The 140061-nt window shown below is 42.2% G+C and overlaps 1 protein-coding gene across 1 annotated transcript; it reads right to left on the minus strand.

The window, feature by feature from the left end:
* Window positions 1-1266: 1266 nt before the first annotated feature.
* LOC124597277 (zinc finger and BTB domain-containing protein 17-like) lies at window positions 1267-73259 on the minus strand. The gene is made up of 9 exons (XM_047135928.1): window positions 73137-73259; window positions 72697-72903; window positions 56943-57282; window positions 56291-56657; window positions 35186-35359; window positions 25103-25306; window positions 16301-16471; window positions 9575-9764; window positions 1267-2679 (listed from the first exon to the last, which is right to left on the minus strand). Exons 1-9 carry the CDS (start codon window positions 73257-73259, stop codon window positions 1435-1437), a joined length of 3021 nt encoding a protein of 1006 aa, XP_046991884.1. The 3' UTR covers window positions 1267-1434.
* Between the last annotated feature and the right edge of the window lie 66802 nt (window positions 73260-140061).

Below are 140061 nucleotides of genomic sequence, written 5' to 3' on the forward strand. Positions count from 1 at the left end.
TGAGAGTCTATTTGTTGTGCCTATCTGTGACTCAGTATCTCCACTATATGGTGAGTAGCAGCTATTCTCATAATACTGAATGGGAACTCTATCTCATGCACCATGCAATTTTAATCTTTTCAGTAAACTGAAAGAAGAACTGGGATAGAGAGATTCTCCAACGGTGACAACATTCAAACAACTGTTCTTGCATGGCTCTGTGGTATGCCACTGGCAAACACTATTCCATTTTTTTATTAATTTTTTATTCGGGGGGGGGGGGGGGGGGGGGGGGGGGGAGGGGGGGAGGGAGGGGAAAAAAGAAAACAAATGGATGCAAGATAGAAAAGTTTTTAAAATAAGAAATAATTAAAGCATTTTATCTCATAGTAAAATGATGAAAAAGTAAGAGACCCTGCGATAATGAGTCTTCAAGATACATAAGAAAATATGAGTGGCAAAATATGCAAACCTTCTCCGGAAAATATGATAGCAGGGGGATTGCCTTAAGAGGGGGTATGGGATACCGTCGAGCAAATTCACTCTCAGTAATGAGTAAATAACTGTTAAGCAGAAAACAGGTACAATTATTACAGAAACAGCACTTTCCTGTTTATCATTTCTCTACTCATTTCATAAAAATAATAAGATTCAGTAGTAGGAATGAAGAACTGACAGATGTGTACGTGCATATGGAAGAAATGTCTCAACTTATCAATACTAAATACTAATCTCACAGCTTTAAGGGTGGGACAAGACACATTTTAGGTTGCAATTAATTACTGTAGCAGGACTTGTACACGTGTTTTACAAGAGGCGATAATCTTATATGAATAAAACACTGTAATAATTTGTCAACTAAAACTTGAAAGGCCAGAGAAGTTCTTTTTACTCTCTTTTCTGATTTTTAAGGAAGTGGTACACAATGCAGTCGCTGGAAGTCCGCATGAAACTACCATATTTAATGCAGATTAGTATGCTAAAAAAAGAAAAGGTTAAAAATATTTGTATTAATATCAGACTTTTGGTGGTGTTAATATCATTAAATATTTGTACCATTACATTACTGCAGGTAAGTGTAACCCTACAATGTAATATATTGACTGGGTAACATTCAGTACACGGTACCATTAACGCTGATCTAAAAACACGTCTAAAAGCATTTTCATCTTTTTCAGCAGCTTTAGGAGGGCAATTATGATGATGATGATGATATGGATGGAGATGAAAATGCTTAATAACAAAGAGATTACATATATAGGTGAAACATGACTGAGCTGATTTTACAATGCACAAATCTCCACCAAAAGGTGGTTATTAAAAATGTTTGGGCAAAAAATACATCTCTATTACAACATAAGCCCACATGAAGGAACACACAACTCACAGGAAACCACACTGTCTTTGTTAAGCTAATTTTCTACACTAGAATCACACAGGCATAGTGTTTATGATTTACATATTTCCACTCCTTGCATACCCTATGTTATGATGGACATACGGATTCCCTGGGAAAGCTGGCACGGCAACAGTGCCGCTGTGTGCAATTGCAGCGGCTACAGCCGAAGGCATTGCATCACCATGATGATACAAATGATTGAGAGTTGAATATCCTTGTACCTGCAAAGGGGCCACAGAGTCCATGGAAACAGCACCAGAGTGTTGAGTATGTTGCATTCTGCTCAGTGCTGCAGGTTCAGGAAGAGCGCGACCAACGTGTCCCAGGCTGTGATGTTGTTCTTGATGATGGATCTGAATATTTGGATTCAAATTTTGCAGATGGTGACGGGAATTTGCAAAAGAATCCGTCCTCCTCGTTCCTGTAAGGTAACTCGCTTCTTCATCAGTCACTGACGGAGATTCTGGAATATGCTGTGAACGACTGGCATGCACTTCAGACACATTTAGATTCAGAGGAGTTATGGTAGCAAGGCCATGCGAATTCAGTATGTCTACTGCAGTCATGCCACGTCTTGTGAGGTTGGGGTTTACAGTTGACATGTTTCTGTCTGCAGAGCCATCTTCGACAGCTGACATATGTTCGTTTCTTGGAATTTGATTAGGGTTTCTGCAAGAATCATTGACCCTTACCATAGATGCTGCTGAAAGAGCCATCATGGGTGTTATTGTGTTTACACTATGGTCAGTATGTGAAATTACAGGTCCCACTGCTACATGGCCCGCATTGCTCATGCCAGTAGAAGAGATACCATAATCTGAATTTGAGGCAGGAATCACACTCTGATGAGGCAACAAATGGGGAACACTGTTAACGGTTGACGGTTTGACACAGGAACTAACGATAGCATTTGTTTCAAAGACAGCTGGCCTCCCATACTCTGAAGAGGGCACTGAAACAATGATGTTACCAGCCTGCGGCCTTCCGGATGAAGTATTCTGTAACACAGGATTTGCATTCAGCCCTGACAGTGTTTCTGAATTCACCATGGCACTCTCTGATGAGATTAATGTAGGAGGAGCAGGTGTTGTTGCACCTGGGGTCTGAGTGGTGGCTTCACTGGTTCCAGAACCATCATCCTCAGCAGCAGCTGCTGCCGCAGCCAATGATTCTTCGTATACTCGCAGTTCTTCTGGATGCATTTTTCTTTTGTGTGCACGACAGTTGGAACCATTTGCAAATGTTCTGGGGCAAAACATACACGTATACGGCCTTAGTCCAGTGTGAAGATTATGGTGGTTCTGAAATACAAGAAAACCAATATTTCACAATGGACTGATAACATATGAATATCTCATCCATTAAACTGAAAGTAAATCCAAAATCAATAAAATCTTGTCACTGCTGTTATCTTCAATATTCATCAACAAATCACAATTTTTATGACACTCAACTGAATCAAATTAAAAAGAACAATGACAAACAAAAATACATGTCCTTCAAGTGAAATACACGTCCATCAATTGAAGTGACAAACCTGAAGAAATATGATCAGAATTGTGAAGATTTATTCTTTAACAATAATGACGAGAGAAAGACTGGAAAATTTGTTACAATCTCATGCCTATGAATATCCAGTTTTCTTTATACTGTCCAGTATCACACACTTATAATTGTAACATGATACTAGAACATATTCTGGTTTCAAAAATAACTTACCTAAACAAATGAACTTTATCATAGCAATTAGCATGGTTTCCCAATACAGTGATAATGCAAAATGCTTTCAGACATGATATACCACAAGCCACAGACAGATTTAATGTTCCTTGATCTTTTACCAATATGCAAACTTTTTGACAGACAAAACAACCATCTTATGGATGGCACATCAATCACAGACAAAGAAGTAAATTCAAGTTTTTAACAGAAACTGTGTGGTGAAATCCTAAACTTTTTACAAATGGCACCAATATCTGTGAAAATCAAACAATGGAAAATTAAAGATGGAATATAACAATATTATCTGTTACTTGTGAGAAATATCTCATTAAAATGTCAAGGGTGTAAAGCCTGGCAAGTAATTATTAATACTGAGAACTGTGAAATTCACAAAGCATAAAAATGTAGCTGCCTCTGACTACATATAATTATTTAATCACAATTCACTGGTGTCACATCGTACAAACAACAGAGAGTAAAACCAAGTATTGGATTCGGGGTCCACCTATTATGCAAGCAATGGTTATTTATAAATGATCAAATATATGAGGGTTGTTCAATAAGTAATGCCCTACATTTCTTAAAAAGCCATTAATACACATGGATGGCGATGGCTAAAGAAATTTACTGCCTCAGGAAATCTGGAAACAGAGCTCCGTGGTCAGCTACCTACAGGACTTCCTGTCACAGCCACTGCTCCAGACATGCTTTCGTGTGCAGGCCTGTGAACACGGATACTGACACCTTAGAAGACTGAAGTGACCACAGCATACTCATCAGCTAGATGTAGAGGAACAGGCAACACTTGGCCACTGAGTATGTTGAAATACACATCCAAATCAATGTTGAAAGTAACCTGAACAAACGGACCCCAGGTGAGGTACAGAAGGTACTACTGAAACATCACAGCACCACCTCTAACCTGAATTATACCCTCCACAGACTGCAGGTTCAACACTTGTGTAGGCTCTAGGTCTTGTTTCTGTGTTATTTGGTCAATTTGAGATATCCAGCTTGTATGCCACAGAGAGTAATGGCCTTTTGTGAGGTACAGGATGCTAAATGTCCACTGCATGCAATCCACTCACAATATTCACTCAGTAATTGGTCGAGATGCACCTGCATTCACTGACAGCAATGATTCCTGCTGTGTGTGAAACAGTGTGTGATTGAGAAGGTGTGATACTCATCTCTGCTCCCTGTTGGTTACGATCTTTTTACAACCATTGTTACTATGTCATGTTACATAGCTGTACGCGGAACACCATTCCTTGTAGACATGTTGGACAATTCACTTTGATACACCAGCAAATTTAGCAACTTCAATTGTAGTTGGGTCGATGACAAGTCGTGTCTCCAGATCAACACATCTTACTGCACTGATTCCATACAACTGTCACACAATTTCACTGCCACTACTTATGCTGACAGTGAAGCATCACATGACCATCTAGTACCAGTTCTAGGTCAACTACAACATTATGAAGTATCCAGTGCGCTCTTTTGAGAGTGTGACAAATTTTTTTCCTGTGAACTTATTAAATTTGTTGTAGACACATGGTAAGTGCTTCACGCTGCACATGCGTGGACGGCGGGGTGGTGCACCGAGCCAATCCAGTGGAGTATGAGCGCTTGTGTGTGTGTGTGTGTGTGTGTGTGTGTGTGTGTTTAGACTTTATTGGCACTCAACGGTGAGCTTGTCAGTGGCCTAAAATATTTCAAAGACAACAAATGTGGATAAAATCACTAAAATTGTTGCACACAGCGAGAACGAAATCTACAAAATGACACTCATGCACTGACTCTCACCTCATGAACATTCACTCACACAATAACTCCACCTCACACACCTGAAGACAACAGAGAAAGCTTGTAAGGAGCTACATCATGGCTTAAACAGAAGTAAAACAATAGAGGAGCTAAAACAACGGCACAGGGATATCTCACCGGCTGGCTGCTTACAAAACTGTGGGTAAGCCAGTCACCCTGTTAACACATTAAGAACATCTCCCTAAAATTTTGGAAACACAATGGATAAAAGACAAAACCTTAAAAGTCATCACATTCATTTGAACATCACTAGATCTGCTGGCAGATATTCCGCTGCCCTCAGTCCGAAAATAAAACACAGTCAAGTAAAATGTGGCACACAGTGATCTGTATGCCACAAGCACTGCTTATTGGAGGGACGTCACATCGGAGCAAGAAGCCATGCGTCAGGGGACCGTGGCCTATGTGAAGACGAATAAGGAGGACATCATCCCGTCTTTGTGGCTGAAAGGAGGTACGCCATGGCTGCAAAGTGGGCTTTACTATATGCAGCTTATTATCTTTCATTTCTAGCCACTCACCTTTGCACCGATGCATGATTCTGTACCTCATTTTCTTATTTATTATTCAGATATAAACCTAAGTACAGATACATAAACATAATTTTGTGCTAATGACACTGGGCAGAGACACGCAGTCTTTGTGTCAGCACTCTCTGTCAGAGCGCATATGCCAACAGTTTACTGCTCTACACAGCAACTCACAACAATATAGAAGTGGGCAGCCTCACCACACTGTGCACCACTGTCAACTCTGCTACCCTACACCCCCTACTCAGTCACTCTGAACGGAATAGCAGAAAGTGTAGCAACAGATAATGTACTCTTTTATGGCAAACCCATGCATTTCCTATTGGATAAAGATTACTCTTTCTAACTTGAGAAAGTAATTACCCAGCTTGTTCTGTAAGCTAATAGCTTGTGGCTGTGATGACTCCTCCAAGGGTCTTTCATTGGGCATTATCGACACAGGAGCAAGTCCCTGGGTAAATCTTGGAGGATGCTGAAATTTTTGGTAACAAAAGTGAATCAAGTTATTATTAACAGTTAAACAAGTCGACAAGAGCTCATTTATTTATTCCATTTTTTAATCTGAGTAGACTATCTTTGACATTGTTTAAAATGTCAATCAAAGTTTACAATATTACGAAAAGGAAAGTTGCTACTCACCATATAACAGAGATGCTGAGTCGCGATAGGCACAACAAAACCACTGTTACAAATAAACCTTTCGGCCATTAAGGCCTACGTCAACAATAGAACACACACACACACACACACACACACACACACACACACACACACAACTCTCACAAAAAAACAGCTGCAGTCTCAGGCAACTGAAACTACACTGCGAGCAGTGTTCCACTCTCATCATGCACTGGTCACTGGTGCTGCTCGCAGTGTGGTTTCAGTTGCCTGAGACTGCAGTTTTTTTTTTTTTTTTTTTTTTTTTTTTTTTTTTTTTTTTTTTTTTTTTTTTTTTTGTGAGAGTTGTGTGTGTGTGTGTGTGTGTGTGTGTGTGTGTGTGTGTGTGTCGTCTATTGTTGACAAAGGCCTTAATAGCCAAAAGCTTTATTTGTGACAGTCTTTTTGTTGTGCCTATCTGCAATTCACTATCTCCGCTATAAGGGGAGAAGCAATTTTCTCTTTCATAATACTGTAACATTCCATCCTGGATTTTCCATTGTTTGACTTTTACTATCAAAGTTCATTCAGTTAAAAATGATGTTTAGATGCTTTATGGTGTAGATAGTTTTTTTTTCTCTCTCTTAACAAATATTAATGTGTCTGATGACGATTTTATTCTGCTGCAACAACGGATATTGGCCCAGGAGTGCTAGCAAAAAAAAGAAAAAAAAAAAAAAAAAAAAAAACTGCATTAGTGTTCAACAATGCCAACTGAGTAATTTTGTGTGATGCATTTGGAAAATGTTAACTGATGCTGAGCTGTGTTCATGAAACTCATGGAAAAGAAAACATGTCCTCTTAACAACAGTAGTTGTGATTAGTTCATGTATGGAGATGACAGAACAGGCACATCCTGGGGAAATTAAATGGAGTGAATTACACTTCCTGATCATACCAAATGGAAATGATTCTAATAGATTCTGGTTTGTGGAGTATAACTGAGCCAGGTGAGATGGAACCTGGTGAAGGTGCATCAGCTGCTGATAAAAAGACATATATATCACACCAAGGTAAGATGCTAGATTGTATTTTACACATGTGACAGGCAGCAAATACAATTAAAAAATCTGATACACAGCATGATAAAAAGTACAGAGAGAACTTCAAAAATTATACACCCCAAAGGACAGCACCATTTCCCACTTGAGATGAAGCAAGCTGGGATATTTTTACTTCCCCTCTTTTTTTCCATCTGCCTCCTTAAATTCGTTTTTTCACTTTTAACTAATTGCCATTAACATACGTGAATACAATCTGCATTTTCACAAAAGGGAGAGGTTGGCTCTTAGTTTTAAAGAATATAACAACAGATCTAATTTTGTGCTTAGTTTTATGAATGTAATTGATTTACCAATTTATTTTGACTATTCCTAGTTAGTATCTTTCATTATAGGGTGAAATCAGTAATTGTTTCATAACTTAAATTCTGCTGTTGATTTATAAACAAATATAAATTCTGCAATAACTATAAACGTTTGGAAGACTAAACACTAGCATTCTTTAAGTATTTATTTGGCTCTATTAGAAAACATGTTAGCAAAGCTAGCCCTTCATTAATTCCAAAGTAATTAACAGTTTTGTCAAAAGTATTGTTTGTGTACTTGTAATTGTTAATTTCATGATTTAAACAAATAATTCGAACTAACTCTTGTAGCACAAGAAAGGGTTAAAAGGAATGAATTTTTCAATGTATTCAGTTAATTTAATGAGTTAAGTTCTAGTTGCAATTTTGTAAATTAAACATCGAACAATGTGAAGTTTCAGTGCCTATTATTGTGAGGCTGTATAAGGGCCCAATTTTTGGCCCCGAAAGAGTCAGTCCATGGCCGAGTTTCGGACGAGAAACCTGAGTTGGTTAGAACAACAACAATGCATCAGCATAACTGTGAACTAAGTGTAACACAATTCAACCATATGTTAAAACAATGATAGTATATGCTCCATACGCACATTGCTATTCTGTAAGAACTGTGAACTGTGTGGTTAGGTTTTTACTGCTCGTAGATGTTCAACAGGAAACCACTCTAGCAGTATTTGGATATTCCCCTGCAACCTATTAATGAGGCTTATCGAATGTTGAACAATAGTGCACTGGCCATATGAATATGTATTATTGGGGGTGTGTGAAAAGTGAAAGTAAATAACTGAAACGCAAATGTGCACCTGTTGGCTACATTATTTACAGTGGACAGTATTGCAGTTCCACCCCCTACTTTTTGAGCCAGTACGTTGACACAGAGGACAACAAGCGAAGAAATAAAAGCAGGGCGAACTGTCACAAGTGGTGTCCCAACATGAGGAATTTTGTACGTAGCCACATTAAACAAGGACTCACAAAATTTGTACAGTGAACTCAAGAGTGGTTTACAGTCAGTGATGCAACAGCCAATCCGCACTTGGGTTTCATGGCCACAGTACGACAGCAGCCCATCAGTGAACAGAGGTTCTATGGAAGCAGCCATTGAGTACAGGAGCAGCCAATCAGCACGCAGGTGGACACAGCTGACCAGGATAAACAAGACGCTTCGCTGAGAGAATTACAACTTGCCACAGCCATGCAGACGATGGACCGAGATGACAAACAGCAGCAGCAGCAATAACAGAGCAGCAGAAGAAGAGTGAATAAGAATAAGGTAATTTCATAGCAAAAGCTGTTGTGTATTAAGTGATACATTATGAGTGACCTTAATGAACAAGGCAGTGCTTATGAATTAATTTACAGTTTATATACAAAATTTTAGTACACCAAAAAAGTGTTCATATCAGCACTGAACTTTTTTTTAAAAAAGTACCAAACTGTGTATAAATATTACCTTTTGATTTGGCATTCAGAAAGACAAAGTTACTTTCTTACACAGGACAGTGAAAGAATATCTTCTCAGTAATTTGTTGTAAAAATGTTACTGCTTATGAATCACACTGAATATATGAAGAACTGAAAAAGGCATAACGATAACACACTACTGTGCTCTCTTGCACCCTTTTATTACAGTTGCTAAAATGTAAAACACTGTTCACAGCAAATGTAAATATCTAATTGTGATTTTGGTATGGTTAAATAAATAACTTTGTGAGTTAGAATTCCTTTCAGTTCTGCCTGTGTAGGTTGGGCAAGGCTAAAATGAAAGTTAGGTCCCAGGGAGAGAGGGAACCACATGGTGAAAGGTGGGCCCCACTCATCCTGGGGTCTGAGTGACCTGAACTTCCCTTGAAAATTCTCCAACCAATCCCTCTCTCCTCCCCAAGATAGGAACAAATAGTTACGATAGTGTTGTGCACTTTTACACATTAGTATCAATAATGCTAAATATTTCACATCCAGAAGTTAACTACTGCACAGCAACTCTGTCTCACAAATTTCTAAACCACTAATTTAATGGTCTGATAAATATTTTATCTCAAAGCTGCCAAATACAAACAAGCTGCATTAATAATAGACAAATTTAACACAAACCTTGAGATCCTTTGGGCGTCTGAAGGCTTTGCCACATGTAGCACACTGATAAGCTCTGATATCCTTATGAATAAGCAGATGTGTACGTAATGTGCGACGTGTCGATAACTGGTGAGGACACATGGGGCATTGGTACGGCGTTTCACGATGTGTATCCATGTGAATTTTTAGTCGGTATTTTGTTTTGAAGCTGAAGCAAACAGTAAGTCTTCATAAGAAACACTACAGTATATATTTCTCAGACATACTACAATCATTCCATAAAGCAAAAACTCTTTGTGTACTTTTCCTCTTTCTGAAACAATCATTTTCCTTCTTCAAATACCAAAACACTGAAACAGATTTATGATGAAATAAAAATGGACTGGTTCTGAAAATTGTCTCCGGATGGGAGTCTGAGTAGGAATTTCTGAACACAGTAGGGAGATGCAGGGAGGGAGAGAGAGGGCGGGTAAATATTATATATATACCACATACAAGTCTCTCATCATAACAGATATTGTCATGTTTACAATGTTTTCTGTCGACTAAGTTCTGTGAGACATCATAGGGGCAGGCGGGGAGGGGGGGGGGGGGGGAGGGTTACAGAAGATACAGGTTGAATAATTCAATAATTATCTTCTCACTGTAAAGTTGCAAGGAAACAAGTGGTGGTATATTTAATCAGAACATCAATAACTTTAAGCAAAAAAGTGTAAGTTAATTGACTTTTATCTCACAGCGTAAAAGAGTCACATATATTTAGATTTGATCTTAGCTAACTGTCCCTATTACTCTAAAAGTATCTGTAGAGCAAACATATTGATATAATGATTCTCTTTAAGAATGCACTTTACAATAAACAATTCTACTGACACTGATATCAAATGCCAAATTTTCTTTATTTATTACAGCAACACCTTCACAAAAAAGATACACTGACAAGACCAATTTCACAACCCCCTTCCCCAACCAGCAAGTGTGTGTGTGTGTGTGTGTGTGTGTGTGTGTGTGTGTGTGTGTGTGTGTGTGTGTTTGTGTCCTGCACTAAGAAACAGTGAGTGTGTTACTTTACATCAAATACATACATCTGCTCAACAGCCATTTGTCTTGTCATGACAGACACTGTCATGCTGATGATGCTGCACAGAATTTAGTTAAAGGGAAACATTTATATACTATATTTAAGTCTCTCACCATAACAGATATAGTCTTGTTTATAGTGTTTCCCATTAACTAAGTTCTGTGAAATGGCCTTTAAGCTGAACCCCATTTTTGCATTCTTACATTTTACATTTTTCCACTTTTTGCATTCATCTTTGTCGGTCTCAATAGATGTCCTAGTCTCTCAATACAATGCTTCCCCATCATTAACGATTCTGTGTTACAACATTTCCCACAATTTAAGTTTTCTTTGACGTTATCACGACCTTCAACATTGATTTTTATACAGATTTCCTCAAAAAGTGCATTGTGTTCCTGCTCAAAGTCAGCCTTGGAACAAAGCAGAAAATGCAGATTATATGCAAAGTTACTGATTATGTAACATAACACTAGTGCGATAAGCAACATTTTTATTGTCAGCATGTTGGATCATGGCCACCTGCATTATAGGTCCACAGTGTTTGGAAAAATGGGAATGTCCTGACATAACCACAATCACCAGAATGAAGATGAAGAATGCAAGAGAAGAGAAGGTGGTGAAACGATGTGCACTGATTAGGAACACACCACGACAGGAGCGGCCTCTACGAGAGGAGAATATAAATGCCGCTCCTGCCAGCCTTGGCCGCTCAGTATTGGCTCAGTATTCGGAGAATATTTGGAAGTATATGGATAGGCCTAGCAGAGAATGCTACAATAGCAGTTATTAGTGATCCGCAAACTGTGTGTCAAACTTGCATAAACATTATTCATAGATAAGGACGCGGATTTATGTTGCATGTTGCCCATCGCTTGCGACACCATTGTTATATTGTAGTTAAGTACTGCCAATCTGCTTCATTGAATTAAAACTACTTATGTTATTTACCTGAATTGTTGTATAGCATTCTGAGAACACAGCATCCCTTACGCACCCTACACAAGATGAGTGGGCAAGACCCATAGGGCAGGTATGCTAAATCACGATCTTATGACAGAGATTCTAGTAGCAACCTTCCTTCCGCTTACTGTGTTAAATTACAACAGCTTTAATTTAATTTTACAGTCATTTACACAAATAAACACCACTTTTGAAGACAGCTGTCTCTATAATGGGCTTTCACGAATTGTCACTATTTACACATGAACTACGCCAATTCGTTCTAGGCGCATAGTCTTAGTTTGGTAAGACCTGACATCATCAGAGGTAAACATTCCTCCTCGAGATGCTCTGTAACATGGTGATAATTTCCAACCTCTTTCTCACCCAGGATGTCCCTGAGCTGAGTGACTTTGTTGGCAGCAAGCTGTAGGTTACATGCCTATTTTTCTCTGTTTACAAAGACTGCTAACTTTAGTGTTTTAACCAATATCATGTTTCAAGTTTTGTTTACCATAATTTCATAATAATTATGGATAATAAGTCTCACATTTGAACAAAAATATCTTTTTAATGTGGTTGCATGAAACACTTTTGGTTCCGTGTTTTATTTACACCATCAGACGTGACTGAAACCAAGAGGGAAACCACTGTGTGTTTGTGTCAGCACTTGGCCACTGCCTTTGTGAGTGATGATTTTTATAATGTGGAGAGACACTTAGAGCTAACTGCTGTTAGAAAGGAATGAGAACAATTAATTATCTCAGATTTTTTAAATAGGCAAAATTTAAACTGTTTTAATTTCATATTTTGAACAATATAAAGGGAATGATAATAAGAGTAATTTATTCATTTATGCTTGTTGCGGTTCCTGTTCCTTCCTGTATTTTATACTTTCCTGTATTGTACACTTTTTTGGGTTAGTCTGCTGAAAAGTGTAACAATGGGTTTTTTCTGTATTTCACATAGTGGTGCACTCACGGTTTCTTAGAGTAACTACAAAACTATATATTGTGAGCGCCACAACCTAATATGCAAGCAGGTACAGGTGCAGGTGTGCATTCACCAGATTTCAGTGCTGGTTTGGGGGGGGGGGATGTTGAAATTGGTCATATCAGTGTATCTTTATTGTGGGAGTGTTGCTGAAGTAAGTAATAGCACAGAGAACATCTACATCTACATCCATACTCCGCAAGCCACCTGACGGCGTGTGGTGGATGGTACCTTGAGTACCTCTATCGGTTCTCCCTTCTATTCCAGTCTTGTATTGTTTGTGGAAAGAAGGATTGTCGGTATGCCTCTGTGTGGGCTCTAATCTCTCTCTGATTTTATCCTCATGGTCTCTTTGCGAGATATACGTAGGAGGAAGCAATATACTGCTTGACTACTCGGTGAAGGTATGTTCTTGAAACTTCAACAAAAGCCCGTACCGAGTCTTCCACTGGAGTTTATCTATCATCTCCATAACACTTTCGCAATTACTAAATGATCCTGTAATGAAGCGCGCTGCTCTCCATTGGATCTTCTCTATCTCTTCTATCAACCCTATCTGGTACGGATCCCACACTGCTGAGCAGTATTCAAGCAGTGGGCGAACAAGCGTACTGTAACCTACTTCCTTTGTTTTCTGTGCATTTCCTTAGGATTCTTCCAATGAATCTCAGTCTGGCATCTGCTTTACCGATGATCAACTTTATATGATCATTCCATTTTAAATCACTCCTAATGCGTACTCCCAGATAATTTATTGAATTAACTGCTATATTGTAGCTAAACGATAAGGGATCTTTCTTTCTATGTATTCGCAGCACATTACACTTGTCTACATTGAGATTCAATTGCCATTCCCTGCACCATGCGTCAATTCGCTGCAGATCCTCCTGCATTTCAGTACAATTTTCCATTGTTACAACCTCTCGATATACCACAGCATCATCTGCAAAAAGCCTCAGTGAACTTCCAATGTCACCCACAAGGTCCTATATGTATATTGTGAATAGCAACGGTCCTACGACACTCCCCTGCGGCACACCTGAAATCACTCTTACTTCGGAAGACTTCTCTCCATTGAGAATGACATGCTGCGTTCTGTTATCTACGAACTCTTCAATCCAATCACACAATTGGTCTGATAGTCCATATGCTCTTACTTTGTTCATTAAATGACTGTGGGGAACTGTATCGAACGCCTTGCGGAAGTCAAGAAACACGGCATCTACCTGTGAACCCGTGTCTATGGCCCTCTGAGTCTCGTGGATGAATAGCGCAAGCTGGGTTTCACATGATCGTCTTTTTCAAAACCCATGCTGACTCCTACAGAGTAGATTTCCAGTTTCCAGAAAAGTCATTATACTCGAACATAATATGTGTTCCAAAATTCTACAACTGATTAACGTTAGAGATATAGGTCTATAGTTCTGCACATCTGTTCGACGTCCCTTCTTGAAAATGGGGATGACCTGTGCCCTTTTCCAATCCTTTGGAACGCTACGCTCTTCTAGTGACCTACGGTACACCGCTGCAAGAAGGGGGGGCAAGTTCCTTCGTGTACTCTGTGTAAAATCGAACTGGTATCCCATCAGGTCCAACGACCTTTCCTCTTTAGAGCGATTTTAATTGTTTCTCTATCCCTCTGTCATCTATTTCGATATCTACCATTTTGTCATCTGTGCGACAATCTAGAGAAGGAACTACAGTGCAGTCTTCCTCGTGAAACAGCTTTAGAAAAAGACATTTAGTATTTCGGCCTTTAGTCTGTCATCATCTGTTTCAGTACCATTTTGGTCACAGAGTATCTGGACATTTTGTTTTGATCCACCTACCGCTTTGACATAAGACCAAAATTTCTTAGGATTTTCTGCCAAGTCAGTACTTAGAACTTTACTTTTGAATTCATTGGACGCCTCTCGCATGGCCCTCCTCACATTACATTTCGCTTCGCGTAATTTTTGTTTGTCTGCAAGGCGTTGGCTATGTTTATGTTTGCTGTGAAGTTCCCTTTGCTTCCGCAACAGTTTCCTAACTCGGTAGTTGTACCACAGTGGCTCTTTTCCATCTCTTACGATCTTGCTTGGCACATTCTCATCTAACACATATTGTACAATGGTTTTGAACTTAGTCCACAGATCCTCAACACTATCTGTACTTAAAACAAAACTTTTGTGTTGAGCTGTCAGATACTCTGAGATCTGCTTTCTGTCACTTTTGCTAAACAGAAAAATCTTCCTACCTTTTTTTAATATTTCTATTTACGGCTGAAATCATTGATGTAGTAACCGCTTTATGATCACTGATTCCCTGTTCTGCGTTAACTGTTTCAAATAGTTCGGGTCTGTTTGTCACCAGAAGGTCTAATATGTTATCGCCACGAGTCAGTTCTCTGTTTAACTGCTCAAGGTAGTTTTCAGATACAGCACTTAAAAAAATTTCACTGGATTCTTTGTCCCTGCCACGTGTTATGAATGTTTGAGTCTCCCAGTCTATATCAGGCAAATTAAAATCTCCACCCAGAACTACAACATGGTGGGGAAATCTACTCGAAATATTTTCCCAATTATCCTTCAGGTGCTCCGCCACAACAGCTGCTGAGCCAGGGGGCCTATAGAGACATCCAATTACCATGTCTGAGCCTGCTTTAACCGTGACCTTCACCCAAATTATTTCACATTTCGGATCTCCGTCAATTTCCTTCGATACTATTGCACTTCTTATTGCTATAAACACGCCTACCCCTTCACTGTCCAGCCTGTCTCTGCGGTATACATTCCAATCTGAGTTAGAATTTCATTACTGTTTACATCTGGTTTCAGCCAACTTTCTGTCCCTAGTACTATGTGGGCATTGTGACTGTTTATTAATGAGAGCAGTTCTGGGACCTTTCTATAGACGCTCCTGCAGTTTACTATTAGCTCATTAATATTGTTATTCCCTGTTGCATTTTGCCTACTCCTACCTTGCCACGTCTCAGGAGGCATCTTGTCGGGCCTAGGGAGGGAATTCTCTAACCTAAAAAACCCACATGTGCACTCCACACGTACTCCACTACCCTTGTAGCAGCTTCCTGTGTGTAGTGCACACCTGACCTATTCAGGGGGACCCTACATTTCTCCACCCGATAGCGGAGGTCGAGAAATTTGCACCCCAGATCTCCGCAGAATCGTCTGAGCCTCTGGTTTAAGCCTTCTACTCGGCTCCAAACCAGAGGACCGCGATCGGTTCTGGGAACGATACTACAAATAGTTAGCTCAGATTCCACCCCGCGAGCAAGGCTCTCTGCCTTCAGCAACTCCGAAAGGAGGAAATACTTAATTTTAGTCTTCTGAAATTGCTTCAGTGGCAAAAGCCCCAAAATAATTTCTCCCTTCAATCGTTGCACAATGTGGCTAACAAGAATAGTTATCAAATAATATCACAATGTCCCGATAGTCAAACAATAAGTTTTCCTTTACTTTCTTATTTTCTCCTTACATCCTGCAGCGTATCCACACCATTCTTCTCTGTGTTTAAGTTGTATGTGCATAAAAGTTGCTCAAGGCATACATAAATATGATTACTACTTTCAGAAATGTGATGAAAAAATTGAACTTGTTGCTACAGCAAAATAATAATTTTGGTACGAATTACACTGTCGAGATACTCCAGATGTGGATGAAATTAATCACATAATAAATATTAATCGTCATAATGCCTGATGAGGAACTCATAAACTAATGGCAGCTTGTTACCTCTTTTTGCACTTCGTACACCGAAATGGTGTTTCATCGCTGTGGATTGTTAAATGTTCCTGCAGAATCCCTTTTGATGTGAAACTGTGACCACACTGCTCACACACAAATGGCCTCTCGCCAAAGTGGACAGCTTTTAAATGGGAAGATACATTAGACCTGCTGCTGAACCTGCAATATATTAAAATCATCAATCAAATCAAATATGCACTTAATTAGAACAATTTTAATAGTAAATGTAAAGGAATATGCAAAAGTATACACTGAATTGCAAATAGGCACAGCAAAAAGACTGTCACAAATTAGCTTTCGGCCAGTATAGCCTTTGTAAAAAATAGATGACACACACACACACACACACACACACACACACTCACTCACTCTGCAGTCTTGTGTATGCAAGTTGCATTTGTGTGTGTGAGAGAGAGAGAGAGTGGTGTGTGTGTGTGTGTGTGTGTGTGTGTGTGTGTGTGTGTTGTGGCAGTCATTTTGATGTGCCCATCAGTGACTCAGCATCTCCACTATATGGTGGGTAGCAACTTTCCTTTTCATAATATTGTTACATTCCATCCTGGATTTTCCATTGTTTGATTTTTACCAGAAGTATACACTCTTATTTGTAATAAAATCTGCAGAGTGAGTCACTGACCTGTGAACCATGAAAGGGAAAGTATTTGAAGTAGATGATGAGTGCAGTATACAGTGTTTGCTCAAATCTAAGGACTTCTTTCTGTGCATTTTGTAGAAGAAATCACTTGTTTATTGAGACATAAGATCCAAGAGAGGAGAGCAGAAACAGCAGAGGGCAGGAGAAGCAATACAATATACAGGGTCAGAAAGAAGAAAATCTGAGCAATGTGGAAGGGGTGGGTGGGGAGTTGGAGGATAGGTGATCATATTTTGCTGCAATCTCAACTGATTTTTCACCATGCCAAGCACATTCATGAAACAGTTTCATGAGCAAAAAGGATCCAATTGATAGTAGCAAATACTCTTTATCAACGTGAAGACACTAACAACTATCATATTACATAAGCTACTGGATTATCCCTCTCCCGATACGAACCAGCTTGACCGAATGTTGTGTACAAGACTTTTTATTTTTATTTTTGAGTACATTGTATCTGTTCCTGTCACAACAAATTTAGCCAGCTGTGTACTACAATCCACTGTTGTCCCCTCTTCTTTGCCCACTTCTAATAATTAAATTCATAAACGCAAGCTTTTACTTCCCTACTGGTCCTTTTACATAGCTCGAGCCTCAAACTAGAAATCTCCTTCCCCCCCCCCCCCCCCCCCCCCCAAACTCCACCCTTAATAATTCAGTTCATCCAAAGAGTGGTCTCAGGAAAACAGCCTCATCAAAAATAGGGGTAAGACAAAAACAATGACATTAAGGACAGAAAGAATCCTGGCAAACAATGTCACATTCACTTGTGGGGAATAATAATCAGAAATTGTCAAAAGCTACAAATAAATAGGGCTTACATGGCAGGTGATTGGCCAAGTGTTTTCCAAGCACACTGAAGATGGTAGTATGAGCAATGAAGGCAACATTTGACATACTGAAGCTGGATCTGCTACCCATAAGAACAATCCTGAGGCTGCTCAACATCTGGCCCACCACATCAAACGATATCCATTGAAGTCCTGATGGCGGCTCATAACCTAATATCTACCCCACAAAGCACCAGCCTCCTTAAAGACAGGCAGGAAAAAATACACAGTACACAGACACATCAGCAACCTTGCAATGACAAATAACGAATGGATGGAAACCAGCTTCCAGCCGTGCCACCTGTAAACAAGGGTAGCAGCCCACAGACTACATGTCTGAGTATGCTCAAAAGAGATAGAATGAATCGACTGGGGAGGATCTCACAATACAAATCACATCACTGAGTGTAAAAAAAAAGAACACTATGACTGTCTCACTATGCAAATGATGAAAACTTCAATTAACTAATTAATACCTTTTGCACTTGACTGCACAGTCTACTCCCTCTTTACTTCTCTCCTGAAGAAGACTCAAAACGACCTACAGATGAGAAAAACAATCAACAAAATTTTAAGGTATAGGACAACGATAACACTATCAGAAGGTAGTAACAATAATCGATGTAACACAGCAAAAACAAAAGAAAAGAGGGTACACGGTTAGCCTATGTGGCGAGATCGCCAGTAGCCAGAATACTTGCTAAAGCACAATGGCAAGAATGGAAAGAAGAAAAGAACAATCATTAGAAAAATAGGCACACACACAAGCACACCTATGCCCCTATATCTACATGCCACCAGCTGCTTGTGTGAATAGAGGGAAGGAGAGGCAGGATACAGGACAATGGACTGGGGTGGATAGCTAATGGCTTGGAGGGAGGAGGCCGGTTTGCCAGCTAGGAATGGCTGGAATATAAGCTAGGCACGTGATGCATGGGTGTTAGGACCAGTGGGGAGTGGTGCACATTGAAGGTGACATGAAATCGGAGGGGGTGATAGAATGGAGCAAGGATAAACTGTTTGGTGGAGTGTATGGGGACTGTGGGTTACTGGATACTGAGGCCTGGACGGTTACGAGAGTGAAGGATGTAGTCCAAGGATAACAGAGTGTGACTCTGGAGAGTTACTTGATGAAAAAAATTGTGCTGAGGGCAACAGGACAGTTTTGTGACAAGAGGATATTTGATTGTGTATAAGTTATTGCCACACATGGAACACAAAGAGGAATGACACAAAATTCTAACAGCAGCATTGTATGAGGGCGGGTGGGTAGAACTGGATGTGACATGTACTAGTCAGTTGCTAGGAGAGTATTATAATTGTACTACAGTGGATGAGGAGTACACAGAAAAATGTGCAACCCATTTGTAACAGCCGTGAATGATGCTACAGGATATCTCTCAAGGCGCACACAACCACGTTGGTCGAAGGTGAGAGGGGAAAACGTGAAATAAGATGTGGGTGAACAATGCATGAGAGAGATACAGATTACTAAACAGTAACAAAGGAAGGACAACATGGGGTTTGAGATGGAAGGGAGCCATAATGTGGTATAGTTTTATAGGGAAGTTCTGTTAGAATATACTCTAACTACTACATTTCACTTTTGATTACAACCACCCCTCTTCACACATTGCTTCCTTTAGAATTTTATGTCTTTCCTTTCTGCTTCGCATGTGTGACATAACTTATGCGCTATCAAAGATCCTCATCACAAAACTATCCTATTGCCCTCAGCACCATTTTACCTCCTTTTCACTTCCCAAATTCACACCCTGTTATCCTTGCAACACTTCTTTAGCTCCCAAAACCATCCTGGCCCCAACAACAGGTAACCCACTGTCCCTCCACCTTCTAGCCAAAAGTTTCCCCTTCTTCCATCCTATCACCCACTCCCAATTCATGACCTCACTTCACCTTCAGTGGATGCCACTTCCCAACACCTGTGCATCACATGCCTAGCCAGTGCACCTGCCACCCTTCCCTCCCACATTCCTAGCAGGCAAACTAGTTGCCTCTCTCTGAGCTGCTAGCCACCCACCTCAATCCCTCTCTCTGCCTCCAACCTTACTCTCCCTCTACCCATCCCACTGAACACAACCCCCTCCCAAACCCAGTCCACCTGCTAAAATGTATGTTCAGGTATGGCCATAGGCATAAGGGTGTGTGTGGGCGGGTGGTCTATCTGTACTTGAGGAAGTACAAACAGCTTGAGAAAAGATTACTCTGAAAGTTAGTAATTTTCTTCCTTTTTTGTGTGTGCCTGTCAATAGCTCAATGCTTCTGCTTTTCAGGGCATGGTCTCCCTAACTCCTACAGTATTTACATTCTACCAGAATTTTCCTACAAAATCAGAAAAATAGTGTGGTTATAAAATAATAAAGAATCACAGAAAATGAATCAAATGATATGAGAATCAATAAACCATGGGGGTGTAAGTAATAACTTCCTTACACTGTGTTTATGAGCTCATGGAGATGCAAATGGATCGGATTTACAAACAGTGCAGGCAAGAGGCCTGAAGTTTCAGCTGACTACATACGAAGTAATTTTGAAATATTGGTCTGATTGCAGATATTATGAAGTCTACATGTATGTTAATGGGAGATTTTCCCCAAGTGAACCTTAGCTATGACGCACTTAATCATGTAGAACAGGGTTATCAGAGAACTTTAATGTGTGAGATGATGTTGAAAGGTTATGGAGAGAGTACATTTCTCATTACCGCAAGCATGACTTTCAATACATTTGGAGGTGAGCAAAATAAACAAGGCAGAGAAGTGGAGTGAAAGACTGAAATTAGATTGGTGGAGGATAGTTATAAGAGGACTTTAGGGAACGATGTCAGTGGTGACAAAGGAAGCCAGGGAATCTTTCTATAATAGAGTAGTGATGAATGACAGATTTGAATGACAATTTTTGCAATTTGCTTTCCATGATGATGATTAGGGAAGAAAACTGCGTAAGTCAGAGAGTTTAGACTGTACTGGGCATGGGTAATCATTTAAAAGTGAAAAACTGTCAGAAATAATCAATATGGGCTTATTAAGGCATAACAGACACAATAAAATAATTTGATGCGCTTCAATATTGGTGGGATGTTCCTCTAGGACCATCGTGCTCAACCCGTTGATCGCGATCGACCTGTCAGTCTGCCACAGCTTTACGAGTCGATCTTTTTAAAACATTGGCTGAAATCTGTTTAAATGAGCTGTTTTTGTGGTATACCAATTTGTTCACACTTAGTGTTTCACACGATATTTGTAGGCAGTAAAGCCGATGACAGTCTCCATCTGCATTTCACCACCTCTAGTGTTTGCACCAAGCAGCAAACACTACATGAGGAGGAGATTCTTACAATGCACTCAAGTTCTTCATTTTTGAAAATGATTTGCCAATCCAGAAACCTGCCCACCTTTCTTTAAGTATCATTAAATCATGCATCAACAAGTGCTTTGTGGACATATTTTGAGACTGTAATATGTTATGAGTATTGCCACAAAAATTATCAATTCTAGAAGATTTCATTGACCAGTATGGAGACCTGCTATTGCGCACCGAGGTTCAATGACATGAGTACAGGTGTGACACTTAATAGTTTTGAGAACTTCTGCCAGCGATAAAATCTTCTGTGTCTGAAACAGAGGAAGATAACTGCCAACTGTATGATTTAAGCTGTTTGTTGGCTCTGGCATTTGCAATAGTTAAACTAAAAGAGTTAAACAAGAAACTGCACAGCAAAAACCAAACCTTGTGACTCTTTGTCTTCTATAAAGTGTTTCATCCAAACACTTTGCCTTTGGATTGCACAGTTACAGAAATGAAATGTGAGATACTTTTCTCAAAGACATTTAAAACTGCAAGATCGACAAACATCATTGGATCAAAAAGCTGCAAAGAGTACATGGCCAACCTGACAGCACTGAAGACAAGAGTTTGAAAACCAATTTTCAGATTTCAAGGCAATGGAATCCATCCTATCTTTCATAGGTCAACTTTTCCAAAAAATTGGATTTGGAAAATATTTCAAGTAAAATGTGTACTCTTTTCTCTTGTAGTGAGACTGGACTTGAAGAGGAAATAATTTGATTTCAAAGACACACCTGTATAGTCAGACTGGAATAAGGATGACATTTGGAAATGAGAGAGTGTAAGAACTTTCCAGGAGAACGAAAAGTGGCATCAGATGTTTCATCGATTTTGGATCAACTTATCTATGTGAGGCAGTGTTTTCAATGATGAACATAGTGAAATTTTAAGTGTAGAAGTAAACTGACTGATCTTCATCTTTCAGACTGCGTAAGGTTCACTCTGACAAATTATTCAGTAGATTATAATAACCCTGTCAAAGATATATAAAGCCAAGTATCTCACTAAATGTTTATGATGATGCATATTTTGATTTTTTTCACATGTGTAATGTCTTGAAAATTGAGAGGCCTACAACTTTTGATGGAGAGAAATTACCTCTTATGTACTTTGTGTAATTAAAATGGTTAACTTTGGCTTTGATTTTGTTTTGTGCTTAGACCTTTATGAATTTTTAAGTCAGTAGATCTCTAAATGGATTAGATTGCATGTAGTAGATCTCAAGTGTAAATAGGTTGAGCAACCCTGCTCTAGAAAGGAAAAAACTGCCTACCATTTCCTTTTGGTGGTGGTGAGGCTTGAATAATTAGCGATGCTACCTCACAGCATTTAAGTGAGCATGGAGGATGGGAAGTGTATCAGGTAACAGCTGGCAGTAGACAGTATCGAGGTGGCAAGCAATTCGTACATAATTTACATGCACATGATTATACAAATTAGCCTACAGGAAGTAGTATCTGGCATTCTTTGCCTCTGTAAGTGACTGCTTCCTAATTCCAAAAGTTCATTTAATGCATGGCAGAAAAAGTTTCAGTATTACACTCAAAAAGTACAAATGTGTCTTCTTTTTTTGAATTCTATGTCAGCCATTGCCTTGTTAGTCGTATTTGTACTGAGTGCTGCTCCACCAGCAGTGAGCTTCAAAGTTGTGCAAAAAAATACATTTATGGTAATATTTGAAATAAAGACATACATTTAATAATGACAGGATATGACTTTTGTCGTAGACACATGAGACTTGTGTGGCCATGGGAGTGTGGGTTTAGTTACCTATGCGAGTGCGTGCACTACTGCGGGAAAAAAAGCAGCGCTCAAAAGGTTGTGTGAATGGTGTTTCACTGTGCAGCACACGTCGACCTGTTGTGAGTGGTTGTCTTTCCCTTATTTTACATACATAGTCTTTCCATTTAGAAAACACAACGTGCAAGCTAATAAAATACCAAGTACAAACAGTAACACACAGAAGTGAAGTATAATATTAAAACTCACAGCCAATTGTCTTTTTACAGCATACACAGCTTGTCTACTCGATGTCAAGCGGAAAGAAAAGTTTTAGGCCACACCTCCAAATCGAAACAAAGTTGGTCCATTGTAATATGAGACACAATTCAGGTCGAATAAATGACGATACAGCTACAGTAGTTTGGTTCGAGTTGTAAGCTTAGCAGTTAAGCTTTACCAGGTAGCCATTGCTAGGCATCAGGCGCTCCATCCGTATTCATACGGGTACCCTTCCTTTTTCACGTGCTTCGTCTGGTTTGAATTGATTGCTTATTTTTCTTTGATCTGATAAGTGCCATTCTCTTTGTTATAGGTGTTTACGTCACTCTAAGCTGAAATTGCATTACTGTACTGTGTCATGCATTGTTTGTCGCATTCTGATAATTAATGTTTAGGGCCTGTCGCTGCTTGCGGCATGGCTTGCTTTTGTGTACGCTACCGCCGCTTACAATTTCAAAAGAGAGAGGAATCGCCTCATTATCGAAACAATGGCAAGAGACTGCTATTTGTTGTTACTTACACTGCTGCTTTCTTTGATAATGATCAACAAGAACCAAATAATAGGCTGCATATGATAGATGTTCTGAACGAGAGTTTAGCGAAAATTTTTCTCTGTTTGAAAATCTTTGCAGATGCCTCTTTAGTACATTATATTCTGCATAGAAATTAGTCATCTTAGATTAAAAAATCTAGTCAATTGCCATGCTTCAATTCTGACTGTATCACTATTAGGCATAAGAATAATACGAATATAAACATGACATGATATGTATAATCTTCCGTGTTTGCTGTTGTCTCACTCTAGTTTCGTAGTTTATTAGGCAGACAAGATTTAAATGAGATAACAGCAAACACGAATGAATACATGACAAAATGTTTATATTCGTATGGTGAAGAGAATACTGCGTGTGATTCACAATTCATAAAAGTTCCTATTAGCAACCATCTCTTCTCACAGGTAGGAAAAAATTCAGAACGTAGAGTTGGCCATATTGGCAAACATCCCAGTCTTGCCCGTCGGATTTTCGTAGTACATTGAAATGCTGCTACATTCGAAGATGAACAATATGAAATTTGTATTTACTTCGTTGGATAATGTATGAACATGAAGTGGTCGAAACTCGGGGCACAGAAAAAAGCTTGTCTTTCACTTTCTTTTTAGTTTTTTTACTGACGCAGAGGTTTTGGCGCCAGTATTTATCTTTGTGCCTGCAAAGCATGCCTGTGCAGCGCTACATATACTGGTATTCGACGGCAGAAGTTAGTTGTGGCGGCACCTACCAACATTTTTCAGAACTTCCACTTACTTTGCACTCGATTCTAAGCCGCAGGCGGTTTTTTGATTACAAAAACCGGAAAAAAAGTGCGGCTTAGATTCGAGTAAATACGGTACTCACCGTATAGTGGAGATGTTGAGTCACAGAGAGGCACAACAAAAATATCTGTCTGGCCTCGGCGGCCAGAGGCAATGATCATAAGTGCATGAGTTGTGCTTGTGTGAATGTTTGTGTGTTATCTACTTTAGAAGAAGGCTTTTTGACCAAAAGCCTCACTTGTTCAGCAATCTTTCTGTTGTGCATGTCTGTGACTCAACGTCTCCATTATATGGTGAGAAGCAACCTATCCTTTTCATAATATTGTCATTATTCCATCCTGGATTTTCCATAGTTTGATTTTGTTTAAATACATATTTAACATTAACTAAGCAAAACAGAAAAGTAAGTATTCTCCCATATTAGTTGCTCATTTCTTTTCACACTTAAACGTAGCCACAAAAATAGCATTTGGTAAGATGTAAATTTAGATTGTGCTGCAACCTTCCAGAAAAAAAAAAAAACACACACACACACACACACACACACACACACACACACACACACAACAATGCAGTGTGACTTAAACAGCACAGAAAACATAGTTCACACTTTTCCTTACTTTTTGTTGCAAACACTACACGGGTAGATGAGCCTCTCTTCCCGAGGTAGGTGAACTCGCTCATGGTGCCTCAGTAGTGCCTCACAGTGGAAACGACGGGCACACTTGCAACATACAAATGGTTGTTGCTCCTTTGGCACATGTGATAAGACATGTAGGTCATACAGTGACTTGCGGGAGAATGCTTTGTCACACTTATCACATCTGCAACAACAAACATTCCAAAAATTTTCATTGCTGAGTGGCATTAAATGTTTCATAAACCATTTGGAAACAGGCAGAGAGGAGAGGGGAGCTACCCTTATCTGCACATTAGCATAAAACTGATTTCCATAGAGTTATCAAAAATAAAAGAAATGGAGATGGGCTAAGACTTTAATAAAGGTAAGGCAAATTTATTCATGCTTTAAATGAAAATGTGACAGGTTGCAATCCTTTTCTTTCTCCTGATTACAGAGGAAAGATTATGATACAGATAACAAACCCCAAAACAGCTCTAAATACTAACGCGATCTTCGCAACTAATAATTAAAATTTTTGGTCTGCATCATGTAGCTGCTTCTATGAGTAACAAGTTCAGGACAAAGACAGTATGCTCAGAGGTGAAATATGTGTTCCTTTAATTAACTGCTATGACATCAGTCTTTGATCAATACCAAAATAACCAATTTAACTGGAAATGTCATAAACAGGATTTAGTTACTCTCAAATACATGCATAGCACTATAGAACTTTAGAACATACTCTCTGTGATCAAAAGTATCCGGACATCTGGCTGAAAATGAGTTACAAGTTCGTGGCGCTCTCCATCAGTAATGCTGGAAGTCAATATAGTGTTGGCCCACCCTTAGCCTTGATGACAGCTTCCACTCTCGCAGGCATACATTCAGTTAGGTGCTGGAAGATTTCTTGGGGAAAGCCAGTAAATTCTTCACGGAGCGCTGCACTGAGGAGATGTATCAATGTCGGTCGGTGAGGCCTGGCACGACATTGGCATTCCAAAACATCACAAAGGCGTTCTATAGGATTCAAGTCAGAACTCTGAGGAAGCCAGTCAATTACAGGCATGTTATTGTCAAGTAACCACTCCGCCACAGGTTGTGCATTATGAACAGGTGCTAGATTGTGTTGAAAGATGCAATCACCATCCTCGAATTGCTCTTGAACAGTGGGAAGCAAGAAGGTGCTTGAAACATCAATGTAGGCCTGCGCTGTGATAGTGCCACACAAAACAACAAGGGGTGCAAGACCCCTCCATGAAAAACATGACCACACCATAACACCAGTGACTCCAAATCTTACTGCTGGCACTACACACACTGGCAGATGACAGTCACCGAGCATTCGCCATACCCACACCCTGCCATCGGATCGCCACATTGTATACTGTGATTTGTCACTCCATGCAACGTTTTTCCACGGTTCAATCGTGCAATGTTTACACTCCTTACACCAAGCGAGACGTCATGTGGCATTTATCGGTGTGCTGTATGGCTTATGAGCAGCCGCTCGACCATGAAATCCAAGTTTTCTCACCTCCCGTCTAACTGTCATAGTACTTGCAGTGAATCCAAATGCAATTTGGAATTACTGTGTGATGGTCTGGATAGAAGTCAGCCTACTACACATTGCTGCCCTCTTCAACTGTCGGCAGACTCTGTCAGTCAACAGACGAGGTCGGCCTGTAAGCATTTGAACTGTACCTGTCCCTTCATGTTTCCACTTCATTATCACATTGGAAACAGTGGCCCTAGGGATGTTTAGGAGTGTGGAAATCTTACTTACAGAAAAATGATGCAAGTAACACCAAACCAACTGACCACGTTCGAAGTCCATGAGTTTCGTGGAGCACCCCATTCTGCTCTCTCACAATGTCTAATGACTACTGAGGTCGCTGATATGGAGTATCTGACAGTAGGTGGCAGCACAATGCACTTAATATGAAAAATGTATGTTTTTGGGGGTGTCCAGATACTTTTGATCACATAGTGTATGTAGCAGTGAAAATATAAACAACATAAATGTGCAAGAATTAATTCGGAATATAATTGTATTAAGAAATTCTCAGTTGATTTCCAATTTTGAAACAACGAGGAACTGTTCTTTTCTCAAATTAAGAAAATTAATTTCACAAATTCAGTTGTATTAGAGCACTGTAAAAAAGCACAATTTTTTATCATGGTGCAAAACTTTTACTTTTTACATGCGTCACTAGTACGGCTTTTTTTAATGAAACATTTGCTGAACTATGTGATAAGGATCAGCCCATTAATCTGAGGCCACCTAAAAAGTAATTACTATTATTTTATAAAAGTGAGTAAACCCACAGTGTCTTGAAATTTCAGATATTTGATTATTTGGTGTTATTTATGGGGTGTTCTCAAATTCCTCTTAGAGTAAAAAGACAGTGTGTGTAAATTAAGAAGTGAATACTGTACATTTCTTGTCTGTCTTAACGAAGGGTGTTGTACCACACTAGTCAGTTGCCTACACATTGTAATAACTGCTACTCTTTCACTCAGCTAGTGCAACAGAGTGGAATTCATTGGCTTACAAGTTTGCTCCTGTAGCATAGAATTCGGATGTCTTTGTTTCTGTGGCGTCACCGCCAGACACCACACTTGCTAGGTGGTAGTTTTAAATCGGCCGTAGTCTATTAGTACATGTCGGACCCACGTGTCGCCACTGTCAGTGATCGCAGACCGAGCGCCACCACACGGCAGGTCTCGAGAGACTTACTAGCACTCGCCCCAGTTGTACGGACGACTTTGCTAGCGACTACACTGACGAAGCCTTTCTCTCATTTGCTGAGAGATAGTTAGAATAGCCTTCAGCTAAGTCCATGGCTACGACGTAGCAAGGCGCCATAGCAATTGATAGTTATCGTATGAAGCATGTCTCATCAAGAATGATGTATACAAATGATGGATTAAAGTTAAGTATTCCAGAAGCTACGTACTTTTCTTTATAGCATTCATTACGTATCCTGTTTCAGACCTCACGCCATCCTGCGTGAGCTTATAGCGTGCATTTCGGCCTTCTCTAGCAATATAACAAGTGGCAACGAGGCTTAAAAGAGGATTTCGCATTCGTATTGCTCTAATTTACTTGTCATGGCTTCGCCACAATCTCCAGATGTACTGTCCGAATTTTATCGCTTGCAGAATCAGCAGACGCAGGCGTTATTGGATGCCCTTGGACAGCTCGTCCAGGGTCAACGTGCAATGCAAACCGATGCGGCGGCCGCTGCTTCACCGCTACCGCAGCCACAACATGCTGTTGCACCACCTTTTCGTCCTTTTGATGCGGCACTGGAAAGCTGGACGGAGTGGTCCCGTCAATTTGGATTCCATCTCACCGCCTACAGAATTCAAGGTAAGGAGCGGCAGCCTTTTTTGTTGGCATGCGTCGGAGTGTCCACGTACCGTGTGATAGTGAAATTATTTCCCCGATGCAACGTAGTAACTCTGTCCTACGACGAAATTTTGTCGGCATTAGATGCATATTTCAAAGACTCAGTCAATGTAGTTGCAAAAAGGTATACGTTCTTTCGTACAAAACGTACGGCCGGTCAGACTAATAGGGAGTGGGTTGCAACCTTGCAAGGCATTACTAGGGATTGTGCTTTTGAGTGTGAATGTGGACTCCCTTATTCAGATACAATGGTGCGTGATGCAATTGCACAGAACGTTTCTGATGTTCGTATATGGGAGCAAATTTTGAAACTAGTCAATCCCTCCCTTCAACAAGTGATAGACATATTGGATAGGCAAGACACACTTGACTTTGCTCAGCAATCATTTGAAACTTCGCCAGCTGTGTGTCACATTAACCGGCCCGCCAGGCGAGCTGCACGGAACTGTAAACAGCCCTCGCGCACGTCCGCGCAGCCACGTGTCCCGCGCCAGCATGCAGATGCAGTAAAATCATGCCCGCGGTGTGCTACTAGACATTCGTGTGAAAATTGCCCGTCACGCCAAGCTCTTTGCTTTTACTGTAATAAGAAAGGACATGTTCAAAGTGTTTGCCAGAAAAAGCTCCGAAAGGACACTCACAACCATTCCAGGCCCTTTGCTTCGCACCGGAATCGAACCAAGAATACTCAGGCTCGTGAACCTTCGCCCATGGAAATTCATGTAGTTAATTCCACTCCGTCCAGTGCCACTCTCTCTAAAAGTGACTGTGTGCGTCCCACAAAAAGTGTGCGTCGACGTCGCCGGAAATCACGTCAATTAGCAAGTGATTCTGTACCAGTGTCTGTTCACGTTGCACGAGACAGTCGCTCTTGTCGTCAGCAGGACAATAAACTGTTTGCAGACTTAGACATTCATGGCAACGTGATCCCATTCCAGCTCGATACCGGAGCTGTACTTTCACTAATCAATAAAGACACGTACAAACAACTGGGCACACCTCCGTTGCGTGCCGCAAATGTTAAGCTCACTACATATTCAGGTCGCCCGATCCCTGTGTTAGGACAGTGCAGCCTGCTTGCAACATACAAGGGACAAACAAAACTTGTGTCATTTTACGTCCTTCGTTCTTCTTCTGCAGTGAACTTGTTTGGTTTAGATTTATTTCAGTTGTTTAACTTGTCTATAGTAAATCAGGTCCTATCAGTGAACCAGACTGTGCCTTCAGCCAGTGTTTCTAGTCTATGTGAAGAATTTGCAGACATTTTTGCACTGGGCCTTGGTTGCGCTAAGAACTATAAAGCACATTTGGATCTGAAAGTAAACGCACAACCGAAATTTTTCAGAGCACGCAATGTTCCCCACGCATTGCGTGATGAGGTCGCAAGAAGATTACACGATTTAGAATCACAAGGTGTGATTGAACGTATGCAGGCTTCTCTCTGGGCTTCACCCTTAGTAATATTGCCAAAACCTTCCAGAAAATTGAGACTTTGCGTGGACTTCAAGGCAACAGTGAATCCACAACTAGTCATTGCAACTTTTCCTTTACCCCGCCCGGAAGATCTTTTTGACAAACTGTGCCCGGGTACATATTTTTCTAAGCTGGACCTAGCAGATGCGTACTTGCAAATACCGGTGGACGAAGAATCCCAGCGTGTGTTGGTGGTTAACACGCATCTTGGTTTGTATTGATTCAAAAGACTGCCATTCGGGTGTGCGTCCGCCCCTGCATTGTTTCAGCAATATCTGCAACTGTTTGTGCGCCGGTCCCTACTGCAGCAAACTATCTGGACGATATTGTGATCTCCGGAAAGACAGAAGACGAACAATTTAGCAAACCTCCGGACATTATTTCAGGTCTTGCGACAAAATGGTCTTCGCTTGCGGAGGGACAAATGTGTGTTTTTTGCTCGTGACTTACCATATTTGGGACATGTAATCAATGCCCAAGGCATACATCCAAGTCCAGAGCACCTCCGTGCAATACAAGACTTGCCTTCGCCGCAGAATTTGAAGCAGCTACAGAGTGTGTTGGGAAAAATTAACTATTACACCCGGTATATCCCACATGCCTCTTCCATTTCAGCTCCGCTTCATCGTTTACGCCGTAAAGGTGTTCCGTTTGTCTGGACGACGGAATGCGAACGCGCCTTTCGCCAGTTGAAATCGGCGTTGCTTTCAAATACTTGCCTTACGCCATTCGATCCCCAGAAACCCCTTTTGTTGATGGTAGATGCATCGGATTTTGGGATCGGTGCTGTGCTTGCGCACAAAGATGGCTCGCATGATTGCCCTATTGCCTTTGCATCCAAATTGCTGTCGTCTGCGCAAAGAAATTATTCACAGATCGGGAAAGAAGCTTTGGCTCTCGTATTTGGTGTTACAAAGTTTCATGATTTCTTGTATGGTCGTCACTTTACCATCATCACAGACCACAAACCTTTGACATCGCTTTTTTATCCGAACAAGCCTGTACCTCCACGTACAGCGCAGAAATTTATTCGCTGGTCTATTTTCCTCTCGCAGTACCGCTACGATATCTTGTATCGGTCCACTGCTAATGCACGGAAATGCCGATGCGTTGTCTCGTTTGCCTGTTGCTGAGGATTGAGCATTCGATTCTTCCGAACTTGCTTGCATGTTCATTGGTTCGGAAACCGATGACGTGGTCGAATCGTTTCCGATTGATTTTCGGCGTGTAGCTACAGCCACAGCTGCTGACCCTGTCCTTGCTACGGTTTTGCGTTTTGTTGCTACGCAATGGCCCTTGTCAAAGTCACGGATCGAGGATCCGTTGGTTTGCAGATTTTTTGCTCACAAGGAGAGACTTTTTGTTCGACGTGGTGTTTTCCTGTTGTGTTCTGATAATGATCAGTCCCGGGTCGTGGTCCCACGTTCGTTACAGTCCTCTGTCTTACGGCTTCTCCACCAAGGACATTGGGGTATAGTGCGAATGGAACAGCTTGCTCGTCAGCACTGTACTTGGTTCGGCATCGATGCTGCGATTACAAGTATGTGCTCTTCTTGCATGGCGTGTGCCGAACAACAATCCGCACCACCGCGGAAATTCTTTGCATGGCCAAAAGCCACTTCCCCTTGGCAACGCTTGCACATAGATTTTGCTGGTCCATTCTGGAATGCTCGATGGTTGGTTGTAGTTGATTCCTTCAGTAATTTTCCTTTTGTTGTCAGGATGTCTTCCACGACGTCTTCAGCCACCATCCAAGCGTTATCCGCTATCTTTTGCATTGAAGGTCTTCCACAGACTATTGTTTCCGACATTGGCCCACAATTTATGTCCGCAAAATTTCAGTCATTCTGCAAGGCTAATGGTATTCAACATCTCACATCTGCGCCGTTTTCGTCTCAGTCAAACGGTGCCGCTGAACGATTGGTCCAGATTTTCAAGTCACAGATGTTGAAGTTGAAAGAGTCGCATTCTCGGGAGGACGCGTTGTTGCTCTTTTTGTCTTCATATCGCTCTCAGCCCCGAGATGGTCGCTCGCCGGCTGAGTTGCTCCATGGTCGTCCTCATCGAACCTTGATGTCTTTGCTGCATCCGCCGCATCAGGTTCCTGTGCAGCGGCAGACTCCTGCTTTTGCTCCAGGCGACGTTGTATTCTATCGCAACTATCGCGGTTCACGGCGTTGGCTCGCAGGGCGCATTCTTCGCTGCCTCGGCCGCGCGATGTATTTGGTTTTGGGGGCCTCTGGTGAGGTGCGTAGGCATCTCAATCAGCTGTGCCTCTGTCGTCGCCTGGGTTCTGCCACTCCCCGTCTGCTTTCAGCGACGGTGCCGTCCGATCAGTGCCCTGGGGACCCATCTACTGGCTCGCTTCATCCCCAGGTGTTACCGACGCTGCCTTCCACTTTGCCCCATGGCGACGCGCTGCCGCCGCCGCCTGTTCTCCCACCGATGCCGCCCGCAGTGGACGCGTCGCTGCAGCCGCCAAGCGCCTCCCTGGGTCACGCGCTGCCGAGCGCTTCCCGTGACCAGCAGTCCTCCGCCATGGAACTCTTGCCCGCTCCGGACCACATGGCGTCTTCGCGCGTCGGGTACCCCGACACGATGGAGGTCGACCCTTCGGCCCCTCCTGTCTCTTTACGGGCGCATACACTGCATGTTGGCGTGCACCCTGGACTAGGTTTTCAGGCGTTTCCTAGATCCCCTCGGACCGAATGGCCGGGTGCAGGTGGCACAGCCTCGCCAGTTGTTAGGCTCCCCACCTCATCGCATACGCCAACATGGGGTCCTCCCCACGGCGGGCGGAGGCCTTATAACACGACCGTTCGCCGATTTGCGGGGGAGGAATGTGGTGTCACCGCCAGACACCACACTTGCTAGGTGGTAGCTTTAAATCGGCTGCGGTCCATTAGTACATGTCGGACCCGCGTGTCGCCACTGTCAGTGATCGCAGACCGAGCGCCACCACACGGCAGGTCTCGAGAGACTTACTAGCACTCGCCCCAGTTGTACGGACGACTTTGCTAGCGACTACACTGACGAAGCCTTTCTCTCATTTGCCGAGAGATAGTTAGAATAGCCTTCAGCTAAGTCCATGGCTACGACGTAGCAAGGCGCCATAGCAATTGATAGTTATCGTATGAAGAATGTCTCATCAAGAATGATGTATACAAATGATGGATTAAAGTTAAGTATTCCAGAAGCTACGTACTTTTCTTTATAGCATTCATTACGTATCCTGTTTCAGACCTCACGCCATTCTTGCGTGAGCTTATAGCGTGCATTTCGGCCTTCTCTAGCAATATAACAGTTTCCTAGTCAAATCATGATCTACGTACTGCTCATGTCTTACTACTATGTGCAGTTTTATACTTTATTTATCCATTCTTTTCAGGCCATTATTCTGAAAGTCTCTTTTCTTTTGAGAATCTTCATCACCATCATCATCATCATCATCGTCGTCATAATCATCCTTTCAACTTGTTTAATGTGTTATATAAAGCCTCTTGCTGAAACATATTTATATTGTATACTTTCCAAACGATGCAGGCTTCAAAAGTTTTTATCCTGAATTAAATGTTTTGTCAAGCATATTCCTTTTTCCATAAATATGCAATCAGAAATAATATATTAGTGATTTATATCCAGCTTTATATGTAACCTAATCAATAGCTCTACCATTGCTACTCATACATTTTCATGCACTTACATCATTACTACTGGGTGATTTATTTCTTTAGAAACTGCCAAAGTGCACGCAGAAAGGTTTACAGTTTTATCAACCAAGACAAAAATTACCTATTTTAATCTTGATCTGCACATATCTAGGAGGGGAGAACAATATTAAAAAGTTCTGCCACCAAATAAATGCAGCAGCTGCATTTTTCTTTTTCTTTTGAATGCCATGAGCAGTTTTAGCCCCAAAGGCCATTTTCCAGTTGTAATGGGGACATCCTTCTCAAGAATTACTTTTCCTCAACAGTAGTTGTCAACACCAGTACTTATTATTGTTCAAATTTTGGACAAGTCAGTATCATCTCAGTTGCTTTTCAGAAAACTTTCATATAATTTTATACACAGTATAACAGAGATGCTGAGTTGTGATGCTCCTGTGTGTGGTTTCAGCTGTCTGAGACTGCAGATGCGTGAGCAAGTTGCGTTCGCAAAGTTATGATCTGTCCGTTCATTCATTGATGTCTCTGTTCACTGTAATAAGTTTAGTGTCGGTGTTTTGTGACTGCACCGCAAAACCGTACGATTAGTAGACGAAAGTAGTTGCCTCTCCAATGGGAACCGAAAACATTTGATTGCAAGGTCATAGGTCAACCGATTCCTCCACAGTAAAACATGTCTGATATATTCTATATGACACTGGCGATGGCATGTGCGTCACATGACAGGAATATGTTGTTGACCTACCTAACTTGTATACTTGGCGAATGGGTAAAATGATTCTTCTACCTTGCCCGATTTAGGTTTTCTTGTGGATGTGACAATCACTCCCAAAAAAGTGATCGCACTGGCTGGACGGACAGACAGATAATAATTCTCCGGATATAAAAAATTAAACTTTTCACTCAAGGGGAGACTTGAACCAAGGACCTCTAGTTCCGCAGCTGCTCACGCTAACCACGGGGGTCCTGAGCTCACATTATCCTTGACGTTGCCTATCTTGCACATGGGCTACTGAGTTTGTATATTTTGCTTATTTTTTTCATAGTTCCACACAACTTCTTCCTGTTTTCTCGATTGATCTGTGTTCAGTTTTTCAAGGCCTATCCACTGTGCCAATTTATAACTAAATCTGAGGGGGGTGCGATCGGGAGGTTCCCTTGTAAGAGTTCTTGGGTTCAGAGTCAGCTGTGTGCATTGTTATTTAATGAAAATTTTTGTGCATACACATTACTCATTTGAAACTTTTGAAAACATCATAGTGCATCTACATAAAATTGCTGGAAATTAGGGAATTCTTTTTCTGTCCTATATGGATGAAAATATTACGTAAACACTCAACTTGGTACTTGGATTTTCCTAATTAGACTTCTGGTTTCAGTGAATTAATAATTGAGAAAGTACTCTGAATTGTGGATAACAAATAACAGAAAACATGGTTATGGTAACAGAAGAGATTACCACAAATGTCTCTAACATTGAGGGTAGCAAAATGGAAAATAATCTTGAGATTTTTATCTGCCACAGTACCTGTACTGGAAAGAATCAGTGTGAAGCTGCCTATGCTTTATGATTGAACCTCGATTTGATAACACTTGGGAACAAATACAGACGACTTGTGCCTGCACGTCATGCACCTGGCGGCAGTGAACAGCAAGCGAATTCCAGTTGGCAAGCACTTCGTGGCACACGTGGCACTCCCACCTAAAACAATGAAAATTGCAAGTCAATATGTACATGAAGTGTAGCTCTGATTAACATACAATAGGAAAGACTATTTTAACCACTCAGCAAATACCTCTACTTTCTTCACAGATTCCCTATATGAAGGCTGGGATGGAAGCATGAAGACATATAAACATAAATGCAGGCAATCATAAGTGTTGGCTAAGAAAGAACAGTCATACACAAGCTGAAAACAAATCCTGACCTAATCATCCTACCTGCAGATAAAGGTTCCACAACTATTGTTATGGATCACAGTGTCTACCTGGTAGAATGCCTCCACCAATTATCTGACTCCCACACCTATAAACTCTGCCAGATGGATTCTATCCCAGAAGTCCAACACAAACTCCAATTCCTCCTTTAAAGCATTAGGTTCTTCACTGAACATCTCCTCACCCTGTCACATCCCACACATCCACCTTCTAGATACTCCCTTCTAGATACTCCCCAAAATCCACAAACCCAACAATCCTGGACATCCCATTGTGGCTGGTTATTGTGCCCCCACTGAAAGAATTTTGGCCCTCATTGACCAACACCTCTAACAAATTGCCCATATCCTAGCCTCCCAGGTCAAAGACACCAACCACTTCCTTCACTATCTCTCCATCATCCCCATCCCTTTACCCCCTGAGTCCCACTTGTCACTGTTGACCAACCTCCCTATAAACCAACATTCCTAATGCGTATGGTCAAACCACTATTGAATGCTACCTTTCCCAATGTCCCTCACACTCCAAAGACACACCTCATTCCTCATACACCTTGCTAACTAACCCACAACTACTTCTCATTCGAAAGAAAGGTGTATAAACAAATCCACGGCACAGCCATGGGCACCCGCATGGCACCCTCCTACGCCAGCCTTTTTATGAGTCATCTAGAGGAGACCTTCCTAGCCTCCCAAAACACCAAAACCCTAGTCTGGTTCAGGTCCATTGATGATATCTTCATGGTCTGGAGCCAGATGTTGATTTCCTCCTCTCTGATGGCTCCATTCACACCTCTGTCCACATTAAACCCACCAACCACCTACAGTACTGGCATTTTGCAGCTGTCATCCCTTTCGTACCAAAAAATCCTTCCCACATAGCCTGGCCACCCTCGGACGGCGTATCTGCAGTGACAGAAACTCACTTGCTCAGTATGATGAGGGTCTCACCAAGGCCTTCACAGACAGGCCCTATTCCCCAGCTCTAGTCCGCAAACAGATTTCCTGTGCCATTTCCCCTTACACCACCAATTCTCCCAACACACCCATGAACCAGCCACAAAGGAGTGTCCCCTTCATCACCCAGTACCACCCCAGACTGGAACAACTGAACAGCATCCTTTGCCAGGGCTTTGATTACCTATAATCATGCCCTGAAATGAGGGACACCCTACCAAAGATACTTCTGACCCCTCCTAAAGTGGTTTTCTGTCACCCACCAAACCTCCAAACATCCTAATCCATCCCTATGCCACTCCCAATCCCAACACCTTGCCACAAGGGTCATATCCATGTGGAAGACCCAGGTAAAAACTTGCTCAATCCACCCACCCAGCACTTCCTACTCCAGTTCTGTCACAGGTTTATCTCACCCCATCATGGGCTGGGCCACCTGTTAAAGCATCATTGTCATTCACCAGCTCTGCTGCAATAACTGCACAGCTTTTTATATTGACAGGTCTACCAACCAGCTGTCCACCAGGATGAACTGTGGTCATGAGCAAAATAGACCACCCTGTGGCACACCATGCAGCTGAACAGAACATGCTTTATTTCAATGGCTCTTCACCACCTGAGCTATCTGGATCCTTCCCTCCACCACCAGCTTTTTTGAACTGCACAGATGGAAGTTATCCTTACAACACATCTTCTGCTTCCATAATTATCCCGGCCTCAACCTACGTAACACACTGTCCACACACCCTCAACCTAACAGTTTCCACCCCCTCTGTCCTATCATCGCCTCCCCATTCTCACCTCCCATCCTGTTTATTTGCAGCCCACTCCTCTCCTTTTTTTCTGAACGTCCCTGCCTCAAGACCTACTGACACTGTGCCTGTTGGCGGTCCAGTCCCCCCACACTCCACCAGACAGCGTTGATCTCTCTCTACCCACCTGTACACTACAATCCTGTTCACTACCCCCCCCCCCCCCCCACCTCCTCCTCCTCCCACTTCATGTTGCAATCTGAACTGAGATGCTGGAGAAGGCAGTCATTTGTGCGTGAGGTGAGCTTGCCTGTGTATGTGGGAATGGTGTGTGTAATGTTCTAACCAACCCTTGGGTACATGGATTTTTTAATTCTAATCATTTCATTTATGAAGAAAATATATATCCACAAACATAAGCTATATGTATTCAACCAGGTATTTTGTAAAGGAGGTAAGAACACAAGACACAATATTGTCATCTCTACACATAAGTAAGACGTTCTCAATCTGTTCCCAACATTGGTCGTACAGCATGTATTTTAAGTAAAAGACTACCAGCCACACATCAATGAGCCACTCTTCAAAATGACAGCTTAAAAATCCACCTTAGCTAATGATAAATTCTATAAACTCCCTGACCTGTACTGAAGAAAGTTATTCTCTCTTAACACCTGGAGATATCTGGTACTCTATCACATACCAGCATTTCTCATGTACAATATTTCGACAATGTGGATTGTTATCTTCATCAGCTGCTACCTGAAACTGCTTGTCAAGTGGAATAGGCAGTCTGTTTGACGAGCAGGCAATGAAGTCATTTGAGACAGATCACAAGCTCAGATCATAGAAAGATGGAGTAGGAATTTGGTAATGCCCTTTACAAAGGAATCGTCCTGGTGTTTGTCTTAAGTGACTTAAGGCTGCATGGGGATCTGAACAGTCATGGTCCTAAATGAGAGCACAATGTGCTAACCACTGCATCACCTCACTTGTTTTCTTTTTTTCTTCTTCTTCTTTTCTTTCTTTTAGTCCCTTCCCACCCACCCTGCCTCTGGCATTAAGGCAGCAATAGAATGAGGAACTGTATTATGATTTTTAGACAAATAATATTGGATGAAAGAATTCAGTACATCAGTCTTCTCTCTGTCACACTCCATTTTGGAATCAGTACAACCACTGTGCTACTGTGCTGATTACTTCCAATGATGTACTGGCTTTGTATAAGTCTTAAATTTCCTAGGATTTTGTTTTATTTCCTAGGATTTTGTTTATTGGATCAGGAGGAAGAATTTTGCCCTTGAATTCATTAAATGTATCTCACATTGCTGTCCTTACACTAATTTTGACTTCATTGCTTTTAATTGTTCACTCCATTTACATCTGTAATCACACTCCTTTTGGTTTCATAATGCTGTAGCAACATGGCTACTGAACTAAAGCTTGGGCACCCATCCTTCACAACCTTGTTGAGAACATTCCTGTCTAAAGCATAACATACAACACTTCTGCATTTTATTCAATGATACTCTGCATTTTCAGTCACAGAGTTTGTTGTTGACTGCTGAAGTAGTACATAATCTGTTTCTTTTCGCATTTGCTAATCAGAAATATTGTCTTATTCCCTGTAACACCTGTAGTCATTGGCACTGTAACAGTCATATAGTACATGAATCAAAAGTTTGAGGTCAGCTTGTCACCAAGAGATCTGGGATGTTACTCCCGTGAGCCTTTTCTGCCACTTTTGAATGTAACTTTTGGGTAATGCATTTTGTATGCAATTATACAATTCCCTATCTCCGCCACCCCCCCCCCCCCCCCCCCCCCGCCCCCCATGAACCATGGACCTTGCCGTTGGTGGGGAGGCTTGCGTGCCTCAGCGATACAGATAGCCGCACCGTAGGTACAACCACAACGGAGGGGTATCTGTTGAGAGGCCAGACAAACGTGTGGTTCCTGAAGAGGGGCAGCAGCCTTTTCAGTAGTTGCAAGGGCAACAGTCTGGATGATTGACTGATCTGGCCTTGTAACAATAACCAAAACGGCTTTGCTGTGCTGGTACTGCGAACGGCTGAAAGCAAGGGGAAACTACGGCCGTAATTTTTCCCGAGGACATGCAGCTTTACTGTATGATTAAATGATGATGGCGTCCTCTTGGGTAAAATATTCCGGAGGTAAAATAGTCCCCCATTCGGATCTCCGGGCGGGGACTACTCAAGAGGATGTCGTTATCAGGAGAAAGAAAACTGGCGTTCTACGGATCGGAGCGTGGAATGTCAGATCCCTTAATCAGGCAGGTAGGTTAGAAAATTTAAAAAGGGAAATGGATAGGTTAAAGTTAGATATAGTGGGAATTAGTGAAGTTCGGTGGCAGGAGGAACAAGACTTCTGGTCAGGTGACTACAGGGTTATAAACACAAAGTCCAATAGGGGTAATGCAGGAGTAGGTTTAATAATGAATAGGAAAATAGGAATGCGGGTAAGCTACTACAAACAGCATAGTGAACGCATTATTGTGGCCAAGATAGATACGAAGCCCACACCTACTACAGTAGTACAAGTTTATATGCCAACTAGCTCTGCAGATGACGAAGAAATTGAAGAAATGTATGATGAAATAAAAGAAATTATTCAGATAGTGAAGGGAGACGAAAATTTAATAGTCATGGGTGACTGGAATTCGAGTGTAGGAAAAGGGAGAGAAGGAAACGTAGTAGGTGAATATGGATTGGGGCTAAGAAATGAAAGAGGAAGCCGCCTGATAGAATTTTGCACAGAGCACAACTTAATCATAGCTAACACTTGGTTTAAGAATCATGATAGAAGGTTGTATACATGGAAGAACCCTGGAGATACTAAAAGGTATCAGATAGATTATATAATGGTAAGGCAGAGATTTAGGAACCAGGTTTTAAATTGTAAGACGTTTCCAGGGGCAGATGTGGACTCTGACCACAATCTATTGGTTATGACCTGTAGATTAAAACTGAAGAAACTGCAAAAAGGTGGGAATTTAAGGAGATGGGACCTGGATAAACTGAAAGAACCAGAGGTTGTACAGAGTTTCAGGGAGAGCATAAGAGAACAATTGATAGGAATGGGGGAAAGAAATACAGTAGAAGAAGAATGGGTAGCTCTGAGGGATGAAGTAGTGAAGGCAGCAGACGATCAAGTAGGTAAAAAGAAGAGGGTTAGTAGAAATCCTTGGGTAACAGAAGAAATATTGAATTTAATTGATGAAAGGAGAAAATATAAAAATGCAGTAAATGAAGCAGGCAAAAAGGAATACAAATGTCTCAAAAATGAGATCGACAGGAAGTGCAAAATGGCTAAGCAGGGATGGCTAGAGGACAAATGTAAGGATGTAGAGGCTTATCTCACTACGGGTAAGATAGATACTGCCTACAGGAAAATTAAAGAGACCTTTGGAGATAAGAGAACCACATGTATGAACATCAAGAGCTCAGATGGAAACCCAGTTCTAAGCAAAGAAGGGAAAGCAGAAAGGTGGAAGGAGTATATAGAGGGTCTATACAAGGGCGATGCACTTGAGGACAATATTATGGAAATGGAAGAGGGTGTAGATGAAGATGAAATGGGAGATACGATACTGCGTGAAGAGTTTGACAGAGCACTGAAGAACCTGAGTCGAAACAAGGCCCCCGGAGTAGACAACATTCCATTGGAACTACTGACGGCCTTGGGAGAGCCAGTCCTGACAAAACTCTACCATCTGGTGAGCAAGATGTATGAAACAGGCGAAATACCCTCAGACTTCAAGAAGAATATAATAATTCCAATCCCAAAGAAAGCAGGTGTTGACAGATGTGAAAATTACCGAACAATCAGTTTAATAAGCCACAGCTGCAAAGTACTAACACGAATTCTTTACAGACGAATGGAAAAACTAGTAGAAGCCGACCTCGGGGAAGATCAGTTTGGATTCCGTAGAAATACTGGAACACGTGAGGCAATACTGACCTTACGACTTATCTTAGAAGAAAGATTGAGGAAAGGCAAACCTACGTTTCTAGCATTTGTAGACTTAGAGAAAGCTTTTGACAATGTTGACTGGAATACTCTCTTTCAAATTCTAAAGGTGGCAGGGGTAAAATACAGGGAGCGAAAGGCTATTTACAACTTGTACAGAAACCAGATGGCAGTTATAAGAGTTGAGGGACATGAAAGGGAAGCAGTGGTTGGGAAGGGAGTAAGACAGGGTTGTAGCCTCTCCCCGATGTTATTCAATCTCTATATTGAGCAAGCAGTAAAGGAAACAAAAGAAAAATTTGGAGTAGGTATTAAAATCCATGGGGAAGAAATAAAAACTTTGAGGTTCGCCGATGACATTGTAATTCTGGCAGAGACAGCAAAGGACTTGGAAGAGCAGTTGAACGGAATGGATGGTGTCTTGAAGGGAGGATATAAGATGAACATCAACAAAAGCAAAACGAGGATAATGGAATGTAGTCGAGTTAAGTCGGGTGATGCTGAAGGTATTAGATTAGGAAATGAGACACTTAAAGTAGTAAAGGAGTTTTGCTATTTGGGGTGCTAAATTACTGATGATGGACGAAGTAGAGAGGATATAAAATGTAGACTGGCAATGGCAAGGAAAGCGTTTCTGAAGAAGAGAAATTTGTTAACATCGAGTATAGATTTAAGTGTCAGGAAGTTATTTCTGAAAGTATTTGTATGGAGTGTAGCCATGTATGGAAGTGAAACATGGACGGTAAATAGTTTGGACAAGAAGAGAATAGAAGCTTTTGAAATGTGGTGCTACAGAAGAATGCTGAAGATTAGATGGGTAGATCACATAACTAATGAGTAAGTATTGAATAGGATTGGGGAGAAGAGAAGTTTGTGGCACAACTTGACCAGAAGAAGGGATCGGTTGGTAGGACATGTTCTGAAGCATCAAGGGATCACCAATTTAGTATTGGAGGGCAGTGTGGAGGGTAAAAATCATAGGGGGAGACCAAGAGATGAATACACTAAGCAGATTCAGAAGGATGTAGGTTGCAGTAGGTACTGGGAGATGAAGAAGCTTGCACAGGATAGAGTAGCATGGAGAGCTGCATCAAACCAGTCTCAGGACTGAAGACCGCAACAACAACAACAACAACAACAACAATCTCCGCCACATATTTCAGTTGCATTACTATATAATTCTATAACTGGCAAGTTGAAATCTCCTCCTATTATGTAGCACGGCCATGAGTATTACACAAAATTCGTCAGATTTTCTCTTAAGCATTCTGCCACTATAGCTCTTGAGACAAGTGGGCTATACAGGCATCCAATTACCATGATTGATCAACCTTTAGTAAGTGCCTCTATCCAACTTCGGCTGCATTCTGCATCTGAAATAACCTGACTAAGTATAACTGAGGTTTTCTAAGGCAATAAACATCACTGGTGTGCAGCCAATCCTTGGGGCATCTCTCACAAGATGGATTTTAAGACTTCACTGCCATTCACATCTGGCTCCAGGCAGCTTTCTATTAAAAATACTATGTACAATGAGTAACACTGATGGTGAGAGTTTTCCATTGAGCTCTTGCAGTTAACTAATTACATATTAAAATTACACATTTTGCCCTGCAAGGATTAATGTTCTCTCTGCACTTAACGTGGCTGATTTACTTCTGGACAAACAAGGCATGTAATCGATCACTGGGCTTTTGGAAAGGTTTCTCTAACCTAAAAAGCACAGTTTTCATGACACGGCTAACCTGCTAACTGATTAGCAACTTCCAGTGTGTAACACATGCTTGTCATATTAAGGGTGGGGTGGAAGAGTTTATCTTCACAGTTCTCCACTTGATAGAAGAGTTCAAAAAATCAGGGTGATATGGTTCAAGAAATAAACATCCAAAATTGCTGCAGAATAGTGTGAGTGCCTGATTTAAGCCCTCCACTTGGATCCAGACTCAAGTATCATGATTGGTTCCAGGAACAAAGCTGAAAATCACCTCTCATGTTCCTAGTCATTTAACAAAGTGTCAACTGCCATATTTTAGCCAATAATTTTTGTGAATGTCCATCCAGTTGGTATTTATGAAAATAGGTACAGTGCCCTCAGGATATAAAGAACTGGCAGAATCTAATGCTTCACCACGCTCTAAAATGCTATAATCAAAAAAAGTTGGTAACTAGCAATGTCACGTCACTTCCTCATATCAATATATTATAGGTTAAGTCTAATTAGACGTTTGGCTTGTAGTGTACATATTACAATAACACGGATAACACCAACTACCATAATATATAATTTCCCTTTACCGTCTAGTCTGAATATTCCAGATCATTTTGAAATGTGCAACTCAGATGAGACCTCTTCATTGACAAATATTTTCTTATTATTGAAGGTTTCCTATCCACCTTCTGCTGACTGTCTTCACTGGATTTGTTTTTACATATTATCTGCTGGTGGTGGGATGTCAAGTAGTGGAAGAACTGATCAGAGGGGTGTAAGCTGATACTTGCCACAGTAAAGTTGCACCCTCAGCAAGCAAGGAGACACTCACCCTCTTCTTCTACGCTGAAGGTCCGACACTCCTAGAGCATGGATACACCCTTAACAGTGATGTGTACCGTGAGGCACACTGCAACTTATCAAGAGTAAACAGCCATGGCTGCTCATGTGGGAAGTAATTCTGCTACACAATAATGCATGTCCACATGTATCCAAGGTCACACAAAGTGTAATGGCCAAGTTCAAGTAGGGGCATCTTCAGCACTCGCCCTACAGCCTGGACAAGTCACCAGGCAACTTCCATGTGTTTGGTCTGCTATAGAAATATCTCAAAGGGAAGCATTTCCATTTGGATGATGACCTGAAGGACATAGTGGGGGTTTGACTCCTGTCACAGCCACAGGAATTTTGGGAACAGCAAATCCCTTGGCTCGTGAAACAGTGGGATAGTTGTGCTCATGCCTCTAGTGATTTCTTATGAATAATGACATCAATTATACCCACAGTGTCGTTTCATACCTTTTCTTTTGAACACCCTCATACCTTGTCACAGTATAGTTCTTACTTTGAGAAATACAGCAACAGAATTGTTTACATGGAAGTCACCATAAGAAAGAGTTTCAAGAAAATGATGTCGTAAGGATACTACACACCTTTTTAGCAGAACGAAGTCTGTTCAAAAAATTCCAGACTGTTGTCCAAAAATTTTTCTGCGCTTACCTTTTACTTACTGTGCATGGTCTCCTTCAAAATACTCTCCTACACAACTGATACACTGCCCCCAATGCTATTTCCACTTCTGGAAGCAGTCTTGGCACACTTCTTGCTGGCTTGTGCAAAGCACTGTTTGGAAATTTTCTTTTATCGCATCTATCATTGCAAATCTTCATCCTTCCAATGGGGTTTTCAGCTTTGGAAATAAAAAAAAGTCTGCAGGGGCAACGTCCGGAGAGTACGGAGGATGAGGCAGCACGGAGATTTCATTTCTTGTGCAACAGTCACACACCAACCGGAATGAATGTGAGGGTGCGTTATTGTGATGCAAGAGCCATGAACTGCCTTGTCACATTTCAGGCCTTTTCCTTCTCACATTTTCTCAAAGACGTCACAACACATCCCAATAGTATCATCAATTAACAGTTTGTCCCTGTGGCACAAATTCATGATGAACTAATCCTTCACAGTCAAAGAAAACTATCAGCAAGGTTTTCACATTTTACCTAACCTGACGAGCTTTTTTTGGTCTTGGGGAACCTTTCCCGAGCCATTGTGAAGATCATAACTGTAGACCCATGCCTCATCACTAGTTATGATTCTCTTAAGGAACATCTTGTTCTCATTTGCCCAATCCATAAGCTCTTTACAGACTGTCAAGCGAAGTTCTTTCTAGTCTTGACTCATGAGTCATGGGATGAATGTGGCAGCAACACAATGCGTTCCCAGATGCTGTGTCAGAATTTCATGAGATGATCCAACTGAAATACTACATTCTTCTGCAATCTCTTGGACAGTCAGTGTTAAATTGGCATGCATAATTTTGTTGACATTCCTGACATGAGTGTCATCAGTAGACATCGAAGGGCACCCTGAATGAGGGTCATCTTTAACTTTCATCTGACCATTTATAAACCGTGTCCAGCTTAAGCACTCATCACCATAAGCTTCAGCATCATTCAGTGTGTCTCTGTAAAGGTTTTCTTGAGTTTCACAAAAAATTAAAATCCGGACAGGTTGCTCATCTAAATCTAACATCTCGAAATTCACAAACTGTATGACACAACACTCTATTCACTACAGCACTGAAATATAACTCACAGACATACAACAATGAAACCTCCGGCAGTTACACATTAAACACAGACATGTGCAGGGATGCCAGCGTCATTTCGCTCCAAAACACCAATAGCAAAAAATTACGAATGTCCCATAATTTTTTGTACACACCTCGTACATGATTCTGACAATACATGTTGTAGTAATATATATATATGTGCAGTTGCCTGGGCACCCTAATGTAAGGGGGGAGAAGAGCAATGGGGTGGGGGTGGGTGGCAGACAGCAGATAAATGTGGCTGGCTGATCACTGGACTAGAAACGGATGAGCCAATCACTCAGTGACACACTAAAAACTCAAGCCTAAAAGCAATTTATCGCTTAAAATTGCTTCTGCTGTTCTGGTAAAATATGAAATGTACTCAGTTAAAATATGCATACAGTGATTTGTACAAGATGGGCACAACTTACTGGATGATTGCTGGAGTGCCAAGGCACTCTGCACTAGATACACGCTTCAGCTTCCTGGAGACTACCATAAGCAGTTTAAATTGATCTTGTGAGTAGTATAGGGTTGAACAATTCAACACGGCAAATCACCCAAGACTAATTTTTAGAGCAGAGACTTGCTTGGAGGCAGGGTGGAATAATTTGTTTCCATCAGAGAAAGTATTTGAGGTATACTGTGACCACATAGTTTCCACTGGGAGGACAGTACCCAAAGCAGTTCTATGGAACTTGTAAGTACACAAATAAAATAGCTACAAACAAATCCGGGGTATGGCTATTGGCACCTGCATGGCACCATCCTATACCAACCTATTCATGGGGCATCTAGAGGAATCCCTTCTAACCAACCAGATTCCCAAACCCCTCACCTAGTTGAGATTCACTGATGACATCTTCGTGAAATGGATCGAGAGTGAGGACACTCGTTCCACTTTTCTTCAGAATCTCAACACCTTTTCCCTCACTCATTCACATGGTCTCCCCTCAACGCAACAAGCCATCTTCCTCAATGCTGACCTCCGCCTCAAAGATGACTACATCAGCACATCCATCCATATGAAACCTACCAACCAAAAAAAAGTAATACCTCCACTTTGACAGCTGGCACCAACACCACACCAAAAAGTCAATTCCGTACAGCCTAACCACCTGTGGCCGTCACATCTGTATTGATGAGCAGACCCTCTCAAAATATACCAAGGTTTTCACTGTGGCCTTTACAGACCGGAATTACCATCCTAACCTTGTACAAAAACAGATCTCCTCTGACTTAATCCCCGGTCACCCACCACCTTCCAAAGTCCCACCATCTGGCCACAAAGGAGCATTCTACTCGTCATTCAGTACTATACAGTACTGGAACAACTGTATCACATACTCCAACACGGTTTCAATACCTCTCGTTGTGCCCTGAAATGAGGAATGTCCAACACACTATCCTTCCCACCCGCCCCACTATAGTATTTCGTGCCTACTGAAGCTACACAGTAACCTTGTACATCCATACACAACCACTGCTCCCAACCCCTTACCTCGTGGCTCATACCGCCGCAATAGACACAGATGCAAGACCTGGCCCATACATCCTCCCACCACCACCTATACCAGTCCGGTCCCAAACGTCACCTATCCTATCAAAGGCAGGACTGCCTGTGAAACCTGTCACGTGATCTGTAAGTTAAGTTGCAACCACTGTGCTGCACTCTACACGGGGCATGACAACCAACAAGCCGTCTGTCTGCAGGAATGGCTACTGACAAACTGTGGCCAAGAAACTTCTGGTCCACCCAGCCAGTGAGCAGGCTGCCCAACATGGTGTTCTTCATTTCAATGACTACTTTACATCTGGATCCTTACCACAAACATCAGCTTTTCTGAACTGTGCAGGTGAGAACTCTCCCTACAATATATTCCACTTCCCGTAACCCTCCTGGCCTTAAGTTTTGTAGGTCATTGTCCTTTACCCACCTATCCCCTTTCCTGTTCCCATTCCAGTGCTACACAGTCTTCTGTTCTACCAACATACCCACAGTATTGTTACTTCTCTCATTTTCCAGTGCCAGCTCCCGGCTCTCACCCTCCTTCTGTTCAACCTCCCAACTGCATCTGCATGCTCTACCCTCTCCCTACTGCATCCCTGTACACTCCTACTCCTACAAGCAGCAGTTTACCATCCCCCACCCTGCTATCCCTCCACCTCTCCACCCCAGCCTCCTCCTTTACCCCACCATCCAGTTTGCTTCTCTGATCAAGTGCTGCTGCTCACAGTCTGGGATGGCAGCCACACACTGTGGTCATGTGTGTGTGTGTGTGTGTGTGTGTGTGTGTGTGTGTGTGTGTGTGTGTGTGTGTGTGTTTTCTAATTCTGATGAAGGCCTGTTTGGCCGAAAGCTTTGTTTGACAGTCTTTTTGTCATGTCTACTTGCGACTCAGCACCTCCGCTATACTGTGAGTCGCAACTATCCTTTTCATAATACTGTCATTATGCCATCCTGAATTTTGCATTGTTTGATTTTGCCTGATGGTTTTTCTTCCATCCCATAATCCATTGTTTTCTTCCTTAGTTACTATTTCTAACACATTACAATCTCTGTGTCCATCCTCCTTTCTCTACTTTCCTGTGCTTCATTGGTCTCCTTCCAAACAGCAGTGTACGCTTTACTTATGAGCCACACTGTATTAGCTGCGCACAACAGATGGATACAGCACCACGCTGACTGCTGGCGCATCATCTCATGTCCCGTATTATTCCCATTAATATCATTAATCCTAGATCTTGAAATTGATCACTCTTCCTGCACCACTCTTATGTATTTTCATGTGTTATTTTCAACATCTTCCCATGCCACAGCAACTTATATGTCACCCTACCAACCCCTCAGATCAGTGTCCAGTGGGAAACTCAGCCAGGCAAGTACTAAAGATGTTAAAAAAGTTCAAGATACTCACAAAAGTAAAGTGAAAAATAATGTTAGTATATTTCATCAAAATATTGGAGGATTGAAGAATAAAATTGATGAGCTTCTGCTTTGTTTAGAACATATAGAAACTGAGAATGTAATAGATGTACTATGCCTGTCTGAGCATCACATTGTCACTGATATGCAAAAGGTTAGCATCAATGGGTACAAATTAGCTGCACATGTAAGTAGAGATAATATGATGAGAGGAGGAGTTGCCATATATGTCAAAAGCTTCCACAGTGTAAAAAATTTAGAAACTAAAAAATTTTGTGTAGAGCAACATATGGAAGCATGTGCCACTGAACTAAAACTAAATGATGGCACTTTCATAATTGTAACAGTGCATAGGTCCCCCTCAGGGAATTTCCAGCTATTTCTAGAAAACTTGGATGCTTTGTTGTGCTATCTGTCAGACAGGGGGAAGCAAATTATCATTTGTGGGGATTTCAATGTTGATTTCCTGAAAGAGTGTAATAGGAAGAATGACCTTGTAGTATTACTCAGTTCTTTCAATTTGAGCTCCGTCATTGATTTTCCTACTCGGACAACAAAGAACAGCAGGACATTGATAGATAACTTTTTTATAGACCAAGATAAGTTTAAGGACATAAATGCGTATCCTGTTGAGAATGGTCTTTCAGATCATGGTGCACAGCTAGTTACAGTACATGACATAGCTCCATGCAGTATATCAAATCAGAATTTCAAAGCAGTGCATTCAATTAACAATATAAATAGTGCAAACTTTAGGGAAAGCCTAAAGCAGCTAGACTGGGATGAAGTGTATATGGAACCCATTACAAACTTGAAATATAACTTATTTCACGATACATTTTTAAGGGTATTTGAAAATTGTTTTCCCAAGAAAATAGTTAAACATAATTCCAAGAAAACATATAAAAAACCTAGGCTAACTAAAGGAATAAGAATATCTTGCAACCGTAAAAGAAAACTGTATCTAACAGCAAGAGGGAGTACTGACCCCGAAATTGTTCAATATTATAAAAACTATTGTGCGGTACTAAGAAAAGTTATTAAAAAGTCCAGAAGCATGTGTATCATGTCTGAGATCAGTAACTCTGATAATAAAATTAAAGCAATTTGGAATATTATTGAAAGGGAAACAGGGCGACCAAGAGCACAGGAAGACTTCAGTGCCATAAAACTGAATGACAAGTGTACTAACAAACAATCAGAAATTGAAAATATTTTCAATAATCATTTTTTAAATGTTGTGGAGAAAATACGATCTAGATCTTCACTAGAAGAGGCAAGGCTTCTAATAGAAGAGGCCATCCTGTGCCGTTTGAAACAACTGTATTTCCACCAACCTCTCCCTCTGAAATCAGTAAAATAATAAACTCACTGAAAAGTAAAAGCTCTTACGGAATTGATGGCATTTCCAGAAAGATACTTAAAGATTGTTCCCCACAGATAAGTAGGATTCTCAGCCAAGTACGTAATAGCTCTTTGGAGTAGGGTGTTTTCCCCGATAGACTGAAATATGCCATTGTAAAAGCATTGCATAAAAAGGGGGATATGTTGGATGTCAACAACTATCGCCCAATCTCTCTTCTGACAGCTCTATCAAAAATTTTTGAGAAAGTAATGTATTCAAGAGAAGCCTCCCATATTTGTAAAAATAAAGTACTAACAAAATGTCAGTTTGGTTTTCAGAAAGGCTTTTCAACAGAAAATGCTATATACGCTTTCACTGATCAAATATTAAATGCTCTGAATAACCGGACATCACCCATTGGTATTTTTTGTGATCTCTCAAAGGCCTCTGATTGTGTAAATCATGGAATTCTTTTAGATAAGCTAAATCATTATGATTTGAGGGGGCAGTTCACAAATGGTTTAGTTCATACTTAACTGGAAGAATGCAGAAAGTTGAAATAAGTGGTTCATGTAATGTTAAAACAACAGTTGATTCCTCAAACTGGGGGGCTATCAAGTACAGGGTCCCACAGGGTTCAGTCTTAGGTCCTTTACTGTTTTTGATATACATTAATGACTTACCATTCCACACTGATGAAGATGCAAAGTTAGTTCTTTTTGCTGATGATACAAGTATAGTAATAACATCCAAAAACCAAGAACTAAGTGATGTAATTGTAAATGATGTTTTTCACAAAATTATTAAGTGGTTCTCAGCAAACGGACTCTCTTTAAATTTTGATAAAACACAGTATATACAGTTCCGTACAGTAAATGGCACAACTCCAGTAACAAATATAGACTTTGAACAGAAGTCTGTAGCTAAGGTAGAATTTTCAAAATTTTTAGGTGTGTCCATTGATGAGAGGTTAAACTGGAAGCAACACATTGATGGTCTGCTGAAACGTCTGAGCTCAGCTACGTATGCTATTAGGGTTATTGCAAATTTTGGTGATAAGAATCTCAGTAAATTAGCTTACTATGCCTACTTTCATTCACTGCTTTCGTATGGCATCATATTCTGGGGTAATTCATCGTTGAGTAGAAAAGTATTCATTGCTCAAAAACGTGTAATCAGAATAATTGCTGGAGCCCACCCACGGTCATCCTGCAGACATCTATTTAAGGATCTAGGGATCCTCACAGTATATATATTCACTTATAAAATTTGTTGTTAATAATCCAACCCAGTTCAAAAGTAATAGCAGTGTCCATAGCTATAACACCAGGAGAAAGGATGCAGGGTTAAATCTGACTTTGGCACAGAAAAGGGTAAATTATGCTGCCACAAAAGTCTGGTCACCTACCAAACAGCATCAAAAGCCTGACACATAGTCAACCAACATTTAAAAATAAATTAAAAGAATTTCTAGATGACAACTCCTTCTACTCATTGGCTGAATTTTTTGATATAAATTAAGGGAGGGGGAAAAAAAAAACAACCCTAACTTAAACATTAGTGTCATGCAATATTTTGTGTAATGTAATATCTTGTACAGACATCTTTTATTAACCTGACACGTTCCACATCATTACGAAGTGTCGTATTCATGATCTATGGAACAAGCATTAATCTAATCTAATCTACTCCTTCTCCTTTCCATTCCACTTTGTATGTACTAACTTTTTCTAATCTAGTCACACCTGCTATCCCCCTTCTTCACACTTATCCACCCACAGATATGCAATCCATATTACAATCCTTTCATTTATTTTTTTCTTTGATCTCATAATGTTTTCATGTTGACTACAGTTGGTTTTCGCCTTTCACTACAGGCTAGTCCCCCAGATTTCATTTTGTTTTCCCATATATCATCTGTTTCATCCTTTTCACACATTTGGTGTATCTTTGAGAATTTTTTCAGATGTATTTCTATGTTTTTATGAATTTTTACGAGTTTTTATCCTTCACCATGAATCCTTGCTCCTTCCATCTTCACCAATACAGAAAAGTTTTCTTATTGCTATCCAGAACCCAGTCCCCCATACTATTCCTGCATTGTTGCTTTGCTCATAAAGTCTCCCCAAGTGCAAAGTACCCATTCTCTGGCTGCATGGCTGCAACATTTCCTTCCACAATGACCTCCATCAGTTCAGATTCTGCCAGTCCTTAACCCTCACCAACACAATCCTGTAAAACCATGTCAATCAGGCCCAAACCACCTTGCAGTACCTACTCTCCAGCCATAAAATTCTTCTGTTATGCAATCCCAAATTCTTGGATCCCACATCACGCACTGAAACTCTTGCCCTTCAGGAACTAAAGCAGCATGCACAACACAATTTCAAAAAATTCTCCAATCTGTTTACTTCCTACTCCCGCCTAGGAATACCACTATTCACTACCCGAACCACAACCTCTAAACCTCCACCACATCCCCTCACAGCTTACAAACCCAGCCTTGCAAACCTACTACATTTACCCCACCTTCAAAAACTCTGTCCCACCACCACACAGAATCCAGAACCTAAACAGACCTGAAACAGTGTCATGAAGCTTTCCTCCAACTCTTAGCCCCCACAAGTATAAGTCCTTTCCAAAACCCTGTATTTTGCCCCGTTCCCAAATTCAATATGCAACACTTGTTAGAGACCCTTTCCCTGTCCCTACAGTGGAAACACTTTTTTGCCACCAACCCTACCATTCAGACTTAACCAAAGACCCTGTTAACTTTCCAGAATTTCTTAACCTTGAACCTTGCCTCACCATCATTGCCCAAATCCCTCAATATGCAAACTAACCTTATGTCCAAAGAAAGAACTTCAATCCACCACCTAAAAACTGATCCCATCCTTATAATCCTACCTGCTGATGAAGGCTCCACCACTGTTATTTTGAACCACAAGGATTACCTGGCAGAAGGACTCAGTCAGCTGTAAAGATTCATCCATCTACAAACCCTACCACATTGACCCCATTCCAGAAATCTAGCAGGATGTCCAGTCTCTCCTCAAATCCCAAGTACTTAGGCCCAACCCAGACCCTCTCCCCGGAGTCCATCTCTCTCCTCACCGGTACCACTCCCCGCACTCCTACTTCCTACTAAAGCCCATAAACCCAACCACCCAGGACATCTCATTGTGCCTGGTTACTGTGCCCCACTAAGGTAACCTCTGCTATCATTGACAACACCTTTGGCCTATTATCCACAACCTACCCTCCTATATAAAAGATACCAACCATTTCCTCCACCAGCTCTCCAGAGTTCCTGTTCTTTTAACAAATGGCGCCCTGTTAATCAATATAAATACCCCCATCCTCTACACTAACATCCGTAACGCCCATGGCTTTGTCAATATTGAATACTACCTTTCCCAAAGTCCAACAGATTCCAAACCTACAATCTCCTTCCTAGTTGCAATGACCAACTGTATGCTCATCCACAATTACTTCTCCTTTGAAGGCATCACCTACAAACAAATCTGGAGTACAGCTATGGGCACCTGCATGGCACCATCCTATACCAACCTATTCATGGGCCATCTAGAGGAATCCCTTCTAACCACCCAGAATCCCAAACCCCTCACCTCGTTCAGATTCACTGATGACATCTTTGTGATCTGGATTGGGGGTGAGGCCACAATATCCACATTCCTCCAGGACCTTAACACCTTTTCTCCTCATTCGCTTTCCCCCTCAACCCAACAAGCCACCTTCCTCAATTTGACCTCCAACTCAAAGACAGCTACATTGGTGCCTCCACCCATATCAAACCTATCAGCCACCAGGAATACCTCCGTTTCGACAGATGGCACCAATACCATACCACAAAGTACATTCCATACAGCCTAACCACCTGCTGCTGTCACATATGTAGTGATGAGAAGGCCATCTCTAAATATACCAAGCTTCTCACTGAGGCCTTTACAGACCGTAATTACACTCCTAACCTTGTACCAAAGCAGATCTCCTCTGACGTATCTCTCCAGTCACCCACCACCTCCCAAAGTCCCCCCGTCTAGCCACAAAGGGACATTCCACTCAACACTCAGTACCGTACAGGACAGGAGCAACTGAATCACATTCTCTGACAGGGTTTCAACTACCTCTCATTGTGCCTTAAAATGAGGAACACCCAAACCACTATCCTTCCTACCCATCCTACTGCAGTACTTCGTCACCCACTGAACCTACACAATATCCTTATGCATCCCTACACAACCCCTGCCCCAAACCCCTTGCCTCATGGCTCATATCCTTGTAATAGACCTAGACGCAAGACCTGTATCATACATCCTCCCACCACCATCTAATCCAGTCCGGTCACAAGCATCATCTATCCCATCAAAGGTGGGGCTACCTGTGAAATCTGTCATGTGATCTGTAAGTTAAGTTGCAACCACTGTGTTGCATTCTACAGGGGCATGACAACCAACAAGCTGCCTGTACACATGAATGGCAGTGGTCCACGCAGTTACTTAGCAAGCTGCCCAACACGGCATTCTTCATTTCAATGAGTGCTTTACAGCTAGTGCCATCTGGATCCTTCCCACAAAAACCAGCTTTTCTGAATTGTGCAGGTGGGAACTCTTCCTATAATATATTCTATGTTCCTATAATCCTCCCTACTGGCTCAACCTTTGTTAGTCCTTGTCCTTTACCCAACAATCACCTTCCCTGTTCTCATTCAAGAACTACATAGCCCTCTATTCCACCAACGCAACCACACTTTTTGACTTCCCTCTGTTTTCACTGCTCCCCCCCCCCCCTCCCCCTCCCTCCCACCCTCTATGTAATCTCACAACTGCACCTAGCTTCCCTACCCATTGGTCATCTCGTCCCTATTACTCTAACAAGCAGCACTTTACTGCTCCCATCCCTATCCTGCTATCCCTTCCCCTCCCCGCCCCAGCCTCCCTCTTACCCTCACCTCCCAGTTTTGTTTCTCCCATCATGCGCTGCTGCTTGCAGTCCTGTCTGGCATGGCAGCCAGAGATTGTGGGCATTTTCATGTGTTTTGCATTTGTGTGTATAAGTATGTTGTCTAATTCTGATGAAGGCCTGTTTGGCCAAAAGCTCTGTTTGACAGTCTTCTCATTGTGCCTATCTGCGACTCAGAATATCCGCTATGTGGTGAGCAGCAACTATCCTTTTCATAATATCGTCAAATAAAATAACTTTATGACTGAAATTCCAGTGACTCAAATGACAGGACCAGCCACCAGCCAATTGCACATCTTTCTAGAGCACCACATGCTCAATGTGTTGTAGGCACATGCAGAGCCTTGTACAGTGTGGCAGACTGCACACATCGGCAACACTGGCTCTCCACCCCCCAACCCCGCACAGTCTGGCTGACTGAACATCGGCAACACTGGCCCCCCCCCCCCCCCGCCCCCCACCCCATACTGCAATCCGTCAAACATAATTTTATTCTAATCAGAATGTGACTTAACTACATTCAATGTGTGTTACCTCTTTTGAATTATGGCAGTGAGAAATGAAGTTTTAACGTGAAAATCATTCAAAAAGTGAGTGTTGGTGAGCAAGCAACAGAGAACTGAAACTTACTGGCAGGTTAAAACAGTGTGCTGGACTGGAACTCAAGTCTGGAATGTTTCCTTTCAGTAGCAAGTGCTTCTACAACTGAGCTACCCTCACAGTTTTACTTCCAGCAGTACCTCTTCTCCTACCTTCCATACCTCACACTAGTCTCCTACATAGCTCATGAGACTAGTACGCCTGAAAGATAGGACACGGTGGAGACATGGCTTATCCACAGACTGCGGGATTGTCTCCAGAATGAATTTTCACTCTGCAGCTGTTCTCTGCTGTGAGGGGGGTTTGTGAACTGGGTTTGGCTAGGTCAGCTGGTAAAGGTTCCAGGTTAGAATCTTGGTCCAGTACATAGGTTTTAATCTGGCAGGAAGTATAGAATCAGGGCACACTCTGTTGCAGAGAGAAAATTCATTCTGGAATGACAGATGCATGCAGGGCTTTCTAGAAGAGGCAGGAAAACAAACAAATGAGTGTACAGACTGGAGTAAATGCATAATTATGACTGTAATGAAAAAGAAATGGAAGGGGATTGAACTTATAGCCAGGGGAATTGATGGTAGAAGGACCACTTAAGTTTTTTTTGGTTGGATTCCAGAATATAAGGAAAGAATAAGATGATGACCTAATGAAACGTAGGTGACATTAAAAAACATTGAGGCCCAACATGGATGTGAGTAGCTGAAGGCTATAATATAGGAAAGTCTGGAGGAGGATTTCATTCAGCAATGGATGTCATGTAGCTTTGGTGATGGTGTTGGTGGTGGCAGTAGGCAATACAATTTACAAACCGACTACAGAAGAGCAATTTATTCAGTTGCACTGACCTGAATGTAGGTGTTTTCTCTTGATCAGTTTTTTCTTTATCAGTCTTATCATCTCTGTCATCATCACTGCTATCATCATCTGGTCTATCAACAAAGGCATCAAAGCTTGTATCTGGCTTGTCAACTTCAGATCTGTCTTCTTGTTCTGCAGATGGTGTCCCTGGACAGCTGTTTTCCTCTGGGACATCTGTTTCTTCTACCTTCACAGGTTCAGTGATCATTTCTGTACTGGATGGATTGGATGGTATGGTGTCTTTTGTGCCTGGAGCTTTCTCTTCCAACAGCTTTGCGCACTCTGGTTTAACCACACGAGGTACCTTTGCCTTCCTCTTAGCTGCACCTACAAGGGTCTTTCCAGATCGACTTCCTATAATTATTGTTCAATTAATTTAATAAAACCAGTTTGGTAAAATATTAACATTATTAAAGTAATCAAATTTCAATGGTCTGATCCACTTGCTACACCTGATAAGTGCAAAAAAGTACTCACTATATCGTAATAAAAATAACTGTTAAAATGTCAATACTAAGATATATCCCAGGTATTATCTTTACATTGAATGTGTGTGTCAATAGCACAATAATAGGCTCAAATATTATAACAATAAACTTTGGATGACATTTAATTTGAAGGAAAGAGAATAGTACATACTCTTTTTGGGGACAGTAATTACATCCCTTTTTGCTTCACCAGCAGGCCTATCTTCTTCTTTCACTTCAACATCACCTACTGTAGAGAATTCATTTTGAGCTTGAGTAACATTCTTCAGTCTTATACTCACTCTCCTCTGAAAATCATTTTCTCCTTTCCTCTTTGTGTGCTTTGTATTTTTTTTTGAATGTGCGGTGGTTAGGAGGGGAGCCTTATTAGCATTTTTCTTGCGGAAAGGCTTAGATTTTGGTTTCTTTGGTAATACTTCAGTACTGCTCTCCACTGGGAGCTGCTGATTATTTTCAACAGCTATATTTTCCTTGCTGTCACTTTCCTGCAACTGAGAAAATTATTTGTTTAAACATCATTACACTCATATGCATGGGATGTCTGAACCTCTATTGCTCAACCTTCATAATTCGGAATGAATGATCATGTCAATACAGACTGTAAAACCAATTTACAGCGGATATTAGAGCAAAATCTGTTAGAAGTAATTTCAAGCATAACACGTTACATTCTTATAATTGAAGGAGGACAGAGGAAGCAGTGGATAAACATTTTTTTCCACCAACCATTCTGACCAACAGTGATCAAAAGCCAACATTCAGCACTGCCTTTGACAGTTCATACCTCTGCCCCACCGCGACCCTCCCCCCACTTCCAAACACCACCCGCTTACCTAACAGGAATTCCCTACCTCTAGCCTGGCCTCAAACTCTTTTCTTAGGACCTTCACAACAACACAACTCTCTCAGCTGAGGGAAGAGCAGCCATCTACAACCTTCAAACAGACCATAATGTAACAGTCAACCCTGCAAATAAGGGCTCAGCCACTGTCATGATTAACTGCAGTGATTATCTGACAAAAGGTCTCCTCCAACTGTCTGATCCTAACCTACAGGCCCTTCTTGTCTAAATCTGTCACCATACTTACTTCAACCCAAGCTTCCCAAAGTGTACAAAACCAACTACCCCAGACATTCCATTGTAACTAGTTACAATGTTCTAACACAAAAAGCTTCAATCTTGTTGACCAACTTTGCTAACCCATTGCTCATACTCTACCTTTCTATATCAGGGATGAAACTACTTCCTTAATTGCCTCTCAGTCATACCCACAACATTACTACCTGGAACTCTGCTCTTCACAGTTCATGCCGCATCCTGTACAACAACAATTCTTATGGCTTTCCTGTCGTCAAACATTACTTTTCCCCACATTCTGTCAACTCCAAATGGACAACCTTATTGCAAATACATCTCACCAGCTAGACCCTTAAAAATAACTATTTATCCTTTGAGAGGAAGGTACATAAAAAGATCTACGGCACAGCCATGGGCACTCGCACAGCACTCTCATATGCCACCTTGGTTAAAGGCCATCTAGAGGAAAACTAGCTAGCCACCTATGGCTTCCTCAACCCCTAAAATTACCTATCTTCACTCTGGACTGCAACTTGACAATATAGTTCACCAGGACTTCAACTATATACTGTGCTATCTGGAAATGAGGGACAGACAGAGTATACATTCCTTCAAGCCTCTCTCAAAGTGCTATTCCATCACCCACTCAGTTTATAAATATTCTGGTTTGTCATTTTGCCTCAATTACTGCTAACCTCTCGCCACTGTGGATGGCCTACGTGCACTGGTTTGTCATTTTGCCTCAATTACTGCTAACCTCTCACCACTGTGGATGGCCTACGTGCAAGATTTGTCCTATGCATCCACCAGTCCCATCAAAGGCACACACTGTTAGCGGTAGGTTCACTTATGAAAGCACTAATGTCCTATACCTATACCAGCTGTGCTGCAGTTTTTGCACAGCTGTTAAGCTGTGAATAGCCAATGGCCATCAGTCCACAGAATAAACGTCACCATCAAACTGTGGCCAAGAACAGAGTTGACCACCCAGTGGCAAACCATTCTGCTAAAGACAACACACTTGAATTCAATAGCTTTTTCACAACCATCACATAGATATCCCCCCACCCCAAATACTAGCTTCTCTGAATGAAGTAGCTACGAACTGTCCTTACAACATATCCTCAGATCCTGCAATCTTGCAGTTCTCAATTTCCACTTGCACCCTTGTCCTTGACTTCAGTCTAATATCACCTATGCTCTCCTCTATGCAATCTCCTTTATCCTCAGTTCTACTTCCCTCTCCTAGTCCAATCTTCCACTTCATCATGTGCCACACACAATTCCACATACCTGTGCCAGGGTGAGCTGACCAGTGCCACATTATTATCCCACTCCCATGCTGTCTCACCTTCCTCCCTTCCCTTATCCCTCTCTTCAACTCCACCTTACACAACACCCCATCTCAATTAAGGTGCAGGGCAAACCAATGTAGTTAATCATGAGAATGTAACTGTGTACGTATGCTGCACATATATATTCCAATAGTTAGTTCTGAAGATGAACGTTGTCTTAAAGCTTGGCAACATTTTTAATTTTGTTTACAAGGCTGTCAAAGTTAGTAACTGGCTGTTTAGCATAACACTGAACAACTTGTGTGAATAATATTTGTGTTCCACCTTTTCGTATTCCTTGTCACAATAACACTACAAATACTCAAGTTCAGATATTAATCAAAAGCACTGAACTAATTTTTTTTAGTCATTAATCGTGTGACTGTTTTGATGCAACCCAACGCAAACTCCTCCCTTCATCTCAGAGTTGAACTTGCGTCAATTATTGTATTTTGTTGAGAGAAAAAAAAAACTTATTTATTCTCAATAAAGAATAGGTGCTGACAAAAAGCGGTGAGTTTGGTTTTCAAATACTTAGATTTATTTCTGAATCTGGAGGCACTGTTTACACAAGAAGTCACTTGACCAAGGAGCTTCTAAAAACATCTGAGAGTAAAAGTACGAGTGTAGTGACTCAAAACAAAAAACAGAGATAAACAAAACATGGCGCTCATATACGATGTTGATTAATAATTTAACACAAAACTTCTTTTTAAATACGTTAATAAAAAGAGTTTACTTTAACACTTTACCTTGTTAAATAGAAATCAACAAACAGGCAAACCCATAAGATTACAGAATATCTTCATATATGTCTTCGGTAGAGCTTTGGTCACGATGTCCGCTACCTGCTCTTCAGATGGGATTTGATGAACTCTAATTCTTACTTCATAAAGTTTTCATGAATAAAGAAATGCTTGATGGCTATTTGTTTGGTTTGGTGATGAAATTCTGGATTTTCTGCTAACTTCAATACTGCTGAATTGTCAATTCGGAGAACTGGAATTTCAGATAGTCTTGTTGTTTCTCCGAATAGACGAGTTAACCAAATAATCTCATTGACAGCTTCATTTGCAGCAACTAGTTCAGCTTCAGTTGTAGATGTTCCTACCATGGTTTGTCGCTGACTTAGCCGTGATATCACCCCTACTGCGCAGTTCATGACTGCCCCAGATGTTGATCTGCCTGGTTTTGAGCAGCCTCCAAATCTGCATCACTGTGGCATTCCAGAGTTGTGCTCTTTCCTCTTGATTTGTATGTGATTCCATATTCAGTTGTTACTGATACATAACAAAAAACCCTCTTTACTCTTAATATGTCTTCTTGGTGGGATTCTCGAAAGATCTTGACAGAACACTTACACTGAAGGCTAGGTCTGGTCTTGCACCAAGCGTCAGATACATTAATGCTCCAACTGCTTCTCTGTATGGAAAAGACTGTTTTACCGTGTCATCTTTCCCTGACTGTGAAACATCTGTAACTTTCAACGTTGGGGTAGAAATTGCTTTACACTCTGAACAGTTGAAACATTTTATAATTCGTTGTGCATAAGCCTTCTGGTAACACTTCTCCATTATTTGCCGTAAGCTAAATATATGGTCCTGACAACCTCTAAGAGGCCTAAACCCACACTGATTTTCATCCAATTTGTCCTCAACTAATACTAGCACTATCCTTTCAACAATACCAGAGAAGATTTTACCCACAACGCTGATTAAAGAGATACCTCTGTAGTTGTTACAATCTTTTCTGTTTCCATATTTAAAGATTGGTGTGATTACTACTTTCGTCCAGCCTGATGGAACCTGTCCCGACTCCCACGCCATTTCAATTATCCTGTGTAGCCATTTAAGACCTGACATTCCACTGTATTTGATGAGTTCCGACTTAATTTCATCCATCCTAGCCGCTTTATTGCACTGCAATCTATTGACCATTTTCTCCACTTCCTCAAATGTGATCCTATTTCCATCATCATTCCTATCCCATTGTACATCGAAATCTGAACCATTACTGATCGTATTTCCATCTACATTGAGCAACTCTACCAAATATTCCCTCCATCTGCCCAAGGCATCAACAGGATTCACCAGCAGTTTTCCTGACCTGTCCAAAATACTTGTCATTTCCTTCTTACCTCCCTTTCGAAGACTGCTAATTACACTCCAGAATGGTTTTCCAGCAGCTTGACCCAAAGTCTCCAACCTGTTTCCAAAGTCTTCCCAAGATTTCTTCTTGGATGCTGCAATTATCTGTTTGGCTTTGTTTCTTTCTTCAACATAACTTTCTCTGTCTACCTGAGTTCTAGTATGTAGCCATTTTTGATACGCCTTCTTTTTCCTTTTACAGGCTGCCTTGACTGTGTCATTCCACCAAGCTGTTTGCTTCATCCTACCTTTACACACTACTGTTCCAAGGCATTCTTTAGCCACCTCTAGTGCTGTGTACCTGTACATTGTCCATTCCTTTTCCAATGACTGTAATTGACTACTTTCAACTAACTGGTACCTTTCGAAGATCACTGTTATGTACTTGTGCCTGATTTCCTTATCCTGAAGTTTCTCCACTCTTATCCTCCTACATATGGACCTGACCTCCTGCACTTTCGGCCTCACAATATCAATTTCACTGCAGATTAAATAGTGATCAGTGTCTTCAAAGAATCCCCTGAATACATGTGTGTCCCTCACAGCCTTCCTGAATTCCTGATCTGTTATTATATAGTCAATGACAGATCTGGTTCCCCTGCCTTCCCAAGTATACGGATGAATGTTCTTAGGTTTAAAAAAGGAGTTTGTGATTACTCAGCCCATACTGGCACAGAAATCCAAGAGTTGTTTCACATTCCTGTTGGCCTCCATATCCTCTCCAAATTTACCCATAACCTTTCCATACCCTTCTGTTCGACTTCCAATCCTGGCATTAAAATCACCCATGAGCAGAACACTGTCCTTGTCCTTTACTCTAACAACTACATCACTGAGTGCATCATAAAAACTATCCATCTTATCTTGATCTGTCCCTTCACAATGCGAATATACTGATACAATCCTAATTTTCTTGCTAGACACTGTCAAATCTATCCACATCAGTCGTTCATTTACATACCTTACTGCAACTACGCTGGGTTCCATTCCCTGCTTTGACTCCTGACAGGTGGACCTTGTATTCTCCCACTTCCTCTTCTTTCTCACCCCTTACCCGAATGTCTCTAACAGCTAAAACGTCCAACCCCATCTTACTTGCAGCCTCTGCCAGCTCTACTTTCTTCCCAGAGTAGCCCCCATTGATATTAATAGCTCCCCATCTCGTTACCATTCATTTGCCGAGTCATATCTTAGGAGTCCCTGGTTTGTCAATTAGAGGTGGGACTCCATCACCTCCAAAGGTCCGAGGCATTTTGCTCTGATTGTTGCCAGCATCATATTTAAAGTACCAGGGAAGCAGGTTGCTAGCCTTACTTGCCTCGAATCCCATTGAGTTTTACCCCTAACGGTTGAGGGACTAACCAGTGGATTTGGTAGTCTTTGCCGTATAGATCTAGAAAAGGCATATGACCGGGTTCCTAGGGGGAAGTTATTGTCTGTTCTACAAGATTATGGAATAGGAGGCAAACTTTTGCAAGCAATTAAAGGTCTTTACATAGATAGTCAGGCAGCAGTTAGAATTGACAGTAAATTGAGTTCATGGTTCAGAGTAGTTTCAGGGATAAGACAAAGCCGCAACCTGTCTCCACTGTTGTTCATATTATTTATGGATCATATATTAAAAACAATACACTGGCTGGGTGAGATTAAGATATGTGAACACAAAATAAGCAGTCTCGCATATGCGGATGACTTAGTTGTGATGGCAGATTCGATTGAAAGTTTGCAAAGTAATATTTCAGAGCTAGATCAGAAATGTAAGGACTATGGTGTGAAGATTTGCATCTCCAAAACGAAAGTAATGTCAGTGGGAAACAGGTATAAACGGATCGAGTGTCAAATAGGAGGAACAAAGTTAGAACAGGTGGACAGTTTCAAGTACTTAGGACGCATATTCTCACAGGATGGCAACATAGTGAAAGAACTGGAAGTGAGGTGTTGCAAAGCTAATGCAGTGAGCGCTCAGCTGCGATCTACTCTCTTCTGCAAGAAGGAAGTCAGTACCAAAACTAAGTTATCTGTGCACTGTTCAATCTTTCGACCAAATTTGTTGTATGGGAGCGAAAGCTGGGTGGATTCAGATTACGGTTACGGATGTGAAAGTAGCTAGGATGATTGCAGGTGCTAGTAGATGGGAACAATGCACTATGAACTGAATGCTTGTTTTAATGCAACAGAAACCAAAACATTGCATTAAAACAAGCGTTCAGTTCATAGTGCTGTGGAATGTGGGGAAAAAACCGCAAATTGGCATTCATAAGAGGAACAACAACAAAAATGCAACAGGAGCGTAATATGTAAGAAATTGTCCATGCAACCTGCCACTGATGATGCCTTGCAGAAAATAAAGGCGAAATGCGTATGGCACTAAAATTGTGTTTTATTCAGTTGCTGTCAGACGGTCCATAAGTAAAAATTACCAATATACCATAATAGTGAACAGGGGTCGACAAGAAATTCGTGAACTTACACCACTTATTACCCGAACTGCCCATTTCTGAGCCAAAAATATCCATTTACAATGGGAAGAGTTACTCCAAAATATAATACCATAAATCACAAGTGAATGAAAATAAGCAAAGTAGACTACTTTTTGTGTCGAACTATCACTTTCTTCAGATACTGTACAAATAGTACAGCATTGAGTCTTTGAACAAGATCCTGAACATGGCCTTTCCACAACAGTTTACTATCTATCTGAACAGCAAGAAATTTGAACTGCTCAGTTTCATTAATCATATGCCCACACTGTGAAATTAAAAGGTTGGGTTTTGTTGAACTCTATGTCAGAAACCGTAAAAACTGAGGTATATTGTGATTTAGCATTAGTTTATTTTCTACAAGCCATAAACTTATGTTGGATGGTTGGTTTAAAAGAGGGGAAAGGGACCACAATACAAGGTCATTGGTCCATTGTTCCTAATAAAACAATGCCACAAGTGTGGGAATAAAACGGACAAGACATATAACACAAAATGAAAAGAAAGGAAAAACCACAAGAACAAAGGAAAGGCAATGAACACTATAAGGAACAAAAGAGGACAAGAAAACAACAGAGAGACCCTAGAAACAGAAGAGAGTAAAACAAGAAAGCAGATTACAGTGGCTGGCCGACCACGAGAATAAAAAGGAAGAGCCAGCCACTCTGCAACACATTAAAATTTCTACCCTAAAAGCACTAAGGTGGAGGACACAGAGGGACAAAGGAAATACCCTAAAACCTACATTGAAGTATAAACCCCACTCTCACGGATAAAACGTAAATCTAAAGCTGCTGCTGAGGCATCATTGCCCAACACCGAAGGCAGGGAGCTGGGAAAAGTTAAAAGTCCGCCGAAGAGCGGCTAAAAGTGGGCAGTCCAGCAAGAGGTGGACGACTGTCATTTGGGAGCCACAGCGATACAGAGGTGGGTCCTCACGATGGAGTAGGTAACCATGCATTAGCCACATATGGCCAATGCAGAGCTGGCAAAGGACAACTGATTCCCTGCGAGAGGACCGCATGGAAGTCTTCCACACACTCGTTGTCTCCTTAATGACACGCAGCTTGTTGTGCATACTGTTATGCCATTCCGTCTACCAAAGCCTGAAAACCCTGCGGCGTAAGACAGAGCACAGGTCAACTTTGGAGATGTCCATCTCCAGAAGCCGTTTCTGCGTCCCCTGTTTGGCCAGCCTGTCGGCAAGTTCATTGCCAGGGATTCTGATGTGTCCTGGGGTCCACACAAACACCACTGAATGACAGGACCGTTCCAGGGATGCAGGGATGGACTCCTGGATGGACACTACCAGAGGATGGTGAGGGTTGCACTGGTCGATAGCTTGTAGGCGGTTCAATGAGTCAGCACAGGAGAAATGATGCACCAGGGCATGAGAGGATGTGCTCATGAGCATGAGATATGGCCACCAGCTCTGCAGTGAAAACACTGCAGCCTTCTGGCAAGGAGTGCTGTTCAATATATCCTCCATGAAAATATGCAAAGCCTACATGACCATCAGCCACCGAGCCATCAGTGTAAACCACATCAGAGCCCCGGAACACGTCAAGACGAGTGGAAGTGACAGCGGAGAGCGCCCGGGTTAACTGAGTCCTTAGAGCCAAGCAAAAGGTCCAGATGAAGCTGCAGCCGAGGAGTACATCATGGACACATACATGAATGGACCAAGTAGAGGTGGTAAAGGGAAAGAGTCCAGTTCGGAGAGAAGGGACCACAATCATTAGCCTCGATCTGGGCCGCCGATGTGGGAGATGGACCGCCGCGGGCGGGAAAAGGAGGCGGTAATTCGGATGCTCAGGAGAACTACGAATGTGAGGTGCTGCCAGCAATTCCACTTAAGCTGATGATGATGAGGAAGCCACGTCAATTGGGCGTCGAAAACCAGTCCTAAGAATCGATATGCCTCCACTACAGTGAGTGGATCATCATGAAGGTAAAGTTCTGCGTCCGGATGAACGGTATGACACCGACAGAAGTGCGTGACACACGACTTTGCGGCTGAAAACTGGAAGCCATGGCCTAGAGCCCATGACTGCACCTTATGGATGGCTCCCTGTAGGTGCCACTCAGCAACACCAGTACTGGAGCAGCAGTATGAAATGCAGAAGTCGTCTGCATACAGAGAAGATGAGACGGAGGGCCCAACAGCTGCTGCTAGACTGTTAATGGTCACTAAAAATAGAGAGACACTCAATACAGAGCCCTGTGGGACTCCATTCTCCTGGATATGGATACAACTATGGGAGGCATCAACTAGGACATGGACAGTATGGAGCGACAGGAGGTTTTGGATAAAAAATCAGGAGTGGGCCTCGGAGACCCCACTCATACAATGTGGCAAGGACATGATGTTGCCAGATCATTCCATATGCTTTACATAAGTCAAAAAAGATGGCAACCAGGTGTTGGCGTCTGGAAAAGGCTGTTCGGATGGCAGACTTGAGGGACACAAGATTATCAGTGGTAGAGCGACCTTGGCAAAAGCCACCCTGACATGGAGCCAGTTGGCCACGTGACTCCAGGACCCAACCCAACCGCCGATACACCATACATTCCAGCAGCTTATGAAGAACGTTGGTGAGGCTGATGGGCCGATAGCTATCAGCATCAAGCGGGTTTTTACTGGGTTTGAGCACCAGAATGGCGGTGCTCTCCTGCCACATTGCGGCAGAAAGACGCCATCACGCCAGATCCAGTTGAAGATGATGAACATATGTCACTTGTAGTCAGATGAGAAATGTTTAATCATCTGACTGTGGATCCGATCTGGCCCAGGAGCAGTGTCAGGGCAATGTGCGAGGGCACTGAGGAGCTCCCACTCTGTAAATGGGGCGTTATAGGATTCACTGTGGCACGTAGTGAATGAGAGGACTTTCCCTTCCAGCCGCCGTTTGAGAGTGCGACAGGCTGGGGGAGTAATTCTCCAATGCAGAGGCTCAAGCAAAGTGGGTGAGCGTGAAGCCCTACAACCAGCTGCTTTTGAGATCTTCAGCCACTGGTGGGTGTCATCTTTCCCACAAGCAGAAACCTGGGAAAGGAGTGACCCATAGGACCCATTCCTAGCAAGAGAAGCTGAAGAAGACTTACTCTTCTCGGGCTTAGAAGTGGGGACCGACATCCCTGATGGTTGGGAGGGGGGGGGTTGTTGCTCCCGAAGTAGGTGGTGCAGGAGCAACAAGGAGGGAAATGCCCCCTATCAATAAGGGGGCACGTGTAGTCTTCCGGCTCTGGTAGGTGACTGGGGTTGGCGGAGCTGATGGTGCCAGAACTGTTGTAGCAGCGGCATAAGATGATGTCAGACGTACAGGATGGAGGCATTCAAATTTTCTCTTAGGCTCAGTGTAGGTCAGTCGGTCCAGGGTCTTGTACTACTTGATTTTCCTTTCTTTCTGGAGAATCCTTCAGTCTGGCGAGCAAGGCAAAAGGTGCTCTCCGCACAGTTGACACTGATGGGAGGCGGGGCACATGCAGTATTGGGATGTGATGGGCGTCCACAACCTTGACATTTGACGCTTGAAGTACAGCAGAAAGACACATGGCCGAACTTCCAGTACTTAAAGCACCACATCAGGGGAGGGATATAGGGCTTTACACCACAGTGGTAGACCATCACCTTGACCTTCTCAGGCAATGTATCACCCTTGAAGGCCAAGATGATGGCACCAGTGACAATCTGATTATCCCTCGGACCCCCGTAGACACGCCGGACAAAATGTACACCTGGCCGCTCTAAATTGGCACTCAACTCCATTGTCAGACTGAAATATGATACTCTGGATCATATTTACACTCTTATAGGGTGCGTGGGGTGTGATGGTTACAGAAACATCCTCCAGCTTGTCAAAAGTGAGTTTTTTTGATCAAGACTGACCCAAATCTCATTTTGGACAAGCCCTCCATCTCCCCAAACTTGTCCTCTAAATGCTCAACAAAAAACTACGGCTTCATTGTCATGAAAGATTCCCCATCAGCTCTTGAACATACTAGCTACCAGGGCGAATAAGATCTGCTGCTATCCTTAGCCTGACATTCCTCCCATGATGTGGCCAGAGAGGGGAACGACTTCGGGTAGCACTTCCGTGCGCTGAATTGAGCTCGTGAACACTTTGGGGCTGCTTGTGTTTCACCACCAGCAATAGATGATGGACTACGCTTCATCGCGTGTCATCCACCCCGATGCCACCCACTACAACCAGGGGCCCTCCCCACAGGTGCCACCCAGCCATAGTAAAGGCCACCTGGCAGGATGGCCATTAGCGGGAGTCCCGGTGCCCCAGGGGGATGGGCATCTACCCCTTGGCATATGTGGGGAGTTGCGCAGGCATCAGCAGAGCGATCCCTGTGTGGTAAGGGGGGACCACCACAATGGACTGGCTACCGTGCTGGATATCAGGTGCAAAGGAGTCCATGGTCATCGTCGACACAGAAAGCGACACTACATGGTGGAAAACGCACCCAGGAAGGTGTCCTTCAGACAAGAAAGTGGGCTAAAGATCTCAATTCACAATGGACATGATGCACCATGTACGGCGCCCTTCCCCAATTGGCTCGCTATTCCAAAAAAATTTTAAAAATGGAGGTCAAACCTTACAGGGGACCATCACATAAAGGCCGAAAGGTGAGAGACTCCTTTTAGTCATCTCTTACAACAGGCAGGAATATCTCGGGCCTATTCTAACCCCTGGGCCCGCAGGGGGATGAACTTACGTCATGAACTGCATCGTTTGAAGGAGTGCCAATATTGCACACAAAAGCCTTTACTACCAACTAGTGTCATCAGCAAACAGACATATTTTAGAATCACCTGTAATACTAGAGGACATATCATTTATATAAATAAGGAACAGGAGTGGCCCCAGTACTGACCCCTGGGAAACCCTCTTCCCCAAAGGAAACAGCAAATTTTATCATCTCACAGCCACAATGAACAAAAGTTGTTGTTCTTTCACATACAAGCAAACAACGGTTGAGGGCACAGACACAAAAATAGAAACAGTACAGGTACTGAGATAAGTAGTTGCTGATAATACGTAAAAACACAATATGAGAGCGCCAGCTGCACTGCACTTATAAAGAGGATGACTATGGTAGACAGTGTGACGGATGCCATGTTGAGTCCACAAGTCATGTGGCCCACTGCAGTTGGCCTCTGCTGGCCGGCCCGCACAGATGTCATCGACAGAGAATTTGAAGTGTTGAGCATTGGAGGCCTAGAGCTTATCCATGTAATATGTACAGAGTTACAGCAGAGGAAATAATAAACAGGCTGGAAACTTCAAAATTCTTAGGAGTCCATATTAACGAGAATTTAAACTGGAAAAAGCCCTGTGTGGAACTTAACAACTTATTTCAGCCACATTGACACTTAGAATAATTACAAGTCTTGGCAAGAAACAAAACGGTAAGTTGACATATTTTGCATATTTTTATTCAATAATGTCACATGTAATAGTGTTATGGGGTCAGTCAACCTTTAGAAGCAAAATCTATGTCATTCAAGAACATGCTGTAAGAATAATATGTGATGATCGTCCACGGTCAACTTGTACACATCTGTAACAGGCGGTGGGCATTCTGACTACTGGTTCACAGTATATTTATTACCTTATGAAATTCATGGTAAATAGTCCACTGCAGTTCAAAAGGAACAATGGTGTATATAATTACAGAACCAGAATGGCAAATGACATTCATTACCAAACATTAAGGTTATCTTTAACACAAAAAGGGACGCACAATGCTGCAATGAAAATTTCTGATCACATACCCCGCGATATAAAATGTCTGACAGATGCTGAAACAAGCTGAAAAAGTTTCTCCTTGACAACTCCTCCTATTCTGCAGAAGAATTTCAATGTGTAAAAGGCAGAGCGTAAGAATTACAAAATCACATGTACATTTCAAAAACTAAAATTCTTAAAATATTCAGCACTTAGCCATATTTACAAACTAATTTGTGATGTGAATGTATAATGACGCATTTCACATCACTACAATTTGTTTTCGTGCTAAATGATCCATGGAACATGAAACTAATCAATCACTGTCATCTTTCCAAGTCAGATAACAAACACACACACACACACACACACACACACACACACACACAAAGAAGCACAATTCACAAATGCATGACTGTTATCTTTGGCTGAAGACACACATTCATTCACACATGAACAACACACACATATGACCACTGTCTCGGGCTAGGGAAAATGGTCATGCGTGTATAAGTTGTGAATGTGTGTGTGTGTTGTTTTTTTTTTTTTTTTTGGAAGAAGGCCTGCTGGCCGAAAACATAAATGTATAGCACTTTTTTTGTTGTGCCTGTCTGTGGCTCAACAACTCCTCTATATGATGAACAGCTGTCCTTTTCATAATACTGTTATTATCCCATCCACGGGCTACCAGTATTTTATTTTTATTAACTGTTGATGATACTGACTGGTTGTACAGATACTCTGAGATGAATAAAGTATATTATTTATCACAAAAGAAATTTGCATTCTGTGGCTATTTTAAGATATCAGCTGTTTATGACACATGAAAATTTGTGAAAGGCCAGGACACGAATGCAGATTTCACACTTATCAAGAGCAGTTGCCTTAACCGTTCTGGCTATCCAAGCATGCCTCCAGGAAAGATCCAAACTTCCATTTATCATGACATCACAACCTTTGTGCTTGCACAATCCACGATTCTCTCACAGTGAGACAAATAGCCCATGAAGAGGTGGGTACAGCACTGATGGGAACAGTATCTGTACTTATACAGTGTTTGTATCTTCACAATACAATGTCCTTCAGACATACATTCATTGTGAAGATACAAACACAGTATATGTACAGATATTGTAATCATCAATGATATACTCATCACTTGATGGGCTAACACGGCAGTATAATGTTTGTCACTCTGTGTGTGAATCACAATCTGTGCGAGCACTTGTGATAAGCAGGAAATCATAGTTTGTGCCCCAGTTCAGCACAAATTTTAATGTCACAAACAGCTGATGTCGATGCATAGTTGCAGAATGCTAATCTTTTTGCAATGTTTACCCCTGTTTTCACAGTGACTATTTCTTCAGGCATACAAGCATATCTAAAATGCATTGTACTGTGAAGATACAAACAACATATAAACACAGACATTATAATCATCAAATCTCTATTTGTATTCAATTTCAGATTATATTATAAAGAAAGATGTAACAAGAATGTGAAACCTTGAGGGGTACCACATTTTATATTCCATCATTCTGTGTTTAGTATTATTCCTGTGGTGAGATTAGTCAATGTGATCCTCTGATTTCTGTCAGATGGTTGTCATTGCTAACATAACATTTTACTTTCACAGATAGAATATTTACAAAGTCTAAAACTTTGGTCATGTCACAGAATATATCAATAGAATAGTTTTAGTTGTCAAGTTCAACCAGGGCATCATTTGTGAGATCGTACAGGGCTTTTGTTGTAGATCAGATTTTCAAGCAGTCAAACTGAAAGGCAGTTCAAGTTATGCTGTGACAAAATGATTCATTACTGCACTGTAGGCTATTTATTTAATTCTCTTTAATCAAATGGTGAGTGAACTGGGCTTGTAACTAGAGGTTAGAGGCAATATATTTTTGATTAATTTTTCATTCAGTTTCACAAATAGAATGTGGTAATACACTTCAATTCTCAGCCTGAAAATAAATAATGGTTAAACAATAAGGTACCAACTCTTCTTACAGCAGATGAGTTGGTCTGATTTTATCTCTCAATAATTAACACCATGAACAAGAAGAGCAAAGCACCCTTTCTGATGGAGCAAAACCAGTAACAACTGTCATTACAGGTATATCACTACAATTCCATAGCAACAATTACTTGGTGCGTATTAATTCAACGACTGATCAAAAAGTGACATATGATCTCTTTGCAAATCTGCATTACAGCTACAGCTCCTAGTAGATGTTCTGTTTTATTCTAATTCACAGAGAAATATGTGACTGTCAAAGCAAGATTAATGCAATCCATGAAAAATATACTTCTCTTGCATGATTGCCACTGCATTCCATATTTTATCTAAATTCTAATTCATATTGTTTCAATGTAGCCTATATCTGTATGAAGTGGACTTTTCTGAAAATTTCATGATGCATTTCAGTGTACAGAAAACACACCAACAATTTAATTTTTAATATTACAATTTTAATCATGGGATGGTGTCAACGGCTGTCACATAGATTTTCATAATCGAATAACAAAATTGCCAAAAAAAGTTGGTTTCAGTCTATTGTAAAGCAAAATTAAGAATACATAGTTACTTAAGTACTTCCTAGCATGAAACAGAATAAAATTAAACATCAGGCATAATTATTTGCGACAATTGCTCATAAATTCCTCTACACTGTAATAATATTTACTTGATAGGTACTTTTTTAAATGAAGTCAAAATTCTTCTGGTTAGTAATTTTTAAATTTTTCACAGATTTTATTTCTCAGCCTTATACCCATTTGGCCTATGAGTTGGTAACATATACTGATATTTGTCTCTCGTTTCATAATCAATGCTTAAACAGGTTTTTCACAAAAAGTTGTGGGTTTAGTTTAGAAAACTTAGATATAGAGGCCAGGAGCAGTTGTAAGAGTAAAGACCTTGAAGCTAAGCCTGCATGATTTTTTTTTTTTTTTTTTTTTTCCCTGTACCTGCCATGGCTCGAAGGATTTTTTTTCTGTAGCCTAAAGACTGCAGTAAAATTGTTGTTTATTACACGCTGGATGTGGTGCCAAAGAAGAGGATGCATAATAGGCTACTTACATACCGGCACACGAAGATGATCTGAGTCCATATTTATACTCACATCGTGGGACGGCAAAACAGCTTGAGTTTCATTCGGGGATCCTTGACTAACGAAGCCGGCTTTGGCATCAGCGCCGTCCGCTTCCTCAATCATAGTTTTAAACATACTTTGTACACGAAGACACTGATCTGCGTACCGATCAAATGAACCAATCTTTTTCACACAGCTTTCACATACTGACTGTGGTAACACATCTTGATTCTCAATCTGAAAATAAAGGTTTGCCGAACAATAACATTTGAGGCTTCTTACACTGGACCATTTCTTTCACGATTGTATAACCTCACATTAGTACGGTAAATGTATTCAGACTTAGTATCAGTTCACAGTTTCAAAATCATTCAATGAAAACAAGACATTACGAATTACAGTTCACAATTTACATCGAATATTCCGCTGCCGTAAAGTTTATGGTACATGCTATAGGCGCCTTTACTTACCAATATAGACAAATACTTAAAAATTTTGTCTGGCAGAAGACGATCCTTACTCTTGAACACAACAGTTGCATTCCCATCAGCACTAGCACACAGACGACACCAATATTTCCATTCTACATGCATCGTAACAAAAACCGCTAAATCACAATAAACAAAATTGACATTTTGTAGAGAACAAAAATTATTCGTCTGTTGTTTATGTTTCTACAGTGCTACCAACATACACGATTGTTTTGTTTTTTGGAAAGAATTTCTACTTTACTGAAATCAATGAGTAATGTACTAATTTTCTTGTAATAACACAAACGACGTCCCGATTTCTGGAAAAGAAGCAAATGAGGTTCGTTTGTGAGTCAATTTATATAGATGTTCAGCAATGCTAATGAACTGAGACGTTGTCGCAACTGTAAGCGTTATCTAAAGCACTCGCTGTTTCAAAAGTGCAAGACGCTTCACGGTGTCAATGTAGCTTGTGTTTTAAGCACGCTCGCAGTTTGTATACAGGACAGCAATAACTAATGAGAGACCTAAGAGATGTTTTCAATGGATATTCTACTTCCAGAAAGTTCCAAATATTGATAATCATAGAGTGTTTTAGGAATGTCGCGGTTTTGTGTTGAGGTGTTATTGGCAACATTGTGTCAGACTGCATATGTTGTGAACAAACAAACGCAACTAGCCTGCTTAAATAAACCATTATTATTGTTTCTAGGTGTCCCGGCGAACATTTAAGTAGCTAGGATTAGTGTAGAAATTGATTAACTTCGCAGTGGGCTAATGTGACACTTTTGTAGGAAAAAAAATTAGTGTTGTGTACATTCACAACCGGTAACGATATTTATTATTTCTCGTTCTAAGTCTGATACACTTTTATTTATTTCTTAATTCATCTGTAGATATTTTCCATCGCATAGAAGTTGTCAGGGCATACATGATTTCTGTTATATTTATAAATATAACAGAAACTATTTTAATTTAGTCAAATCTATTATCTTCCTTAGACGAATACCCAACATCGATCCGAGATTTCCTCAACGGAAACTGGATAAGACGATAACACGAATAATTACACTTTGATGCCCACGCTAATTCACCCAAATTTCACAGTAATGCCCTTTGAAGTCTGCAGTTTACACAATGTGCACTAATCTTGTTCTCTGGCTGCCTTACGTTGTAGCATCACGTCTGTTTAAGGCACTTGGAGCAAACCTAAAAGAACAACAATCAGAAGGATCATTCTTGTGTAACGAGAAAGTACATACATTGTATGTTTATGCTTCCTTTTTATGGAGTAAACTTGTGATATTGTGTTGTATTCATCTCATAACATAACATGGATATAAATATGTCTTAATAATTTCTTTTTTTGAAGGAGATCCTTACTACTGTTAAGCTTCTTGGTTTTCTTTTAGGCTATGTAGAGGTGATTTATGTATGATAACAGATGTAGTTTTAATGCCTTTAGTTTTGAGTGGTAATTTACACAGTAAAATGTGCACAGGAATTATGTATTGTTTTCTGGTTAATTTGAGCTGCATCCTGTGTAGAGAATAATCGTCCCTATTTCACTTATTGTATTTGTGTATGTCTCTATTTAACTGCACAGACTATTTGCTTTCAAGTGCATAATTTATTTGTTTATGTAATTGTTTATCTATATCGATCAAAGGATCATCTCATAATGATATAGGAATTGTCAAGGTAATACAACGCAAATTGCTAGCTCAAAATATACAACAGATAGAATACATAACATATTTTAAGAAGCTAGAATTGGTGGTCTATGAAGACAGGACATGTGGCTGGCTATGGCCTTGATTAAGGAACCATTCTGCCATTCCACTAAGTCATTTACGGTAATGCACATCAAGATGTCAGGACAGAGAAATTCCTTCTTCCCAAATATTGAGTCAGAACCTTAAAGATTGCACTGCCTCATTCAGTTGGTCCTTATTGTACACTGTACTTGTGGTTTGTTTCAGGTAACTGGTAATATAAAACAGCTTTGTTCCTTGTTACTACATCCCCCCCCCCCCCCCCCCCACACACACACGTACGTATACACACACTAGAGTGGCTTGTGGACTGTAAAGATACTGCTGTACCCCCTGCACCAACTTAGGTCTGTTCACAAAGCTGTTTCATACCTGCAAATATTCAACATTGCCCTGCAGCCCATGTGAAAAACTTGAGTCAGCGTCCTCCCATGATGAATATGATTTTGCAGTCAAGAGAAAGTCAAGACATTACCACCATATGTTTTATGTCTTGATACACAACTTCCTTGTAAAAGCAACAAACTATAATCATGTTTTTGAAATGTGACAGGGTGTGATAGTTAACCCTTTTCATTACTACCCACTACTCTGAGTAATCTTTAATTGTGTACTATGCAGTACTTATGAAGAATGTTTCAGCTGCCTTTTCAAACATGCGTTTGTAGGAGTCTTTTTTCATTTTCTTTGGCAGTTAATTATACAATTTTATTCCCTGATAAAAAATGCTGATTTTGATTTTCAGTTTGTTTTTCGTGAGTGAATATAAGTCCAAACTGACTCTTGTTCTATGATTATGTATAGAAGTATTAGTGAAGTACTGAGTAATATTTTGCATGATACACACCACACTCACTTGGTGCAGCTAGGAAGCCCAATTTTTTAAATAACTCGGAATTACAATGACTATTTCTAGTTGTTATCCTTATGCTCTTTTTCTCGTGTGTGGGGGGGGGGGGGGGGTGTTTTGCACACGCATATTTGCTTTTGGATTAGAGAGACAACTCACTGAAAAGCAGCAGCATATAGCTGTCAATAGCTGCACACAAAAGAAAGAAAAGTCGCTAGCTTTCAGAGTTATCCTCAAATGAACTAGAGTAAAACCACACACTTACCTACCTATGTCCCTACCAAGTGGCAGCTGGATTAACGGTGCCAACGCTGTTTTTGGGCATGGAGACAGGTTGTGGTGGGGGTTGTGATGGGTACAGTGGATACAGGGAGAGGGACTGGGGGTGGGTGACTAGTGGCTCGGAGGGAGGTAGCTGGTTTGGTGGCTAGAAATGTGGGAAGAAGGGGTGGCAGGTATATGGGCTAGACACGTGATTCACAGATGTTGGACTGTTGGGGACTGGCACCCATTGAACATGACAGGGGGAGGGGGGATGTGAATTGGGAGGGGCTAATAGAATGGAGGGAGGAGAAACTGTTCAGTGCAGGATGTAGGGATGTGGGTTAGCTGATGTTGGGGCTAGTACACCTATGGGAACAGAGGATGTGTTTGAAGGATAATTCCCATCTGTGTGGTTCAGAGAAGTTGGTAGTGGAGGGAGGGATTCAGATGGCTCAGGCTCTGGACAGCCATTGAAATGAAGCATGTTGGCTTCAGCTACATGTTGTTCCACTATGTGGTCAATTTTGCTCTTGCAACAGTTTGCCAGTGGTCATTCATCCTGGTGGGCAGCTGCTTATTAGTCACTTCTACATAGATAGCTGTGCAGTGTTCACAGCAGAGTTGGTATATGATGTGGTTGCTTTCACAGTTGGCCAGACCTGTGATGGGATAGGATAACCTGTGGCAGAACTGGAATAGGGGTGCCGCTGGCAAGGGGTTGGTATCAGGAGTGGCATATGGATGGACTAGGGTGACGATTGGTTGGCTGGGATGGGATGTCTGGCATTTCAGGGCAGGATGAGAGATAAATCTACCCAAATCCTTCCCACCCCTCAAAAAGTGATCATCTTTCCCATGATGCTTCCCACCTATACTAAAGTGGTATTCACTCGCCCACCCAACATGCACAACATGCGTCCCTATGCCACACCAACCCTGAACCCCTTGCCACAAGGATCGTATCCCTGTGGCACACCCAGGTGCAAGACCTGACCAATTCACCCACCCAGTACCTCCTACTCCAGTTCTGCCACAGGTTATTCTACCCCATCAGAGGCCTAGCCACCTGTGAAAGCAGCTAAGTCATATACCAACTTTGGTGCAAACACTGCACAGCTTTTTATGAAGTTTTGTCTACCAACCAGCTGCCCACCAGGATGAATGACCACTGTCAGATTGTTGCCAAATGCAAAGTTGTCCACAGCCTGAGCCATCTCGATACTTCCCTCTGCCATTACCTTCTCTGAACTACACATGTGTGAATTATCCTTACAACATATCTTCCATTCTTGTAATTGACCTAGCCTCAACCTCAGGTAAACCACTGCCCCTGCACCCTCTCCCCAACTGTTTCTGCTTCCTCCATCCTGTCATTCCCTCCTAATTAACATTCCCATGTCACCTTCAGCATGCGCAGTTCCCCATGGGCTCCTCCAGTCGTGTGTTACTAGCCTAGCCCTTATACCTACCACCCCTCCATCCTGCATTCCTAGCTGCAAACCAGCTGCCTCCCTCCAAGCCGCTAGCTACCCACCTCCAGTTCATCTACCTGCCTCCCACCTCCCTTTCCCTCTATCCAGCCCACCCAAGACTAACACCATCACAACCAGTCCACCTGCCGGAAAACAGCGCCATTACTTGTACTCGCTGTCTGGTTGGAGTCGGGGCAGCAAGTACATGCAATAGCAAGACTTAAAGCACCTGAAGAAGATGGCTGGGTTGGTCAATGATATATTGTGCATAAAATGTAAACAATAATTTGACAGAACACCTGGAAAGAGATCATTAATGCAAGTGCTTACTTTTGAGCATACTGTACTGATATGATCCTGCCTTGTCAAGTGTTTATCAACAATGGTATCCAAGAATTTTTGATTCCCTACTTTTTTGAGAAATGACTTACCTAGTGGCTGATATTGCCAGTATTTGTAATTTTTAGGTGTTCGTAATTATATCTGTGCTGTCATATTTGTGTTTACAAACAAGATGGTTTCACTGAAGTATTTATAAGCCTCTCTCGGTTTGCAGAGCTAATTGATTCCAGTGTTATTACTGAACCAATTTTTATTACATCTGAAACATACATTCCTACATTGTCACCTGCAGCTAATGTCATATTATACAGAATGTCATATTATACAGAATGAAAAAGGGGTTCTAGGTCAGAAAAATCCACAGACTTTTCTTAGCTCATCTACTGCCCTAGTAAAATAAGCTACAAAGCTGGCTGCACCTGTGGTGGTAGACCTACATTATCTAAAACCATACTGTGCCTCATTATGTATGTCATTCGTCTCTATAAAATGTAAAATTCTATCTTTTGAAACAGTTTCCACAATTTTGATAAGGCAGATTTGGTATTTGAAAGTATAACAATCAAGACTGTACAAGAAATTGTTAAACTAGGACCTGCAGTCAAGGAATAGGGCACAGTGAACCAGGTATATTTCAGTACATAACATCATGTACAGAAATATGAATGGCAATCATGAGCCATAGACAGTCCAGGTTGCATAACACTTGAAAATAGACAGACCCATCAATGAGCCAGACAGAGAACCAAATAATATTAGCAGTTTTCATCTTAGCATCTGATGAGGCATAGAGCACTTGAACTGGTTGCTTGATGTTGACACACGGAATGTTTTGAAGAGCTCCCAGTTCAAATGTCAGTTAGCACACGTGATGGCATGTGGTTGGCTGTTATCTGGGGGCACGATTTGCCCATGTGCCACTGCTGGCAGGAGCCGGTGTGCGCTATGGAGGCATGCTGTTCTGCATCATGGTTGTTGCCCACGCTACATCCACGCAACATCTGTGCTCACTTTACGAGTGTGCAGTAAGAATTGAGGCAGGAAATTAGACATCAGGACCACATCCCTTCCCTGCCGCCGAGTGGGGGTGAGATATCAGCCATGCGGATCACTTGCTGGCATACCATTGATGCTCAGCTGATGAGGCTGACCCAGAAGAAAATGGATCCTCATTCAGCACTGATTGAGCCCCCCCCCCTCCCCCCCTCCCCCTGGAGGCATCTGCCTGCGGTAGCCAGGAAAGCTGTCAAAACTGAAATATCCAGGGGTGCCAGCAGCAGCAGCATGAGATACAGCAGCACTGTCAGGATCCAGTGACTCAGAGAGGGTCACCTCATGTTGTTCTGGTGTGGTGGCCTCGAGCAGGTAGCCTATGATGACATTGGGTGGGTGCAACACCCGCGACATGGGTGACAGTGGTTCCAATGACAGGGACTGCACCACTGGCAGATATGCAGATGGTGATTCCAAGGGAGATGTCCCCAAAATGTGGCTGCGACGGAAGTTCTGCTGGTGCAGACTCTGGCAGCAATCCAGTCATGACATCGTGTGCAACTGCAGTCCCAAGCTGCAACTCTAAGCTGCCAGATGTGGCAGCTGCAGTGGTGGCAGTGACTGCGACCCCGATGGGAGTGAAGTGGACAGCTGTGTAGGAAGTGGTGGCAGCAGTGATGGCAAAGTAATCGTCCTATCCCCAGCAGGTACAGACCTGAAACCTGACTAAGAATATCAGTACCCAATTTTGCAAAATATCTGTCATCGTGAGACCAACGAAGAATTGGCCATATTGTCGTCGTCATCGTATCTAGAGGAAATGATCTTTTTTCCTGTCAGTGCAAATGTCCCATGCAATTGAGGTTTTTTTATCACTATGATCATCAGCTACTAACGAACAAGTAACAAGGTATTTTTCACATGGTGAAAAATTAATAAATTGAATTCCGAAATGTGAAAATATGAGTTTATCGAATTTTTCTCCATACCACAAAGCCACACCTTGCTTGTGGAAGGTAGCAAGGTAAGCTCCGAGTGGGGACCATATTGTGTGGGACTCAGACCAGCGATCACGTTCCATTATCAACTCAGGTGTTGGACTGCTGTTGAGCCAAATAGACACTTTGAATTCAGCCCCATGTGAAACACAATACTGGTCAAATGCATCCTGTTCTAGCATGTAATAATGTAGATTTCCCTTCTCATGCGACAGCTGGGCCTTAGCGAGGTGACTCTGTAGGCAAAAGCAACTTGGCATCAGTATTGGAGTGAGAGGAAGACCTACTAATTCGATTCTGGTGATGTAGCATCCAGTCGAAGGACCTAAACAACATACATTGAATGCCCTCTTATCTCCACTATCATCCTTCTTCTTCATAGAAATGACCACACAAATAGTGCAAGGGATGAAGCAATGTCCATTATTGCTGGCTGTGTGGTAATTCAGGTGGTGTATGCTCTCTGGTGGGCATGGAATGGTAGGAACTTAGAAAAATCAACAAGGTATATTCTTCGGTGTGGCATTCCTTATGCTTGAGCATTTCCTGCTTGAATGTGTGAACAAATTGCTCTGCCTCACCGTTTGACTGAGGATGGAAGGGGGTGGTATGCACATGGGAAATACTGTTGCGGTTGCAAAAATCCAAAAATTCCTGTGATGTAAATTGCGGACCATTTTATGATACAGTGGTGGTGGGCAGTCCTTTGATAGCAAAGATCAGAGTTACAATTCTGACAGTGGTGGTGGACGTCATCAAATGCGTAGGAACAACAAATGGAAACTGTGAATATGCATTGATAAGTACCAGTCAGTATGAATGTGGAAAGAGCCCTGCGTAACCAGCGTGTACCCTCCGCCATGCTCCATTTGGCATAGCCTGAGTCTGTTGACAAAAGAGGCAGCTCTTTGTTATTGCTTCAGTCTGACAGTCCATGCCCACCCATGCTAGCTATTTCCGATCATTATGCAGCAGAGACTGTCGCGTAATAGGCATAAAAGAAAGCTTAGGGCTATAGATAGAGAAATGCTCAATAAAATACATCTAGCTGTCAAGAGAGTAATACATGAAGCCATCAATGACTGCTGTTGCGGAATATTGTCAAATGACCTTTCCTAAAACCCAAGGAAATTCTGGTCATATATAAAGACTGATAGTGGCACCAAAGTTAGTGTTCAGTCACTCATGGATGTGACAGGAACTGAAAGTAGCAAAGCAAAAGCAGAAATGCTTAACCCTGTATTCAAATGTTCCTTTAAAATGGGTAATCCAGGAGTATTGCTGCTATTTAATTCGTGTGGAAAGGTGAGTGAAGTAGATATTAGTGGCAGTAGTGTTGACAAACAGCTGAAATCTGGGTCCGATGCAATCCCTATCAGATTCTATACCTAATTTATAGCTGAGTTAGCCCCTCTTCTAACTATAATCTCTCATAGATTGCTCGAACAAAAAGCTGGAAGAAAGCACAGGTCACAACTGTCTACAAGAAGGGTGCAGAAATGATCCACATACGTCCTGTCCAATATCCTTAACACTGATTTTTTGTTGAATCTTATAACATATTCTGAGCTCAAACATAGTGAGGCATCTGGAACAGAAAAACCTCCTCTGTGTCAACCAGCATGCATTCCAAACACATAGATCATGTAAAACCCAAGCCATAGAACTAGGTGATTTCTGAAAAGCATTTGCCTCAGTACGACACCTATGATTATTATCAAAAGTACAATCACAAGGGGTATCAGGTGAAATTTATGACTAGCTTGAAGATTTCTTGTTAGGAAAGATGCAACATGTTACCTTCTTGGATTGAGAGTCATCTACAGATGTAGAGGTACCTTTTGGTGTACCCCAAGAAAGTGTGTTGGGCCCTTGCTGTTCATGTTGTATGTTAATGACCTTGCAGGCAATATTAATAGTAACTGCAGACTTTTCACAGCTGATGCAATTATCTTCACTGAAGTAGAGTCTGAAAAAAATCTGTACAAATATTAAGTCGAACATTGATGAGATTTCAAAGTGGTGCAAAGATGGCAAATTCCTTCAAATGCTTAAGAAAAAAAGAAAGAAAATCCTTGGCGTCTTATGAATGTAATATCAAAATTAACGCTTTTGTAGCAACTTGTTGACAAACTGCCTGTTGGCTTCTGTCTCGGGTTCATTGGCTGACTTTTGTTTTATGATTTTTCTGACTTTTACCTTGCACAAGCGGCTAGCATTGTCAAAGCCGTATCGTCCTGTCCACCAACAACAATATAGAGTGGAGCTTTGACAATGCGAACCACTCATGCTGGCAAAACGTCAGAAAAATCGGCAACCAAATCTCAGCTGAAGAACCCGAGACAGAAGCCACAGGCAGTTTGTCATTGTAATGTCACTGAGTCACAGTTAGAATTGGTAAACTGATACAAATACCTGAGTGTAGCACTTAGTAGGGACATGAAGTGAAATGATCACATAGGCTCAGTCATGAGTAAAGTGGTAGCAGACTTAAGTTTATTGGTAGAACACTAGGGGGGATGCAATCAGTCTGCAAAGGAGATTGCTTACAAATCACTCATGCAGTCACTCATAGAATATTGCTCAAGTGTGTTTCCAATTAGGACTAGCAGGGGATATTGAATGTACACAGAGAAGTGCAGCACGAATGGCCATAGGTTTGTTTCACCCACAACAGTGATGTCACAGAGATGCTGAAGAAACTGAACTAGGAGACTGTTGAAGATATACGTAAATGATACCGGGAAAGCCTGCTAACAAAGTTTCAAGAACTTGTCTTAAATGATGACACTAGGAACATACTACAATCATAGATAACCCATCATATCCATGAGTGTGCGTAGTCTTCAGCGATTTAATTATTGACTTGATCTCCCATTTGTCACTACCATAGAGGTGTGATTCAGATAGCAGTCTTGAAAGGCAGTTTTGTAACAGAGTCATAGAATTCTCAATAGAAATAAGACTTTTTTTTATTCACCTGCTGTAGCCAGAAAATGATTGCTAAATACTGTTCAATATTATGAAAAGAATAGATTGCTGCTCACCATATAGTGGAGATGTTGAGTCACAGACAGGCACAGGTGGCTGTTGAGTCTAGACTGTGTCCAGCAGCACATGGTGGGAGAAACAATTTGGGTGGTGAGGGTAGGGAAGAGGCTGGGACAGGTGGGGGGAGGGTTAGCAGGGTCACCCCCCCCCCCCCCCTCCATTTCCACTCCATCCCTACCCTGTAACAGACTTTTGCACCAGAGAATAAAACTCCATTATGAACTCTTAGATAGGTATGCATAGTTTATATCGATATTATTTTCTTCTTGAAATATTGCGATTCTCAGGTTTACAGTTTATTTTGTATGCACTGTTATTAACCACAAATATTAGGAAGGGCCCTTCAATGAGACTAGCAATGCAAAAGCAGAAATGGTGAACTCCTTTGCAAATTTTCTTCATAGCGGGCACCACAACAGTGAGTTTATTAAAAGAAGATGGCATTTTCCACTTTTACTGTAGGCTAATAATTTTATTTGTTCACAACAAAAATCAAAATTGTGTTCCATCCTGAAAACAATATTAGTAATATTATCAGACACACCACCAGCACCAGAGACCCATTTAACAAATCAGGGATGTGCAGAATTGGATGTGACAACTGTGATAAAGTATACATCGGGCAAATTGGTAGAAAATTTTGGATACATTTTAAAGAACACATTAAATGTAACGATAATGATAGAAGTGCCTTTGTGCTAAATCTCCTTAGAAAGAAATCAAAATTTTCTATCATTTAAAAAGTCAAACAGATGAGCAGACAGATCTACAGAGCAAAACAGTTTCTTGATAACTTAAGTCGCATTCTGCTAATGGTCAATCAAAAATCATTTATACAATAAAATGACATTTAAAATTTAATCTTATGTCACCACATACTCTGGTAATTTTTCTTTTCTTTTTCCTACTATTTTATTTCTTTCTATTTTTTATAACCACCCACAAATAAACAAAAAAATATTCTGTAATTGGATTGATGAAACATCTGCTCACCAAGCGGCGGCAGGAGAACACACACATAAAAGGTAGTATGTATGCAAGCTTTCAGGGCCAGTGGCTCCTCCTCCTGGTAGAAGGGTTGAAGGGGAAGGTAGACAGGTGAAGGAAAAGGACTGGAGAGGTTTAGGTAAAGGGGTACAGTTCGGAAAAGTCACCCAGAACCCCAGGTCAGGGGAGACTTATCTCAGATGGGTGAGAAGGAAAGACTGACTCTTGGGGATTGTGCCAGATGAGATTTGAAAATGTGACAACTTGAAGGCATAAGATAGGGTAGTATGCAAGACAGAGATCACTGCTAAAACATTATGCATGAGTTAAAAAGAGTAAAAAGCTAAGATCATTGTATGCGAGAGTTGGGAGGAGATGACAAAAAATACATTAGAAAGTGAAAGATGTGTAAAACTAAAATGGAGTGAAGTTAGGAATAGTTACTGTCAACAAATGCTGAGGTTGAAAAAATTAAGGCCAGGTGGGTGGCGTGAACCCAGGACGTGTTGTAGCATCAGCTCTCACCTGCAGACTTCTTAGAATGTGATGTGTGGGGGAAGAATCCTCGTGGCTGTTTCACCATACACTCTATCTGTTGTAACTCCATGAACGTCAAGTGCAGGTTGATGTTCATGGGGGTAAAATACTCACTGTATTCACTACCACTGCTTATCACAATGGTATGGGGGTCTAAGGATGGTCAAATACTGACCGAAATTGGTTGCCATCGAACTAAATGTCTTCGCTGTTGAGACTGTTTGTAATCCAGTTTTAAAGTAATTATTTTTAAGGTTATAAAGTGAGATATAGATAATACTGCTGTGGGTCCACACTATCAGTAATGTAAGTGAGAGTGAATAAGAATTTTGGCAGCAGGTTTGGTGCACTTGTGGTGAGTATCTTCCAGTTCGCTATGAAAAGTTATCTATTGTTCACACATCAAGTTGTATTTCTGTTTGTTTAATACTGTGTATTATAACAGCACCAATCACCCTCTGCAATTCACTACAAGTATTTCCTCCAGGTAATTCCACAGGGGTGACCCCACAACAAACAACAGTAGTTACTAGAAAATAATCAGTGTATTTCATCTGACTGCCTCTATATGACAATGAAGCTGTCCCATCTACTGACTGCAACAGTGACCCACATGTGCATGAACAATGTGCAACATCTTTTGTCCTCAGTGACTATGGTAATTAAACTTCTGGCCATTAAAATTGCTACACCAAGAAGAAATGCAAATGATAAACGGGTATTCATTGGACAAATATATTATACTAGAACTGAAATGTGATTACATTTTCACACAATTTGGGTGCATAGATCCTGGCTGTAATAACGGCCTTGATAGGCCTGGGCATTGAGTCAAACAGAGCTTGGATGGCGTGTATAGGTACAGCTGCCCATGCAGCTTCAACATGATACCACAGTTCATCAAGAGTAGTGACTGGCGTATTGTGACGAGCCAGTTGCTCGGCCACCATTGACGAGACGTTTTCAATTGGTGAGAGATCTGGAGAATGTGCTGGTCAGGGCAGCAGTCGAACATTTTCTGTATCCAAAAAGGCCTGTACAGGACCTGCAACATGCGGTCGTGCATTATCCTGCTGAAATGTAGGTTTCGCAGGTATCGAATGATGGGTAGAGCCACGGGTCGTAAGACATCTGAAATGTAACGTCCACTGTTCAAAGTGCCGTCAATGCGAATAAGAGGTGACCTAGACGTGTAACCAATGGCACCCCATACCATCACGCTGGGTGATATGCCAGTATGGCGATGACAAATAGATGCTTCCAATGTGTGTTCATCGCGATGTCGCCAAACACAGATGCGACCATCATGATGCTGTACACAGAACCTGGATTCATCCAAAAAAATGACGTTTTGCCATTGGTGCACCCAGGTTCGTCGTTGAGTACACCATCACAGGTGCTCCTGTCTGTGATGCAGCGTCAAGGGTAACCGCAGCCAAGGTCTCCGAGCTGATAGTCCATGTTGCTGCAAACGTCGTCGAACTGTTCCTGTAGATGGTTGTTGTCTTGCAAATGTCCCCATCTTCTGACTCAGGGATCGAGACGTGGCTGCACAATCCATTACAGCCATGCAGATACGATGCCTGTCATCTCGACTGCTAGTGATACGAGGCTGTCAGGATCCAGCACGGCGTTCCATATTACCCTCCTGAACCCACTGATTCCATATTCTGCTAACAGTCATTGGATCTCGACCAACGCGAGGAGCAATGTCGTGATACGATAAACTGCATTAGCGATAGGCTACAATCCGACGTTTATCAAAATCGGAAACGTGATGGAACGCATTTCTCCTCCTTACACGAGGCATCACAACAACATTTCACCAGGTAATGCCGGTCAACTGCTGTTTGTGTATGAGAAATCGGTTGGGAACTTTCCTCATGTCAGCACGTTGTAGGTGTCGCCACTGGCGCCAACCTTGTGTGAACGCGCTGAAAAGCTAATCATTTGCATATCACAGCATCTTCTTCCTGTCGGTTAAATTTCGCGTCTTTAGCATGTCATCTTCATGGTGCAGCAATTTTAGTGGCCAGTAGTGTAGTCTAATGTGTCTTCCCAACAACAAGAAAGTGTTCGTCAGACTGTTTCGTTTTAACAGTCCATCTGTATCAGGCCCAGTCCAGTTTAATCTACTCATAATGCCGTGTGGGTTCCAGACAGGTCGGTCACACAAGAAGAGTCTTTTTTTACCATCCATGTCATGAACAATACAAGGGACCTAGTCTGCTGTCGTCGTCTGACCACATGTGCCAACTCCTCTATGACAAAATTTCTGCAGGACAAAAGTATTTCGCGTGCAGGATAAGGTGGCTGATGCGCAGTGACTGGGCGAGTTCATTCGTTTATTTGGAAGGGGAGGCGGACAAGTGTTTGCCACCTTTTTGGTGGTCGGCAATGACAGAATCGAAGTGCCCGCCCTGCAGTTTTTCTCAAATGTTTTTATAGAAACCATTCGGTAAAAAATTTCATTTTTGCTTTGCTTGTAGGTTTATATGTCAGGTTCATTATGATGTGTTCATCATTTTATTAATCGTTATAGTTACTGTGATACATGTAAGTAAGGCACTGCGCGAATTTGAAAAACTTTGCAGTGAAAAATAGGAGTCGCTATGATTTTGCGTTTGGTGCATATTACATAAAAAGTTGCTGCATTTGAAATTTAGCTATCAATTGAATTATTCTTTAGACGTTGGCGGAGATCCCTATCTGCCTCCAATCTCGAGAAAATTGGTCTGACGCAGCGCACTCATTTGAGATCGCACTGCACCAGTGATAAAACCGGATAGAAATACCCACAACGTTCCATATTTTATTTACGGCTTAAAATATCGAAATGAGATTTTGGAAAATGATAGCACGCAAAGAGGAGAGTATTTTGCCGTATGGTTGTTATGGAAAACTTCATTATCTACCATGTTATTCCAATAACTGCAGACTTTTTCGGTGAAAGAATGAAATTTTTAAATGCCATCGATAGCTGGCGAAACGGGAAATGTTATGGGTTTTGGAGCAACGTAAGTGAAGTCACCAAGGATGTGCTTCTTCATAAGATGATGACCTTACTTTTCCCCAGTTACGTAAGAAACCACTGTTTCAGAATTATTTCGTAACTGCTTCTGTGCAACGCGTTAGTAAAGTGAGATTGTGTAAACTCTGCTGAGTCTTGGCAAAAGAAGCAAATGTTAACGTGGCAACAAGAGAAATGTGTAGCTTTTACTCAAAATTCGCCACTTCTCTGATAGTTACAAACTGTTAACAAAATGGTGCAAATGGCTCTGAGCACTATGGGACTTAACTTCTGAGGTCATCAGTCCCCTAGAACTTAGAACTACTTAAACCTAACTAACCTAAGGACATCACACATATCCATGCCCGAGGCAGGATTCGAACCTGCGACCGTAGAAGTCGCGCGGTTCCTGACTGTAGCGCCTAGAACCGCTCGGCCACCCCGGCCGGCAAACGGTTAACACGCCATGCGAAAATACACTCACAGAAACATACGTTTTTCATATTAGGTGCATTGTGCTGCCACCGACTGCCAGGTACTCCGTATCAGAAACCTCAGTAGTCTTAGACATGAGAGAGCATAATGGGGCACTCCGCAGAACTCATGGACTTGGAACGTGATCAGGTGATTGGGTGTCACTTGTGTCACACGTCTGTAAGCGAGATTTCCACACTCCTAAACATACCCAGGTCAACTGTTTCTGATGTGATAGTGAAGTGGAAACCTGAAGGGACACTTACAGCACAAAAGCGTATAGGCTGACCTCGTCTGTTGACTGACAGAGACCACCAACAGTTGAAGGGGATCGTAATGTGTAATAGTCAGACATCTATCCAGACCATCACACAGGAATTCCAAACGGCATCAGGATCCACTGCATGTACTATGACTGTTAGGTGGGAGGTGAGAAAACTTGGATTTCATGGTCGAGTGGCTGCTCATAAGCCACCCATCACGTCGGTAAATGCCAAACGAAACCTCGCTTGGTCTAAGGAGCGTAAATATTGGATGACTGGACAGTGGAAAAACGTTGTGTGGAGTGACAAATCACGGTACACAATGCGGCGATCCGATGGCAGGGTGTGGGTATGGCGAATGCCCGGTGAACGTAATCTGCCATTGTGTGTAATGCCAACAGTAAAATTCGGAGGTGGTGGCGTTATGGTGTGGTCATGTTTTCATGGATGGGGCTTGCACCCCTTGTTGTTTTGAATGGCACTATCACAGCACAGGCAACACTGATGTTTTAAACACCTTCTTGCTTCCCACTGCTGAAGAGCGATTTGGGGATGGTGATTGCATCTTTCAAAACGATCGAGCACCTGTTCATAATGCACGGCATGTGGCAGAGTGGTTACACAACAACAACATCCCTGTAATGGACTGGCCCGCTGAGAGTCCTGGCCTGAATCGTATAGAACACCTTTGGGATGTTTTGGAATGCCGACTTCGTGCCAGGCCTCACCAACCTTCATCGATACCTCTCCTCAGTGCAGCACTCCGTGAAGAATGGGCTGCCATTCCCCAAGACACCTTCCAGCACCTGATTGAACGTATGCCTGCGAGAGTGGAAGCTGTCATCAAGGCTAAGTGTGGGCCAACGCCATATTAAATTCCAGTATTACTGATGGAGGGCGCCACTAAATTGTATGTCATTTTCAGCCAGGTGTCTGGATACTTTTGATCACATACTGCTAATTGCTGTATTTTTGGTGGAATTCATTTTAGATACTAACCAAAGCAGCAATGACAGATCTTTTTGAATGGTCACCATGCAAGTGTGGACGTGAAGGGGCCCTACTACCATTTACAAAAAATGTGAGTGTAGGCTTCAGTTCAGAATGGCACTTCCCCTCAAGCACTCGACATTTCCCCTACAGCGCCTGTCTGCAGCGCCCACCACAACTGCTCTCTGCACGCTTGCCCTCCTGTCTGCGCATCTACCGGCCACAATATTCTGTGCACACTACACAGTTGGAACTTTCACCTTAAGCTACCACACTTCCAATCAGAACAGCTGGCAATGTGGTTCATGATCATCAAATACATTCTACTGAGAAATAGCATCTTCGACAACACTTCCAATAACGATCATTTAGGTAACAGTACACCATCTCCATTCTGGCATTGAGTCCATACATTAGTCAGTTCAAATCTCACGTCAGACGACATGATACGGACGCTATGGCTCATCAAACTGCCGCCACAGATCCAATTGGTAAAGATTTCACAGGAGAGCGACCCAGTGCAAATTAGTTCCGGCTGTTAGACTTTCAACTGTTTGCCAGCACTGGCAATGCCCAAATGTATCAAACAACAATGGTCGCCACTAGCACAGTCCTTAAGCAGGATGCTGGCTGGAGCCATGGGCAGCTGTCATGACCTGAGTGTTTGTGGACACTTACAGGAGTGGCATCGCTAAGCCCCACCATGAGGATGGTGACTTCCGACCAGTCACAACAAACATGCTCTGGCTGGTGACAACATTCCACTGGCAACCACACCAACACGACCCTAGCTGTGCTGCTTCCACACTCACTTCAGTGACGAAGTGTGCAGCTGCACTATGCCATGCAATCACTCAAACAAAAAAATGCATTCTGCAATAGACACTCCAGATCGTTGCATTTGCTTGAGCGACCTACGGTTAAAACACATTGGCCAAAGCAGTTTTGCCCAAGTTCTAAGTGACGGTGGTAGACACTATATGCTAGTTCATTTAACAAATCAACACTTTCTGATCGAGATTGGCTCAGAAGCGAACACCGTTCCAAGGGCAAATCCAGCGACAGAGATTCCTATACCAGTCGTCCAACTGTGTGCTGCAAACGACTCTAAAACACACTATAGACCTTGGCCTCCAAGGAAAAAATTTAATGGCAGGTCTTTGTTGTGCATGTTTGTGAACAAATCTTGGGCTTGGATCTCCTCTGTCACTTCAATCTCTCCGCAGATTTGACATGAGGAACCCTTCACCAAACCAATAGTGTAGAACTAGCACAATGTGTCACTGATAGTCTGCCTGTAAATGAACAGCTACCTTTAGAGGACACTATTCCGAAAGCACCTTCCTCATGCTACGTACATGACAACCATCTAAAACTGCTCAGTGACTATCAGATGCTAGAATCAGAGATGTGGGAGGTCACAAACATGCTATGAGCAAGTAAGAAAGGAGAAACTCGAACTACACAACAAATATCGTGAATTGCACCCCACAATTCTTTCCTTAGGAAGTGGGTATGACGCTATGCATTCATATCTTTTACAGGTTGAAAAAATCAGTCAACCAGTTGCAAAAGCTCTTTGTTTTGCAACTGGTTGGCTGATTTTTTTCAACCTCTTCAGATTTACACAGTTGCTGTTTCACAGCCATGTTTAAGATTTTGATATCTGCAACACTTCGGACAGGAGCAGCACCTCTGTTCCAGCATAACCAACAGCAACAAGCATGATGTCGGCTGTGGACACACGCATACAGTCCAGACAGAAAGCAATCCGTAATTCATTGCACACACACAGATCAGTACAATGATTTTTTCTTGCAATGTGCATGCATCCACAGTGTGTGGTACCCCTGACCCTCCCCCCCCCTCCCCCTCCAGACTCACGTGACATTTCAACAGAGAGGGATCTGAGATGAAAAGCCTGCAAAGAATGAGTACTACACCTGGCCCTCCAGTCCACCGCAAAGCATGCAGGCTGGTACCTGATAGACTAAGAATAGCCGAAATTGCTATTGAGGAACTACTGCAGTCTGGTATTGCTTGCCAGCCTGATAGCTCTTGGGCTCATTGCCAAAGAAAGATGAAACATACACAAAATGATGCAGAAGTAACTGTGCCCACCATGTGGGTGTAATGTATGCATCAAAACAAGAGTAAAATGTGAAATAAAGTTTTGCCTGAAATTGGTTTATTTCGAAGTTATGCGGCAGATTAGGGATCACAAGTGCAACACAAAATTAATTATTCTCAGAAAGCTACGGCACGAAGGGACCTGAGATTCAATTCAACTTTACATTTACCCCGGACTTTCAAAATGATGTCCATGTAGACGAAGACAGTGATGTGCTCAACTCCTTATCACTCACAGAATGTCGGAGGCTTCATTCATTTCATTCTGCTCAGTTGCACAACTATTTTTAATTCACTGCTGTAGTTGTGCTACGTTCTCAATTGCAGCACCAAACATGAGCTCCTTGAGATGGTCTCAAACGTATAAGTCTGGGAGTTGAAATCCAAGAGATATGGCGGTCAAGCAACTGGTCTTGCATGACCTGGCCACTTATCGGGATAAGCAACTTTGAGATACGGTACTCGCTTGCCTCTCAACTGAAATGTGCAGGGGCACTGTAGACAGAGCAACATCAACATGCAGGTGAACACAATACACCAAAAGCCTGCACTGGCCCATGAAGTAATGCCTACCACAAATGACATTATGCATCATAACATGGAAATAAAGCAGTTTCAGACAAAACTTTATTTAAAATTTTATTTTTATTTTGATCCATAGATTACACCCACGAAGTGTGTACAGTTACTTTTGAATCACCCTGTAGATTATGTGGTGATTATCAGACTTCCATCTCAAGCACTGATCCCGATAGTTACCCGATACGTAGCATTCAAGTCTTTACTCATATCTTAGCAAACGCTGCCGTGTTCAGCGTTCTAGATTGTAGAAAAACGTACCTGCAAATTCCTGTGGCTACTGAGGACATATCCAAGACAGCAATCATCACATCGCTTCGGCTCTGTGAATCTTTGTTCACGCCTTACAGTTTGAAATATGCTGCCCAAACATGGAAACACTCATTGATAGTAATGTCTTCAAATTTCCTTTCTGTTATGCATACATGGACGATATTCGTTTTTTTTTTTCGCCACACCACAGGAACACAAGAAATATCTCACTCTCATTTTCGTGTACCCCAGGAAGATTTCGGTGTGGTGATAAATGATGACGTATGCCAACACAAGAAATCCGAAGTATCATTTCTGAGTCGATTTGTTAGTCATAACGGGTTCTGCCCCATGACATACCATACAGAGCTTACCTATCACCTTCCAAGGCCTAAGAATTATCATGAATTACGCCGATTTCGCGGCATGATTAACTTTTACAAACCCTGTGCGGTGGCTGTACAGTCACTGCTGAGAAATGCACTGCCTGGGAAACATTCACGCAGCAAGCGTGACCTCGCATGGACTCCTCAAATGCAACAAACGTTTGACCTAATTAAACTCAACTACTCACATCTTGTCAGTTACTTCTGATATGAGTGCACTGTGACTGGAGCAGTGCTTCAGCAGATAGTAGCAGGCGAACAACAACGATTACGTTTCTTCTTCCAGAAGCTAAATTGGTCTCAACGTAAGTGGTCAGCTTATTATATAAAACTGGCATAAAAAGCGACGTGGCAGTTCAGAGACGTTGATGTGGACAGACAAGTTACTATTTATGCCAACTGTCGGATTCCATATGTAATCCAGCAAAAGCCCGACCTTGTCGTTCTGATACCTTGATTACATTGCACAGCTTATGACTGATGCCCAACACCTCAAGGGCGTTGACAACTTCTTTGTTGACTGCTTCTCTCGAGTGCACACACTTCCAGTTGATGTTGATTACGACAAGTCTGCGAAGGTACAACAACATGGTACGCAAATACGCAACCACCTGCAGGATATCACGACTGGTTTGAAGCTTGAAGGGTGCTCCATTCTAGGTTCCTCCACACATGTCTGGTATGATGTGTCACAAACCACTTTGAGTCACTGGTTCCAGTCATAGAAGAAAAAGAAGAAACATGTTCACAATATTGTGGATACAATTAGAGTTCAATTGCACAATTTATTGGTGACGTGTGAAAATTTGTACCGGACCAAGACTTGGGTTTGGGTCCCAGTCTGGCACAAATTTTCACATGTCACCAATAAATTGTGCAGCTGAAGTGTAATCGTATCCACAATATAGTGGACACATTTCTTCTTTTTCTTCTATGATTGGAAATTTGAGGTGGACTAGGATCCGAACCCTGGTCCTGGGCCGACCGCGGTGGTCTCGCGGTTCTAGGCGCGCAGTCCGGAACCGTGCGACTACTACGGTCGCAGGTTCGAATCCTGCCTCGGGCATGGATGTGTGTGCTGTCCTTAGGTTAGTTAGGTTTAAGTAGTTCTAAGTTCTAGGGGACTGATGACCACAGCAGTTGAGTCCCATAGTGCTCAGAGCCATTTGAACCAACCTGGTGCTGGTCCAGCACAAATGTTCATATGTCACCGATAAATTGTGCAGCCGAAGTCTAATCGTATTCACAATTTTGAATACATTTATTCCATATCACACTGCTGTAGATCGTAGCAGTGTATGTTCCGTCAGACATGCATACATGTCTGAAGGATGTGGCACTGTGTCCCATAAAACACCGACATTGCAAAACAGTAGTTCCAATCAATATGCATCAACATATTTTTTACAGCTGGCATGAACTGTCGCACTCGGAAGTCCACCATAAATCTAAAGTAGTCACTGACCGTCTGGCCGAATATGATAGGAGACTAAATTGTGGATCCAAGCTTGCACAGTCTCTTAACGCTGCAAGGTCAGTGAGTACGCACACCCGCTATGTGGTCGATACAAAATACTTAAAGCTCAGTTACAAACTGATGTGGTTGGCCTCCTCCCAGAGTCTGAAGACTTCCAATATAGCCGACCGGTTCCAGGCGCTTCAGTCTGGAACCGCGCGACCGCCACCGTCGCAGGTGCGAATCCTGCCTCGGGCATGGATGTGTGTGATGTCCTTAGGTTAGTTAGGTTTAAGTAGTTCTAAGTTCTAGGGGACTGATGACCTCAGATGTTAAGTCCCATAGTGCTCAGAGCCATTTTGAACTTCCAATATATTCTTTCTGCCATTGATCTCGCCACCCACTGGGTTGAAGTCACACCCTCGCCAGACTAACGGCGGAAATGATGGCGAGAGCCGTCGTTCACTTGAGGATATCACGTTTCGTTTGCCCCACACTACCCAGCGTTGCCAATTTGAATCTGCAGTATTCTCCAAACTTTGACTCCTTGGTGGGGCCCAACACTACTGCACAACAGCTTATAATCCTCAAAGCAATGGTTTGGTGGAAACACTGGTATGAGACACTTATGTCAGCTCTTATGTGTCACAGTCGCCAATGGACAGAATCTTTACCCTGGGTGTTTTTAGGTGTACACTCCATGTGCAAAGGCGATCTCCATACCTCTTCAACAGAAATTATGTACAGTGAACTGTTCACTCTGCCAACAGACTTCGTTTCACCACCAGTGACTATAGAGCTATCTTCTCTCGTCAACAGAGTGAAACAAGATATTGCTTGACTCAGAACCATAAGCACCCAGCTCGACACAACTTTTTGTAAATAAAGCCTTAGCAGTTTGCGAATACGTCAATTGCAAGATGATACCATCTGACTTGCACTGCGGCCACCGTATACAGGTCCTCACAGTGTACTAAAACGAGGAAATAATACCTTCGATATTTTGCTACGTGGCAAGCCAACCACTGTTTCAGTGATCCGTTTTAAACTCACATGGATTTTCCAGAATAGCAGCAGTACAGCAGATGCAGAGGCTGCATACACTGATGCCCCTGCTCATTATGCAAATCACTTCACTCCACAGCACGATAGAGCACCGGGCAGAACATTCTCAGTGATACTGGACGTGCAGAAAAACCACGTGTATGATATAAAAGAGAAGGTGTTGACGACTTTGTCGCTGTCAAAGAACAGCAAGAGGAACGCCAATTTGATAATGGTTTTATTTCCTGAGAGTTTACTTGCAGCTAAAAACTTCCCAGAAACGTTGAAGTGGCCTTAATTACATCAAGATTATTGGTTGATGGGTCCCTAACCATCACCACTCCAAGGACACAATACTTGCCTCCAAGCATTCAGGCAGAGTCGGGTGTCACAGTTTCAGCCCACAGGTCCTCCACTGAAACTCGATGAACTCCGCGCAGACTACGGCCGCCCTGCCGGCTTCCACCATATCTCAGCCAATAACACCTGTGCTGAGACAGGTCGAGGATCAAAGCTTCGCGTTCTTTTCCTAGACGATGTTGACAGCTGCTCCCTCTAGAGACCCCTACTGCAGTGCTCCACAATCCGGGGGAGAGTGGGGGAGGACCTCTGTGGGACTTTAATATCCATAACACAAGTCCAAGTGCGTAAGACTCTCTGGGAAGTGGGTTGTACTCCCATGTGGCGAATGTCTTTGAAGCTTTCAGTTTGCTGTGAACAGTTGTCTAGTGCGTATGCGTTCGGGTTGTAACTCCATGTGTTTAATAAAATCTGTTATAACATCATGAATCTGCTCTTTGCATTTCAGTACAAGCATTTCCTCTACGAAATCCCACGCCTTAATTCAATCTTTGCTGAATTTTCGTAAAATGATGCGTATAATTGTTTGTGACATAAACAGAGCTCATATTTTTAATCTTTAGTACAAACTGGAGTGAAGTAATTTGTATAAACTAATAAGAATTACAGTGTTGAGCTACCACAGTTACTGTTGGCAAGTGGAAGGCCAATTTATTCCTGTCCAAAATCGATATTTTGCAATATTAATTGTTGAAAATACTCATGATGTAATATTTTGTATTGAAAGCGTCTGCATTTGATGAAATTAAATGTAAATAACAAGAATGAAAAATGTTTCTATTATAACACAAAAAAGGCGACCATGACCTGGGTAGAGCTAGGAACGTGAAAGAAGGCAACTACCTTTTCGACTTATCTGGCAGCTTCAAAGACATTTAAATCAAAATATCTTGGCATATTCGTGCTTTTTTACATGTTAGTATTAGTATACGTTTCATGTAATATAATGCACCGAGTCAAGTAAAGTAACATGTTACATGCATCATGTCATCCAATATGGCATTGGTCACATCATGCAAAGCGGGACCACGTTTTGTTAATCATTAGGATGCGTGGATCCCCACTCTTGGATACTTCTTATTATAGATACACTCCAACCCCAAATAATTCGTATTGTATATGCGTCCCACTCTCTAGAAGCAAATGCATTTCTGTCTATTTATTATTAAACCCCTCGCCATATATGCAACAGGCGGTTGGTTTGTGGGAGAAATAGTCCCTCCGAATAATAAAAAATAAGAAAAATTATTTTAGCGTCCCTCCAGGAACAACTCCACCCACAGGGATTTTATCCTTCCCATAAGAACATTTTTAGCTGTTACGTCTATGATCTTCAGGCATACGATGTTATATGTTGTTTACTATGGCTGGTGAATCTTCTGGTTTTTGGGCACAGACCAGGGACTTTAACCTATAAATTTCAAGATGCAAGTGTGCCATTATCTTGGCAGGTAAGAAAGCTCACTGCGCTGGTGAAGAAGGGTTAAGCTGTAGAAGAGTGCGATTATGTCAAGAAATTTTGATTTACTTGTCTTTGAAGCTGCCATATAAGCCGAAAAGTTAGCTCTCTTCTTTTCACCTCTATTATTCTGCCCAGAACATATTCTTCTTTTTTGTTCTGTGATAGGAGCATCTTTATTCTGCTTCCGAAGTTTTACTCTATTGTAATTTTGACATTAGATCGCCACAGCTTGGCAACCGATGTAGATTGTTGTTGACTCAGGCGACGAAAGATCTGATATAGGTTTTTTTATTGTCTTTCGAAGCTTGTTGCTTATGTCGTGGCTACTGACAAAGCTTCCACAAAACAACAGGACGGCCATTAATTACATATATTTGTCTACTTTCCTACGAAATTTGAACCGATTCTCACAAGTATGAAACACAGAAGTGGTTTGTGTAAAAACTCACAAAACCGGTTGCTTTTTTTGCACCTAAAATCCGAATGAAGCTAGACGTTTGAAAGTGAGTTTACAATTTTACCGTAAGAATGCATTTTTTATTTATTTGATTCACTTCAACAGTTCCCGCACATTTTATTCACGTAAAGGTCCACTTTAAACCATCGTATCTCGACAATGGATAAAGATTATTGGATGAAAAGTTTTGTTTTGACTATTCATTTATCTACCATCGTGCAGTGTTTGATCCGATTCATCTAAGTTTAAGATATAGAAGCGGGGCGCGTCAAAAACCTCCCAGTAAAACGTGTATTTTCATGTTTTTCCACGTGATATCCAAATGGTGCACATACAAATGGCGCCATTAGCTGAGCATAAACTTCAGCGTAATTAAAATGTTTTGCAGAAGGAATTAATCTATTCGTACAATCTGCCTGGACGATAGCTCCGTTTAATTACTTAGATATTGGCTGAAATCCAGACCATTAGCTGCTTACTGGCGTTGATAAATATCAATTGGGGCAGTTGAAAATGTGTCCCCAACTGGGACTTGAACCGAAAATCTCCTGCTTATATGATAAGATGCTCTGACTGAGCCATAGAGGACACAGAGGAAGTGCGACTGCAGGGACGTATTTCTTGCACGCTTCCCGTGAGATCCACGTTTCCAGCTTGCTGTCCACACACTACATTTGTGGTGGCCCTGCCCACTATACTCATTACTCGAGGCAGTCACTCTGCCGATTCCCTTAAGAGTTCGGGCAATGTGAGTGCATCCGCACTGAAAAAGATCATTGGCCACTAAGCCTTATTTATATGAAGATGGTACCTGTTCTTATATCCAAAAGAATGCACTCATATTGCTGAAACTCTTACGGGAATCGGTAGATTGACTGCCACGAGTAATGAGTATAGTGGGCAGGGGCTCTACAAATGTAGTTGTGTGGACAGTAAGTTGGAAACGTGGGTCTCACGGGAAGCGTGCCAGAGATATATCTCTTCAGTCGCACTATTCTCTCTGTACTAGATGACTCAGTCGGATAGAGCATCTGTCATGTAAGCAGGAGATCCCGGGTTCGAGTCCCGGTCGGGAAACACATTTTCGACTGATCCCATTGATGTTTATCAACGACTGTAAGCAGCTAATGGTTTGTATTTCATCGTAATTTCTTAACTACAGTAAGGCCGGTATTACACTATCACATTTCTTCGTCAAAGTTGATACGTCAAAAATTAATATCAAAGAAATTTGATGGTGTAATAGGGAACTTTGTCAAATCTCGACTGTCGTCAAATAAATATGATCAAATCTAGGGCCTCGCTGTAGATTAGATCATAGAAGCTGCAGTGTCAAATGTAGACGCTTGGAGCGCTGGTGTCGCTACAGCTATTTGGTGTCGCTTGTTTTTAAACATGGCTTCAAAGTTGGTGTGTTTTTTCGACTCTTTTTTTCTTTAATAAACTTACTTCGACTATGGTGGTGGGCGGGGGGTGGGAGTGAGCAAGGGACACAGTGCATGCTATTAACTGTGGGTTGATGGGGAAGTGGAATATGCTGCAGGTGATGTCCGCAATCACAGCTACAGCCATCCACTTCTGCATCTGGAAATATCCAGATAGCTTTTCAGCAAGCCGGAATAGAGGATACTGTTACACTTTCAAATAAAAAATTCTTTCTTAGCTTTCCATTCTAGTTCGTCTATTTTTGAAATCCGGGTGCCTGAAGTTAAAAAGCGCTTTATCTGTTTCGTACTTTTTATTAATTTTATATTTGTTGGAACACTAAGACCATTAATTAAATTATTAAAAAAAATAGTTCTTGTTGCTCATATAGTGCGCTAAACGTTTATTTACCTTTACACACTCCCCGTTCAGAGCATTATAAATCGCTTCACACGTTTCTAGAATTATTTTGGTTAATCTGCAATGTGATATTCGAGTGCGGTGTTATAAAGTAGAGTAGCTCTCACCTGTATCAAGAAATCGCAATTTCACAGTTTTCCTGTCTTCTGCAGGTATGCCATTTTCCAAGAGAGCATTCTGTTTTGTAATATGAGAAGCAACTTTACTGAGCAAATTCTGAAATACACTCTCACCCATTCCACCCATTCGTAAGTAATTTATATATAAACTTGACGTCCCCTCCACTTGCAGCTCTCGAAACAAATTTTGCTAAATGCTTTTATTATCTCGATGTAACAGCTATATCTTCACCCAAGTATATTTCCTTTTTTCACCCCGCTTTTCTTCCAAATCCACATACAATTCAATTGTGATACTAGCAACTGCAGCTCATAATAACAAGCTGTTATTCGCCACATTGAAATCTGACAAAAATATGATGACAGCGTAACACCCCTTTTTAGCGCCACGTCAAAGATCTTAGTCAAAGAAATTTGACGAATATTTGATCATATTTCTTTGTCAAAGAAATGTGATAGTGTAATGCCGGCCTTAGACAGATGTTCGAATGGCTATACAAATGGCCGCTGGTCCGGACTAAACAAGAAACATTTCATCCCATGTTCCTAACTCATACAGGAATAGAGAACCAAGACCCCCCCCCCCTCCCCCCCACCCTCCCCGCAAACCACGATTCTGCGCGCGACATTTCAGACATATTTATTACAGCGCTTGACACTGTTACAATTGTATGTATGTTATGGCTGCTGCGACTGCATAACGGTGACATTACGGAAGTTAGCAGTTGTAGTGTCATTTTTACTCTTTGAGAGTAATTTTGCTGCTGTTGCGGTAGTACTGCTGCAGTGTGTGATCATCAGTTGTATTATTGTAGTAGAAATTGTATTTTGAGTGTTTGGAAGTCATGGAGACAGCTGAGGTAGTCGTAGTAGTTGTTTCATGAAAAAATGTGCAGGTGATCTATACACGGGACTGAACTTCTTATTTAGAAAAAATTGCCTTCTCAGAATTCAAAGTTAGGTAAGGGAAAATTCTTACAGCAAGAACTCAGCGATCGGATCGGACATCAGTTTTCGACACTTAATTACACCAGTTAAGTGTATACATCATGAGTGTAGCATTACCAGTACTAATAATTAGTACTATACGTTGCAAATTTACTTCGTTCACTATTTGAAGCATGCAGATAAATAAGCTAAACATTTGGGATTTTATTAATTTATTCACACGACATGTTTAAGAGCAGAATATGTTACAACCCTTTGACCCTTGTCTCATTTGATTTGCGCCAAACAATAAATTTTAAAAAAGGAATATTTTAGGTTCCCTGGGTTGCTTAGTAAGTTCTTCGTTCTGTTAGCAGTGCGGAGTAACACTAAGCTACATCTACGTCTACGCGACTACTCTGCAATTCAAATTAAGTACCTGTCAGAGAGCTCCTCGAACCACCTTCCAGTTATTTCTCTACCGTTCTACTCTCGAATAGCGTGCGGGGAAAACAAACACTTAAACCTTTCTGTGCGAGCTCTGGTTTCTCTTATTTTGTCACGATCATCATTTCTCCCTGTGTAGCTGGGAGCCCACAAAATATTTTCGCATTCGGAGGAGAAAGTTTGTGATCGAAATTTCGTGAAAAAATCTTGCCATAAAGAAAAATGACTTTGTATTAATAGTTGCCACCCCAACTCGCATATCATATCCGTTACACTCCCTCCCCAGTTTCGCGATAATACAAAACGAACTGTCCTTCTTTTAACTTTTTCGATTTTCTCCGTCACTCCCATCTGGTAAGGATCCCATACGGCACAGCAGTACTCTAACAAAGGACGGACAAACGTAATGCAAGCAGTCGCTTTAGCATATCTGTCGCATCTTCTAAGTGTTATGCTAATACAACGCAGCCTTTGGTTTGCCTTCCCCTCAACATTATCCATGTGATGGTTTAAATTTAAGTTGTTCCTAATTGTAGTCCTAGGTATGTAGCTGAGTTGACAGCCTTTAGATTCATATGATTTGTCACGTAATCGAAATTTAATGGATTCCTTTTACTACTCGTGTGGATGAACTCACACTTTATTTAAGGTCAGCTGCCAATTTTCATACCATACAGTTATCTTGTCTAAATCATTTTGCATTGTTTTCGATTTTCTGATGACTTTGCTGGATGGTAAATGACAGCATCATGTGCAAACAACCTACATGGCTACTCACATTGTCTCCTAAATCGTTTATATAGATTAGAAACTGCAGAGGGCGGCCTGTAACACTTCCTTGGGGAACGCCAGATATCACTTTTACACTCCTGGAAATGGAAAAAAGAACACATTGACACCGGTGTGTCAGACCCACCATACTTGCTCCGGACACTGCGAGAGGGCTGTACAAGCAATGATCACACGCACGGCACAGCGGACACACCAGGAACCGCGGTGTTGACCGTCGAATGGCGCTAGCTGCGCAGCATTTGTGCACCGCCGCCGTCAGTGTCAGCCAGTTTGCCGTGGCATACGGAGCTCCATCGCAGTCTTTAACACTGGCAGCATGCCGCGACAGCGTGGACGTGAACCTTATGTGCAGTTGACGGACTTTGAGCGAGGGCGTCAGTGGGCATGCGGGAGGCCGGGTGGACGTACCGCCGAATTGCTCAACACGTGGGGCGTGAGGTCTCCACAGTACATCGATGTTGTCGCCAGTGGTCAGCGGAAGGTGCACGCGCCCGTCGACCTGGGACCGGACCGCAGCGATGCACGGATGCACGCCAAGACCGTAGGATCCTACGCAGTGCCGTAGGGGACCGCACCGCCACTTCCCAGCAAATTAGGGACACTGTTGCTCCTGGGGTATCGGCGAGGACCATTCGCAACCGTCTCCATGAAGCTGGGCTACGGTCCCGCACACCGTTAGGCCGTCTTCCGCTCACGCCCCAACATCGTGCAGCCCGCCTCCAGTGGTGTCGCGACAGGTGTGAATGGAGGGACGAATGGAGACGTGTCGTCTTCAGCGATGAGAGTCGCTTCTGCCTTGGTGCCAATGATGGTCGTATGCGTGTTTGGCGCCGTGCAGGTGAGCGCCACAATCAGGACTGCATAAGACCGAGGCACACAGGGCCAACACCCGGCATCATGGTGTGGGGAGCGATCTCCTACACTGGCCGTACACCACTGGTGATCGTCGAGGGGACACTGAATAGTGCACGGTACATCCAAACCGTCATCGAACCCATCGTTCTACCATTCCTAGACCGGCAAGGGAACTTGCTGTTCCAACAGGACAATGCACGTCCGCATGTATCCCGTGCCACCCAATGTGCTCTAGAAGGTGTAAGTCAACTACCCTGGCCAGCAAGATCTCCGGATCTGTCCCCCATTGAGCATGTTTGGGACTGGATGAAGCGTCGTCTCACGCGGTCTGCACGTCCAGCACGAACGCTGGTCCAACTGAGGCGCCAGGTGGAAATGGGATGGCAAGCCGTTCCACAGGACTACATCCAGCATCTCTACGATCGTCTCCATGGGAGAATAGCAGCCTGCATTGCTGCGAAAGGTGGATATACACTGTACTAGTGCCGACATTGTGCATGCTCTGTTGCCTGTGTCTATGTGCCTGTGGTTCTGTCAGTGTGATCATGTGATGTATCTGACCCCAGGAATGTGTCAATAAAGTTTCCCCTTCCTGGGACAATGAATTCACGGTGTTCTTATTTCAATTTCCAGGAATGTATTTTACTCGATGACTTAAAGTTAGTAACTACGAGGGTGGTAACTTAAATAGTGGCAGCTATTTATTCACAACCGATACAACAGAGTTACATGTTTGCACCTGTTACTGTCCTCCAAAGTAGTCACCAGCGTTGTGTAGAACCCATTGCCAGCGATGTGGAAGGCGTAGTATACTGTTAGCAGTGCCTGTTCTGTTGATGGTGGGAATGGGCGGTCTACTGCCTGTCGAATCTCTGGAACAGTTCTGAAGCGAATGCCACGAAGTGGTTCTTTCATCTTCGGAATCAAATCAAAGTCACAAGGACTTAAGTCCGGGGAGTATGGTGGATGGTACAGTACTTCCCAGTCCCATCGACCGAACAGAGCAGCCACAGCTAGAGTTAGTTGTATGCGTCCGCGCATTGTCGTGCAAAATAATGGATGGGTTGCGCAGGAAGTGTCGCCGCTTCTTTCGCAAAACTTGTCGCAGGTGATGCTCCAAAAACGAACATTGACGGTCTGCCGTGGAGGAACGTAATGCGTTAGGATAACACAGTCTCAGTCGTACACGAGAATCACCGTAACTTTCACCATACTGGGGCTCTGACGCACTTTCGACTTTCGCGGCGACCCATGATGACGCCATTCGTTGGACTGGCGTTTCATTTTTGGCTTCGTGGCATTCACTTCAGATCTATTCCAGAGATTAGACAGGCAGTAGACCGCTCCATTCGCACCATCAACAGAACTGTATACTAACCTTCCACATCGCTGGCAACGGGTTCTACACGACGCTGGTGACTTCTTTGAAGGTAAGTAACAGGTGCAAACATGTAACTCTTTTCTATTGGTTGTGAATAAATAGTTGCCACTATTTAAGTTCCAACCCTCGTATGAAGTGTGAGTTTTCTGACAGGAAACCACGAATTCAATCGCACAGCAGAGATAACAATCCGCAGGCACATAATTTGATTAGAAGTCACTTCTGAGGGACTGAAATCTAGAAATATGCAATTAATTTGAGATTCCCTATCGATAGGATTAATTACTTTGTATGAATAAAGAGCTAATTCTGATTCACAAGAATCATGTTTTCTGAGTTCGTGCTGGCTATTTGTCAGTAGATTGTTTTCTTCGAGGTAATTCATAATGTTCGAAAAATGTTCCAAAATCCTACTGTAAATCGGTGTTGGTGATATGGGTCTGTAATTGAGCAGATTACTCATATTTCCTTTCTTGAGTACTGGTGTGACCGGTGCAACTTTCCTATCTTTAGGTACCCATCTTTTGGCGAGCGAGCGGCTGTATATGGTTGCTAAATATTGAGCTGTTAAGTCAGCATACTCTGAAAGGAACGTAACTGGCATACAATCGGGACTCCAAGACTTGAATGAAAACTATGCCTATCGTAAAACATCTGGACGTAAGCATCCGCATGGTGGTGAATTTCTTTCTTTACATTAGTGTGCTATTTTTTCTCACTGTGATAGTTCTCTCCTTAGCCAGTGATGGGTAGAGGGCTAGAAAGCCTTCTGACTAATGTAACAGTTCTGTCGCAATGTGATGGGAGTTCTGTGGCTCTATTGGATACATATAGAGCTAAGACTTACTCCTCAAAATCAGGTAGATGCAAATTCCACATATCGAAGACTGGAAAGTTCATGACAATCTTGGGGGTAAGCGATACTCTGACAAAAAGGGGCTAAGAAGCGATCTCTTTACTGCTGCTTCTAAGTATTGTGAGCAAACGTATTACTCCCTCCACATACGTCTTTCGAAGTGACCATTCTGAGAAAATTTGGACTACTACGAAAGGTTTTTCACCGAGAGACATTCAGCAGCCGAAGTTCCGTCTTTTGTTTTATCGATGAATATGTTAGCATGAATAGGTAATGAGGAAAGGCGATATTACTGATACGCTGTACATCTGTATATCGATGGTTGAAGTTTTTTAATGGAAAACTGTTAAAGGCGGTAATCTGGGCAAAGTCGTGTCATCTGTGAAAGAGTAGCCCTTGTGTGGCTGGTGTATTAAACTGCGCTGTGAAGGTATCAAATAAAAAATAAATCGTTTCTTTAACGGAGGTAGGACGTCAAACGGGCCGACTTGGAGCAGGGGAGGCACCACAGGACATTTTAATTTCCACTGTCTATACTTTTACAGTCCGCAGCTCGTGGTCTCGCGGTAGCGTTCTCGCTTCCCGAGCACGGGGTCCCGGGTTCGATTCCCGGCGGGGTCAGGGATTTTCCCTGCCTCGAGATGACTGGGTGTTGTTGTGTGGTCTTCATCATGATCATTCATCCCCATTACGGTCGGAGGAAGGCAATGGCAAACCACCTTCACAAGGACCTTGCCTAGTACGGCGGCGCGGGTCTCCCGCGTCGCTCCCCTACGCTCTGTAAAGAAGTATGGGACTCTTCATCATCATACTTTTACAAGTAAATTCATAAAACTTTGTCAGCATGACCAGGAAGGATTCAGGATTCACACTCGTAGCAGCGAAAGTTCAAAAACATAACAAAATAATTTTTTTTACATGTGAAATTTCATCATTTTTTCACTTACTATTGGCTGAATTTGTTTCTATAGGTACACTTTTCTTCATAAGTAAGTGAGACTGTTCGATGAATTTTACACAGCATACAAACCATACTTAAAGGTGTCTGAAACTCTAGAATCTATTTAATTTATGAAAAAATGAATGAGCTGTTACGTTTTAAATTTTATGTTTAGAAAAATATCAAATTTTGTAGTTAATTATCTCAATTTTTACCACAGTTTTTAATAGATTTGGAAAATTCTAGAGTTTCATACACCTGTAAGTATGGTTTGTATGCTGTGCAAAATTCATCAAAGAATCTCTCTTACTTGTGAAGAAAAATGTACCTATAGCAACAAATGCAGCCAACAGTAAGTGAAAAAATCATATCAAAAAAAAATTTATTTTGTTATGTTTTTGCACTTCCGCTGCTATGAGTGTGAATCCTGAATCCTTCCTGGTCATGCTGACAAAGGTTTATTAATGTATTTGTAAAAGCATAGACAGTAGAAAATAAAATGTCATGTGGTGCCTCTCCTGCTCCAAGTCGGCCCGTTTGACGTCCTACCCCCCTTAATACATTAATTTGTGCTAAACCTGCAACATGTCTTTAGACACTTTAAATTAGATGAAAAGGTGCAAATCTTACCGCGAGAGACAACTTTTTTCCATGAGCTATGTGCACCTATAAATGGAAGGATCGACATTTTAATAAGTAGATTAAATTTACACTGTTGACTCTTTGATAAAGTCCTGCGAATGAAGTTGGCATTGCTCTGCACTATAAAAATTTCGTTAGATTGACAGACATTCTTTCCACCCACCAAAAAAGAGCAAATGAATGTACGAGCAACGAGAGGAAGTTCTAACGTATTTGTATTATAAGTCCGTTAAATGATGATTATGTAATAAATGGCCTTGGACAAATAGCTTGAAGCAGCTTGTAACGTCAGGCTAAACAGGCGAAGTTTTCCAAGGTTTTTTTGTCAGTGACTTGTGAAAGATAATATTAAACATCGCCAACGCAGAGTTGACTTGTAATTTAGCATTTTATTTCAACTGCTTTGTTATGGAATATAATTATGTTACTTCTACAATTACTATCGGTCTTCTGCTAAGTTGTAGTAGAGAGTTTGTGGGTGACTGAGAAGACTGGGTGGATAGGGCACATTCTTTCGTGAGTTTTGTCTGTAAGTGGATGGGTTAACATCTTAATAGGCAGGCTAAGTTTACGTTGTTGACTTATAGATAAAATCCAATGACGAAGGTTACGGACTTACTCTGCAGCAAAAAAATTCTGACCAACAGATAGACAGCCCTTCCGCGTGCACTTCAAAAATGGAATTAGCTGCAAACGAGAAAACAATTATGCTTCACGACGCCCAGGAGTGATGGAATGTGTATCTGATTGCTACAATACTGAAACTTAAAACGAGGGGAGAGCTATCTGCCGCAACTGGAACATAACTGGAACCCATTCTGTCGGTATGAGGGAAAGTAAATACTGGAATACTCTTGTAGAAATAGTAACCAGCCAATCAGTTGGAAAATGGAAAGTTTATTAAAACCCCTTTACCATGGTCTCAATGTTTATAAGAATGTCTTCCTCAGAAGGAAATATTGATAACCTGTTTTGAGAATTTTCAGCTAAATGTCTCTATACGTATTAACAACCTTTGAGACGTGGACAGGTAAGACTTCAAAATTTTGTACATGGGTGGAGCAGCAAACGTAGGAAGAAATATTCTTGTAGAAATGGTGGAAAATGTACAAAATTTTAAAACTTTTATCTACTCAGCCCTCAGAGGCTTTTTCTACATATACGGACATTTCGTCGAAAATTCTCAAAATCAGATGTCAGTATTTCCTGCTGAAGAAGACGTTTTTATAAAAGTTGAAACCATGGTAAAGGATTTTTGATAAACCTTCGATTTCGAAGCTGATTGGCTGTTTTCTATTTCCACAAGAAGATTTCATCCTACAGTTGCTGCTCCAGCCATGTACAAAATTTTAAAATATTAACACGGGAGTTGTCAAAACCGTAATTGAACGGGAATTTTATGAAATGCATGGAGTTGTATATCTCTGGAAACATGTAACTGATGATGTATTCTGCATATGCATTGTTAAGGTGTATGCTGTGCACTACCGCAATGACATCATTATTCGTTTACAAAATATGATGCAGAAGATGTAACAAAGCTTATCGTACGTGTATTTCTGGATTTCCGGAAGGCTTTTGACACTGTACCACACAAGCGGCTTGCAGTAAAATTGCGTGCTTAATGGTATATCGTCTCAGTTAAGTGACTGGATTTGTGATTTCCTGTCAGAGAGGTTACAGTTCGTAGTAACTGACGGAAAGTCATCGAGTAAAACAAAAGTGATTTCTGGGATTCCCAAGGTAGAGCTATAGGCCCTTTGGTGTTTCTTGTCTATAAAAACGATTTGGGAGACAATCTGAGCAGCTGTCTTAGGTTGTTTGCAGATGACGTTGTCGTTTATCGACTAATAAAGTCATTAGAAGATCAAAACAAATTGAAAAACGATTTAGAAAAGATATCTGAATGGTGCGAAAATTGGCAGCTGACCCTAAATAACGAATAGTGTGATGTCATCCACATGAGTGCTAAAAGGAATTCGTTAAACTTCGGTTACACGATAAATCAGTCTAATCTAAAAGCTGTAAATTCAACTGAATACCTAGGTATTACAATTACGAACAACTTAAATTGGAAGGAACACACAGAAAATGTTGTGGGGAAGGCTAACCAAAGACTGCGTTTTATTGGCAGGACACTTAGAAAATGTAACAGATCTACTAAGGAGACTGCCTACACTACGCTTGTCCGTTCTCTTTTAGAATACTGTTGCGCTGTGTGGGATCCTTACCAGATAGAACTGACGGAGTACATCGGAAAATTTCAAAGAAGGGCAACACGTTTTGTATTATCACGAAACATGTGAGAGAGTGTCACAGAAATGATAGAGGATTTGGGCTGGACATCATTAAAAGAATGGCGTTTTTTGTTGCGACGGAATCTTCTCACGAAATTCCAATCACTAACTTTCTCCTTCGAATGCGAAAATATTTTGTCGACACCGACCTACATAGGAAAATAAGGGAAATCAGTGTTCATACGGGAAGAGCGCGCTATACGAGATTGGAATAATAGAGAATTGTGAAGATGGTTTGATGAACCCTGTGTCAGGCACTTAAATGTGATTTGCAGGGTATCCATGTAGATGTAGATGTAGATGGTAGAAACGCTAGTGAAAGAATTTTCACGTTGAAAACAGCTTACCAAGATGACACTATGGTAAAAATTCAAGTGTACTAGTGGTTTGTTGATTTAAAAATGGCGACATGTCGATTGATGACAAACCATTTTCTGAACGTCCATCAATAGCCGGAAAGATCCAGAGCTCGTTCCCCCATCAAGCAGACCTTTTATTTGAAAGTTTTAAGAAGATTGCGCTACAGTGTTCGCCTAAAAAAAGACCAAATTTGTGGCAGACAGGAGACTGGTTCTTCCATCACGACAACGCACCTGCACACACGGCCACCTCTGTTAGTTTTCGGCTGAAAATGTCATGGTTCCGCTGCCCCATACACCTTATTCGCCTGACGTGGCTTCGTGCGACTTTTCCTTGTTTCCACGCATGAAAAGGTGTGTGAAAAGACACCTATTTGACAGCATTGAAGAAGTCAGAAAGAAAAGACGAGGAGGAGCTGTCAGCCTTTTCTAAAGACGACAACAAAAAATGTTTCGAACAGTGGAAGCACCGGTGGGACAAATGTATTAGTTGTAATAGATAGGATTCTGAAGGGGATAAAGTTGAAACTTCCTAGCAGATTAAAGCTGTGTGTCGGACCGAGACTCGAACTCGGGACCGTGCCTTTCGCGGGCAAGTGCTCTACCAACTTTTTTAAAATTTTTTCTTTGTTTTTTTTTAATTTTTTTGTGCTCTACCAACTTTCCTTTTTTTACTTTTTTTTAAGATCCAGGTAAGGAGAAAACAAATGAAAATCTCTTGTGTATGAAAATAAAAGACGACGTTCTTCATAAAATAACACAATATCCTTTGAAAACGTAAAACAAAAAAGGTAGCTATATTGCCGCAACGGCCTTCTTTTTTTATTATTTTTTATTTTTTTTATTTTTATTGTTAACATAAATGAGTATAGAGTCTCACCATCAGCAGCAACCCAAATTTTTTTTGTATGTTATTTTTTTTTGGGGGGGGGGGTAGGGGAGTACAGGATGAAGAAAACAAATAGGCTGCGGATAGAGAGCTATGCGTGAAAAGTGTAAACATGTGTAAGGAAAAAAAACTTAGAAGAGGAGGAGAAAAGAGAAGTGAAATAAAATAAGAATACTTTCCGCGCCATGCTCCACTTTGGTGCGCCATCAGAACAAAATGCGTTCTATCATTGACCATTAATGGGGAACGTGGGATCGTCCAGTCTTGGCTGGCACGGTTCATTGAGATTCGTCCCAGCTGAGCTACCCAACCACGACTCACGAACCGTCCTCACAATTTTACTTCCGCCACTACCTCGTCTCCTACCTTCCAAACTTCACAGAAGTGTCCTGCGAATCTTGGAGGACTAGCACTACTGGAAGAAAGGAGGTTGCGGAGACATGGCATAGCCACAGCCTGGGGGATGTTTACAGAATGAAATTTTCACTATGCAGCGGAGTGTGCACTAGTATGAAACTTCTGCAAGGTTCACAGGAGAGCTTCTGTGAAGTTTGGAAGGTGGGAGACGAGGTACTGGCGGAAGTAAAATTGTGAGGACGGGTCAGGAGTCGTGCTTGGGTAGCTCAGTTGGTAGAGCACCTGCCCGCGAAAGGCAAAGGTCCCGTGTTCGAGTCTCGGTCCGGCACACAGTTTTAATCTGCCAGGAAGTTTCAAAATCAGCGCACACTCCGCTGCAGAGTGAAAATTTCATTCTGGGGGAAAAAGTTGTTTTGTAGACAATTTGAAAATATATAGCTTTTAAAAATTAATTTCGGTTTTCATATTTTTGGGGTATCCCTCGTAACATTCCTTAACAATTGTACCAAATTTAATTACATTGCCTTGAAAACTTTCTACTATATGAGGTGCTTTTCAAAATATTGCAACTTCGCATACACCCCCCCCCCTCCCCCTCCCCCCCCCCCCCCCCCGCCCGTTAAGATCTGCTGATGATCTACCACTCAGAGGTGCGGCGTATGCAGGCGCTGGACCTGCAGTTGCACGGAATTCATTTATCACGCTATAAGCGACTAGGAGGGATGTAAATTCCCACCAGCGCGGTCGTCCCAAACACGTTGGGCGGGGGAGGGGGGGAGGAAGCAAAATTTTTCATCATGATTGCCGTAGTAATATCTGATAGAGCCTTGACAGCAGGGCTGGAGAGAGGCCCCCGCCGTCTCGAAGACGAGGGGGGGGGGGGGCGGCGCAGGGAGAGAGGTCAGCGAGCAGCGAGCTACCGACGGCGATGCGTCCCAGCGGGTGACACGCTGAGTTTGTCCGCTGCTGGTGCGCTGCACGTAGAGGAGTGGGTGGGAGAGGGCGTTGCTCGTGTCAGCAGCCGTTGATTGACGCAGCGTCTCATCATACACACACGCACACACGCGCGCGCGCTCGCTCTGGTATGTGCAGTGCGGTGAAGACTCAGGGTGTTGCGCTGTGCGAAAGGGATCACTGTGCGGAGTATGGAAATTTGTCTTACGTATTTTTAAGCGACCACTGCAGCGCGCGGTATTTTTATTTGCATACTGTCCTGGCCATTACCTTGCAGTAGTACTAAAATGCGAAGCAGCCGTGGCTGTTACGAACTGGGGGGTGACAGATGCAGTAGGCGGCCAGAGAAACACAACGCTGCTACGGTTCAGGTTCGAATCCTGCCTCGGGCATGGATGTGTGTGATGTCCTTAGGTTAGTTAGGTTTAAGTAGTTCTAAGTTCTAGTGGACTGATGACCTCAGATGTTAAGTCCCATAGTGCTCAGAGCCATTTGAATCAAACACAACGCTCTACCCGTCTAGCGCAAGCTTCATGGGTAGCACATATCGCTTCTTCTGTAAGAGCGTTCCAGGCATTATTTTTTACAAGTGCAGTATAACCATATAATATTATGGGAGCTAATAGCTACTTCATACACTATAAGTGCAGAGGAATAAGTTCGTTTTATACTGAAGCGCCAAAGAAACTGCTACAGGCATGCGTATTCAAATACAGAGATATGTAAACAGGCAGAATACGGCTCTTAGGTCGGCAACGCCTTTATAAGACAAGTGTCTGGCGCAGTTGTTAGATAGGATACTGCTGCTACCATGGTATGTTATCAATATTTCAGAGTTTAAACGTGATGTTATAGTCGGCGCACGAGCGATGGAACGCAGCATCTCCGAGATAGCGATGGGGTGGGGATTTTCCCGTACTACCATTTGACGAGTGCACCGTGAATATCAGGAATCCGGTAAAACGTCAAATCTCTGAAATCGCTGCGGCATTAAAAACATCCAGCAAGAACGGGACCAACAACGACTGAAGAGAGTCGTTCAACGTGACAGAAGTGCAGCCCTCCGCAACTTGCTGCAGATTTCAGTGCTGAGCAATCAATAAGTGTCAGTGTGCGAACCATTCAGCGAAACACCATCGATATGCGCTTTCGGAGCCGAAGGCCCACTCCTGTACCCTTGATGACTGCACGACACAAAGCTTTACGCCGCGCCTGGGCCCGGAAATATCGACATTGTTGATAACTGGAAACATGTTGTCTGGTCGGACGAGTCTCCTTTCAAATTGTATCGACCGGATGCACGTGCACGGGTACGGAGACAACCTCATGAATCAATGGACCCTGGATGTCAGCAGGGGACTTTTCAAGCTGGCGGAGGCCCTGTAATGGAGAGGGGCGTGTACAGTTGAAGTGATATGAGACCCCTCATATTTCTAGATACAACTCTGACAGGTGACACGCACGTATGCATCCTGTCTGATCACTTGCATCCATTCATGTCCATTGTGCATTCCGACAGACTTTGACAATTCCAGCAGGACAATGCGACACCCTACACGTCCAGAATTGCTACAGAGTGGCTCCAGGAACACTCTTCTGAGTTTAAACACTTACACTGGCCACCAAACTCCCCAGACATCAACATTATCGAGCAAATCTTGGATGCCTTGCAACGTGCTGTTCAGAAGAGATCTCCACACCCTTGTACTCTTACTCATTTGTAGACACCCCTGCAGGATTCATGGTGTCAATTCCATTCAGCACTACTTAAGACATTAGCTAAGTCCACGCCACGTCGTGTTGCGGCGCTTCTGCATGCTTTGCCGGGGCCCTACACGATAATAGACAAGTGTACCGGTTTCTTTGGCTCTTCAATGGAAACTGAAACGTAGACCTGTTGCTGCGAGGGTTATCCGAAAACTAAGGTTACAAGGCATGTAGCTTTAGCATAGAATACAATGGAGGAAGTAGGTTCCACTACCGTGTAGCGGGAAGCCAGCAGAAGGAACGAGAATTCCCAACAATCAGTAGCTCGCAAGGATAGGATAAACGCCAATGGTGGAGGAGTATTTATAGCAGTAAAGAATTCAATAATATCCAGTGAAGTTATTAGCGAATGCGAATGTGAAATAATCTGGGTTAAGTTAAGTATCAAAGGTGGGTCAGATATGATAGTCGGATGCTTCTATAGACCACCTGCATCAGCAACCGTAGTAGTTGAGCGCCTCAGAGAGAACCTGCAGAACGTCGTGAAGAAGTTTCGTGATCATACTATTGTAATAGGGGGAGACTTCAATCTACCAGGTATAGAATGGGATAGTCACACAATCAGAACTGGAGCCAGGGACAGAGACTCTTGTGACATTATCCTGACTGCCTTGTCCGAGAATTACTTCGAGCAGATAGTTAGAGAACCAACTCGTGAAGCTAACGTTTTAGACCTCATAGCAACAAATAGACCGGAACTTTTCGACTCCGTGAATGTAGAAGAGGGTATCAGTGATCATAAGTCAGTGGTTGCATCAATGACTACAAGTGTAATAAGAAATGCCAAGAAAGGAAGGAAAATATATTTGCTTAACAAGAGTGATAGGGCACAAATCGCAGAATATCTGAGTGACCACCATCAAACGTTCATTTCTGAGGAAGAGGATGTGGAACAAAAATGGAAAAAATTCAGAAACATCGTCCAGTACGCCTTAGATAAGTTCGTACCGACTAAGGTCCAAAGCGAGGGGAAAGATCCACCGTGGTATAACAATCATGTACGAAAGGTACTACGGAAACAAAGAAAGCTTCATCATAGGTTTAAGAGTAGTCGAATCATAGCTGATAAGGAAAAGCTGAACGAAGCGAAAAAGAGCGTAAAGAGAGCAATGAGAGAAGCATTCAACGAATTCGAACATAAAACATTGGCAAACAATCTAAACAAGAACCCTAAAAAGTTTTGGTCATATGTAAAATCGGTAAGCGGATCTAAATCCCCTATTCAGTCACTCGTTGACCACGATGGAACCGAAACAGAGGACGACCGAAGAAAGGCAGAAATACTGAATTCAGTGTTCCGAAACTGTTTCACTGCGGAAAATCGTAACACGGTCCCTGACTTCAGCCGTCGCACGGACGCCAAAATGGAAAATATTGAAATAAACGATATCGGAATTGAAAAACAACTGCTATCACTTAGTAGCGGAAAAGCATCCGGACCAGACGAGATACCCTTAAGATTCTACAGTGATTATGCTAAAGAACTTGCCCCCTTTCTATCAGCAATTTATCGTAGATCGCTGGAAGAACGTAAAGTACCTAGCGACTGGAAGAAAGCGCAGGTCGTTCCCATTTTCAAGAAGGGTCATAAATCAGATGCGAATAATTATAGGCCTATTTCGCTTACGTCAATCTGTTGTAGAATAATGGAACATGTTTTGTGTTCTCGTATTATGACGTTCTTAGATAATACAAATCTCCTTCATCATAACCAACATGGATTCCGCAAACAGAGATCATGTGAAACTCAACTCGCGCTATTTGCCCAAGAAATTCACAGTGCCGTAGACACTGGCGAGCAGATTGATGCCGTATTCCTGGACTTCAGGAAGGCATTTGATACGGTTCCGCACTTACGTTTAGTGAAAAAAATACGAGCGTACGGAATATCGGACCAGGTTTGTGATTGGATTCAGGATTTCCTAGAAGAAAGAACACAACATGTCATTCTTAACGGTTCAAAATCTGCAGATGTAGAGGTAATTTCGGGAGTACCGCAGGGAAGCGTGATAGGACCTTTATTGTTTACAATATACATAAATGACTTAGTTGACAACATCGGTAGCTCCGTGAGGCTATTTGCAGATGACACGGTTGTCTACAAGAAAGTAGCAACATCAGAAGACTCGTACGTACTCCAGGAGGACCTGCAGAGGATTAATGCATGGTGCGACAGCTGGCAGCTTTCCCTAAACGTAGATAAATGTAATATAATGCGCATACATAGGGGCAGAAATCCATTCCAGTACGATTATGCCATAGGTGGTAAATCATTGGAAGCGGTAACGACCGTAAAATACTTAGGAGTTACTATCCGGAGCGATCTGAAGTGGAACGATCACATAAAACAAATAGTGGGAAAAGCAGGCGCCAGGTTGAGATTCATAGGAAGAATTCTAAGAAAATGTGACTCATCGACGAAAGAAGTAGCTTACAAAACGCTTGTTCGTCCGATTCTTGAGTATTGCTCATCAGTATGGGACCCTTACCAGGTTGGATTAATAGAAGAGATAGACATGATCCAGCGAAAAGCAGCGCGATTCGTCATGGGGACATTTAGTCAGCGCGAGAGCGTTACGGAGATGCTGAACAAGCTCCAGTGGCGGACACTTCAAGAAAGGCGTTACGCAATACGGAGAGGTTTATTATCGAAATTACGAGAGAGCACATTCCGGGAAGAGATGGGCAACATATTACTACCGCCCACATATATCTCGCGTAATGATCACAACGAAAAGATCCGAGAAATTAGAGCAAATACGGAGACTTACAAGCAGTCGTTCTTTCCACGCACAATTCGTGAATGGAACAGGGAAGGGGGGATCAGATAGTGGTACAATAAGTACCCTCCGCCACACACCGTAAGGTGGCTCGCGGAGTATAGATGTAGATGTAGATGTAGATTAGTGCTGTAGTGACTGTTAGAAATGAGCGTTCTCATTCTGACTCCGGCCAGGTGTGAAGTGCACTGTGTAATTCGCTACCTAAATGCTGAGGGCATTAACGCCGCTGCGATTCATCGCGAAATTGTTTCAGTGTGTGGAGACGACGTAATGTCGAGGCAGCATGTGACAAAATGGGTACGGAATTTCAATTTTGGAAGGACAGAAATTCACGATGAAGCCATAAACAGAAGGCCGTCTGTTGTGACTGATACTATGGCGCAGAAAATTGAAGAACGTCTTCGCCGCGCGGGGTAGCCGTGCGGTCTCAGGCGTCTTGTCATGGTCTGCGCCGCTCCCCCCCCCCCCCCGCCCCCCCCCCCCCCCCAGCCTGAGGCTCGAGTCCTCTCTCGGGCATGGGCGTGGATGTTGTCCTTAGCGCAAGTTAGTTTGATTAAGTAGTGCGTAAGCTTAGGGACCGATGACCTCAGCAGTTTGGTCCCATAAGACCTTACCACAAATTTCAGTTTCTAGAACGTCTTCTTCCTTATCGCCGTTCGACAATTGATGACCAGCATGGAGTTAGTCCAAACATTTCACGAACTGTTGTTCCTGAAATCGTAACTGATCGACTAAATTATCGTAAGTTGTGTGCGCGATGGGTGTCCAAGGTGCTTACCGAAGCACACGGAATGAAGAGTTAGTGCCGCCCGCGAATTTCTTGACCGGTTTGAGACTGAAAGCGAGGCTTTTCTCAACTTTATAGTGACTGGAGGTGAAACTTGGGCTTATCACCACACTCCAGAAAGCAAACGACAATCAATTCAGTGGCCCCGTACTCATTCTTCTTCAGCCAAAAAATTCAAAACTCAGCACACAGCGAGGAAAATCATGGTGTCAGTGTTTTAGGACAGAAAAGCGGTTCTGCTCGTTGATGTTTTTGGAAAGAGGTGAAACAGTAAACAAATGCTCCTAGATATTGTGAGAGCCATACAAAACAAACGTCGCAGGATGCTGAAAACGGGAGTCTTGTCTCCGTGGCAACGCGCCTGCGCACACCGCTCATGCAACACAAGAGTTGTTGACTTCGTTTGGTTTAAGTCACCCCCCTCACAGCCCCGATATCATACTTAGTGACTATCATCTGCGCACTAAATTGAAGGAACACGTGGAAAACACTTTTCCGCCAACGAAGAGGTGAAAATCGAAGTGAAGAAGTGACTGAAAAAAAAGGCGGCGGGAGACGTCTATGACTCAGGATTTAAAAAACTCGTCGCACGGATGATAAAACGTATTGAGGTAAATGGTATTTATGTGGAAAAATAATTGAAGACCTATACTACAATGCATGTAAGTTTTATTGAAATAAATTCTTTTTTTGTTCTTCAAAAAATTCATGTAACCTTACTTTCGGAATTAGCCTCGTATTTCTCCTTGTGGTGTGTCTTCCTGAAAAAAGGGCTATTTGGGGAGAAAATCGACAAAATTTTTAAAAACTGTAAATACTGTCATATGTCTGTGTGCTCGCAGAGTATGCTCTATGGTGTTAGTTGCTACACATTTAAAGCGCTTAAGTGCGTCCTCTTAAAAAAAAAAAAAGGCATATTGAGGAATACTGAGCGAAAATCTGCATAATTCTAACCAACTGTCTAAAAACCGTAAACAGCGCAATTTGTTGATAGTGTTATTAAACATTTATAGCCACTTATTTTTAGATCTGTTTCCAAAAAATATCTATAAAATAGCAGCGAAACCTATATCTGTATGCGTGGTTTTAAAAATTCTACAAAATAATAACAAAACGCAATTTAAAGCGTATTTTCTTAAAAAGTCGGAGAAAACAGCAACGGAACCGCTATTTACTTGTATCTTCTTAGAAAGTGCGGGGAGATCAGTAAAAGAGCAATGAAATATGTATCTTCTTAAAAAATCGGCAGACATTAGCCACGAAACCATTATTAGCGTCGCATGTTTCAGAAAATAGTGTGGATGCCGAACATTCGTAAAAACTAGTCCAATACCGATTGGTGCTATACTGTGCTGGAAATTTTGCAGGATCACCTGCATTTACTGATACTGCTGCATACTGCTGCTCCTGTGAGGTCCATGTCAAGAATTCCAGTCTTGGGTTGCTGGGAGGACACTGAGGAGGGGTGGGGCGATGGTGGGGGCGTGGACAATAGCAGCAGCACAATGGGGGCAGCGGAGGCTGGAAGATGTTATGTTTTGGGTCATAAATTACCATAATTAAAATCACGGTTATGACTTTGTTTACATCTATACTTACATGGTTACTCTGCAATTAACAATTAAGTGTCTGGCATTACGCTAAAAGCATTTGTACACCCGAGTAAGCATAAAACGAGGCTGTCATCTTGCCTATAAATTATGGTAATCAGTATGACAGTTATTTCTCATTAATTATGCTCTAGGTAAATAGAACGTGCACCCGAGGGAACAGTTTGTTTACATAAGGATCATTAAATTAGGTTAGTGGAATTGGTTAGTTTGTTTACATAAGTGAACAATGCGGTCTTTGTTACAGAACCAGCATTGGCCAATGTTATTCAAGCAAGGCAAGATAAAATTCCTCAAGACCCTCTCTAAAAATTCAGAACTCAACAAGATAAGGTTCAAAATGGTTCAAATGGCTCTGAGCACTATGGGACTTAACTGCTGAGGTCATCAGTCCCCTAGAACTTAGAACTACTTAAACCTAACTAACCTAAGGCCATCACACACATCCATGCCCGAGGCAGGATTCGAACCTGCGACCGTAGCGGTCGCGCAGTTCCAGACTGTAGCGCCTAGAACCGCTCGGCCACTCCGGCCGGCAACATGCTAAGGTATGAGCTATACGTGACATCAGCCTACTTATGCACCCGTGGTCTAGGGATAGCGTATTTGATTCATAATCAAAAACGTCTTCGGTCCCGGGTTCGAATCCTGTATAATCAGCATTGGCGGCCGAAGACTTCCGGTATAAGAAGTCACCCCCAATCTGCCAACGGCCTTGTCAAAGAGGGCGTAGGAGCGGATAAAGGTTCAGGACACTCTCTTGTCCTAGGGGTGGGGAAACTGCTCCTAAAGGCGGAAGAATCAGCAATGATCAACGGCATGAGGATGCGGAAGGCAATGGAAACCACTGCATTAAAGACACGTAAGAGTTCGGAAAAGTCCCCCATTCGGATCTCCAGGAGGGGACTGCCAAGGGGGAGGTTACCATGAGAAAAAGATTAACTAATCAACGGAAGGATAACGTTCTACGAGTCGGGGCGTGGAATGTCAGAAGCTTGAACGTGATAGGGGAACTAGAAAATTTGAAAAGGGAAATGCAAAGGCTCAGTCTAGATATAGTAGGGGTCAGTGAAGTGAAGTGGAAAGAAGACAAGGATTTCTAATCAGATGAGTATAGGGTAATATCAACAGCAGCAGAAAAGGGTATAACAGGAGTAGGATTCGTTATGAATAGGAAGGTAGGGGCAGAGAGAGTGTTTCTGTGAACAGTTCAGTGACAGTGTTGTTCTTATCAGAATCGACAGCAAAACAACACCGACAACGATAGTTCAGGTATACATGCCGACGTCGCAAACTGAAGATGAAGAGACAGAGAAAGTGTATGGGGGGTAATACAGTATGTAAAGGGGGATGAAAATCTAATAATCATGGGGGACTGGAATGCAATTTTAGGGAAAGAGGTAGAAGAAAATTCTACAGGAGAATATGGGCTTGGGACAAGGAATGAGAGAGGAGAAAGACTAATTGAGTTCTGTAACAAGTTTCAGCTAGTGATAGCGAATGCCCTGTTCAAGAGTCACAAGAGGATGAGGTATAATTCGAAGAGGTATGGTCAGACAGAGATTCCGAAATCTGATACTGGATTGATAGGCATACCCAGGAGCAGATATAGACTCAGTTCACAGTATAATAGTGATGAAGAGTAGGCTGAAGTTTAAGAGATTAGTCAGGAAGAATCAATACGCAAAGAAGTGGGTTACGGAAGTACTAAGGAATGACGTGATACGCTTGAAGTTCTCTAAGGCTATAGATACTGTGATAATGAATAGCTCAGTAGGCAGTACAGTTGAAGAGGAATGGATATGTCTAAAAAGGGCCATCACAGAAGTTGGGAAGAAAAACATAGGTACAAAGAAGGTAGCTGCGAAGAACCCATGGGTAACGGAAGAAATACTTCAGCTGATTGATGAAAGGAGGAAGTACAAAAACGTTCCGGAAAACTCAGGAATATAGAAATACATGTCGCTGAGGAATAAAATAAATAGGAAGTGCAGGGAAGCGAAGACGAAATGGCTGCAGGAAAAATGTGAAGACATCAAAAAAGAAATGATTGTCGGAAGGACAGACTCAGCATACAGGAAAGTCAAAACAACCTTCGGTGACGTTAAAAGTAAGGGTGGCAACATTAAGAGTGCAAAGGGGAATTCCACTGTTAAATGCAGAGGGGAGAGCGGATAGGTGGAAAGAATACATTAAAAGCCTCTATGAGGGGGAAGATTTGTCTGATGTGATAGGAGAAGAAACGGGAGTCGATTTAGAAGAGATTGGGGTGATCCAATATTAGAATCAGAATTTAAAAGAGCTTTGGAGGACTTAAGGTCCAATTAGGCAGAAGGGATAGATAACAGCCCATCATAATTTCTAAAATCATTGGGGGAAGTGGCAACAAAACGACTATTCACGTTGGTGTGTAGAATATATGAGTCTGGCGACATACCATCAGATTTTCAGAAAAGCATCATCCACACAATTCCAAAGACGGCAAGAGCTGACAAGTGCGAGAATTATCGCATTGTCAGCTTAACAGCTCATGCATCCAAGTTGCTTACAAAAATAATATACAGAAGAATTGAAAAGAAAAACTGAGGATGCGCTAGATGACGATCAGTTTGGATTTAGGAAAGGTAAAGGAACGAGAGAGGCAATTCTGACGTAACGGTTAATAATAGAAACAAGACTAAAGAAAAATCAAGACACGTTGATAGGACTTGTCGACCTTGAAAAAGCGTTCGACAATGTAAAATGGTGCAAGATGTTGGAAATTCTGAAAAAAGTGGGGGTAAGCTATAGGGAGAGACGGGTCATATACAATAGGTACAACAGCCAAGAGGGAGTAATAAGAGTGGACGACCAAGAACGACGTGCTCGTATTAAAAATGGTGTAAGACAAGGATGTAGCCTTTCGCCCCTGCTGTTCAATCTGTACATCGAGGAAGCAATGATGGAAATAAAATAAAGGTTCAGGTATGGAACTAAAATTCAAGGTGAAACGATATGAATGATACGATTCGCTGATGACTTGCTATCTTGAGCGAAAGTGAAGAAGAATTACATGATGTGCTGAACAGAATGAACAGTCTAATCAGTACAGAGTATGGACTGAGAGTAAATCGAAGAAAGACGAAAGTAATGAGAAGTATTAGAAATGCGAACAGCGAGAAACTTAACATTAGGGTTGATGGTCACGAAGTAGATGAAGTTAAGGAATTGTGGTACCTAGGTAGTAAAATGGCGGACGGAGCAGGGAGGACATCAAAAACAGACTAGCAATGGCAGAAAGGGCATTCCTGGCCAGAAGAAGTCTACTAATATCAAATATTGGCCTTAATTTGAGGAAGAAATTTCTGAGAATGTACGTCTGGGGTACAGCATTGTATGGTAGTGAAACATGGACTGTGAGAAAATCGGAACAGAAGAGAATCGAAGCAATTGAGATGTTGCGCTACAGACGAATGTTGAAAATTAGGTGGACTGATAAGGTAAGGAATGACGAGATTCTACGCAGAATCGGAGAGGAAAGAAATATGTGGAAAACACTGATAAGGAGAAGGGACAGGATGATAGGACATCTGTTAAAACATGAGGGAATGACTCTCATGGTACTACAGGGAGCTGTAGAGGACAAAAACTGTAGAGGAAGACAGAGATTGGAATACATCCAGCAAATAACTGAGGACGTAGGTTGCAAGTGCTAGTCTGAGATGAAGAGGTTAGCACAGGAGAGGAATTCGTGGCGGGCCGCATCCAATCAGTCAGAAGACGGACGACCCAAAAAAAAAAAAAAAAGTAGACATCAGCCTACAAGGCATAAGGAAAAACGACTCCCATACCTCCCACTGAAGTTGGAGCTTAACACCACTCCCTCAGAGTTTCCCATCAGGTGCAGCAGTGGATCGGAAACTGCTTGGACCCAGAGGAGTGGGGATAAAAGTTGACAAAACCAGTATCACACTGAGATCCCCAGCTACCGTGAAACTCCTTCAGCTTATATTTTGAAGATGCAAGGCAGATTACAAACTTCGCTGAGAGTGTAGGCGAGCAGAAGTGTTCTACACGAAACTGTGCTAGCAATGTGAAGGGTCGTAATTCAACATCAACGATAATGTTGATATAGAAGACGAAGACGACCTGGACGGGCCCCTTGCAGTAGCACGGCCTGAAGCAGCTGAGGCGACGGAAAGTATTAATTCCCGTTATGTTTTATAGCACTATGCATCTTTACTGGCCAGATTTTCTCTGTCATAACATTAATAATTCAATTGTAGTTTTTTTTCAGTTGAAGAACATCAACAATTCATTGTGAAGCCTGGGTCTTCCACAGCCCCTTACTCTTTGCCTGAACCTTCCATTGCCCTAGACGCTTCAGCTAGATCCTCTAGTGGCCAAGAAACATTGCAAACATTGCCTGGGTCATCGACAGGTAAATGGAGACGAGTAATAAACCTGCGCATATGACATCAGTACAGGTAATTCTTCATACTTATCTGTCCTTTGCAACCATATTCTGCCATTAAATGCCTTATTTTTTCCAGATGGAGAACCTAATTTGGTGCTCGACATTCACTTATTTCGTGACTCATGTACATTAGTTCACGAGGATTTCATATTATCTTATGTTTGTATTCAGTGGAATGGACCCAATGTGTTGTACATAGACTCTAGCAAAAAAAAGGGGTGACGCACAACGAAATAACTATCCGTATAGGACGTCAACCGGTGGATGTGATGTGCATCTACAGACAAACGAATGTTTACTGTTTCTGAAAAATTGGATGATTTATTCAAGAGAAAGAGCTTCTTAGACAGAGCAAGTCGATAACGAGTTTGTCCACATCTGGTCCTTATGCAAGCAATTATTCGGCTTGGCATTGATCGATAGAGTTGTTGGATGTCCTTCAGTGTCAAATTCTCTCCAACTGGTGTGCTAGATCATCAGGATCCCGAGTCTGTTGGAGGGCCCTGCTCATAATGCTTCGAATGTTCTCAATTGGAGAGAGATCTGGCAACCCAGCTGGCCGAGATAGATTTGGCAAGCACGAAGACAAGCAGTAGAAACTCCCGCTGTGCGAACGAGCATTATCTTGCTGGAATGTAAGCTCAGATTGACTTGCCACGAAGGGCAACAAAGCAAGGCGTAGAATATCGTCGAGGTACCGTTGTGCTGTAAAGCTGCCGCGGGTGACAACCAAAGGTATCCTGCTATGAAAAGAAATCTCACCACCGACTATCACTCTTGGTTGTCGGGATGTATGGTGGATGACAGTAAGGTTGATATTCCATCGGTGTCCAGGGTGTATCCAGACACGTCTTCGCTGGTCGTGGGGGCTCAGTTCGAAGCGGGACTCATCACTGGAGACAATTATACTCCAGTCAATGAGATTCCAGGCCGATATCTGGAGGAGATCCAACAACTCTGTCAATCAATGCCCAGCGGAATAACTGGCCCAGAGGTGGTGCAGCGTGTCACTGACTTGCTTAAATTGTGAAGCTCTTTCTCTTGAATGAATCATCCCATTTTTATGAAATTGTAATCATTTGTTTATCTGTAGATGTACATCACATCTACCGACTTGCGTGCCACTCGAATGACTTCTTCGTTTTTCGTGGTTTTTTTGGTCGTAGAAAGAGATGTCAATATTAATTTTTGAATTAACACGCTTTCCCATCAGTTCATTCAGAACGACCTGTTTTAAGCGTAATACGCCAAAAGTATAGCGTCGATGAGAGCGAGGTAGGTGGCAAAGGCTCGTTTCACTGTAGGCGCAGAAGACATTTTTCGTAATTTTCGCTTTGCTCCCCCCCTCCCCCCCCCCCCCCTTACTGGAAAATCGAATGTTGTGTACATATCTTGTAGGAAATGTAATGTACTTTCACGTGATATAGGGGTTTTACTGATGACATGTAGATTCTTCGAGTTGTAGGGGGTGGAAATGGGCGTTTTTGACGTTTTCGTACAAGGGTAAAAACTCGCTGCTTTTCAGCGTGCTCTGTCGCCGATGCTGCTCATCGGAAAATGAAAACTGACTAGTGCATTAAAAAACTGACTAGTGCATTTTGTCTACTTTAATTTTGTACATAGTGATCACCTTCGAAAAACCCAAAGTTCTCGAGGGATGAGCGAAAAACTGAAGAAATGCGACAATTTCGAGATTTTCTGTATTTTTATGGTTTCATATCTCGATCGGTAAAAAGGAAACCCTTACAGGATCACCTTCTTCTTATCAGTCTGTCTTATATGTGCGACTGTTAAAAACCCTTTTCTCAGGAACGGGTAGCCGTATCACGTGTGAAATTTATGTCACATTCTAAGGTCAATATCCCCTTGGTGGTGCAATAGACGTAAGCTTCTAAGTCAATGCAACCAAAAGATACGGCCATTTATCTCACATATTTTGATATTCGTAAACTCAGTCACGAAAACCTATAGACCTCCATAGACAGGGAATAATGAAATCTGCAAGAAGCAAGTTTTCACAGAACACGTAAACAAAAAAATCAGAAAATTGTTAATATGTAATTACATCACACAAAAAAGATATTTATTTCCTCAATTGTCATTCTTCAAAATTTTGGAAACCCTGGGACCGACATATCGCCAGTGTCAATGTCGACAACAGGTAAAAATAGACGTGATACTTATTTCCCAGAATGGATGAACTGCCTATACACATACTTCTTAAGTTTATACAGAAGCCTCAGAGTGCGAGTCCTACTAGCACCTGGCCAATTTTTCGTTGTGAAGCTAACCTCCTACAAGGCAGCAAACCTGATATTCGGATTTGGCACCCCAAACAAGCATATAGCACTATTTAGGAAAAGACTTCCACAATTTTGTTATTGGGGAACTGCCATTCGACTGGGCTACTGTGGACAACTGCGAAGTAACCACGTCCAGATCGGTCGGCACACAGACCCTCGTCGTTTATTCGCCGGCTGGATTCGGTCCCATGCTAGGGCATCTCCCCGTCGCAGAAGCGGTCGCTTTTATATGCACGGCTACCTACCTAGACGGGTTTCCTCGACCATTCCTATATTCACCAAATTCAGTGGATGGACTCACGTGGCCTTCTGGATATCCTAGAAGTTTTAAATTTTTTCCTAGTTTGACAGAATGGTTCTTTTATTATAATTATGTTCGGAACTACGCGCCGTGAGAACACTCCGCAGCGGAAGTTGCGAGAAGCAAAGACGCAAGAGGGCGGCAACCCGCACGGCAGGATTGTGCGGCCGGTTGCGTCAGCAGCGCGAACTGCAGAAAAGCCGAGAAAGGCGAAATTGAGTTCAGGAAGCAAGGGCGTAGATAAAAAAACCCTAATGGATTCCCGCACCGCTTGTTTGTGCCGGGCGGCACACTGCACTCATTTTTACAGATCCGCGCCGCTGCGCCGGAGAGATTACTTCCGTGTCCCTGTGAAGCACAGTCTACGCTCTGAACGGTTGTCAGAGCCCCTTTCTCGTTCCTGTGTGCAGTACACGGCAGTACTGCTGGGTGAATTTTATATTTACAGCGTTTTGCACTTTGGTGGTGTTTTCGCTTGCTGTATCTCCGTATTTTCATACAGAGATACAAAAAAATCCAGAAATCGATAGAACGGTTGCTGTTGGCGTGTGCAGCTAGCGCTTTCTCTTGCCGAATAAACTTGGAAGTAAATTGAAATTTGAACTGATGGAATTCACGCAAGAAAGAATTTTGTTGTTCGTGTCGTCGTTGCCTGCAGTCCGAGGAATGGTTTGACACTCCTCCCCACGCTAACCTATTCTGTACGAGTTTCTTCATCTCTGCGTAACTACTGCACCATACACCCGTGTGAATCTGCTTCCTGTAGTCAAGTAATAGGGTGACTTTACAGTCTTTATCCATTACGCTTACCTCCATTAACAAATTAAAGAGCCCTTAATGCCTCAGAATGTGTCCTCTCAATCGCTTCCTTCTTTCAGTCAAGTTGCGCCAGAAACTTTTTTTCCCCCCAATTCGATTCAGCATCACCTCATCAGTTATCTGATTTATCCATCCAACCACCCACATTCTTCTACATCTACATCGCTATTCAGTAATCCACCATATGGCTATAGCGGAGGCTACTCCGTACCACTACTAGTCATTTCCTTTCCTTTTCCACTCGATAACAGAAAGAGGGAAAAATGACTGTCTGTATGCCTCTATATGAGCCCTAATACCTCGTAGCTTGTCTTCGTGGTCCTTACGCGCAGTGCATGTTGACTGCAGCAGAATATTTTGGCAGCCAGCTTCAAATGCCGGTTCTCTATATTTTATTAGTAGACTTTCTCGAAAAGAAAGTCGTCTTTCCTCAACGAATCCCATTTGAGTTCCCGAAGAACAACCGTAATACTTACGTGTCGTTAGAACCTACCGGTAACAAATCTAGCAGCCCACCTCTGAATTGCTTCGCTATCTTCGTTTAATTCAACATGGTACAGATCCCAAACATTCGAGCAGTACTCGAGAATAGGTTGCACTAGAGTCCTACATGCGGTTCCCTTTACAGATGAACTACTCTTTTCTAGAATTCTCCCAACAAATCCAAGTCGACCATTCGCCTTCCCTACGACAGTTGGGGGGAAGGAGTAGAAGAAAATGTTACAGGAGAATATGGGCTTGGGACAAGGAATGAAAGAGGAGAAAGACTAATTGAGTTCTGTAACAAGTTTCAGCTAGTAATAGCGAATACCCTGTTTAAGAATCACAAGAGGAGGAGGTATACTTGGAAAAGGCCGGGAGATACGGGAAGATTTCAATTAGATTACGTCATGGTCAGACAGAGATTCCGAAATCAGATACTGGATTGTAAGGCGTACCCAGGAGCAGATATAGACTCAGATCACAATATAGTAGTGATGAAGAGTAGGCTGAAGTTCAAGACATTAGTCAGGAAGAATCAATACGCAAAGAAGTGGGATACGGAAGTACTAAGGAATGACGAGATACGTTTGAAGTTCTCTAACGCTATAGATACAGCAATAAGGAATAGCGCAGTAGGCAGTACAGTTGAAGAGGAATGGACATCTCTAAAAAGGGCCATCACAGAAGTTGGGAAGGAAAACATAGGTACAAAGAAGGTAGCTGCGAAGAAACCATGGGTTGTTGTTGTTGTGGTCTTCAGTCCTGAGACTGGTTTGATGCAGCTCTCCATGCTACTCTATCCTGTGCAAGCTTCTTCATCTCCCAGTACCTACTGCAACCTACATCCTTCTGAATCTGCTTAGTGTATTGATCTCTTGGTCTCCCTCTACGATTTTTACTCTCCACGCTGCCCTCCAATGCTAAATTTGTGATCCCTTGATGCCTCAAAACATGTCCTACCAACCGATCCCTTCTTCTAGTCAAGTTGTGCTACAAACTTCTCTTCTCCCCAATCCTATTCAATACCTCCTCATTAGTTACGCGATCTACCCACCTTATCTTCAGCATTCTTCTGTAGCACCACATTTCGAAAGCTTCTATTCTCTTCTTGTCCAAACTGGTTATCGTCCATGTTTCACTTCCATACATGGCTACACTCCATACAAATACTTTCAGAAACGACTTCCTGACACTTAAATCTATACTAGATGTTAACAAATTTCTCTTCTTCAGAAACGATTTCCTTGCCATTGCCAGTCTACATTTTATATCCTCTCTACTTCGACCATCATCAGTTATTTTACTCCCTAAATAGCAAAACTCTTTCACTACTTTAAGTGTCTCATTTCCTAATCTAATCCCCTCAGCATCACCCGATTTAATTTGACTACATTCCATTATCCTCGTTTTGCTTTTGTTGATGTTCATCTTATATCCTCCTTTCAAGACACTGTCCACTCCGTTCAACTGCTCTTCCAAGTCCTTTGCTGTCTCTGACAGAATTACAATGTCATCGGCGAACCTCAAAGTTTTTATTTCTTCTCCATGGATTTTAATACCTACTCCGAATTTTTCTTTTGTTTCCTTTACTGCTTGCTCAATATACAGATTGAATAACATCGGGGAGAGGCTACAACCCTGTCTCACTCCTTTCCCAACCACTGATTCCCTTTCATGCCCCTCGACTCTTATAACTGCCATCTGGTTTCTGTACAAATTGTAAATAGCCTTTCGCTCCCTGTATTTTACCCCTGCCACCTTTAGAATTTGAAAGAGAGTATTCCAGTTAACGTTGTCAAAAGTCTACAAATGCTAGAAATGTAGGTTTGCCTTTTCTTAATCTTTCTTCTAAGATAAGTCGTAAGGTTAGTATTGCCTCACGTGTACCAACATTTCTACGGAATCCAAACTGATCTTCCCCGAGGTCCGCTTCTACCAGTTGTTCCATTCGTCTGTAAAGAATTCGCGTTAGTATTTTGCAGCTGTGACTTATTAAACTGATAGTTCGGTAATTTTCACATCTGTCAACACCTGCTTTCTTTGGGATTGGAATTATTATATTCTTCTTGAAGTCTGTGGGTATTTCGCCTGTCTCATACATCTTGCTCACCAGATGGTAGAGTTTTGTCATGACTGGCTCTCCCAAGGCCATCAGTAGTTCTAATGGAATGTTGTCTACTCACGGGGCCTTGTTTCGACTCAGGTCTTTCAGTGCACTGTCAAACTCTTCACGCAGTATCTTATCTCCCATTTCATCTTCATCTACATCCTCTTCCATTTCCATAATATTGTCCTCAAGTACATCGCCCTTGTATAGACCTTCTATATACTCATTCCACCTTTCTGCTTTCCCTTCTTTGCTTAGAACTGGGTTTCCATCAAAGCTCTTGATATTCGTGAAAGTTTTTCTCCTTTCTCCAAAGGTCTCTTTAATTTTCCTGTAGGCAGTATCTATCTTAACCCTAGTGAGATAAGTCTCTATATCCTTACATTTGTCCGCTAGCCATCCCTGCTTAGCCATTTTGCACTTCCTGTCGATCTCATTTTTGAGACGTTTGTATTCCTTTTTGCCTGCTTCATTTACTGCATTTTTATATTTTCTCCTTTCACCAATTAAATTCAATATTTCTTCTGTTACCCAAGGATTTCTATTAGCCCTCGTCTTTTTACCTACTTGATCCTCTGCTGCCTTCACTACTTCATCCGTCAGAGCTACCCATTCTTCTTCTACTGTATTTCTTTCCCCCATTCCTGTCAATTGTTCCCTTATGCTCTCCCTGAAACTCTGTACAACCTCTGGTTCTTTCAGTTTATCCAGGTCCCATCTCCTTAAATTCCCGCCTTTTTGCAGTTTCTTCAGTTTCAATCTGCAGTTCATAACCAATAGATAGTGGTCAGAATCCACATCTGCCCCTGGAAATGTCTTACAATTTAAAACCTGGTTCCTAAATCTCTGTCTTACCATTATGTAATCTATCTGATACCTTTTAGTATCTCCAGGATTCTTCCAGGTATACAACCTTCTTTCATGATTCTTGAACCAAGTGTTAGCTATGATTAAGTTATGCTCTGTGCAAAATTCTACAAGGCGGCTTCCTCTTTCATTTCTTCCCCCCAATCCATATTCACCTACTATGTTTCCTTCTCTCCCTTTTCCTACTGATGAATTCCAGTCACCCATGACTATTAAATTTTCGTCTCCCTTCACTACCTGAATAATTTCTTTTATCTCGTCATACATTTCATCAATTTCTTCATCATCTGCAGAGCTAGTTGGCATATAAACTTGTACTACTGTAGTAGGCATGGGCTTTGTGTCTATCTTGGCCACAATAATGCGTTCACTATGCTGTTTGTAGTAGCTAACCCGCATTCCTATTTTCCTATTCATTATTAAACCTACTCCTGCATTACCCCTATTTGATTTTGTGTTTATAACCCTGTAGTCACCTGACCAGAAGTCTCGTTCCTCCTGCCACCGAACTTCACTAATTCCCACTATATCTAACTTCAACCTATCCATTTCCCTTTTTAAATCTTCTAACCTACCTGCCCGATTAAGGGATCTGACAGTCCACGCTCCGATCCGTAGAATGCCAGTTTTCTTTCTCCTGATAACGACGTCCTCTTGAGTAGTCCCCGCCCGGAGATCCGAATGGGGGACTATTTTACCTCCGGAATATTTTACCCAAGAGGACGCCATCATCATTTAATCATACAGTAAAGTTGCATGTCCTCGGGAAAAATTACGGCTGTAGTTTCCCCTTGCTTTCAGCCGTTCGCAGTACCAGCACAGCAAGGCCGTTTTGGTTAATGTTACAAGGCCAGATCAGTCAATCATCCAGACTGTTGCCCCTGCAACTACTGAAAAGGCTGCTGCCCCTCTTCAGGAACCACATGTTTGTCTGGCCTCTCAACAGATACCCCTCCGTTGTGGTTGCACCTACGGTACGGCCATCTGTATCGCTGAGGCACGCAAGCCTCCCCACCAACGGCAAGGTCCATGGTTCATGGCAACAGAAGAAATACTTCAGTTGATTGATGAAAGGAGAAAGTACAAACATGTTCCGGGAAAATCCGGAATACAGAAATACAAGTCGCTGAGGAATGAAATAAATAGGAAGTGCAGGGAAGCTAAGACGAAATGGCTGCAGGAAAAATGTGAAGACATCGAAAAAGATATGATTGTCGGACGGACAGACTCAGCATACAGGAAAGTCAAAACAACCTTTGGTGACATTAAAAGCAACGGTGGTAACATTAAGAGTGCAACGGGAATTCCACTGTTAAATGCAGAGGAGAGAGCAGATAGGTGGAAAGAATACATTGAAAGTCTCTATGAGGGTGAAGATTTGTCTGATGTGATAGAAGAAGAAACAGGAGTCGATTTAGAAGAGATAGGGGGTCCAGTATTAGAATCGGAATTTAAAAGCTTTGGAGGACTTACGGTCAAATAAGGCAGAAGGGATAGATAACATTCCATCAGAATTTCTAAAACCATTGGGGGAAGTGGCAACAAAACGACTATTCACGTTGGTGTGTAGAATATATGAGTCTGGCGATATACCGTCAGACTTTCGGAAAAGCATCATCCACACAATTCCGAAGACGGCAAGAGCTGACAAGTGCGAGCTGACAATCAGCTTAACAGCTCATGCATCGAAGCTGCTTACAAGAATAATATACAGAAGAATGGAAAAGAAAATTGAGAATGCGCTAGGTGACGATCAGTTTGGCTTTAGGAAAAGTAAAGGGACGAGAGAGGCAATTCTGACGTTATGGCTAATAATGGAAGCAAGGCTAAAGAAAAACCAAGACACTTTCATAGGATTTGTCGACCTGGAAAAAGCGTTCGACAATATAAAATGGTGCAAGCTGTTCGAGATTCTGAAAAAAGTAGGGGTAAGCTATAGAGAGAGAGACGGGTCATATACAATATGTACAACAACCAAGAGGGATTAATAAGAGTGGACGATCAAGAACGAAGTGCTCGTATTAAGAAGGGTGTAAGACAAGGCTGTAGCCTTTCGCCCCTACTCTTCGATCTGTACATCGAGGAAGCAATGATGGAAATAAAAGAAAGGTTCAGGAGTGGAATTAAAATACAAGGTGAAAGGATATCAATGATACGATTCGCTGATGACATTGCTATCCTGAGTGAAAGTGAAGAAGAATTAAATGATCTGCTGATCGGAATGAACAGTCTAATGAGTACACAGTATGGTTTGAGAGTAAATCGGAGAAAGACGAAGGTAATGAGAAGTAGAAAAAATGAGAACAGCGAGAAACTTAACATCAGGATAGATGGTCACGAAGTCAAAGAAGTTAAGGAATTCTGCTACCTAGGCAGTAAAATAACTAATGACGGACGGAGCAAGGAGGACATCAAAAGCAGACTCGCTATGGCAAAAAAGGCATTTCTGGCCAAGAGATGTCTACTAATATCAAATACCGGCCTTAATTTGAGGAAGAAATTTCTGAGGATGTACGTCTGGAGTACAGCATTATATGGTAGTGAAACCGGAACAGAAGAGAATCGAAGCATTTGAGATGTGGTGCTATAGACGAATGTTGAAAATTAGATGGAGTGATAAGGTAAGGAATGAGGAGGTTCTACGCGGAATCGGAGAGGAAAGGAATATGTGGAAAACACTGATAAGGAGAAGGGACAGGATGATAGGACATCTGCTAAGACATGAGGGAATGACTTCCATGGTACTAGAGGGAGCTGTAGAGGGCAAAAACTGTAGAGGAAGACAGAGATTGGAATACGTCAAGCAAATAATTGAGGACGTAGGTTGCAAATGCTACTCTGAGATGAAGAGGTTAGCACAGGAAAGGAATTCGTGGCGGGCCGCATCAAACCAGTAAGTAGACTGATGACCAAAAAAAAAAAACAAAAAAAAAAAAAACGACAGTTCTCACATCCTCGTTCCACCTCATATCGCTCTGCAACGTTACGCCCAAATATGTAAACGACTTGACTGTGTCAAGCAGGACACTAGTAATACTGTATCCGAACGTTAGAGATGTGTTCTTCCTACTCATCCGCATTAACTTACATCTTTCCACATTTCCGGCTAGCTGCTATTCATTATACCATCTAGAAATTTTGTCTACATCTACATGGATACTCTTCAAATCACATTTAAGTGCCTGGCAGAAGGTTCTTCGAACCACCTTCACAATTCTCTATTATTCCAATCTCGTATAGCGCGCGGAAAGAATGAACGCCTATATCTTTCCGTACGAGCTCTGATTTCCCTTATTTTATCGTGGTGATCGTTTCTCCCTATGTAGGTCGGTGTCAACAAAATATTTTCGCATACGGAGGAGAAAGTTGGTGATTGGAATTTCGTGAGAAGATTCCGTCGCAACGAAAATCGCCATTCTTTTAACGATTTCCAGCCCAAATCCTGTATCATTTCTGTCACATTCTCTCCCATATTTCGCGATAATACAAAACCTGCTGCCTTTCTTTGGAATTTTTCGATGTACTCCGTCAGTCCTATCTGATAAGGATCCCTCACCGCGCAGCAGTATTCTGAAAGAGGACGGACAAGCGTAATGTAGGCAGTCTTCTTAGTAGATCTGTTACATTTTCTAAGTGTCCTGCCAATAAAACGCAGTCTTTGCTTAGTCGTCCCCACAACATTTTCTATGTGTTCCTTCCAGTTTAAGTTGTTCGTAATTGTAATACTTAGGTATTTAGTTGAATTTACGGCTTTTAGATTAGACTGATTTAGTGTGTAACCGAAGTTTAACGAGTTCCTTTTAGCACTCATATGGATGATCTCACACTTTTCGTTACTTAGGGTCAACGGCAACTTTTCGCACCACTCAGATATTATTTCTAAATCGTTTTGCAGTTTGTTTTGATCTTCTGATGACTTTATTAGTCGATAAACGACAGCGTCACCTGCAAATAAGCGAAGACGGCTGCTCAGATAGTCTCCCAAATCGTTTATATAGATAAGGAACAGCATAGGGCCTATAACACTACCTTGGGGAACGCCAGAAATCACTCCTGTTTTACTCGATGACTCTCCGTGAATTACTACGAACTGTGACCTCTCTGACAGGAAATCACAAATCCAGTCACATAACTGAGACGATATTCCGTAAGCACGCAATTTCACTACGAGCCGCTTGTGTGGTACAGTGTCGAAAGTCTTGTAATCTCCTACAGTCAATCAACTTCTACATCTTCCTATATACCATAACAACATCAGCAAACAATCGCAGAGTGCCGCCCAGCCTATCCGCCAAATCATTTACATATATAGAGGACAACAGCTGCCTTATCACATTTCCCTCGGACACTCCTGATGATACTCTTGTCTCTGATGAACACTCACCGTCGAGGATAACATAGTGTGCTCTATAACTTAAGAAGTCTTCGAGCCGCTCACGTGTCTGTGACCTATTCCATGTGCTCGTACCTTCTATAACAGCCTGCACTGGGCCATAGTACCAAACAGTTTCTAGAAATATGAAACCAGTCCCTTACCCTTCTTCCATAGATTGCAGTAAATCATGTGGGGAAAGGGCAAGTTGAGTTTTTCATGAGCGATGCTTTCTAAAACCATGCTGATTTCGTGGACATAAGCTTCTCAGTCTCAAGAAAGTTTAGGACATTCGAACTGACAATATGGTCAAGGATTCTGCAGCAAACCGAAGATAGGAATATTGGTCTGTTTTTTTTTTTTTGTGGATCCATTCTTTTACGCTTCCTTTATATTGGAGTCACCTGCGCTTTTTTTCAGTCGCTTAGAACTTTGTGCTGGGCGAGAGATTCGCGATAAATGCAATCTAGGTAAGGGACCAGTGCCGTGGAGTACTCTTTGTAAAATCGAATTGGGATTACATCCGGACCTGGTGACTTATTTGTTTTCAACTCTGTCAGTTGTTTCTCTACGCCAGGAATGCTTACTACTGTGTCGTCCATAATGGAGTTCGTTCGTTGGTCAAACGACTATATGTTTGTACTCTTTTCTGTAGTATCACATTTCAAAACATTCAGTACTCTCCTTCTCTGAACTGTTTATCATCCATGTTTCACTTCCGTGCAAAGATATAATGCCGACCAATACCTTCAGAAAATACTTCCTAGCATGTAAATTCAAACCCAGTGTTAACAAATTTCGCATCTTCAGAACCGCTTTTCTTTTTTGTTGCTTGTCTACCAAGTCCTTTGATGTCTGGGACAGAACTAGAGGGCTATGATAAACTTCAAAATTTTAATTTGTTGCCTTTGTAATTTAATTTCCTTTCCAAATTTCTCAATGGTTACCTTTACTTCTTACGCAGTGTACAGATCGAGTAACAGCGAGGATAGGCTACAACTCTCTCTGAATCCCGTCTGACCTAAAGATTCTCTTTCACGCCCTTCGACTCCGTACTGCAGTCTTGTTTCTGTACAAGTTGTAGTTTTCATCCCCTGTATTTTATCCCTGTTGCCTTCCGAATCTCATAGACTGTATTCGGCAGTTTTGTTAAAAGCCGCCGGCCGCGGTGGCCTTGCGGTTCTAGGCGCTTCAGTCCGGAACCGCGTGACTGCTCCGGTCGCAGGTTCGAATCCTGCCTCGGGCATGGATGTGTGTGATGTGCTTAGGTTAGTTAGGTTTAAGTAGTTCTAAGTTCTAGGGGACTGATTACCTAAGATGTTAAGTCCCATAGTGCTCAGAGCCATTTTTTGTTAAAAGCCGTCTATAAATCGACAAATACTATAAATGTGGACTTTCCTTTCTTCAATCTATCTTCTAATATCAGTCGTAGGGTCAGTCCCGCCTCGGGTGTATCTGCATTTCTCCGGTACCCAGTCCGCTCCCGGCAGCTGAGTGGTCAGCGCGACAGAATATCAATCCTAAGGGCCCGGGCTCGATTCTCGGCTGGGTCGGAGATTTTCTCCGTTCAGGGACTGGGTGCTGTGTTGTCCTAATCATCATCCTTTCATTCCCATCGACGCGCATGTTCCCGAAGTGACATCAAATCGAAAAGCTTGCACCCGGCGAAAGATCTACCCGACGGGAGGCTCTAGTCACACAACATTTTTTTTTTACCGGAACCCAAACTCATCTTCCCCCAGGTCTGCTTCCATCTGATTTTCCTTTCTTTTGTAAATAATTCTCATTATTGTTTTACAAGAACGAATGTCGGTGGGAAGAAAACGGCCTTAATGTTTGGATGGAAAATGTCTCCCAGCATACTGTCTGCTGAATAATGAGCGCAACATTTGTGTTGAATTTATCTGTTTTTCTGGAAAGTTCAGGAACTTCATCGGTCTCACAACATATGCTTGAATTGTTTTGAATATTTCTCCTTTTGCACAGACAGCATTTTCCTCATGTCAGGTCATTAATGCTCGCCATGGAGCACTATTTTCCGACTCTGTACTTTCTCACCATTTCATTCGCGAGTATCCGACAGTACCCGCATGAACAGAAAACTACGGAACAAGTGGAATGAGCTATGTTCTGTTCCCGTCAGCAGTGTTTTTGGACACTTAAACACATATCCCTTCAGAAATTTAAGTGTTTATGTGTCTCTCAGAGAATGGGACACAGTTTTCAGTCTAGCGGGCTTTTGATAGCACGAGAATAGAACTTGCAGTTTCATAACGGTGGACTCTGTATACAAATTCTCTTGTGTTTGTTGGAGCACGAGCGGATTTTGTTTCCTAAGAAAATGAAACTGCAAGAAAGGTGCAGAAAGGCCTACTGATTGAGTGAAACCAATAGGAAAGTATATTGTAAGGCAGTTAAGACAGGCCACCCAAAATACACTTCCTGACAAAAACAAGTGAAGCACCGGGAAGGCAAAGTCAAATGACAGTATGATGAGTACACATACACTACATCGGTGGGTATTAGGAGTGACGTTCAAAGAATAACATAAGACATTTTTTTTCTGAAAGCAGGTTGGTTTTATTCAGGATTGCAATATACCATATTATTCTCCACTCCTTTGGCTGCAAAATCGTATTTTTGAAGATAGCTCTGTTCAATGGGACAGACTTACGCCATCTTACTGGCAGGTCTTATACACCCACATGGTACCACTCTACTGGTCGACGTCAGAGTCAACGTCTTGCTGCATCAATAACCTGCCCATTATCCTGTTCAGTGCATCTTCCATTGGACCAAAGAGATGGAAGACGGAAAGCTCGAGATTAGGGTTGTAGGGTGGGTGAGGAAGAACAGCCGAATCAAGTTTTGTGAGCTCCTCTCAGGTGCTCAGACTTGTGTGAGGCCTTGCGTTGTCATGGAGAAGAAGTTAGTTTACATTGTTGTGGCGACGAACCCACTGAAGTCGTTTCTTCAATTCCCTGAGGATAGCACTATGCACCTCAGAGATATCGTTTCACCCTGAGGGAGGACATCAAACAGAATAACCCGTTCAGGGTCCCAGAAGACCTCCACCATGACTTTACCGGCTGAGAGTGCAGTTTTGAGCTCTTGATTCGGCGGCGAGGCGGTGTGGCGTCCCTCCAGGGATTGCCGTTTTGTTTCCGGTTCGAAGTGATGAACTCATGTTCCGTCGCCTGCCACAACGTTCGCCAAAAAATTGTTACGGTTGGACTCGCAATGCGCAAGCAATTCCGCGCAGATTGTCCTTCGTTGCTCTTTATGGTCTTTTGTTAGGCGGCGAGGAACCCACCAGGCACTCATCTTTGAGTACCACAACTAGTGGACGAGTATGTCAGCACTGCCAAAAGACACGCCCAGTTGTGCAGAGGTGCCTGATTGTGATTTGTCGATCGTTTCGAATGAGAGTGTCCGCACGTTCCAACACTGCAGCAGTCGCAAGTATGTGCGGATGGCCGGCATGCAAGAGATCAGACAGGTCTGTGCGACCTTGTTGCGATGATGACAGGTGCCGCATCCAACGACTCATCGTGCTTTTGTTCACTGCCAGATCTCCGTCGCCATTCTACAAGCGCCTCTGAATATCTGCGATGCTCTGGCTTTCCGCCGAAAGAAACTCAATGACAGCTCTCTGCTTGGAACGCACCTCCGCTACAGACCCCATTTTGACTGCCAGCTTTTGGTACTTCAAGAAGCTATAGCGGTTGAATCGGGATTATTTAACGATTCCCACAACAAATTCCAAAACTGGCCGAGAAAAAAAATTGTGTCGCATTATTTATTGAACGCCCATCTTGAATGATTAGAGTTGCAGTTCTCTGTGACAGGCAGAACGTCCTCTAGTGTGCTTTAGTGTTATTCGCGTTTAGTGTTGTTACCAGGCCTGGCAGGTTCTAGAAGGGGCATGGAGAGCGTCAGATGTTGAGTGACCACTATGAAGGAAGTGAACCTGCTGCATACTCGTGTGAGACGGAGTTATCAGTCCCTGACACATCTGTAAGGGGGCTCTTTGTCGGTTTCCATTTGACCGGCTGGTCGAATCACGCTGCATCCAGATTTGTGGGGCTTTTGGAAGTGACGGTGCCCGATGTTGGACTAAATGGGAATATGAGGGCAGGCACACTTGTCGTCAAGATCCCGACTACAACGAGGGCTGATCGATGTATTGCGCACCAAGCACACCATAGCCCCTTCGCAGGTGCGCCTGTGTACCTATTGTCTGCGCTTTTCTATGTCCCTCAGACAGTAGGTAGCTGCCAGTTCAGTGAAAACGACAAACAACCAGCCATCACAAAAAGTGGAGTTTATAAGATCGCATACCGGGAGTGTCAACCTTACTACATTGGACAGACGGGGACGTCAACCTGCACCAGGCTTAAAGAACATCATAGAAGCTGGAGATTGAAGAAGCCTGATTCAGCCTTTGCGGAACACTGCATTAACGGAAACCACAAATGCATATCAGATGTACAGGAATTACATACCGAGGAAAAGGGGGCTAAACTCAGCCAGTTAGAAATTCTCGAAATTAAAACAAAAAAAAAAACCAATTGGTACTTCACCACACGTTTTACTAAACGAGGAAACCTAATTCAATTATTCACTTTCGGGATGGAAATAAAACTTTCGGTTTCAGTCCATCTGTAGATTAAAAGTTCTAAACTGATACATGACTTTATTCCTAGGTATGGTTAGTCATGCTAGTGTAATTGCTGAATTGTGTAATTACATATGTAATTTGTCTAAAAATTGGTCATTGAAATAATTTTACATTAAGCCAAGGATCGGTTCATTAAGAAGTTGAGATGATTATATCTTTGCCTTATCGTCATATTTATCTTTGCATTATCATCTTTGGCATCAGTAATGTACCTGAAAATGGGCTTATAATCCTAAACCTAGGTTGTGCAGTAAACATAATAAAATTTGTGAAACAAGGCAAAAACAGTGTTTGTTTGGTTAATTCACAAAATTCTACCCGACGCAGATCTCGATGAATTTTCGAAGCACAGTGAAGAATGTGTTTGGAAATTCAGTGTTTTTATCTTTCCCTGCTGGAGTGGACTGGCTGGATCTGAAGACAGCGTGGTGTTTCAAGTCCTGTGTCAAGTGTCCCATTGAAAGCTCCCACCCACACCTTACTTTCTCGCCCTATCCTCACAATCGCAGTAGATAAGGAAATTTAATTTAGCTGATGCGTTCCATTCTCGCAAAGGAATCCTGTAGTTAGGTTAGAGGTTGGGCACCAGTCACAATCGGGTATGGTTATCACTGACAACGATCAACATGTTAAGCCATAAATTTGCTGATGTATTAACACGTTGGACTTAATAACATAAACTGTCACATTCCAGCATTTGCCGAAACACACCATTAATACTGTGGGCTCTGCCACATCATTTTTAACGCAACTCGAACACACAAAGAGCGCACAGGCGCTCATACGCCTTACGTGAAAGTAAATTCGTTAGCCATTAGTATGGGGGGTTAAACAATACTACTTGCAGCCTCTATCGCGCTGTGTATTTTACATCATAATATAACAAACATTACGCTGGTGAAAGAAAATTTGTTACGTGAACAATAAGAGGTAAGAAATTCACATGTTTTTAATTTTATTTTTCTAAAAAAGTTTTCTCTATAAGTTTCATGTGTTGTAGATACGCTTTTAGCATTACGAATATTTAACGGTGCGAAGTTCATAATATAAAATGTATGTTTATGTGTCGCTGCTGAAACTGCGCTACCTGAAAAAAATAGTACACCTGGAAGGACGACGTCGATTTTGATCTGATGATGGCATATGTCACCTATAGGATGATAGATATACTGATAACAGTTTCAATGTCGTCCGCCAACAAAGTGTGTAATGGCATATCTACCAAAGAGCCATCTGCGTGTACCTTTTAGTTGGGAATGCTCCCAGCCAGAAGGCTCAGTGTGGTGCAGACGTGTGAAGCAAGCAGCAACAATGCCAAGGAGATGCACTCGTGCTTCCACAGGCAACTGAATTACTTTTGATAGGGAGTAAACTGTGGCCTTCCGAGTGGCAGGATGGTACGGTCGAAGAATTGCTACACAAGGTGGATGTGCTGCGTCAGTTGTGCAACGATGCTGATATCAGTGGTCACGTGAACATTCTGATACCCGTAGATGAGGGTCTGGACGTCCATGCAGCACAGACGACCGCCAGGATCGTCGTACTGTAAGGGCAGTGAGAAATCGTACAGATATCACAGCACAGATAAGAGGGCTTTTGAGTCCAGACGTGTCAACACGAAATCTTGCGAACCGTTTATTAGCAGTGAGACTACTGGCACACACACCTGTAGCCCATCTTCCACCCAAGATACAACACCGGGTGCACAGCTCGACTCGTGCTCACAGAGGACCACATGGAAGACGAAATGGTTTGCTTTGATTTTCAGCGATGAAAGCAGATTCTGCCTGCATGCAA

The sequence above is a fragment of the Schistocerca americana genome, chromosome 1, assembly GCF_021461395.2.
Source record: "Schistocerca americana isolate TAMUIC-IGC-003095 chromosome 1, iqSchAmer2.1, whole genome shotgun sequence".
Taxonomy (NCBI): domain Eukaryota; kingdom Metazoa; phylum Arthropoda; class Insecta; order Orthoptera; family Acrididae; genus Schistocerca; species Schistocerca americana.

Bases quoted from the DNA above. Each gene is read 5' to 3' on its own strand.
- LOC124597277 (XM_047135928.1), bottom strand. From the start codon at position 73,259: ATGCATGTAGAATGGAAATATTGGTGTCGTCTGTGTGCTAGTGCTGAT. The intron at 56,658-56,942 runs GTATGTACTATT...CAATAATTATAG, and splicing joins AATTACTGTCCCCAAAAAGA to GAAGTCGATCTGGAAAGACC. The intron at 16,472-25,102 runs GTAAGGAAAAGT...AATATATTGCAG, and splicing joins TGTAGTGTTTGCAACAAAAA to GTTCAGCAGCAGGTCTAATG.